The sequence below is a fragment of the Melozone crissalis genome, unplaced genomic scaffold (genome assembly GCF_028551555.1).
Source record: "Melozone crissalis strain CALT ecotype California unplaced genomic scaffold, PUWL_Pcris_2 ptg000081l_1, whole genome shotgun sequence".
In the NCBI taxonomy this organism is placed as follows: Eukaryota; Metazoa; Chordata; class Aves; order Passeriformes; family Passerellidae; genus Melozone; species Melozone crissalis.
The window spans coordinates 3204515-3347116 of NW_026535858.1; the positions used below are offsets into that span (position 1 = coordinate 3204515).

Below are 142602 nucleotides of genomic sequence, written 5' to 3' on the forward strand. Positions count from 1 at the left end.
TAACACATAATGGGTGTTGAAGATCCCTGTAGGAATGGTCAAACTGAAACTACTCAATCAATTAAGAAATTGCCTACTTATATTTTCAATAAACCTTAAAAAAACCCAATTATTTTAATGATTAAGACAAACTTAGTTATTTAATCCACTGATGTAACCTTCAGAAGTTCAACATGTTATACATACATACTACAAGGAAAAAAAAAAGTTTTAATTGTCTTTGCTTCATTTAACAAAAAACCAAAACAGTATTTCAAGACAGAATTCTCAAACACCCATATGAAGAAAATACTTTGAACAGTCTTAACATTTTTATGGCTTTTGATAAACTGGAGTCCTAAAATTTTATTGGGCAGATGCAAAATTTACCACCTGAAAGGCAGCATGAAAAGTTTGTCCAAGTCCAAGACCTTCTCTAACTGACACAATTAAGCAAGAAATGTTACTTTTTCTTTGATGCTCCAATTACTTTCAGCTTCCCCCAACTCAAGGCTTTCCTACTGCTCAAAAACACAGGAGAGATATTTTGACACTGATATAAAATCAATAAAGGACAGAAATAAGCTGAGATGCAGATGGAGCTGATAGGCAGCTAGCAGGCTACATCACAAAATGGCTGAGAGTGATGCAGAGTTAGCTCAGGGAGTAACAACTAATGGGTGCCTGACTGCAGAACACCCTTTATTCCAATGTCCTTTCAAGAAACAAACCAGAACTGCTTGGAACTACTGGTGATGCCTCACTGCTCTCCCTTTGTGAACTCTATTTCTCCTCCCTTCCTCCCAAGTCCCTTTTTTCCTGAGAGCTGAGTTCTTTATGACAGAACCCCACTTCTTATAAAAGCAACTTAAATGTTCTAACTATTCCACGGTGTGCATCTCCTGCAGCTCTCCCTCCCTTCAGGGGGAGACAAGTGCTGTTACTCCTTTATGGTTCTGAGGGTGATGTTTTGGAGGACAACTCTCGGAAATCAATCTTCCCTTTGCACATCTGTTGAAGAAGCTTGATACTCCTATGAAGACTGGGTGTTAATTTGTCTCCTAAGCAAGAATGGCAGTCCCTATTTTCTTTTTTTCCTTTGTTTGCTATTTTATGAATGCCTCACTTCTCCTATCTCGAGATCTCAGAGTGGCTGCCAGGTGAGTGGATAGAATCACTGACGCACAGCCTTAGGTGAGTCAAAAATAAATACCACAAATTTGAGCAATCATTTCTCCATCCCTTCACCAGCCAGTAGCAGCAAAAACTGGTACAGCCCCACCAGTGCTCCACTACAAACCAGATTTCAACAAGCCCTAAGAGGTGTCAATAAAGCCCAGTTCAGTGGCTTTGTTGGCCAAAGTGCCTCAGAGCTCCTGTTTCTCTCCTGCAGCCACAGCGGAGTCCGACGCCGCAGGAGCTTTGCTGCTCCCAGCAAAAACAGTCTCAAAAGCTGCCTCCTGCTCCTCCAAAGTCACAGCAGCAGCAGCAGCAGCAGCAGCAGCAGGGGCTCCTCTGGCAGCTGTGCTGGGAAAGGCTGGCCTCTGCTCTGCACTCCTCTCCAGGTCCACTGCTCTCCTCCCTCTTCTTTTGCCCAGGATTTTGATGTAATTAGCTGGCACAAGTCCTGTTGTTTGGCCGTCATAACTGGCCAGGAGCCAACCACGGATCTTGGGCTGTTGTTCTGAGGGAGAATGCAAATCATCAGCTACAGGGCAATCCAACAGAACTGAACAAATCTACTCTCTAAGTTTCATTAGAATGCAATAATCACTTCACGGGGAGTAAAAATCAGTGTGGGTGAGGAATTTGGTCAAATAAGGTGGTTTGGGGGCTTTTTTCTTTCAATTTTCAGATTCTTGCACTATAACTTACGTCACATGTGTTGAGAAAATAAAAAAGTTTACCAGAAAATCAAAAGTTTACCTTTGGGCGCTAATCTTAGCATGTCACCAGCACGGAAAGAAATTTCTTCTTCTGAGAGAGCATTGAAATCATATTCTGCTCTTCCAACTACATGGTCGTCTTCTCCACTCGCCCAGTTACTAGACACTGTTTGCAAACACAAACCACAAGTTTATCAGCTTTGAGTTACAAAGTTTGGTGTGTTTTTCAAAGGAAAATGAAAAAACACTTCACCTTCCTTGCTAAAACTTTTCCAATAGAGAAGTGACAGAAGTAACGTGAAAAGCAAGATTTGGGAAGCAAATCCAACCAACGCTTGTCCCACCCAACCCAAAGTGCCACATCTAATAGGAAAGAACCAGAAGTTGAGAGGAACCATGATTCTGGAATCACAGCAAGCTTCAGCAGGAAACCACATCTTAACAACAGGTTACTTAAGCAGGCTGTCACTTGCATCACATGCCTAAAATTCAGTACTAATAGATGTGCCCCAGCATCTATTAATTACTATTGCTGTAGTGTGAGATCAATCACTATACAAAAGGAGCAATACACGCTGCACTTCTCTGGTGCTGCAGGCCATCTTTACCTGTTTCTTCCTCACTGTATGTAGAAAGCAGCTTCCAAATCAGGTAGGGGCCTCCCAGTATGACAGCAAAGAACAGGAAAATGGGCCAGGATTTGGCAGAGTTAGCCACCTTGTCTTCGAGGCCGGGGTGAGCCACTCTGCCCTCGCTCTCAGCCCACAGCTCGTCGTTGTCGCAGCTCTGCCGCAGCCCCAGCAGGCGCCGCAGGCGCTGGTAGAGGTACCTGACAGTTCTCACGAGGGCAAAGGCCGAGAACACCTTGGTGAAGTGGATCTTGAGGCGGGAGAAGTGGTTGGCCACATCCAGCACGGCCCTGAAGCTGTTGTAGACGGCGGAGAAGGTGGCGTCCATCATCATGCTGACGGAGGCGAAGGCGTGCACGATGCTCTCGATGGACTGGAAGGCGCCGCGGCTGCTCTCCTCGGCCTGCTGCACGAACCGGCTGGGGGGCACGGCCTCGGCGCAGAAGCGGTTGTAGCCCAGCCCCCCGTAGCCGTAGCTGTAGGGACTGTAGCTGCCGTAGAAGGAGGATCCGTAGGAGCCATAGCCCGGGGAGAAGGAGCTGCTGTAGGCCGGCCTGAAGGCGCTCAGGCTGCTGCTCGTCTGCTGGGAGGGCCGGGGCAGGATGGGCGGCGGGATGCGCGCCACCGCGGGCTGCCCGGGCCGGCTCAGCACGCTGTCACCCAGCTCAGCAGACCTAAACACAGGCAGACAAGCCAGAGTTAAAGGTTTCCCTTCCACTAACTCCTGAACACCACAGAGAGTTTCAGCAGCAGGGCTGTGACGGTGTCCACAGGAGTCTGAGGATGAGGGGAGAGATGAGGATCTGACTCCATGTTTCAGAAGGCTGATTTATTATTTTATGATATATATTATATTAAAACTATACTAAAAGGATAGAAGAAAGGATTTCATCAGAAGGCTGGCTAAGAATAGAAAAAGAAGGAATGATAACAAAAGCTTGTGGCTCAGACTCTCTGTCCAAGCCAGCTGACTGTGATTGGCCATTAATTACAAACAACCACATGGAACCAATCACAGATGCACCTGTTGCATTCCACAGCAGCAGATATCAATGTTTACATTTTGCTCCTGATGCCTCTCAGCTTCTCAGGAGGAAAAATCCTAAGGAAAGGATTTTTCAGAAAACATGTCTGTGACACATGGGGACAGTGAGCCCAACACTCAGTACACTGAGCAGGGTTTGATGGAAGTAAAAGATGGAAACACAGATCCTTCAGGGGGATAAAACCCCCAAAATCAGATATCCAGTGTAAACATGGAACTGGAATGTAAACTGGAAACCCTTTGCCTATTTATTCTATCATTTATTGTGTATTTAATGTATCAACCCATGAAATACACAACCCAGAGCCATCAAACCTGCTGCTCTAACACCCACATCATTGTTCTGCACATGAAAGCCCCTAACACAAACTTTTACAACTTTACAATCTGAAAGATTTATTTCCAACCCTTGCTCCCAGCTCTTCTGCACAATGAGCCAAGGATACAGCAGGAAGAAAGCTTGAGAGCTCCTCTGAATCCACTCTTAAAGGGTGGCATGACCTAACTGGGAATCCAAGTAATTATGCAACAATACGTGCAAGGGCTTTGGGGTCCCCAATTTCCCTCTCCACCCAAAACTACCCGATCACCTGTGTGCAGATTGTCAAGGGGTTAAATCTACTGCTGAAAAGTGTTGGCAGAGAGAGGTCTTAATTTAGTAATTTTTCTTTTCCTTTGCATGTCCATAAGTTTAAATCATTTTATCAATGCCCTTTGTAATACAACTCTGGAAGTGCTTGACTGGATTTGAATTCTGTCAAGCAGCTTTTTGTCCAATAAAAATATACGTTTTTCATTCACACATTATCACCCTAAAAGTCAAACATTCTATTTCCCATGCTTATTGCCTCAACCCATGACTTCCCACTTCTGCAGTCCAGAAAAAAAGGAAGGAAGCCAAGCTGGAATTGCTAAGGAGCTGCTGCTTGCTGTACTATTTCCATACAAGGTAGGGAACAGCTTCCTCCCAGCAAAACTTACAGGTTTCCACAGCAAAGAATAATATTTGTATCTTTACACTGCTGCTTTTTCCGTCACAGACTGTAACTCTCTGAACAGTTGAAAACAGGAGGAAAAATAAGTTATTACCCCAGCAAACAGAGCTAGTGTAACTCAGTAAGTCACATTACAGTCCTCTGCCCTTTAGACAATTTGGGACACCCCGCTTCAAAGCTGCCTGAAGCCGTTTGAAATGGGGTAAATAAACCCAGAATGAAAAACCAACAGCACCAAACTGCTGGCTCAGCATGCTGCAGAGAGCACAGAGAAGTTTCTGCTCAACCTTTAGCCCAGTTTCAGCTCCCTCCAACTGCAATCACCAGCACCAGGAGCAAAACAAGACGAGCATTCAGCCACCCAGCGGGCCTTCCTTGGCTTCCCACAAAAAAGGAGGAGTTCACAAGCCCCTTTCTGTGCATCCTTCTCTATGAACAGGCTGGGTTTTCAGGGAGAGCTCCCAGAAGCCGGGAACACGCACACAGACATGGGACTGACAACACACAGGGATCTCTTCCAACTCCTGGGGCTGACACGCAGCTCCCCCCGTCCTGCTGAGGCTCGGGGGCTCACAGAGCTGCACAGCCCCAGGGAAGGGCTGGGAATGCCGCCGGGAATGGACTGAGAATGCTCCCAGGAAAGGGCTGTGAGCGTCCCCAGAAAGGGCTGGGAATGTCCCCAGGAAAGGGCTGGGAATGTCCCCAGGAATGGACTTTTAATCCTCCCAAGATCGGACTGTGAACTCCCTCTACCCCTCGGTGACAACACGGCTTTCCCTGCCCACACCGCAGCGCAGCCTCCCTCCGCCACCAGCGGGGTTCGAGCCCGCAGCCCCTCAGCCGAGCCCGCCCCTCCCCGCCCGGCACAAGCCCCTCACGGCGCGGGGCAGCCCCGGCCGGGCCCGACCTTTGAGCCCGCCCCAGGGGAGCGGGCCCGGCCGGCCCGAGGGGGCGAAGCCCCATGGCTGCCGCGGCGGGGACGCCCGGGGAGGGACACCCGCACTCACTGGAAGGCGGTGGCGGTGCCCGGCAGCCGCCGCGACTCCCAGGGCTTGGGCGGCGGCGTCGCCGCCATCGCGCCCGATCGGCTCCGCTTCGGCCCCGCTCGGCTCCGCTTCGGCCTCACTCGGCTCAAGATCGACCCTGGCTCGGCCCCGCTCGGTTCGGGCTCGGCCTCGCTCGGCCCCGCCCATCGACAGGCGCCACGCGGGAGCACCGAGCTATTCCACCAGCCGCCCTACGGGCGCGGTGCCCCACCGCGCCGGCCGAGCGATGCGCTCTGCCGCTCTGCTGAGCGGGTCTGTGCCGGCTCCGGGGGCCGCCGAGCGAGGGTGAGCCGGAATGGGAGCGGGAACGGGAATGGGAATGGGAATGGGAATGGGAATGGGAGCGGGAGCGGGAATGGGAGCGGGAACGGGAACGGGAATGGGAACGGAGATCCTGTGCCCCCTCCCCTCACAGATGGAGGGCTCTGAGCTCCGCCCTGAGGTGCTGGGCCGGAGCGGGGCCGTGGTTCCTCCCCTCGCCGTGCCACCAAGTGTCAGGAATATTGACTGTCACATTTACCGGGTGGAATATTGTCACATTTACCAGTGGAATATTGTCCCATGTGCCAGGTACAATATTGTCACATGTGCCAGTGGAATATTGTCACGTTTACCAGTGGAATATTGTCCCATGTGCCAGGTGCAATATTGGCACATTTACCCCCGTGTGCCACGCCGGGCCAGTATAAGTGTATATAATTCATCTGGCACGGAGCTGAATTGAGGTCGCAGTTACCTAAAATCGCGTTTGTGTGTGTTTGTTCTTTCCCTCTAAAAGCAGCTTTGGAGTTTTCCAGACTACCCTTGATTTTTACCCGAAAGCATCCAAATCCGGGAGTAAAGAAATTCACTGAATTAATCACTTTTCCGTGGTGCAGAAGCTCTCCCTGGCTGCAGGATTCCTGAGCAGGACGGGGAATTGCAGGTGTAGCCGTGGCTGCCATGGAGAACATGGATAAATCCATCCCTTGGGACACAAGAACTAGCAGAGTATCCAGTGTTGCTTGCAGGAGCTGAGCCCAAAGCAAAATCGGGTGGTTCATCAGTGCTGTGGAATTCCTTGCTGAGTTTATTCCCACAATGGACTCATTAAACCTTTGTGTGAACAGTTGTGGTTATCCTTATGTGCCTCCTGAAATTCCCTTGATGTCCAGTGAGGGTGAACACCTCACTGGGATTATCTCTTCTTCCAAAAAAATGCTGAGTTCAAAACATTTTGGCCAAAAAAACCCAAAAAACAAACAAACAAAAAAAAAAAAGACCAGTCTTTCCTAAAGTTCAGGGCAGAGAGAATGACAGGAAACCAAGTTAGCCATGATATTAAAAAAAACAAAAAAGCATTATGAGATTTCTCACAATGAGTTCTATACTGAGAGGGGAAATAAGTCTTTAATTTATAAATCTTATTTATCTTATAAATCTTATTTTTTCCCTGTGATTTTAACACACTGATTCTTTAGTCACTGCAGTTTGAGGAGGAATTCCCATTTGAAATTTGCCTTAATATGTCTCAGCCCCACCCTCCTTCACTCAGTGAAGTTTAGCGTGTGTCATGTACTTTATCCAAGATAAAACTGGGCAAAAGCTCAGCATTTCCTTGTCAGAACTTGAGTTCAGGTTTCCTAGGAAAAACCCAACAAATACAGAAGCTTTTCCTGCAGCCAGTGATCTTTTTGGGTTGTTCTTCCACTTCTCTTGTGCCTGTGATTTTAAACAAATGAGCATCCAAGAGAGGCCACAAAAACTCCAGTTACTCTAAACCTGGTGCAGCTGAGTCTCAGCTGAGCTGTTGGTTTGTTCTGAGCTTTTCTCTTTGCTGAATTTCAGGCTTGCCCAGCATGTCTCCAGTGGCAGAGAAGGACAGAGCAGTTGTTCAGCTCCTGCTCGATGCTGGCACATGCCCACGATGTGTCCTGAGGTTCTGCTCTGTGGGCTCACAGCTGCTCTACAGACACCCACAACAGGTCTGTCCTTTGCTGTCCTTTTCCCTGAAAGGAAAAGGAGTCATGTAAAACTCTGCTTGTGCCTTTAATGGGGAGGAAATTTATGGGAAAATGCAGATTTGGTAGGGGGATGAACTGAAGAATTGCAGGGCAAAGGTTGAGGATAAATCAGAGAAATCCTCCTTAGCTTCTCTAACCCCCTCTCTTTATGCTTTGTGTCTGTCTTGATTGTTTTACCTTTGCTCAAGTTTAGACTCTCCACAATTCATTTTTAACACCTTTCTTCCCCACCTTTTTTCCATTTTTTATCAGTTATTTGAGGCCTGTTCATTCATTGTACCATTTTTTATCCTTTTGCATCTCTACCTGCTTTTCCTCTGAGTTGCAACAGCACAGTAACTGCTGTCTTCCCTACTGAAATCCTTTTAATGAATCCTTTTTCCTGAGCTATGTCTTGTCTCTCATCCTTCCAGGAATCAGAGATGTGCAGCTAATTGTTGGTTTTTGAAGGCTTCTCTCCTGATACAGAGTTCTTACTCTGTGTGTTTCATTTTACCCCTACCTGTGTCTGCTCTCTCTTCTTTTTATTATAGTGACCAACTTCTTCTTTGTCTGCTCTCTCTTCTTTTTATTATAGTGGCTGACTCTGTTCCTGTTGAGGTGAAGGAATTAAATTCCAACATAATCTAAATGACAAGAAAGCACTAAATGTCTCTTTTCATGGAATAGTGTTGGGGCAAAAATAAAAGTGTTTCTGCAAGCCAGGTCTGGAAAACGTTGTTGTTCTTGGGTGATAGACCAGTCTATTCAGCAATATTTTCTCTGGAAATTTCTATTCTGAGAGAAATGCAGCTTGGAGCTGTTGAACTGTGTCTCAAAGGTGTTTTTGGGCATGAATTCCCTGTTGTTAATGACATCCTCTGAGCCTCAAGTGGAGCAAACACAATTGCACTGCCCTGCGGGATGGTGTGTGTTAAAGAGGAGCAAAAACCAGGCTGTGTTTCCTCTGTTTGTGCCAGGATCTGCTGAAGGATCTGCAGGAATTCCTGAGGAAGAGCCAGGAACAGGAGGGCACAGAGTGTTTGGAGGTGGCTGACCCTCCTTGTAAGAGACTCAGGCTGGAGCACCAGGAGGAAGGGGCTGCTGAGCTGAACCACAACGGGGCCACCCCACAGCTCCCCCCAGCTGGGGATACTGGGAACACTGGGAATGCTGGGAATGCTGCCCTGGACAGCTCTGCTGGGAGGGTCTGCAACGTGTGTTTGGGAATTCTCCAGGAGTTCTGTGAGCCTGACTTTGTTAAAAAGGTACATTTTTCACTTTTTGGGGTACTTCTTTGGAACTCGTGTTTGCTGGGGCCTACAGGACAGAGCTGGTGAAAACACCGAGCAGTTTTTTTGTTGTTTCTTCAAAATAAATGTTTTCTCTTTTCTTTTGGAAAGAAAGAGACCAGACAACAAACTAAAACATTTGCCTATTTTGAAGATTTGAAATGTAGATGGCAGAATCCTGCTCCACCCTGCTCCTGGGCAGGGTTTGCACACCCAGCAGTGCAGCTGGGAAGTTGCATCTGTGGTGGTGGCACCAAATTTTGCCCAGGATTTGTCACAAATGCACTTTTTTATTATAAAATAGCAGTGCAGGTGCAGTGGGATGACTGCAGGGAGCCCACTTTCCCAAGGAAAGGACCAACAGCCACGTGGTTACATGGATTTAGGAGGTGACCTGAGGTTCAGCTGCTTGCAGGGAAAACCTCTGAGGAACTCTTCACTTTTTATGTGACAGGAAAATGAGGAGCCATCAAGTGCTGCTCTCTGCACCACATGTTTCTAATGACAGCATGAACCTGACTTCATGAAGTACCACAGGGCAAGAAAATGTTTTGGTGATGCAGCACATTGTGGATAATAGAGAAAATGTGAGTTAGGAGAGAATGTGGGCACAGAGCCTTGCAAATGCCATCTCTGAGCAATTGTACTGCTCATGTGAGCAATATCAGCTGGATATTTCCAGCTGAAATATCTTCTAGAAAACTCACACTGGCACCTGAGATTGTTAACAGAGTTTTGATTGAAAAGGATTTGATTTAATGGCAGGAATGTATCAAAAATGGGACTAGACAGAAAGCACAATACATAGTTTCTGTTGCTGCAGGACATAATTGTTTCTTTTTTGTTTCCATGGGCAGGATCTGTACCTTTTTACAGAATCCACTGCTGAGACTTGTTTCAGAGCTACTCTGAATGGAAAATCTGACAGCACTGGTTAAGGCACCCCAAAACCTACTTATTTATACAGAAATTTCCTTCTCTGAGATGCTGATTCCACCCAAAATTTCAATATACAATTGGTCCTGGCCTTGAAAGAGTGAGTTTGGTTGTTTCAAAGCACCAAGGATACTGGTGATTAGTAACTTTGTTTAACAGGACAGAAAAGCTTGTATTTCAACAAGTTGTTAGTGATTATTTTGGTATGTATGATTAGCATCTCTCTGAGACTGTTACAACATCAATTCACAGTGATTATTCTAGAACAAAAATTACCAGCTCAGTCCCATTGTTGTGGTTTCACACTAAGCTCCTTCTCTTACAGGTGTGCCAAAAAGTGAATTCTGCTGACTACCAGTTCACCAGTTTTGTATTTTCTGTGTCACTGCCCCCACAGCTGTCTGTCAGGGAGGTAAGTAACTTAAATAACAACTTAAATAATTAAATACATATTTAAGAAAGCAACTGTGGAATGCATGAGCTGGAGGTGGTTTGATTTTTAATTGTTATTGTTAAAAAAAACCCAGAAGCCCATGCTGGAAATGAAGTCTGCTCTCCCCTTCCTTCTGGGTGAGCATTACTGTAATTAATAAAGGGCCTGAGTCACTTCAGCTTTCAGATAGCCCAGGAGTTGCCTTCCATCTGAAGACCTAAAGGAGTTTGTTAAAACCCTCAGGTGCAGATGCCAGCCCTGCTTTGTGGATCTTCTCAGAACTGCCCAGCTGATCCCTTTCCAGGGATAAAGGGTAATTGCTAGTGCAAAATGCAAATGAAGGAATTTGAGGATGAGCTCTTGAAGTGTTCAGCATTTTAAATGATGGGAAAATACACTTAGTTGTGAGATATTTTGCAATCTTCGTCTGCTTTCTGATGTAAAATAAAACACAAGTACTGTTCTGAAAGTGATGTAAAAGTGGTGTTTTAAAGGGCAGCAGGTAAATCTGTGCAGGAGTGGCTGAGATGTGGTGGAAGCTGCAGTGAAGAAGGCAGAAGGAAGAGAAGATGGAGTTGGATTTCTGTGTAGAGCTGTGGTGAGATCCCTTCTGCTCCCACACAGTTTGGTGAATAATCTGCCGCCCTTGTGGTGCTGGTTTGTGCTCTTAGCAAGTGCCACTGTCACAGCTATCAAATATTCCACTCCTAAATCCTCTGCAGCATAAGATTCTCTTCTTCCCATCCTAAATTTGGCACAGCCAGGTGTGTTTGCTTTGTCCTTCCTGAACCTCCCTGATTCCCACTTTGGGCTTTGATGCCTCCAAAAGGTGAGGTCTGTCAAAAAGCACTTCCAGGCCCGGTGAGCTTGGGATGCCTGTGGTGCTCTGGCAGCCCCCAGACTTAGGTCAGGCTTTAGTGAGTCTGAGTGCAGCTTTAAGCCCGGCCGAGCTGAGGTGCTGCAGCAGCTGATGTTTGCAGAAGCCTCGGCAGAGGGTGATGTTGCATTGCAGTTCTGGGGACAGCAGGGGAGTCAGGGCTGTTCTGTGTCCCACACATCAATAGGTGGCGAGAAATGAGTGAGTAGGAACTCCAAAACTGGCTCTGTTCCCTTTGGAAGCACTTTTAGTTCAGGTAGGAGAAGGTTTGGATGAAGAAGTTCCTGCTGTCCCTTCTACTCCATCCTTCCACTCTTGTCAAATGCTCAAGCATCATGTTTGCTCCAGCAGCAGGGCTGAAAAGGGGTGATGGAGGAGGAAGAAAAGGGGTGATGATGGAAGAAGAATTTTAAAAATCATGGACCTTATTTACCTCCTTTCTAAGTTTATCACTCAAAAATAAATAGGTGAGAAGCTGTTTTACAGCCACAGAAAAGCAGCAACACACAGTATGTGAAAATGTTTGAAAATGTCAAAATCAGGTATCAGAATATCTCATCATGCTTTGTGCTGAAAAGAGGCTGTTTGTTAAATTCTGCTTTTAATTCTTTGACCTGCTGTGTACAAGAACATGTGGAATCCTGTCATCAAACAGCACCCAAAGGCAGCCTCTCTCCCACTGCCCTCTGGTGTGACACACAGATTTCCTCCATCATCTTTTTTAACAAAAATAAAATCAGAAACTGCCTCTGAGTGTTACCTTCATCCCATTTAATTAGGACACTTGTCATCCTGCCAAGTGTAAAAGGTACGAGGGGAGCTGGAGAGGAGCAGGACATAAAATCTGCATTTGCATAGTATTTGTGTCTGGGATGCAAGGAAGCAATTGCCTCTTCCACAAGCAGCAGATTTGATTGAAATAAATCATAAATCCAGGAGTCCCAGGTTCCTGTCAGACAGCTCTATTAGGATGTGAGGTGAGGGGTGCCCTTCAGAAGGGTGGCAGATCACTCCTGATCCATCATCCTGTGCCTGCTGCAAGGACATTGATGCAAATAACATCTGCACTCATGGCTCCCTGCAGGCTGCTGGGCCTCATCCTGGAATTCCCCATCTCCAGGCTCTTTGCTGAGGCACTGGAGCAATGCTGGGCTGGGATTGCACCTGGGGTTTCAGCTGTTGCCCCTCAGACAGCACCAGAATCCCGTCCTGCAGCTCCTGATCAATAAGTGCCTTGTGTGCCACTGATGTGTTTGCTGCTGAGCATTGCCCTGCAGGCTTCAGCTCTGTAATGAGCATTTCTCATTTTCAAACCTCCTCACAAACATGAAGTAATTAGGAAGGAGAGGGATCTGATCCCCTGCTCCATGTTCAGCTGGGAGGGAGTGCAGGGGTTTGGCTGCCTTGGTGGTTGGATGTGATTTGGAATTTGGGATCTTTTTGGCTTCTGTGCTTGCAGTGCCCTCATCTATTGTTTCCCCTTAATTGGAGGGGAAAAGTAATTTCTTTAATTCTCTTTCAACTTGCAAGTCAAGAGAGAGAGGAGATGAAATTTGACCTGTGCTCCCATTTTAGCATAGCTACTCCCATGCAGAAGTTTTGTCTATTTTGTAGTTTTATCCCAAGAAAACAGGGATGAGGAGTGTGATGAGCCTCCCCCTGAGTCCCAGACATCCCAAACCTGCAAGTGCTCTAAATCAAGGCATGAGAGAGGTTTCTCTGTAAATTGGCATTTGTCAAATGCAGCTTGCTAGGCCCAGCTCTGTGGTTGTCACATCCTGTAGTTCAGAGCTACGTTCAAGGAATTTCAATTGAAGCTATTTTTATTTATGATTTTATCTGGGTTATTATGCAAACAGGATTACAGTGTGCTTCAAGTGAAGCAGCCTTACTCATGCTGTCTTCAAATGCAGGACAATGAATCACAGTGGATTTGAGCAAACAGCATTTCATCACTGCAACTGCAATTGTTTTGTTCAGCACTGTGAGGGTTTGTGTATCGTGGATTTAACAAAGTTCATGTCTTCCCTCTTCATTTCCAGCACTGTTTTTAGGGTTCCCTCATTATTTTAGGTGTACCAAATGAAGGATAAAAGACTTACTTTGTTGATTGAGTTCCTTATCATCATAGAAAGGTGTGGTTCCTTCTGATATCCATGTGATCCTGAAGTTTGAGAGCTGCTTTCAAACCTCTTCCTCAGAATTATTTCCTTGACAATGCACAGTGATTCTCTCAGCAGAGTTTGGGGGAGGTTATTCTTTAAGTGCATGAAAAATGTGGGGAAGGGGTTTAAAAGCCTGCAGCCTACAGACTGAAAACTCTTACATTGTGGTGGATTCAAATCAAACAATTTGATTTTGGAGTTTGTCTCCAGTGGGGAGGGTGACACAGGCTGAATTATTTAAGTCCTTTCCTGCCAGTCCTAGTGTATTTTTTGAGTAGAGGAGAACTGAAACTGTTGTTGTACTTCATTGTAGGAAGTTTTGAGGGGAGTTTTTCTCTTTTTACTAATTGTTAGTGAACTCGAGCATTTGTACTGAAAGTTCCCTCTGATTTCTAGAATTATTCCTTCTGTTCCTCCCCTTTTCCATATTTAGCCTATTCACCTAAATTGTGTTAGGTGCAATTCTGTGATTACCAAGTAAGACCAAGTATATTTTAATTCCATTTTTTTATAATGGATGATAGCTGAATTTGGGGGTTTATTAATTATAAAAGCCAATCAGCTTTTATATCCCACTCATTTAGACACTTGTTTTTTTATTTTTACATAGAATATAACTGATGACTTAGAGTCTTTTTGTAGTTACAGTATTAATAGCAAGTTTCAGTGTTCAATGATGCCTCTTTTTTTTTTTTTTTAACCCAGATAGGATTTGATGTGAAGAGCAAAGTGATGTCTTAGAAATTAAAACTCACTGCAATCCCATCTTTCCACTTCTGAAGCAAAAGCTAAATTCCTGATACTTTTTTTTTTTTTTTGGTCAGGAATTTTAAAAACACTTCTCCCTTTGCAAAGAGTCTCTCAGATTGTTGGCAGTTCTGAATTTCACTTGCTTTTGTTTTTTCCTCTCTTTTCCCTGGGCATGGCTGGTGACCTGCAGCGTGCTGCTTGGCTGGGGGTGAAGCAGCAGATGAGGTGAGCCATTGCTCTTGCTGTCTGTCTGTCTGTCTGTCTGTCTGACAAAGCTCTTCATACAGACACCATTTCTCTACATTAATGCTGATTTATAGTCCCATTTACCTGATGCCTACAAAGAATAAGGTGGCAGCTGGGTTTGTGTGTTTTGTTTTTTCTTTTTTACCTGGTTTGACCTCACTTGGGGTTTCTTATCTCTTTGCTCTCTAAGCTCCCAAACAAGGGGTTTGAAATGCATCTCTCCCTTCCTCAGCTTTCTCTGGGCAGCCTCTGGAAAGACTTTTGCAACTTCTGATCTCCCAGCAAGCTCTGGCATCAGTTTCCTCAGTGCACAGAAAATCAAATAATCCATTTTACTTGGCAGTAGCTACTTAAGTTCCTCCTGCAATATTGTATGTCATGTATCTATTTCTGACAGACCCCTGTGCAAGTTATTATTTCTTTGTGATTCAGAAATCTGGGCCTTCCCTTCGCTAAGGATGACATTGTTCAGCTGAAGGAAGCTTACAAGTGGATTATTCATCCCCAGCTGGCAGAAGAGTTGGGTGTTCCTGCTGATGGAAAGGTTTTGTATAAATAACAACACTTTTGTTTCTTCATTCTTTTTTCATATGGGGGGGTGTGTGTGTATTTATGCACTTATACACATGGTAGGGAAATAAAAATGTATCCTTCTTTCCTTATTAACAGAGAAACAAAGATGAGTGCCTCCTAAATTCACTGTAGGGAAGGTCTTTTACCAGAGCTCTCCAAGTGGGAGTCCTGAGAGCCCAATGTTCATTTTTGTACACACAGATCTTTGCATCTCCTGAAAGCACCACAGGCCTGTGCTAAATCTCTTGTGCCATCTCCTTTTGTTAATGAGGCTTTTCCAGCTGTCTCCTTTCCAGGATCCCTGTTTGCAGAGCTGAGGAATGCTCCCACATTCCTTCCCTGCTCTGCTCTCACTGCCAGCACTTGTTCAGGTTCTGTGGATAAAATAAATGTCTGAAATGTACTGAGAGAGCAAAGACTGGTCCTTGCTCACTCTAATGAACACGAGAAATGGGCTTGTTGGGACCTGCAATAGCCAAAGTAGGCAGTGGAAATGGTTTTTTTCAAACTGTTTCCAGCTTGCAGATTCTGATTAATATCCTTAAAATCTTTCTGAGAGGCACTGACTGAACATGGCAATCAGGTGCTGCCAAATTCAGCAGCACCTTGAAATGTCTTGAATGTAAATTTTCTGCAGCTGTGGCTGGCTGTAGGTTTCACTTGTCACCAGCCATAGCTGGTGACCAGCTATGACCACTGACCCCAGGACTAGATTCACTTAGTCTTTATGTTGATTTCTCAGCTTCCATAATAATTACAGGCTGTGTTTTCCCAGGAGTGCTAATTGAAAGCATCCCTTTTGTCTCAGTGAATAAAACCCCACTCAGTCACTCTGAAGATGATCCAGAAGAGCCAAACTCCTCTCACACAGAGTTAGCACAAGCTCCCCACCACTCAGGCAGGAGCCACCCCAGCCTTCCCTGTACCACCAAAGTTGTTTTTTAGTGCCCTTTATCTACAAGGCCCTTGAATATTAGCCAATCTTTTCAATGGCCCTCCTGAGGTGTTCTGCTATCTGAGCAACACAAGTAATGAGCGTTGTTTGCCCAGGGCCAGAGAGGGAATTGGGGCAGGAATTGAGATTGCACTGGAGTTCCTGGGCTGCTGTCAGTCCTCCAGGATGTGTTGCCTTGCTGTGCCCCAAGGCCATGCAGGCACTGCAAAGAACCCCTGGCAGAATTCACCGTGGTGATCCTGCAGGGTTTTTATCTCTATTGCCCTCCTGGGAGGGCTCTGGGGTGTGTAATAGGCTCTGAGCCCTGGGTCTGCCTCAGCCTGCTCAGGATGGCACCAGGGCAGGGCACTCGTGCCTCTGAAGGGCTCTCATGTCATCCTTGGTGGCTTCAGCAAGGCAAATGCTGCTCTGGCACACCTTGCAATGTCTTTGAACATAAATGGATGGGTTATGCCTCTTTTGTCTCTGCTGTTTTCCTACAACTGCAATGAGGGTGCTTGAGAATGTCCTCCCTTACCTCCTCCTTGTTCTTTTTTCTCTTTTTTAATTTAGAGTTTGTTTGAAGTTAGTGTGGTCTTTGCTCACCCAGAAACAGACGAGGAGTGCCATTTCCTGTAAGTTTCTACATGTAACAAAAGATCTTTATCTAAATGTTGTGCAATGTTGTTGGTTTGATTTGTTACACAGGACAATATGCAGTGTTTATAAACGAGAATGTGGCCTGCATCTAGATTTCCTCATGTCCACGTGAACTTGCAGAGCTTGAAGTTAAACCATCTCTGGTTAATTCTGCTAATAAAAAAAAAAAAATCTGAAATTCTGATTTGAACTGGAAGGAGGGCATTCAGATAAGTTCTTCAATTTCAGCCCTCCTCAAAGTGTATAATTTTTAAAAATGTGAACAATGTAATTGCAGGTGGGGGAATCTTTTGAGGTCATACCTAAGTTTTCCTGCTCCTGTAGGACACATGGACAGGAGGAAAGGCTTTGAAGTGAGTTAATCCAGCTTAGCTGGTTGATGAAAACAGACAGAAATTCCCTGGCCACTGCACAGAGCCCTGGCCTGGCCCAGCAGGGCACCGCTGTACACAAAGCAGCAAAACAGTTCTGTGAATTCAGCTGCCATTTCATCTGATTTCTCAAAATTAGCTGTAGTATATTCTGGAAAATTAGGGTCACTCTTCCTGTTTGTTGATGCTTCCTGGAAAACCTAAAGTTTCACTCAGTTAATTTGCACCTCCTGCAAGTGAAATCTCAGCATGGAAGGAAGCAGAGACGTCTCTGTTGAAATGTGAATTCATTTCTTGAGACTGCAGATTTCTCTTGCAGCCTTTTATTTATCTCCTGATTTCTCTTCTGACAATTTGTGATCTTTGAGTGCTCAATCCACCACCTTCTTGGTTTTCCACAGATGCATCTTTTATTTGTCCTGAGGTGGGGATGAGGGAGTGGAAGTTTTAGGGACAATTGTTACCAGTGTTTGCTGAACATCTTTCCTTTCCAGCTTCTTCCAGACTGGGCAAAAGGGGGAGAAAATTTTACTGTTCTAAATAATGATTGCTGCAATCCTGTAAAGAACTGAAGTGTTTGTCCATCCTGCACCTTTTTGTTCTAATTTATTTATTTTTACTTCTTTCCTCTGAAATCTCTTCACTGGTATTTTCTGCTCATCCTTCCACCTTTTTTTTCTGGCATTTCATGAATTTTGCTGTTGAGCATGTTATGGTGCCAGTGTGAGTGCTCCAAGCAGAGCAGCTGTAGAGGTGAAAGCTGTAAGGAAGTTCCATTCCACTTTGCAATTACTCAGGTTATTCCATGTGACCTGACAATATCCCTTTATTTGCCTCCTCTTTGTAGCTCACTTAAGCAGCAATTAAGGCTTGAGACACTTTCTGAAGTGCAGCACATCACCTGATTTAATTACCCAGCACTTCCTGAGGTGCCAGGACATTCTGCCTGTGGGAGTGGCTGGCTCTGGGCACATTCTGAGTTAGGGCTTTGGTTTGCAGGGAAATATGGTGAATTTGGGAATTATCACAGTATCAATGACAGTCATGGTTTCTGTGGAACAAAGTGGGACTTTGTCTCAACCTGGAGAGCTCCAGGTGTGCTTTGGGAGTGGATTTCCACTGCAGTTTCTCACCTTTTCTTGCACAGTTGTGTGGAGGTAGGTGTGCTATGGTTTCACAGGGAAGATTGAATTGGCATTTATCAGTTCATATTTAAGGGTGAGGTGACACTGGAATTTTGGAAGAGGGAGTTTGCATTGCTTTGGGTCACAGACTGTTTGTATAGAAACAGCAAAACAGCAAAACCTGCTTCCTTAGAGTCTGAGCGAGTCACAGAGGTGTTGAAAAGCACCAGCAAGTAACCAGCATGGTAACTTGGGTTGGAGGTCAGAAATATTTCTGCCTGCTTACACAGAAATCCAGAAATCATCTCTGCCTGCATACACAGAAATGCACTAATAGGAACAGCAGCTTCCTCTACACTGCTCAGAAAAAGGGTTTGTTTCACTGACTGGGCTTTCACTTTCGTGAAACAGCCAAGTTTCCTTTCAAACAGGCACAGCACAGCTCGTGGTGAGCACCTGGGGTTACTTTTTCAGTGGGAAACTGAATTTTCCTCTCCAGAAGGGACACTGAATCTCAGGTTTGTGGTGGGTGTTGTCTGAGAGAGGCAAGTACAGATTTCAGGGTGTCAGTGGATCTTGCCTAAAACTTCAAATATTAATCATGGCCTTTATTGAGAAGGATTGGAAAGGACTGAAAGCTACATTTGTGTGCTTTTCCATCCCATCTCAAATCTGAGACATGCTGCTGGTCAGAGCAGAGAGCAGAGCTTTGTCCATGATTTCCCTGGATCAAGCAATGCACATCCTGCACCATTTTTAGGATAAAGGGAATTAGAAACTTTGAGCTAAGCTGTGGAATGAGACACTGGATGTATGTGTACAAAACCATTGACATGCTGTGCTTGTGAGTCTGTCTGTTTCTTTCTCTGTAAGAGGAGCAGCTGATTTTCATTTCTGTGTTTAGAGCCACAGCCTGCCCAGACTGTTTCAAACCAGCGAAGAACAAACAGGTAAGATCTCATCACTGTATTTCTGCTCTGGCATTCAGAATTTCACAGCAGTAGCCTACAACTTACCTGGGTATTCAGTCAGTGCTCAGTGTCTGCTTTTCCTCCATCAAAAAGCTCTCTGGTTTCCAATTGTGTGAAAATAAAGTTGTGTCCTTTATTCACTTCACAATTCTCAGCTTAGGAAAACCAGGAGCTCGGTGCTTTTGTTTAGGTTGTTCACTTCCCAGGCTGTCCAAAGGCCATCATTTTGGGAAGGTTCTCTGTAAATACCTCCCTTAAGATGTAAGAATTTGATTGTCATGCATTAAAAGTGGCATGAAAGGTGATCCTCCAGCTCTCTGTGGGTGAAGCAGTTCAGATAAGCCACGTTGTGAAGATGAGACTCAGCAGCCAGAAGGGAGATGATCACACTGCAGTTTCCATGTGCTCTGATCTCCATGAAAGCCAGCATACATGCAGGATGGTTTTATCCTGCCTGCCTCTGGAGGAGGGGGAGAGAAAAGGGACCTTGCACTTGCTGCAGACCCTGAGCAGGCTCACAGCCACTGATGGAAAAGGGGACACACGAGGATGAAACACCAGCCAGAGGGAAGCTGCTGCAAGTGGGACAGTTGGTGTGATCAGAGGGAGAAGAGTAACTCCTGTCAGAGGCCACTGCAAGGCCTTTGATTCTCTCTGGTGAAGATCTGCCAGCGTTTGGCAGAGGCAGATCTGGCCCAGGAATTGTGCTGACTCTGCTCCACCTGACCCATAAGCAGCACTCTTTTTTTGGAGTTGTATTGTTATAACTCACTGCTTGTGCATTGCTGCCCTTGAAAAGGGGGAAATCCCACATAAGGAGCTAAAGCAGCAGGACCTGGCTGTTAAATCCACACAGGCAACAAAATGTAGGGGAATCTAAAGAAAAATACCAGCTCTGAAGAGCTGTCAGAGGTTTGTCCTCACAAAGAAGCTGGGCTTCAAGGGCTGTGTTAATCAGAGGAGTGGTGTAAAAACTGGCTTCTGAGGGAAAATGTCTGTGCTGTCTGTGTAGATAGTTATTCAAACCTGCTGCTGCTTTCAGGGCTTTCCTGCTCATCTGTTCTGTGAGGAAGGGAAGTGCTGTTATCTCTGATTTATGCTTGGAAGGAGAAAGAGCAGCTTTCCTGAAGACACCCAGGAACTCTCCAGAGCCGAGATTTTAATTGTCCCAAACAATCACCCAGGGTTTATTTATTTATTTGTTTGTTTGTTTGTTTTCCTAAATTCCCCAATCCAGTTTGCAAAAAAGACACTATTAAATTAAAAACACCATTCAGCAGAGAGTCCTCAGGGCACATGGCTGGGAGGGGAGGCTGAGGAACCTGGACTTCTTCTTTCTGTTCATGGATTTAGGATTCTGGTTTTAAACTGTTTTGGAATTTGGACCTGGGCTCCCAGGTGAGCAGTGACAGAACTGCACAGTGTTAAGTTTCAGTGCTTTTTTTCTTCTTCAGGCATATCCTTTCCTTGCTTTTCTTAGCTCTTGACTCATTTTTTTATTTCACTGTGCAGTCTGTTTTCACCAGAATGGCAGTTATAAAAGCCCTGGAGAGGATAAAAGAAGAGGATTTTCTCAAGTAAGTAAATACTGAAACTATTTCTTAGTATTGTGCTTTAATATAGAATTAGGGAGGGGAGGAAAATATCCAGTGGGTGTGTGGTGGCTTTAAAAGAACTTTTGATTGTTTAAATTCTGTTGGTTTACTGCTTAAAACATGTTTTCTTTCTGGTAATAGAAAAATCACTCCTGATCTTTTAATTAAAAGGATGATTTTGAACTTTAGAGTTTGTAATGTAAGCTTCCCTTTACAAGAAATACTCCCATATTTCTAAATTTCTAAAATGTTAGGAGTTGAGTTTCAAGAAAACACCAAGTGCTGTTAAATGGTTAAAAAATCACACACAGTGGGCAGCCAAAATAGGCACTTTTTACTGCTCTGGTGATGCTCCATCATGTTCTGGTAGTGATAATGCTTTACTCTGTTTTTTCTTTTAATACAGGCATTTTCCATGTCCCCCAAGCTCACCAAAGAACCTCTGTGATGCTCTGGAAATCCAGTGCAATAATGGTGCAGTTTTTGTGGCTGGTAAAGTGATCCCATTCTTTGCTGCTGTCTTGTCTTGAAGGGAACTTTGTAACCCTGCCCCGAGAGCCCAGAGCATTCTTGCTGTTTGTTAATCCCTGTAATGAGGTATAAGGAGCAAAGAAGCAAACCCAGCTCTGTCCAAGAGTGCCTTGAAAGGGGAAGAATTATATTTGAGCTCTGCTGAAGATATTGTTTTGTCAAAAGTTAGAAATTACGGATCCCCTCAGAATAATGCTTTGAGAAAGGCACCTGCACACCAGAAGCTCCCAGCAGTGCAGTTCCCTTCCCTGGGCTTTGATTTGGATTCAGAGGTTTTCACCATCTGGGTTTCTCTGCTCACTATCCCATCCAAACCTGCAAATCTTAATGGGATTTATAAAGGTTGGGGTGAGACAGCAGCAACAGTTCAGGCAGTGCAACATCCTGAGTTGAGATGGTTGAACTTTTCTATCCTCTGCCTGCCAGAGTACCTGCCACTCTCCTCGTCCTTTGTAGGAACAGCTTATTTAAAATAGTACATGCAAACTGATTATTGCTGAAAAGAACCCAACCTTTAATTTAAATCCAACACACTGTGCTGATAAAAATCCCGAATATAAAGAAATGGAAAATGAAAAAGTGCAAAAGTGAATGGCAGGGTAGGTGATGTTCTACACAAACCATTCCTTATTTTTAATTACTGATTAGACAGCCAGATGTACATTTTGGTGAATCCAAGACATCCAGTTCCTTTTAGGCTTTTCCAAAACTACTGCTTTATTTTAAGTTACTTTATTGGGTAGTTTTTGTCAGAATTCAACAGTATGAAGAGCAAAACAGAGGTTTTGCCCTTTCTGCCTGTCATTTAATACTGGTCTTTATTTATAGTTTACATTTTGCTCCAATAAACAATCCAGGCAGGTGTTTAATTTTTGAAGACCTAAATCCAGAATAGAATTTATTGAGTACAGTCCAGATATTTTGCTTTTATAAATGAGATGGGATCTTAATTTGTAAGTACAACATTGTCCTCTTGACCTTACCTTTATTGTTTACACCCCAACCTTTTTTAAGGATTTTGGGGCTGTCAAACCAAAAAACACCTTCTGTTTTTTTAAACCTACTCTTGTTCAGTTCAAAAGTTAAAATTATTAGAATGGGGAGCTGAGAGGGAAAAAAAAAAGCAAATCTAATTCTCTCCTTTTTCTGGTTTATGGAAAGAGAATTTAGCAGTGTGAGGCTCCAGTGTGATGAGTCACCCTACTTTCATTATTTACCTCAGTAAAACTCAGTGTGTTACTCAGTTTCCCCATTTGTTTGTGTGGCTTTTTCTGCTGCTCAAACTGCAAAAAGGAAACATTGTTCGAGATAGGAAAATATGATAGGAAACCTCAAACCCTGAGATGTCAGAGGCCCAAAGCAATGCACAGAGCTGCTCTGAGTTCCTTTGCTTTTCTATTTGCAAGGTTTCAGGTTGAAAGCAGTTTAAGCTCCTTGGCCTTGATTATTTCCTTGCTTTGGGAATATTTTCAGTTCTAATCAAACCTGTCCATAAAAAAGCTCATATTGGTCATCCATGTCAGGCTTGTTCTTGTGTTATAGCCTGCCATGGAGATGCCACCAAAACATCCCTGGCACCACCCAAAGATGCCAATCTCTTTACCTGGCACCTTCCCAAGACTCCTGCCATTCCTCACTTATTATGGGGACTTTTCACTCCTTGCATGGTGCTCCTTGTAGAGAGCCAAAGCATTTTAGTGTGGGTTTCTTTTCTTAAGCCCTGAGGCAATGGCAGAGCTGGTTTGGGTTATTTCACACAGGAAGGTGGTGCCTGGGGGCAGGGCTGCACCCACAGGCTCTCCAAGCCCACCCTCAGTGTCCATCCTGCCCCTTCCCTGGACACAGCCACGTGGGACCCACACTTTGGTGCCATGCTCCTGCCATAAAACAATCTGGAGCTCTCAATTAATTTGCACAAAGCTCCCATGGAAGTGAAATGTGCTGGGCAAGAGTGCAGCTTTCACTCATGGCTGTGGAATGGGTTAGGAGTACCATGGTTGTCTTTTACAGGAAGATACAACAAATATTCCAGGAATTTACCTCAGACTCCCTGGATTATTGATGGGGAGAGGAAGCTGGAATCTTCAGTGGAAGAATTGATTTCAGAGCATCTGATGGCAGAATTCAAGGCAGACAGTAAGTCTTCAGGAGATCTCCTTCCATACATATATTTCATCACTACTAGAAGACTCTTTTCTTGTTAATATGGGAGTATAATGGAAAAAAAAAGATGTTTCTTTATCCCTCTTGTTTCCTTTCAAGTTAAACTTTATTTAGCTGTGATCTGGGAGTAATTAGGTCCTTTCATCCTGCTAAAGTAGCTCCTCAGTGGATCTGATGGTGCAGATATGTTGGTTTCATGTGGTAGTGGTTTTACTCAACCAGACTTCACTGTTAGTAATTCATGGAATGACTTGTACCAAGAAGGTTTTTGCCACAGGATCTGCCTGGCTTTTGAGCCCCTCATGTTTCTGGCCATTTATTTTCCTCAGTGCAGAAAGTTCCACAGGTTAAATGCTCATCCAGGGATTGTCCAGATGAAATAATCACTGCCCATCATTTGTCATCTGACACATTGGAATGAGAGACATAGAAGGCCCAAGGAAAAGCTGCATTAAATAATAGCTTGGAAAAAACCCTGTTACTTCCTTCTCTTCTCCTCCCAGTGGATAAATTAGTCTGGTTGTAGCAGTCTCATTCAGGCCAAGGAATTGGGATAGCTCTTCAAGAAACTTGGGAATAAATAGGAATTCCCATGGTTTGTGAAGTGCAGGCTCCAATGTACAGAGCAGATTTTGCAAACAATTTTAGAAAGAAAGTATTTCACCTTTTAAAAGCTGTAGAGAGAGTTAAAAATGTAAAATAAAAGCTCACCTGCCCTGTTCAAATCTGTTACAGGCTTTAATTTTAGTTCCTCTGGAAGAGAAGACGTGGATGTGAGGACACTAGGCAATGGTAAGGCTTGGGAAACCCCTTGTGAATCACAGAGATAAAATGGGTGTGTGGAGCTCCTCTGACAGATCCTGCTGAATGCCAAATGTGTGACCTGGCATGCTTTGGAATTATATCTCAGAAGCATTTTAGTGAAATTTAGATATTTATTCCCAAAGTGAACAGCTTCATAAAACCAGCTGGAAACAGCAGCCCTTTTTCAGTGGCCTTGGCTGCATGGGAAGGCATAGTTAGTTAAAAGTATTTTATTTTATTCACTCCCTACTTTTAAGGCATTTATGTCAGACTGACTCCTCTCTTGTTTTCTGCTGGATCCTTCAGATTCCCTCACTGTGACTGCATGAGGGAATTGTTTTCTTTTTGAACTTGAGTCCTTTCTAAAGGTCAGCTGCTTTCCAACACACTGGAGCTGCTGTAGCCAAGGGAGGAGGGAAAAGAAAAAGTAAAAATGAACAACTCTGTGTTTCAGTAGCTGTCTGATCTGTAGTGTGATTCTTGGCATGGCTTGTGCTGGGGATTGTCCTGGCCCTGAGCACAGAGTTACAACTCTGGCAACAGATGTTGAGCTGAGGGAGTGGGATTTAACATTGCTGTGCACCTGGGCATTGCTGTAGGTGACAGAAAATAAGCTAATTAGCTTTTTTTCTTATTTTATTTTTTAATTAGCACAGACTTGTACAAGATGTCTTCTGGGAAGTCATAATTTGCACTTATTGCTGATACTGGGGTTTAGTAGCCAAAAAAACCTCCCTTGTTTCTTCCCTTGCATCTGATGCTCCATCCCTGAGCCTGCCAGTCCTGTCCCTGTTAGTGTAGCAGCAGCAGTGTTCACACCTTGCAGCCTGGCTGTGGAAATGCAGCATTAATTTGGAACAAGGTGTCTGTGTGTTTGTTTTGGTGCCCGTGCCAGGACGGCCCTTTGCGATGGAGCTGGTGAATCCCCGCAGGATCCGTTTCAGCGCCCAGGAGATGAAGAGGCTGCAGCAGGTAAACCTCGTGTGCAGCACGTGCTGCCCCTGCAGCCCAGCAGCTCTGCTAACTGAGTGCTCTCTTTAACTGTCACAGGCAATTAATGACTCTTCAGACAAAATACAAGTTCGAGATTTGCAGCTTGTCACCAGGTCAGTGTTCATGGTCGCCGGCGAGGGATTTCAAAGCGGCGCTCGGGAATTGGGAAGTGCTCTTGCTCACTGCCTTGTATAATTATGCTTCTGTTAAGTGAGTAATTAATTTCTTTTGTTTAGAGAGGCAATTGGTCGTATGAAGGAAGGTGAGGAGGAGAAGACAAAGACCTACAGTGCCTTGATATGGACAGACAAAGCGATAGAGAGGGAGGACATCGCGTTTCTCGATGATATCAAGGTAGCAGGAGCTCTTGTTGCTCATTTAAACAGAACCTGTCCTGGTGCCCTAGGGAAGGGTTAAATACAGGCCATCCATGGGGCTACCTCTTGCTCTGTGCTTGGTTTTTGTTCTGGTTTTGTTTTTTATCATCAGGGTTTCTCTTGCTATAGGGACTTCCATACCACCCTTCCTTCCTTCACCAGTCACTGCAGCAGGACATGGAGGGTTGGCTGTCAGCAGAGAACACAAATCCTTGTGTAATGTTACCTTCCAGGAGACCAAATCCTGGGAGAGGAGGAAATCTCCACCCCTTTGTTACCTTAATAATGTCCTGTGTAAGTGAAAGGAGCAGAAAAGCTCTTTTGTTCTGCTCCAAAGCCATTCTCCCACAGCTGCAGCACTCTGGAGGTGGAAATGTCTCGTCAAGAGGGCAAAGAGGCCTCAGGAAGGCTCAGCATGTGCAGGAATGAGAACTTTCTCCAGATGTTGGCCTGATGGAGAAGTGGGTTCAGTTTTTGGTGTGTTGCACCATTTGCTATAGGAGCTGCCCATGAGCTCATTCTCAAAGCCATTAAAGCATTACAGCTCAGGCAGACAAAAAACTGCTGGGAAGTTCTTCCTTCAGCTTCCCTTGCTCCTGACAAGTTGCCTTTCACACTGCTGCCTCTCCTTTGGGAAAGGGAGTTGGGAATGAACTTTTGAAAAGACTGTTCTGAGATCTAATCTCATTTAAGGTTTTCCCCCCTCACTTTTATTTCTAGGGGGTTGGCTGTAGTTTAGACAAAGCATTTTGTGGGTGGGATTTATTTTTTTCTTCTGATTGCCCTGAGGCTCTGAGTGAGCTGCTGAATCCTGGAGTCATTCCAGCAAAGGGCTATGGAGATTTCAAGGTTATTCCTCTGTATTTGTCATTCCATTAGTTTGTGTTCATGCGAGGCCTCTGAGAGGGCTGTCCTTTTTCCTTTGATAAACTTGGAAAAAACCGGTCTTGCCTTGAGATTACTCGACTGATAAAGCAACTTAACTGATCTTGAGCACAAGGTAAATGAGATGGGACCAGTTAACACCACACACAGTTCCTACAATCCAGGCAGCCTTTCACCTTTCCTCCCTCATGTTTTTGGTCCCTCCTTGCCCCAGGAGCTGAGGCTGGAGCAGAAGACGCCGCTGCGGGTGCTGCACCGGCGGCCGCTGGCCGTGCGCTGCCGCCTCATCCACAGCATGAGCAGCGAGTACATCGACCAGCACCACTTCAGGCTGCACCTCAGGACACAGGCAGGAACGTATCCTGGCACCCTGCAACCTGCCAGGGAGGGCCCAGGCAGCTCCTGGGGCACTGGCTGCGATAAGGGAGTGGGAGAGACGGGGGTGGGATGGTTGGGAGGGATGGATGGAGATGAGAGATCTCTTGGGGTTCCAGGGCTCTGCTGGGAGCTGCCAGCCACAGCTCAGGCCCAAAAGAAGTAAAGAGAGAGCTAAAGAGAGAGAAGGCAAGAGTGTTGTACAGAGAATGAGAGAGTAAAAGAAAGGATAAGAGAGTGAGGTTCCCGTTACAATACAATAAATTTTCTTCTGTGTTGAATATTCTATTTCTCACTAACCAATCTAGTACAAGATACAAATCCTATAGCATTTCCATACAGCCTATAAGAATCACTGTGTTACTGTGTTACATTTTAAACCCTAAAAACTCCTCTTTGGACCCCTTCTGCCAAGCTGCAGGGTCTGCTCTGACCCTTGGGCCTGTCTGCAAGCAGAGGGTGTTGTTCCATCAAAAGGGGATTACCTTCAGCCAGCCACACCATTGTTTTCCAGTTGTTCAGTAACTGAGGGATCTCAAAGCTTGCTTTCATTTCAATCTCACTTATAGTTTCCATATTCTCAAAATCTTTTGCCAGACAATCATATTTATAAGGCTTTCCTGTTTCATCTTCCCCAGCATAAGGGGAAGCTCCCTGCTCAGGTGGCTGCAGTGTTTTGAAACCCCTGCTCTTCCACAGTGGTGTCTCTGCACAAGATTTGCTTTTAGGTCACAGTTTTGCATTAGTAAGTTTTCATTAAGTATGTGACAGATATAAAATTGTGCTGGTTAAAATACACTTTACCTTTTTCTAATTTAACTGAAAACTTTTCACCTCTAAAAATTACCTTTTCCACAATATTTCACGTACTTCAGTGCAGACTGGAGATTGCTGCTACTTACAGGTTACAGTTTTGTCCTAAAGTCACTACTCAGTTTGGAATGAAACAAAGTAAAGGTCAGCAGTGCAGTTTTTGGCACCAGAGTCAGAAGCCAGGAATTAGGTGCTCTCCTAAAGAAAGGTATGGGCTCAACAGGATATTAACTAAGAAATTACTTAGGAGTAGAAAAACCACTTTTTCCCCCCCTTTTGATTTCTTTGGTGTGGAATGCACCTCTCCTTAGCCAGAGTTTTCCAGCTACATTAAGGAGTTTGTGCACGGAGACTTTGGGAGAACCAAGCCCAACATTGGGTCCCTCCTGAACAGAACTGCTGACATCCTGGAGCTGGATGTAGAGGTGAGTTGGTTGCTGTTTGTCTTTCCTGGAAATTACTAAGGGAGTTGCCCCGGTTTGATGCTTTTCATGGAATTGCTCTAAGTGGATCAACATTCCTTAGCACAGGATGTATTTCCTAGTGCTACTCCCCTTTGTAAATGCAGCCCAACAGAGAGTGGTGCTGCCAGGGAGTAGCAAAAGGAGTTGTGATTCTCTGGGTATCCATAAAGCACCAACTCTGCTGCCTTTTTTTCCCCTGTGCTTTTCTAGTCTGTTGATGTTGACTGGCCTCCAAGCCTGGCTGATTAACCCTGGAGCTGGGATGAGGAAGCAGCAGCTCCCTGGCAGCAGCTGGTGACCAGACACTGTGCAGGACCTGTTACAGCCTGGGTGCCAAGGGTGTCCCTGGAACACTGGCATCAGGGTCATCTGCCACAGGATACCCTTGGGCACCACTTTACACACTCAGGACCAGGTATTGGTTCAACCTCAAGCCTTACTTTTATTTCTTCTGTACATAAAAAGATTTTGGGGAGCCAATGTCTGTAACCCTCCATCAAGCCAGGTTTTATTTTAAACTCTTTCTCTATTGGATACTACAGGTTTCCTTGTGTGGATGCAGGTAACAATGAGTTACCTGAAACCCACTCCCAACTTTTCCTGACACTGCTTTTTTTTTGGTCAGTGGCAGTAGAGAAAAGCAGATTTGTCTCTCAGAGTGCTTTTCAAGGGGAAAAAAAAAGTTTTCCAAGGAAAACTTTGCACTTAAAACCAAGTTTTTCTCATTTAAAAACATTGGGGATGCTTCCTAGAAACAAGAGTTGAGGCTTCCTCAGCCCTTTGAGGAGTAGGAATTCCCCAGTGAGTCACCATGTACAAAAAGACTGGGAACTCCTGGTGGGTGATGGGAATGTAAAGAAAAACAGGAACAGCAAGAATGTCAATGAGCAGGCAGAAACAGGAGGTACCACAGGCTGCTGGTATTGACAGAGAGAGATAAACACCTCTGATTTAGCATTTAGAATACATTTCTTCTTGTACCTCACCTTGGATGGATGCCTGGAAGAGCTGAACACAGCCTAGGAACTGGAATAGGGAAGATCTGAGGTTTCCTTTGGTTATTTTAAATATTTCCTACTAGCACCAACGTCTTTAGGAAGTCATTTTTTATACCAGTATCACGTTAATCCGTTAGGGAGGTGCTTCCCTGAAGTACAGAAGAGTTAAACTATCAACAAGAAATTAAGGTTTGGAATTTCAGAGCTCTTTGTTAACATTTTGGGGCTAAAGAGGGCAACATTTGCCAAGACAAGCCACTGTGTGGGGACAGGGAGGACGACTGGGATGCCTTCCCTTGAATTCAGTGATGCTACAACAGCTCCATGAGAGGAGGCTCTAAAAGTGTTAATAAATACATTTTTAAAGAGCTCCTTTAAGGCTCTGCCTGTGCTGGGCTGTCAGAACTTGTGTCTGTAACATAAGTAATTCAGAAGCTCCTGTTTTTCTAACACAGAAATTTGATTCAGACAGAAATACTATTTTTGGTTTTAATATTAAAGCTCTTATGAGCAACACATTCCATGACTAGTTCTCAGATAATAATCTGCAGCCAGGAAGGAAATGTCATTAATGATAGAAAACTAAAGAAACTGAATGCAGAAAACAAAAGGGAATTTCATATCTGCGTGATTTCTTGAAACTCACAGTGAGCTAAAATACAATTTATAAATTCCATAATCTACAAGGGAAAGCAAAAATGTAAACAAGACTGTGCTCTCTGGACACAACAGGCATGGGAAGAGCTGCTCCAAGGGAAAATGGAGCCTGGGGGGGAGAGGGAAAGGGCTGCCAAGGACACACAAGGCTCTTCCCTGTGCAGCCCCTGCAAGGCAGAGAGCTCCTCCCAAACTCCCAGGCTGGTTATTTTTATGGGAAATCTGAAGTACCCAAATGTGGGGAGGGTGGAAGCTGATATGCAAATATCCCTGAGCTCTTGAGGCAGTTCTTGGGCAGAAATGAAACTGAGAAAAGTAATCTGGGGGTCTGAACTTTGTTTCCAGTCCAGTTTTGCAACCGTCACACACTGAATATTGCAGCAATAATATTCATGTTGCACTTGGGCCTTCAGCTGATTTTTAGGAGTATTTTTGTGAGTGCCCAGACTGGGTGTTTGGTGAGAGCCAGATTCCATCTTGTATTTCCCCAGCTGGACACCTCTAATGCCTCCCCCTGCATTTTGGTTTTGCATCAGCTCAGCTGGGCCTGGAGAGAGCTGGACTGGCAGCACAGCTCAGCCAAAAGCATCTGTGCCCTGGTCCCCTCTGCCTAAAAACCAACAGCTCTGCCCCAAAACCTGCTCAGGCAGATCAGCCCTCACATGCCTGAGGTTTTATAGCAACAGGGAGCAGAAAATACCCCAAAAAAGCCCAGGATAAGCAGCCCAGAACCTACCTTGTCCCTTTCCCTGCCTGCCCGTGGTGAGGGACGTCACGAAGCCGAGGAGCTGCAGAAGCTGAGCACTTTGTATAACCAGTTTCTTTTAATTACCAAACCAACTCGTTTATAAAGGAAACCAGAACTTTGAAAATATTTAATTATACAGTAAAAACAAATTATACTACAAAGAGCTTTATAAAGTGAGCAGAGGGTTTTCTGAAGTTAGCAAAATGTTTACATTTAATATACTTAAAACTGAGAACTTCAAAAAAAAAGAACAATAAACAACACGATTCAAACTGTCTGTGTATTTCTTTGGCCTTTCTATTGCTTAGGAGTGGAGGAGAGGTGCAGAAGTGAGTAAAAACTGCTTTAAAACAGTTTTCAGTTTGTTGTGCACCTGGAGTCAGGGGAAGCAGTTTCCAATGCTCACCTGACTGATGGAACTCCAGCAGCAGCACTGGAGTGCTCCCAATGCAATGGATTCCTGCAGGGAAGGCATCCCTGCTTTCCTGAAAGCCACAGAGGGGTTCTGGAGCACCTTTTGTTGTGTACAACTCTACATCTCAAGTGGCTTGTTTGATTTGGGGGCTGGGTTGAGGACAAGTTGTTGCTTTTTTTTGTTGTTGTGCTCATAGTGCAATTTTACATCACCAAAAGGTGACAAGGGGGACCTTACCTGCCCTAAAGAGCAGCTGTGTCCCTTAGAAATACTCAGACATTTCCCTGTGTTGCTTTTAAAAAAATAAGAGCATAATAAAGTTGCCAAGGCCAGAGTATCTTACCCAGCCAGGTACCTCCAGCTGGAGGTGTCAGGAACAGCTCCTGCTCAGGCTAAGAGTGAAGACTGGGAATCAAGTGGGTGGGAAGAACTTCTGGTCCCTGATACGGAGGACAGAGGAGTGGTTTTAATTAGTACAGACTGAAATGGCTTTAAAAGTTGTTAATAGAGGTGAGGCTGCAGCAGGGCAGCCTCTGGCTTTGCCCTCCTGGGAGGGGGTGGTGCTGGGGAGGCAGGACCTGAGCCTTTTTGAAGCAGTCACTTGCATAGCAGGAAACTGCCAGGATACCTGAGGAAAGAGTGAGTAAGTGGATACTCTGGCTCCAGAGATTCCTGCCTTTCCAAATCTCACTCACATGGCAGCTGCACACACACACAAACAAGCTGCAGAGCAGTATCAGCTTCATTCCTAAAGCTACAGGGGCATGGCTTGTGAGATTGTGCAGTCTGGCTGGAGTGCAGACAAGTCCTCACTTTCTGTTCCTTGTCTTGTGCAGTGATTTCCTTTACAACAGAGCTTTTACAACTATTTAAAAACTCAAACCTTCCGGTCTTTTTAAATATATCTAACAATGACATAGTCATTAAAAAAAATTTATGAGTAAATTTGCCTTCAAAGCAAACGGAGTGTGGTGACAGCGTGGAAAATCAATACACGTTCTCATTTTAGGAGAAGAATATTTATAGAAAGGGGATTTAAAACCCAAATCTTTCAAGTAAGTTGAGCAGAACTCAGGTGCCATTCATTAGACAGGACTGAATTAGAGTGCTCACGTGCAGGGTTTTTTTCCTAATTTCTGTACTATCAAAATTTAAATTTAATTTCTATAGCAAAAATGGCTATTTCAAAACAACTTCAACCCTGTGAAGTACTTGAAACTTTAACCCTTCTGAAGATGCCAGCTTTTACAGCCCCAAAGGTAAGGAAGCTTTAAGTGTTAACAGTTCCCACTTCTAAAAACACATCTACAAGATACTTTAAGGTACAGAAACCCCAAACCCCACTCCCACCTCCCTCTTTAGGGGCACCACTGTGGGCTGCAATAAATAACCTTTAAGTTATAACCTGAAACTTGCACGGCAACATTCTGAAAGAGAAGAAAGCAGGGACTCCAGAAGGGTAAATGACATGAAAGACTCCTCTCCAGGCAGCAGCACCGGCGGAGCTTTCCACAGGCAGCGCCGGCTCACGGGTGATAGCTCTGCAGGATGTTATCGAAGGGGAACGACTGGTAGAGCTCCTCGGCGTGGACACCGTCGGTGTCGTAGAAGTGCCCGTCGGGCAGGCCGCCCTGCTGGCCCAGCCGGGGCTCGCCCAGCCCCTCCGCGTCCATGAAGCCGTAGGCGGGCTCGGCCAGGCCGGGCTGCGCTGAGGGGAAGGCGGCGCCGGGCCCGGCCGGGGGCAGCTGGAGCGGGGGCTGCTGCCGCTGGCCGCCCAGCACGGCGGCGCTGAAGCGCTCCAGGCTCAGGCTGCCGCAGCCCATGTCCTCCGTGTCCATGGGCAGCCCGGAGCCGCCGGGGAGGCCCTGCTGCAGCTCGGGGCCCGGCAGCCCCGCGGCGCCCAGCCCGTTGGCGCTGCCGAAGGTCCGGAAGAAGCTCGATTCCTTCTCGTCGGGCCAGGCCAGGGCGCTGCCGTCGGGGAAGGCCGGCAGGGAGGCGCTGCCCTGCGGCTCGGTGCTGAAGCTGCCGCCGTGCTGGAGGGAGCCCAGCGCCCAGAACGGGGTGTTCAGCAAGTCCTGCTTGCTCGGCCCCGCCGGCGGCTGCGAGCAGCTCGCGTACAGCTGGCTCGGGTTGGACAGGGCTCCCAGCCCCGGGGACATCGTCAGCGAGGAGGGAAACACGTTGGGTTCTACGGAGAGAATGCCTCTTTTTAGGGATTTTGGGGGTTTTGTGTTTTTTTCTTCAAAGTACAAGCGGTAAAAGGCAAAGGAAAGACAGCAAGATTGCACGGGTGTTTCCACTGTCTATTTGCTTCACTGCTGTCCAGGATGGACCCCGGAGTTGTGGGCAGCAGCAAGAGAGCTGCTTACTGTCACAAACATCCTTTCCTTAGGATTTTTCCTCCTGAGAAGCTGAGAGGCCTCAGGAACAAAATGTAAACAATGGTTATCTGCTGCTGTGGGATGCAACAGGTGCATCTGTGATTGGTCTCATGTGGTTGTTTCTCATTAATGGCCAGTCACAGTCAGCTGGCTCGGACTCTGTCCGAGCCACAAGCTTTTGTTATCATTCCTTCTTTTTCTATTCTTAGCCGGCCTTCTGATGAAATCCTTTCTTCTATTCTTTTAGTATAGTTTTAATATAATATGTATCATAAAATAATCAAGCCTTCTGAAACATGGAGTCAGATCCTTGTCTCTTCCCTCACCCTAAGACCCCTGTGAACACAGTCACAGCTTACTTCACCCCTCTATGGCCCATACTGAGGGTGACACAAAGAACTGATAGCTTGAAGTTTGTACAGTCAGAAGCATCACTGTCTTACAGGAAGAAAGCCTCAAGATATTAGAATTTCAAGCAAAGAGAGGGCACTATCTGCTTAAAGCACTGTCAGACTGCAGGCAAAAGCCTACCTTTCTTAATTGCCTTCCCCTCAGGAGTGACCACAGGGAATGAGGCTACCTTGGGCCTCTCCATCGTGTTGGATCCTATGATGGAACAAAACATGAGTGTGCAGCATTTACAGGGAACAGCTCCAGCTAAACGTAAGTTCACTCAAACAAGAAGAAAAAGACAAATATTTTCCTTACCACAGTCCTGTATGAGCTTCTGCCAAGCCAACGTTGATCTCTGCCTTTTTGCTTTGTTGCCATATGGATCTGGAGAGAAAGGAGTGGAAGGGGAAAGTTGTATTTCTCTTTAAGGATGGCCTAAAGGAGCTCCCTAGTGGCACCAAGTTGTAGTAGGAATTATTTAAAGGAAAACATTTGCAGGCATGGCAGCACTAACAAACCATGCCAGTGTTACCCAGCAGTAATTCTGGTGATTTCACTGGAAGAGGGAATAACTGACTGCTCTAACTTTCAAACCCCAAACTCTACTTTGCTGAAGCAGCGCTGTGGATTTCCTATTAATTAAGCCACCACCACGAGCCCTGCATTGACCATGGCTGCTCAGAAGCTCATCCCACGGTGGGAACCGTACCCTTTTCATCTGGCAGGTATCTGAAATCCATGGGCTCGCTGACTTCCTGGTCCGAGGGCCTGCGCAGCTGCATCTTCACGGTGACGGGCTCGGAGATGTCCCTGAGGAACGGCGGCGTCCGGAACACGATGGCGACCTGGCGGTGCACGTCGGCCTGGGAGAAGGAGCCCTTGGCCTCCCAGTTGTCCAGCACAAACCTCACTTCTATGTCATCTAGGCCAGGAGAAACAGAAGGTGCTTGTCAGGCTGGAAAACTGAGAACTTGCAGCAGAAAGAAGGGGGAGCAAGGTGAGGAGCTGAGATCCCACGAACCTGGAAGCTGTTCCACCCAGCTCCAAACCCGAACCATTCTGGGGTGTGTGCTGGAGGGTTTCAGCCCCCCAGCAGGAATGTGTCCATTTGGGAAAAAGGGAGAGAGAAAACCTAGTCCAGGTTACCTTTCTGGACTTTGTCACACAGCAGAAATATTTCATCTCCTCCTTTGACGCTTCCACAGTTCTTGTTCACACGACAAATTCTCAATTCTGCGGTGTTGGGGGCTCCTGGAAGCAAACAGGCAGATTTAATGGCCCAGAATTGCTGCGACTTCAGAGTGTGACACCCTGAAATCCACACAAAGCAATTTCCTCCATACAGGAAATTCAGCAGCAGGGTCTGACATTCCATGATCCTACAGCTTATCTCCAAGCACAAGACACCAGCACTGCTGTGCCACCACTCCCTAACCATTGTAGAGCAGTCCTAAATACTTCCCCCACTGAAGTGGTTGTGCTCAGCCCCCCTGCCCTTCAAGCTGCAGAATTCAGGGCAGTTGTGTGGGTGACTGATGACCTGGTACAGTCACACTTCTCTGGAAAGAGCTGGGCTAGCAAGTCAGGAGAATTCCCCTCTCTGAGGATCTGGCTGCAGTTCTGTTCTCAGAGCTGCTTGGCCACCCAGCCTCCCCTCTGTTTCCCTCTGCAGGTGTCCAGGAGCAGCTCCATAATTTCACACCTTCACTGAGGGCAGCAGGTTCACCCCAAAGCACTCAAACTTCCAGCCCTAGACTGTGGCTGTACAAGAACAGCCCTCAGGACAGCTGGGGATGCAGAGGTGCCTCCCTCCCAGCATGAATTAGCCCCCACTGAAGGCTGCACAATCTCATGGCCATGGGTGACTCCAGTGGGATGGAGCCACGCTCTGCCTGGTGGTGTCTGGCTCCATTCTGGAGCAGCAGCTCCAAACACATTTAAAATGTCTGGAATGATCCAGCTGGTGCTGCTTGGACACCATGAAACTGATTCTCCATGACGCTCCACCACCACAGGCTCCCCATTCCAGACTCAGAGAAGGAAAACCAAAATCAAAGCTCATGGTATCAACCTCAAAAAAAAAAAAAAAAAACCAAACAAAAAACCAACAAACAATCAAAAACCAAACCAAACCAATTTGCTTTAGACTCTCAGTTTGAATCAATTCCTACCCAAGTACAGCTAGATTACACCTAGAGTAGAGCTCTGGTAACCTCTCACCAGTCCCCATTAGGCAGTTACTATCTGCAGTTCTACTGTCACTGTTCTAGTGGGAGCTCAGCCCCATGCACTACATGACACACACCACTTCATTTGCTGAATGAATCAGAACCCTTCAAGGGAGGGGAAACCAAACAAACCCAGAAACAGCACAGGGCCATGTGATTGGCAGCGTCACAGTGAGCTCTTCACAGGAAGGGTAAATTAAGAATTGTGAGGAAAAGCCTAATTTTACCATGTTTCACTTCTGTGTGCTTGAATGGCATCAACAGCAGAGAATCAAGGAGTGGTCTGGGTTGGAAGGGACCTTAAAGATCATCCATTTCCAACTCCCCAGCCATGGGCAGGGACAACTTCCCCTATCCCAGGTTGCTCAGAGCCCCATCCAGCCTGGCCTTGGACACTTCCAGGGATGGGGCACAGCTTCTCTGGGCAGCCTGTGCCCTGGTACAGTCACACTTCTCTGGAAAGAGCTGGGCTAGCTATGAAGGATGAGAAAGAGAAGAAAATCTGGATTTGAAGTGTCCAAGCTGGCTCCCATGGTATCTCTTTGCTCCTAATCTGAGCAGATCTGTGGAGGCTCAGAGCCCAGGGGTGCCCAGCCTGCAGTCCCTGTCCCCTGAGGGCACAGCCTGGCTGTTGGACAGAGCAGCTCTAAGCAGGCTGACACTTTTAAAAGCAACTAGGATGTGAAACTGAGCAGGGCTGTTCTTTACAATGTGTGGTTGGGTTTATTTACAGAGCTGCTGTGCTACAGGGAGGGCTCAGGGTGTCAGAGCTGCCCACAGACACCCAGCACCGCCCCTGCTTCCCCCACAGCAGCTCTGCAGGCTCTGACATCAGCCCACCAGCTGTAATCATGATTTGGCACATTTTTAAATGGCAGCTGAGGCAGAGCTGCAAATCTGGTGCATCAGTTTTTTATCTCAGCCCTGATTATTTCAGTGCAAGGGCTCTCAGTGACACAATGCTAGCAGCTCCAGCTTCTACATCGTTCTGGAGGAGACTCTAATTATATCAGAGCCATCTGAGATCATACTCAGCATACTCACAATGGTTTGTGCCCACATCAACACAATCCTAACAACTTCAGGAAATGCAGATTCATTTTATTCAGTACTTTCTGCTAAAATGGACGTCAAATATTTAGCACGGAAATGCTCATGGTGCAGAAATTAAAAACGCTGCAGGGAAGTTTTTCAGGATTAAGAGTTCTTTTGCTACTCTGCTCCCAGAGAGGAGTCCAGCACACACTGGGGGCTAAAATCCTCAGCTGCTGATGCCCTAGGGATGCCCAGTTTTGTGGAATGTGGAAAACAATGCCAAGGAGTGTCACACACTTCTGCACCCTCCTGGGTGACCAAGGACTCCTCCATTGCCCACCTGTACATGGAACAGCCACCAACCAGGACACAAAAGGCCTTCACACAGTTTCCCACTGGCAAGAATCTCTCCTGCAGGTCACATTCTAGAGCCCTCACAAGGCAAAGGCAAGACTCCTCGAGGGCACAAACAGGCTCCAGAGGACTCTTGGAAAGCAGATCAGCCTGGAGGCAGCCATGCATCTCACTACTATCACTTGAATCCCTTGGCACATCAGGCATGAACCCTTCCTTGCAATCACACTGCTGCGGTGAACAAGGGCTGGAAAAACGCCTGGGTGTGAGTCCAGGAATGCCACGGACAATCCTCACTCTGGCTGGCCAACATTTCACCCTGGGATCGTGTCTGAATGTTTGCTCACTGTGCCTTGCCATGGGACACCCATGCACCTGGCAGTCCCAAGCCACAGAAGCGACTCAGAGCTGGCACAGGCCTCAGGAAGGGAAAGAAGCTGAAGAGAAGAACAAAAGGGGAAAGCAAAGAGAGCCATGTGGCTGAGCCATTGGTACTCACTGTTGTCGTAGATGGGGTTGGAGATCAGAGGAGGCAGGGCTATGCTGTAGTTGCCGTGCTCATCGGGGAGGAAGGCCTGGAAGCAGAGCCGCACCACGTTCAGGTCGTACTCGTCGATGTTGTGCAGCTGCTCCTCGGGCACTGCAGGACACACAGCACCCAGGTCAGGCACAGAACCAGCACCAATTCCTCACCAAACTGGGGATGAGCCCTCACCAGTACAAGAGATGGAGTTGCCCAGCTGGACAGGGGCTGCATGAATTAATCCCTTGCTCACACAACTGATACTGAAGCCTTTCATGCCTTCCCTGCACCCAACAAAGCTCTCTGAGCTCTCAGCTGTTCCTTGTGCCTGGGTTCCTCACCTTGCCTGCCACAACAGTTTCATATAGCTATAGCTTAAAAGTAATTTTTTATTCTTTGTGCATGATAAAATTTACAAAATTAATGTTGTTGCCCAAGAGAAATACTTTGGTACAAAGGGATCCTAGGGTCCCATTAAAGATTTTCTTTGGCTACATGCTATCATTATTTTCCTCTGGAGACTGAGATGGAAGGAGAGTCAGAAGGCAATGCCTGGGGCAAGAATGAAGCTGAAACAACAGAAACCTCTCCCCATCACCACCAGCAGTGTCACAGCTGTACCTTTCAGAGCAGGGATCAATGGAGCCATTGGGATACAGATTTGTGACACAGGAAGGAAAGCCTTGCTGGAAAGGATCCATTTCCTTGCATATCCCTCCCAGTGTAAAGCCCAGCAATGCATAACCCAAACTCAGCACTTCAATTCTGTTCACTCCTTATTTTAATTAATTGCAAGACACAAGGCCTAGGGTATCATTACTGAACATTTCATGTATTCCCAGCTTAATGGACAATTCTGGGAAGAGCAGCCCCCTCTGAATTCGACACTTTCCTTTAAGGTGTGACACTAAACCATTGTGTTGGCATTCAATGCTAGTAAAAATGAGAAACTGGCTTAATTTCACTGAAGTAGAAGTACTGATAATTAAAATAATTGCAAGTGTTTCTGTCTCCCCAAACCCCTCCCAGCAGCAGTGCAGCTGTTCCACACTCTTCACAGCTACCCAAAGCCAACATGTGCCAAGCCACCAGATCACCAGCTCTCCACTCTCCTCCCCTCCCTTTCAAAGGGCTCTTGCAAGAGCAGAAGATTAAACGTGGCTGTGATAAGCAGCCTGGGGACCACGCTGTACTGATTAGATTGCCTGCTCTGACCTTTAGCATTTATCACTGGCTCAGGTCCCCACCCTGCCACGAGTGGGATTCCACAATGCCCACTTGAGTGCCTTCTTCCTTTTACCTTTTGATAAGTGTGAAATTGTAAGTGTGATGAGCTCAGAACACTTTCCACTGGGCACTCTGAGTCCTTCTGGTGCTCTGAATATCAATTTCTCCTGGTCTCTGGTGCAAAGGGAAATCAAGTCACCTTTCCCCTTTCCAAGCCTGTGATCTGCAGTATCTCAAGGCAAATACAGCAGTGAATACAAACCTGAGCAACAACTGTGTGAGTTTCAGAAGTGCTGAGCCCAGGGGAGTCCTGCCTGTGGCACTGTGCAGGTTGGGGCTGGCTGTGCCACCAGACACACACAGTTTTATGCTTTAATGCCCTTCCTTAGCTCACCTGCTACCCTGAAAGAGGATCTTTAGGAAACGGGTCTGGAGCAGAGAGCTCCTCAGCCTGACCTGGATTTGGCTGAGTTACAGCCCAGCTGCCTCTGGGTACAGCTGATTCAGGGAACACAGAAGGAAAAGTGCACTTCCAAAAGGCACCTTGCAGAAGGGCTATCAGGAGAGCACCTCTAATCCATAATCCATGCCCTGACATCATGGAAGCTCCCAAGGACACCCTGACATGAGGGCTCACATTCCTGTTAGCCATTGGTGACCATGTGGGTCCCTGCAGAGAGCTAAGGGGTGCTCACACCTCAAACCTGTTCACAATCAAACAAAGATTCAGTACCTTTGCCTGAGTAAGCTGCCTGTGGATGGAAGCTGAGCACGAACTCTGGATCTGGTTCCTGACCCTGAAGCCAAAGCGAGGACATTGTGGTTGTGCAAGCAAGGCCCTCTCTCACGCTAAAGGAGCCTCAGCCCCGCTCTGGGCCCTCCACAGGGAAATGTGACTCTTCCTCAGAAACATCTAACAGCAGACTGAAGCCTAAGAGTGCTCTATAAAAGCAAAAATACTCTAGATATGGAGAACGTTAGCAATGCTAATGCTCAAATGATGTCATTTCCTCTGCCACAAACTTGCGCAAATTCCCAATAAATCTGTCCAACACCTGACACGGGAGTGGTGTGCCAGGAACGGCAAGGGACAGAATCACTGGGTACAGCTCATTCTATTGCAGCAAAACCACTGCTCCTGATTTGCATGTTTACATAAACCATTTAATAGAATCTTTAAAAATCCAGGGTTTGAAAGAGGAAGCGTTCAGTCAAGAGTGATTCCTCTTGGGCTATTTTTAACCCCACAAGAAGAACATAAAAGTGCAAGAAAAGGAGAACAAGACAGCTGCAACTCCATCTTGTGATGACAGGCTTCAAAAAAGAGAGAGACACCAGATTCCATGTGCATATGAAGAAGCACACAGCTTTCACCAATTTCAAAACAAGACAACCATCCAAACAAAACAAAATGCTGTTATTTTTAACAAACATCTAATCCTGCTCCCTCTGAAGTCCATTTGAGAGCAGCCTCTGCCTTGGAGTGGATGCTGGCTGACACCTTGGGAATATTAAAAGCAAACAAAGCCGAGGCAGACAAACAGCCTGAGTAACGCCCGGAGCGCGGCCGGGTGGAGGATGGCCATGTCACCCCATCTTATTCCACCAGCTCCTGTGCAGAGGGACAACAGAGGGGTTAAACCTGACAAACCTGCAGTCATTAGAGTTAGGAAACGCTGTCGAAGATTTTGGGAACGCTATGTACTGGAGAGGAGGAGCAGCCACCCCACCAAGCTCCGTGCAAGCAGGACAGAAACCGGGGGCATCACAGGTGGGAAGGAAAAACATCATCCCATGCGGCACCTTGGGGGCACAGGTGTGGTGAAAAAAGGCTCCAACACAACACAAAAACCAAAAAAAACAAAAAGGGAAGGAGTTCTCTGGTTTTGGCAAGGGTTCAACTTCCTCTTCTGACTGCTGCTCACTGTGTGGTACCACACCTTAGTGTCTTCATCTGGATCCAGCTGAAGGAGCTGGAGCCCAACCAAAAGCCTGGGTATACTCCTGTGATGGCCCAGTCTAATTACAAAAAATAGCCTTCACCTGGCAGAAGTGCTTTAACTGTAGTTAACTCTGCACACAGGAACACATGAAGGACTATTCATAAGCTTTACAAGGAGCTTTCAGAAGCAACTCAAAGAAATTAAAATAATATTTTAAAAATAACTAAAATTCTAAGGTAAATACGGAGTATGGTGTAAAAAATGCTCATAAAAAATACCAGCAGCACCATGGTAAAAGAAATGCAACCCCAGTCACCAAGATTCTGGCAGTAGGGTTGCAAAAGGAAAACCTGCAGTTATGGCCAAACCCAGCGAGGATTTGTTGTTCATCTGGAAAGGCACTACAATAACTAAATAATTTCATTATAGAGCTGTTTACAACTCTAATGAAAAAAATGCTGGTTTCTCAGCTTTACTAAATAATTACCTTGGAAATAATTCCCTAATCCACTGTCTGCTAAGGTGGGAAGGGACCAACACAGTCCCAGTGTGGGCAAAACACCCCACGTGGGCTGGACTGTGAACTCCTTCCAACCTGAGCTGGCTGATCCAGGCAGCTCGCAGGCATCAGGTTTGGGCTGTCTCTGTCTCCAAGATATCGTCTCTAAAATCCAGAGATACCCCACTGGGATTCCACTGAGATCCTGCTGGATTTGCTTCTGTAACACAAAATTGGAGACTTTCTGGGTTCAACACCCCAACGTGCAAGTCCAAGGTCGGACACAAAATTAAAGATGCTGGTAATGTCAGGCATCCTGTTTATTAATTTCTAATTATAGTTTTATTGGTTTTTTAGTATTTCAATACCTTTCAACACCCAGCAAGGCCAATGAAATGCCACTTATATGATTAATTTAATGGGGGGTTAAGGGCTCTGATGTTCATTCATGAGGTGATGCATCAGGGAAAGTGGAAGTTTATTCTGAACACTGAAATGATCAAGGGTTTGGTTTTTTGACTGATAACACCTATCAAACAGCACATACCTCACACAGAGCCCACCATCCAGCTAATGATGTCACCCATCTGGAGTGGGCAGCGCTGGAGGCATCTCAGCTTAACCTGCATGGAAACTTCCAGGGCAATGTGGTGTGACACAGTCAGAGAGGGGGCTCTGTGGAGAGCACAGCTCACCCTGCTGCCAAGGGACATCCTGTGACCTTCCCCTGTCACTGAGGGGCTGCAGGGCCACATGAGCCACATGAGATGTCAAAGAGAATGACCTTCCTCCAGTTAAAACACCCAGAGATCACACCTCATTAATAATCATCACACATCATTCCCCACATGTGTGGGGAGCACACATCATTAATAATCATCATGAGTTGTTTCTCTCTTACGCAGATGAGGGTTTTTAATTTAGGGATATGCTGGGAGCTCAGTTTCATTTAAGGGATGAGACAGAAGTGGTTTGCCTGCAGGGTTTTGCTCCTGGAGTACAAAGATACCCCCCTTGGCCCTGATACCGACTGGGCAGTCTAACTCGGCCCATGCCCCAGGTTTTGCTGCCAAAGGTGGCTCTGCCCAACGTTTCCAGCACTGCTCAGGCTGGCTCAGCTCTCATGTGGTGAATCAGATCAAGGAACTGGTCTGGCTCAGAACTATCTTGCCAGAAGGGAAGAGGAAAAGGCTTGTTTGCAGCCAGCTGGTTCCCACGACAGGCAGCCCTGGCGCGAGGGAATCGGTGGAAGCAGAGCTTCTTCCAGGGCTGCTGCTGATTTACAGCAGGCTCAGCCAGGCAGGGAAATGGGCTGCAGGCCACAGGTCCCTCTTGGTGCCCAGGAGGTCCATTTCAGACCCAGCTCATCCCCCAGCCTGTGTCCCTGCTGGTGCTGGGGTAGCCTTTTACTAACACTTCCCAAGGGGTTGGATAATAGAATGGTCTGGGTTGGAAAGGACCTTAAAGCTCATCCAGATCCACCCCCTGCCATGGGCAGGGACACTGTCCACTGTCCCAGGTTGCTCCAAGCCCCATCCAACCTGGACACTTCCAGGTTCTCTGTGCAGCTTCTCTGTGGGCACCCTGTGCCAGGGCTTCAGCACCATTAAAGGATTTCCTTTGTATATCCAACCTAAATTCCTCTTTTTCTGGGAATCCATTACTCCTTGTCCTATCACTACAGTCCCTGATGAAGAGTCCTGGTGAAGCTGGGAACAAGGAGAGGGAAGGACTGTGGCAGCACTGTGTTTCTTCTCCCAATGCACCTACACCTGTTGTATTCCACTGAGATCCACAAAAATCAATCAATTCTGCAGGAAACAAAGGAGAAACTTTCACCTGTACCTTGAAACAGAATGTGCATCAGCAACACACATTTTTCAAAAAGCAAAATGTCAGTGAGTTGGTGAGTGCGAACAACTAAAATTCAGATTCCATTCTACAGCCAGTAAATGACCAAACTTCTGTGGATTCATTTCCCTGGTTTACAAAAGAAAGAAATGCAGGGGAGGCAAATGGCCTGGCCAAGGGAAGAACTGGGAATACAAATTACAACTTTTAAAACTCAGCACTTGTTTTGTGTAGACAGTGTTTCTCTGGTTTCCTTTCCTGTTTTAAGTTCAGTGTGAAAAAGGTGAAGTTGGAACAGATTTAAACAAGTGTATCCATTAGCCTCTGTACATTCCTGATACCTTTCTTTGGCAGTTTCTGTTTCTATCATAAAGAAGTCAGCATGTTTGTCTTGCTACCTGGTAATTTTCCTTTTTAAACAATTTGAAAGGGGGCTGTCCTTCATTATTAACACATGCATTTTGGAATGAGCAGAAAGGAGCATTTGCATGACAGCAGAGGAACAAAGGGTTCCCAAAGCTAAGCCAGGGCCATGGCACCATCAGGACATGCAGCTTCCCCTGAGTGGGTTTGCTCTGTGCCCCTTCAAAAGCTGATGACTGTCACTACTAAGATTTTACACCTCAGGATGTAACTGGGGGGCTGCTCATTTGTTTTAATACAAGAAAAGAAGCTCAAAGCTCCTTGTGATGTCCGAGGAGATCGTTACAGCAGACACCTTCAACCCATTGCCAAGAGCCGCCCACGGAATCCATGAAACTCCACAACACTCCCTGTGGAGCTGGCACAGGTGGAGAGGGGGATGCTGGGGACGACACAGGAGAGCAGCAGCAGAGGAGAGGGGGTTTCTCATGGAAGCAGAGGCGGAGGAAGCGCGGAGGGGGCGGCGTGGGCAGGGCGAGGGCGTCACGGCACAGTGACGAGCGCAGGGTCAGCCGCCGGCGGGCGGAAAGGGAAACGCAAAGGAAACGCTGCGGAGGCACAGCAGACGTGCTGAGGTGTGGGCTGCAGGGGAGAGCCTGAAAATGAACTGCATGCTCCTCAGCACGAGCAGCTGCAAAGGAGCAGGAAGACTGAGCCAAGCTCCAGGGAGAGTCAGGTTATTCCTGCTGATAAAACCGCCTGGAATTTGGGGATTCTCACTCCAAGACAAGTCCGGAGTTTTTGTGCTGCCGTGCATTTGGCCAGAAAAAGGTCAGTCCTCTGACTGAGTTGACTGAGTACAGTTTTTCCATAATTTAAAGAAAACATTTAGGGCTTTTCCTCATTGACAATTAACTCCAGTTGTTATTAACTCAATTGTTGTCTCTATGTCAAGTCACACCCACTCACAAAAGCTCTTAACTGAAAACTGGCTCTTCTTTTAATTTGAGTTGGCTGTACATCAGACAGTGCATGGGAAGACAAGGATATGGCACAACTCAACAGCTCCTAAAAGAAAACAAACACCATAGAAAGCAGACATGGACCAGCTCCACTGGAGGAGTAACTCTGCTCCTTCGATGCTGTGCTATTTGTATCATCATCATCACCATCACCATGCCAAGGAGTCCCAGTTGCATGGTAGGCTGACACCGTGCCCCATTTCCCTGGAGTGCTCAGAGATGAGAGACAAAAGGGATTTCTAGAATTCTTGAGATTGTTAGAGGACTCAAATACATGGCACGTGCTTTGGGAACTCCACAGATCACAACCACGGTGTGGAAACGGCAATTCCCTCTCTCTCAAACAAGGCTAACACAAGAGGAGCAACCTGATTGCAAGTCATCCATCCTAGTGAATGCACACAGCTCCTACAGCCTGTGCTGAATTTCACAAGGCACAAATGCTGCCAGCCAGCACTGGGAGCTCACAGGGAGACAGCCTTACACAGGTGCCCTGGCAGAATGACTCCAATACACGGCAGCGATCTGCAAACAAATTCCCATCACCCAGGGATTCCAAGGTAGGCATCAGTTGTTTAGGGTCATTACACAACCTCTCTTCCCCAAAAGGAGGCTCAGGACAGGGAATGCTTGTTCCAGAAGAAAGTGGGAAAGAAAAAAGAAAAGCCTACCAGCCCACAAGCACCCTGAAGGCTCGTTTTCCATGAAGTTCCTTTGATGATGTCATACAAGAAATGAGTAACACCAACTTGCGACCTGCTCCAGAATGTCTCTGAACAGGGCAGCCAGATGCCACTCTGAAGACACAGAGGTAAAGCACAATGCAGGATGGATTCAGCACAGCCTGCACAATCCTGGAAAATGTACCAACACTCCTCTGACCTTAAAAAACAAACTAAATCCATACATAAAACTCTCAACCTTGTCAAGCAGCGAACATTTGCAGCGATTGCTGCTTGCAAAACCCTGTTCTGATCAACTAAATAAACACATAAAAAGATTCCTGTCACTAATTCTGTTTTATTAGACCTTGGTCCCAGGCCTTTCTGGGCTCTGCTCAGCGTGGGACTGCCCTGGAGGCCGCTCTCAAGTGGCTCTGCTTTGTGCTGACACGTTAACATGCGCCGAAGGGCAGTGACACAGCTGGGGATTGCCAGCGGCCCCTTCTCAGCACAGCCCCTGCCCAGAGCAGGCTCTCCCCTGTGTGTCACCCAGGCAGGCTCTCCCCTGCTGCCAGGGCAGCAAAGTGGCCCCCTCCACTGCTGGACGGCTGGGAAGCAGCCCAGGATCTGCCCGGATTCTACTGAGCTCAACTTTCCGTGATCGCCCAAAATTTATTAGTGGATGTGGAGTCAAGTGTCAACAACTGTAAAAATCTACTTCCTTCTAAAGAAAAGTTCCCCTTTCATTGCTTGAAATCAAGGTAGAGCTGGCTGAGTCAAGGCAACATAATTCAAACCCTTAAAGCGTTTAAATTGTGCTGATGAACTAAATTCTTGCCAAAATACTGTGTGCATAGATAATCCTAACTAGGGTATTTGTTCAGATGGGTCATCAGGGCCATCAGCCTGATTCCAAACAGCTGCTCTAAAGTGAAGAAAAATATCTAAGACATTTCTTATTCTGTGATAAATTCAGCATCCTTCTTTCTGTCCCAATTTAGGGACGTGTATTTTTAAAGCCCGCCAGGAATCCAGCTCTCAATTCTCCATTAAGGATCTTACCTGAATAGAGCAAGAGTTCTGTGAGTATTAGAGAATACCCACAGGTATCTCTGTCTGGAGAATCTCCAAGGCCCTGCTTAGGGAAATACACTTAGGGAAATGCATGATTACATTGACATTGCTTAGCAAATAATTTGGAGGTATTTATGCTTTTAATTTCATTCCCCTCAGTTGTGCCTACATTCTGCATGTGCTGGTCCCACTGCAACTGGCCAAAAAATGTTGCAGTGTGCTCCCCACCTCCTCTGTGCAGAGAATTAGCAGTAAAATTGCTGTGAGGGGAGCTGGTTTAACAAGTTTATCCGAAGGAAAACCACTCTCCTTTTTTCATTTTTTGCTTTCAAGTTGGTTTTCCACTGGAGCAACTCGTTGTGGGGCCACACGGCCCCTGTGTGTGGTGGTGTGAGGAAAGTGGTGGGAGTGTGTGAGCAGGGATGGAAGGGAGAGCAGGATGACTCCTCCTGAGAGCAGCCCACAGATCAGTCACATCAAACAAAACCCTTCACAGGTGTGGTTCTGCAGCAGCAGGCCCTGCCTCTGACCCTGATGAGCCCAACCACAGCATCACAGGATGGTTTGGGGTGGAAGGGACTTGAAAGATCATCTTGTTCCACCCCCTGCCATGGGCAGGGACACCTCCCACCACACTGGGCTGCTCCAAGCCCTGCCCAGCCCTGACACTGCAGTCCTGCTCTGGGTTTCTGAGCTGCCACGCTGTGAAATCAAGTGAGGGGCAGCTCCCAGGGGGCCATCAGCCCCCTGGCCTGGCCGCAAGAGACACAGCAAGAGAAGAGATGAGAAAGTGACAAGTGAGATTTGTACTGGCTTAAGTTGTTGAAGAGTTATGCTATTTCAGTCTTTTACTCTCATCACTGCCAAAACTGGGGAAATCCAACTCCCAAGATACTTGGAGAAGTTTCCAGGAAAGGTTTCTGCTGCTATCCCATTCCTTCAGTCCAAGCAGCAACTCAGACTGCTGCTGGGAATTACAAAAACTCAATAGAAAAAGAAAAAGGGCAATTATCCAAATAGATGCATCATGTGATGACTGGGAAGAAAGAATGGGAGGGACCCAGAAGGGGAAGACTGCTTCTCAGAAAGATTTTTGGAGAAGAAAATAAAGCTCCAACCCAAAAGCAAAGGCAGGACAGGACAAACAAAACCCCATCACCTTGCCAAGAGAACCAGCTGATTTCCACTCACCATTGAAAGGGTTAATTTTCTTTGAGATTCGTAAAGAAATGGATTCCTTCAGGTCTTTCTTCTTCACACACTGAATGCCCAGGTTCTGAAAACTGAAGCATATGTGGCCAGATTTCAGCAACTAATAACAGTGTAGACTATTAAATAAAATATTCATGTTGATTAGTGTGATAAGTGTAAGAAATTCTTAAAAAGCTTCTTTTGAGAAGGGTGTACAAGACCTGAAGAGCAAAGATGCTGTTTTTCCTAAAGTAAGAGCAGACACAGAAGGAAAAAAAAAATCCTAAAATAAAATTCTAAATCATTTACATTTTTAAAAATATATATTTCTATATTAAAATGTATTACTCTGCAGTAAACCTACAGTGATTAAAAAGTAAGATACTGAGTTTGGGTGATTTATAATGACAATCATTTTTGTAATCAATAAACCTGGTAATTTGCATTAGTTAAAGGATTTGCTCTCCTGCTTTTATCAGGGAATGTAAATCTTAAACACTATTATAAAGGGGTTTTTTTAAACAGGTCAAAACAAGTTTTTAAATCTCACATAGTTATGGAAAAGTTCTGAAGAGCTCAGCTCCTCCTGATTTGCATAAAGTTCAGGTCGCCCTGATGCAGGAGGTGGGGGGAGTCCCAGGCAGGCTGACTCTTTCCCACATGGAAAAACCATGACATCATGAAAGATGAGTGGATGAAAAGCAGGAAGTTAAAAAAAAAAAAAAAGAAAAAAAGAGAAATAATCTGTGTTTCATGATGTTATAATAAGCTCTGAAGATGGGTTGTGCCAGGCATCTTTCTCCAGAAGTTCCAGCCATTTCCCTTTCTTTGAAACTCCACAAACCTTCTTTGCTTCAGCAAAAGAGCATCTAAAGATAGTCCTTGTTCCTGCCAAGAGTGCTGGTACACCTCTGAACCAGCCCATCCTAGGAGGATGTAAAGTTTAATCTCCCTAAAGTCCCCAGTCTGTGTTCAGAGGCTCCCAAACCCTCTGCCACCAGGCTCCACTTCCAGAACCTCTGCTGGCAGAGGAAGGCACAGGCTTCCTGTGCAAACTGAACACGGCACGACCCAGGGGAAAATAAAACACAGCAGCACCTCATCATTCACTACAGCACTCTGCCTTCCTGTCGTGGCTACTGACACTCACACTGGGACTGCACCTTGGTGAGCAATCCCACCGCCACCTGCTCCTGCAGGAAGTACTTTCTTTGGGGCTGGATCACAGCACACATCATTTCCCTCCCTCAGAACACACACTGTGTTCCACAGATTGTTTGAAGCACACCTCCAAGTCCACAAACAGGGGGAGCTCCTCTTTATACCCCCAAAGGAAGCCTCTCGTGCACAGGAGGCTTTCCAGCAGCCTGAAATTGTCAGAGTATCAATTTATTATCAATTGCCAGATTATCAATCATCAATTGTCAGTTTTCAAAGGCTGTGCTGTCACAGTGAAAGTGTGTGTTTAGCCATGCCTAGGCAGAGCTGGGGCAGAGGAGGAACTGCTGAGAGCCCCAGCAGGGCTCTGGGGTTTCACATTGATGGGCACTGACAGGAAGCAAGTAAGATAACGAGAAGAGAGAGGGAGAAGTAGGAAGAGAGAAGAAAATTAAAAACAGCTAAGAAAACTATGACATCATCCTTGCAGAGAGAAGAAACTAGGAAGTAAAAAAATCTGAGTACACAGGCAGCCCCACAAGCTCTGACTTTCATAGCCTTGCCTTGATGCCTCAGCCAGGGAGGGCTCTGATCAACTTTGGGCAGCAGTACAAAGATCATTATACCACAGGCAGAACAAAATGCTTGGGAACTTTCAAACATGGGGAACTTTGAACAGCAGAAAGCAGAGTAATTACTCAGAGCAGCCCAAAATCTGTGATTAATAATTTCACTTCTATTGAGGGAAAAAAAAAAGGATTTTTTGCTCAATTTGGGATGCTCAGCAAGAGTAGAGAGCCAGAAACACTATTGACAGAGGACATTTCCTGCTCACTAGTACGGGATGAGGCTTTTCTCCAACACAGACACGAAGAGAAGAATGTGAAGGTTGAGTCACCAGCCACAAAAAGGAAAATGACTTTAAACATCCAGATCCAATTATGGATCATACTGTTCTTTCATCTTAAAGCAACCAATGATTTGTTAAAAAAAATGAGTGTACCGATGCTGGAAACATTTCAAAGGGAACGTGTCGAGCCTCCTCCCACCAGGACCTCCAATGTCAAACACAAAGCTCACAGTTTCACATTATCAATAACATGAAAGCAGCCCACTTACTATTCTGTAGGTAACTGAGAGGCTCATATCCTAAAAATATTGAGAAGAATTCATGGATGGAGCAAACAAGCACCAGTGCTAGAAGCGAAACAGAGGAATGGCACTATGCCAAAGGGCAGGATTTGATGCAAACATATAATGGAGATGAAACCACAATCTGCAAATAAATATCTGCAGAGCATCCCAGTGCTTCTTGGCGTGACATCCTGCAATGGCCTCTCCAACAGGCTCGCCTGTGCCCCCACACTGAAGCTTGTGCAACCAAATGCCAAGAGGAGAAGCAATCCTCAGGGTCTGCCTGCACTCAGTGATGGGAACACAGGGCCAGAAAAGGAGTTAAGCAATCAGGCTTTCTGCTTTGGGTCAGCAGGCACAGAGTGAGGGGAGGAAGTGGGATGGGCCAGAACAGCAGACTTCCTTTGACCTTGGCTGAGGAAGCTTGGTCTGAGAAGACCAAGGGGAAGCTGGTCAATGGATGGCCAGAGGAAGGTGCAAGGTCCTGCTGGAGTTTAGGATGCTTGCAAGTCAGGGTGCTCTGTGCCCCAGAACATGCTGCAGCACATCCCTGATCCCTTGAGCGTGGGCTGGATGCTGATCCCACCCCTGATCCCTTCAGCCTGGGCTGGATGCTGATCCCACCCCTGATCCCTTGAGCGTGGGCTGGATGCTGATCCCACCCCTGATCCCCTGAGCATGGGCTGGATGCTGATCCCACCCCTGATCCCTTGAGCGTGGGCTGGATGCTGATCCCACCCCTGATCCCTTCAGCCTGGGCTGGATGCTGATCCCACCCCTGATCCCTTGAGCGTGGGCTGGATGCTGATCCCACCCCTGATCCCCTGAGCATGGGCTGGATGCTGATCCCACCCCTGATCCCCTGAGCCTGGGCTGGATGTTGATCCCATCCCTGGTCCCTTCAGCCTGGGCTGGATGCTGAAGAAGCATCTCCACTGTTTATTTCACCATCAATGAAATAAATCACCACCTTCAAAACAGATGTGTCTTCAGCTCCCTCCTTTAATAGTGTCCTACTGACTAAACCCACGTAAACACGGAGTAATTTCAGCAACACCAACAGAATCCCATTGGCCTGAGAGCTGTGTGTAAGAGCTACTTATGCACTGAAATATTCACCTGATTTTCTTCCCAGCTCAGTTATGCTTACCCCAAAGCAATAGCCTACTTCCATATTTCCTGCATTGCAAACTGTGAACCACAAACAGCTTGCCAGTTCCAAATTCCCTTCTCCAGCAATAATCACTCCACGTTTGCTGCAGCTTATTCTGCTTTTATTTTGTTACACGAGACTTGGTAAACTTGGAGGAAACACCACCAAATACAAGAATATCTCAAACACAGTTAGCAGCACTGAGGAATGTCTTGTACACATCCTGAGTTTTCCTCTCTGCATCCACAAGCAGATCCTTCCCTGGCACACTTACTCTTCAGAGCTGGGCCTGAGCAGATTCTGTATCTTCAGTCAGAAAACCCCAATCCAAACAACAAGCAACAAGTGACAGCTACTAACATTCCCAGATGTGTCACAATCACCGTCTTCTAGATTATATGATACTCAGCCACTACAAACTTTCTCCAGAAAGTCCAAATACAATTTCCATGGAAGGTGTGAACTTCCCTCATCGCCACAAAGCACAAATTCTAATGCTGTTACCCTTTCTATTACTCATCATTTTTACATGTAGGAAAGAGTCATGCTCAAGAGTAAGATGTATTAATGAACAAGGCTAAAAAAAGTAAGTGGGAGAAAGGAAAAGAAGACAGACATTGGGGGAATGGTTGAAGGAAAGAAAAGGGTGACAGGAAAGAAAAAGTACACGGGTAATATCAAAAAGAGAAGGAAATACTTCCAGGGGAAGTTCCCCAGGATGGATTAGTAAACTACAGCAAAGACAGCATTGTAATTGCTCTTTTAATCATTAATATGAGTTTTAAAACACAAGATTAGCAAATCCCTCGCACAATTAATCAAACTCCCAAGCAACAGCATTACTCACGACAGGACTCGCCGATCTGGCCCGAACTCAGCCTCGTAGTAGCCATCTCTGCAGTCTTTGCCAACCAGATCGTGGGGGTGTGGCTTGTAGGGCTCATTCTTCGTTACCAACGTGGTTCTTATTTTGAATTTTCCAAAATAGTTCAGAATCTGCAAAAAAAAGGTGGGATATTTTCAAGGTTTTAGGTATCGTCCCCCAGCTGTTACAGAAAATCAATTCTATCCTGAAATGCTCTGTGGAAGGAACACCAAAGCTAAACAGGGGACCATACAGAAATGTTGCCTGAAGAACAAGTCTACCTCCAAAGATTTTAGGAAAAAAACTCATAAAACCTCTGTGATGAGGATACTACCTGTGCTTGGAACACTAAGTAGTGAAAGAGGATCTTAGCAGATACAGGATAACATGACACAATCCCCTCTGAAGTTGCTGGGTTTTTCCCAACTAACTCTCAGATGAGTAGTCAATCTTACAGTCAGGCTGGGCAGCAAAGTCTCAGGCTCCTACCAGAGCTCTCACAGCAGTCATCAGCCAGTTCAATGCTCCTTTCTCAGGTGCATGAAAGCAACCTCAAGCTGATGGCTACCAGTGAAGTCACCGAGTGTGGGGGAGTGTAAAAGGAAAAACAAAAAAGGAGGAAAAATAGTTTGGCCTCAATTGTTTGACACATAAAAGCTTGAAAGCAAATACAGGACTTAGTCAGGCAATGTTTGTGCAGAGGTGAGCTTTCCTCCTCCACTTCCCCTGCCCTGTAAGTAACAGTCCCTCTCATCCCCCTGAGACTCCAAGGATCCACCATGTATCCTTTCATCCTTTTCAGTCAACACTTCAAATCTTTAACTTGAACTGTGCTCTTTTACCTGTCATCATCTGTTTGCATCAGTCTCCAATTTGACTCCATTCAGTCTTCACACAAGTCACTGTAACTTTTTACCCTTAAAATGATACTTCCACTGCTCCTTCACTTTCTGCAGCCATTACATCATGGCTCCCTCACTTTACACCCAGCCCCATGAATGTGAAGCCTGATCTAGCTGCTTTTGGCTCTCCAGTTCCCCCCTGATGTTCATCTTCATAACCACACCATGAAATTTAATCTCTTCCTGGCCTCTCTCTTCACATTTCCATCTCGAGAGGGGACTCCCCTGGAACCCAATCAGCACTAAAGCCTCCCACGGGCTCCAGGGAGGCAGGAATTCACCTAGAAATCACCTGCTATCAGCACAATCAGCTCTGTCATCAATAGTCACCTTTCAAAAGACCAAACTTGGCCAGGCTTGCATGGTCACAAACCCATGTCCCACCTCCCCTCTGGGTTCTGCCTGGCCTTCATGTGCAGCACAGCCCAAGAAAAGAAGAATCAAGGCTTGATTCAGCCCATTCAGCTTGTGCCCTGACACAGACTGGGGCTGAGAGTCTGTGCAAGCCTCTGCTCTTGCCAACAGCCCACACAGTTCCTTGTTCAATTGGCAGAGTGCTGAAAAATGAGTCTGGCACCATCTCCATTTCCTGCATTCCCTAACCAAACCTGGCACTGGGATAGTCAAAGGGAACCCTTCTTTGCTTCTTCCCTCACTGATTCTGGCTCCAGGGCTGGAGCAGCTTCCACAGCTGCTTCTGTGCAATAGAGACTCACTCTGCTGCTCAACACATGACTGCCAAAACTCTCCTTCTCAAACCCTCCCTATTCATGAGCTTTTTTGCCTCAGCATAAAACATCTCCTACTTCTCACATTTCACATCATCTTTATCTGTTAATGTCCTGCTATGATTCCAGAGAATCCATTTTGGGCTCCCCATTGGTTTTTATATGCTGGCACACTCTGCAAATACAGATACACAGCCTCTGTTTCCTGGGCAGGAAGATGGCAAGTGCTCTTCACTTCCCATTTAAATTTGAACTTTCTCCTCTAATCTCAGCTCTGACAGACTTCCTCCAAACTGAAAGAGATCAAGGAAACACTGGCAACTTAAACATCAGAAAAGGGATCAGAAAGGATCTTCTCTTACCCTACCTGCCTAGGGTCTCCTTTGTCCAGCCTATGAAAGCTACTGCCCAAGTGGTTCCATTCCAGCTCCTGTCTCTGTCTTTGTCCCTGCTTTGGCACAGCTCTCAGGGCTCCTCTGAATCCCTTTCCATTCTGGATTTCCCAACCCATCCGTGGTGCAACCACCCCACCCATCATCCCTGCAGATGCTCTGAGGACTCAGTTCCCTGTTCTGAGCTCATTTTGAAGTTCTGCCTTTGCACACTTCATGCTGGTGTCTTTTGCAGAGCCCATTCTCCCCATCACGGGTGATTGTTCGCTCCTACAGAGTGCCTTCTTTTATGTTGTGCCCAGCAACCTTTCAAAGCCTTTCCACATTTTGTAGGCAAATTCCTTCAACTCTCTCCCAAAATCCATGCTGCAGTCCAAACCTTAAAACCAAACCCACGTCACCCAGCTAAGAAAGCAGAGCAGACGTGCACACAGAGAAAGCTGCTAATGAATGGCTCCCAGCCCTGGAGTCTTCACTGCGGCCCCTCTAGCAGCACTTTGTAAACCACCTCTGCACCTTCTCCTCCTCCTGGAAACCAAATCTTTTCGTGACCAGGAGCAAGTAAAGCTTTTCCCACTCTGCTGCAGCTCCATTTGCATGCCAAGGAAAGAATCCCAGAAGGAGAGATGAAAAGCATTGTATTTACAGTGCAGAGTCCAACACATAGCTACAAGCACACGGGCACTGCTAACTCCTGGATAAAAGCAGAATTTACCTGGATGGAAGGGAAGGACTTGTTGTTCTCAGTACTGCGCTCTCCTGGAATGCTGCCTGCTGATCTTCCCTCACATTTGTATCTGAAACGCATGCCCCTTTGCCTGGGTTGCTCAAATATTTCAATGTAGGGCTCAGGGCCACCTTCAAAATAAAATATTTTCAATGTTAGGACACAGTAGAGCTTAAAAAGCAGCAGAAGATGCAAGAATTAGAACTTCTAGACTTTTGATTTACATTACCACCCTTCCACTTGGTCCGAAATCCACTTGGTGGATTTCAGGAAATCCACTCTTTATTTTTATGTACATGCACATGTTGAAGCTGGGGTACAAGAGAAGAGAACAGATTTGGACGAAACATCCATGGTATCAACACCATGGAAGTAATTAGCAAAAAAAGACACCCCTCCCTCCATCTCTTCTAGAATTTAGCTTCTTTTAACCATTGTAGAAGATGTGTCTGATGAAAGGTTTTATACTACAAAACCCAAATCATTATTTGGGATTTCTCAAATCATCATCCAACATTTTTAGGAATATTACAGTTCTAAGAATGGCTGTCCTCTCCAAGCACTGGTACTGTCAACTGCTGTGTTCTCTTAAGCATCCTCTGGAAGGGAAGATGTTTGCTCAGAATTCATTGATTTAGTTCCTATCAGAGTGCAGCAGAAACTATTCAAATTATGCAAAAAACCCCATACTCCTAATGGATGGAAGCTCACTATCACTGTGAGCTCAAAAAATACCTGATTGCTCGTATTGAATTCTACATTTTGAGCTGCCCACCTCCCATGGGGCTGGTTTCTAGTTGCAGTATCTCCCCAGACAATGAAACCTCAGAAAAGTGCTGGGCAGCTGTCAGAAGGGAGGTTTTCAGGAAAGACAGTGACAGCTGAGAATAAGAGACAGCAGAACTCTTAAATGGGGGGGGGGGGGGGGTTAGAAAGACATTAACTTAGCAAGGGCCTAAGTACTCTTCAAGTGATGTTTTATTGCCAGACAGCAACAAGCTGTTTCATATATCTCACTGAGAACATCAAACAGGACAGTCAATCAAACAGTGACAACAGTGGGATGGCATGCGAAAAACAAACAAAAGAGGCTGAGTAAATATTGTTGAAGCTGAATCATCACAGTGCTACACAATCAGAAGAACGTAGCTTATGGAAATGCCTACTGAGCTCTCTGTCATCTTCACATAATAGCATCCTCCTCAAGCAAGGCTGAGCATCACAAACAAACAGGACAGACAATATCCTGTGGCACAGCACTGAAAAAAAGTGCTTGGACTTCAACATAATAAGCAAAACAGTTATTAAATATATTGAAAGTGCTGAAAGCGTAAAAGAACCCCAACTTCCTTTTGCCCAAGGTCTGTGCTGCCTGTGAATCCACAGCACATGGGTTTTGGCAAAGAGGTGGATTCCAACTCTAACTCCATAATAAAGGCTTCTCTTTTGTGCACCTATATTGGCTTAGGCACCTCTGCCAACACCAAGCTTGAACTTTATGCCTGGGATTTGTTGATCACAAAAGATTTCCAGTGCTGCAGCAGCTCATACCCAAAGTAGGAAAATATTATAACCTAAGAGATAAAGCAATCAAGAGCAGCAGAGAAGGGATGGATGGAAAGAACGACATGTGAGACATCACCACAGTGTGACCTGGATGCACATTTATCTGTCACACACCTACAAGCAGGGGTGGAACTGCATCCTCCACCGTGTGAGAGCAGCTCTTGGATGGGCTTCAACAACTGGAGCCTCTGCAAAACCTTCACAAGCACAATGCACTTCCACTTGGGACTGTGTTTGGGGTCAGAACCTTTGGGAACTCTGGTTCAGGACTCTTTATAGACCTTTCCAACAGTCAGTCAAATGCAGCTTCTGAACTGATTGCCTCCCACCAGGTAGATTTTAAGTAACCTTCTGATCACCAGCCATGAGCTGCCACATTAAATACACATTAGCCACTAGTCTAGTCTAGGTTCCTCAGGGGGATGGTCCCTTTTCTAGATACTTCCAGCTCTTAACCTAACTCTCCTTTAGATGAGCTTTGCATATTTTCTCTTTCTGGAAAACAAGCAAAAGGGAAGGGGAGGGCAGGCATTGATAACAAAAAAGCCTAGAAATGACGTAAAGCTGGTTTCAGAGAGAGAGCAGAAGTCTGGGCTTCTCACAAAACCACGCTCACGCATCTGTGCATGGCTATTTTAACCTCCACACTTCAGCTTACTCCAATGCTATTGCATTGATCAGCACAAATACAGACGCGTATCCATTTATAAATTAAAAATCTGTGTTCAAGTTAAAACAACCACATTACAGCAAAGTGCCTCCTAATCTGGGAGATTCTCATGCTTACATGGCTGCCCAGCAGACATGCAGGACACCTACAGACATTGAGCATTTGTCAGAACCAGCCAGAGCCTCGCTGCTCACCACAAGAGTGCAATCACTTGAGGTCTTTAACTCTTGCTGCTTTAACCAACAACTTCCCTTCAGTTCTAGCAATGCTCGCTTGAGAGGGCTATTTTCTCACCTCTCAAGAGCCCTTTATTTTAAGGCTCTGGGCTCAGTGATCTTTACAGGGCTGTGGTTGAGACAAATGTCATTGAAGGTAAAGCCACCGCTCAGCAGCAGGTGTGTTTGTGGGAAAGTAAAGCTCGGTGACACAGCAGCCTCCAGAGATTAAACATTAAACTTCATTTTGTCTTGGCTGCCTCTCTCTCTATTCAAGAATCACGTTATCATCTGTGCTGTGATTATCAGTGTCATCATGTTTTGTGCAGAGAGGAAACACACAGAAGTGTTTGTGAGAGGTATTACCAGCACTCTGCAGCCAAGTGTCTGGTGTTCCCTATTTCTGTAAATCAGCAATGTGCTTGGAAGTGGCACAGCTTAACTCTGTCACAATCTGCTCTCTCTCACACACAGAGGTCTGTTAGATCCCACACAGTCACTACAGACCTGCCCTCCTCAGGTCTAGCTTTGTATGTCAAACACATGTGAGATACACCAAAACCCAAACTCTCACTAATTCTAGAGGAGAAACACACAGCTATTCCTACTTATTACCTGCCTGCCCACAACTACTCCATAAAGCATTTGAAATGGAAGAAAAAAAATCTAGCTAATCCTTCATCTAAGTTCTTAAGAGTTTAATTTGTCTTTGTAATTAATTCTAATTGCCTATACACATGCTAGCAATAGAAACATTGTGCTGCACATTACAACCTGCCTGTCATTCTTTTCGTTATTGAATTGCTTTTTCCCCCTCCTGCATTGAATACAACACTGAATAATTTTAAACCTTCACAAGCACAACGCACTTCCACTTGAAACTGTGTTTGGGGTCAGAATCTTTGGGAACTGTTGTTCAGGACTCTTTATAGACCTTTCCAACAGTCAGTCAAATGCAGTTTCTAAACTGATCACCTCCCATCAGGTAGATAACCCAAACTATCATATATAACTGGGACATTTGATCTCCTACATTCTCTCTAAAATTATTCTGTTTTAATAAACTGAACATTTTTAAAGAGAATATAGAAGATCAAGTGTCCCAGTTATATATGCAAGGAAAAGAGGCAAAAGCAGTGACAGCTCTGAGAGCTCAGCAAGGAAAAGAGGGAGAAGCAGTGACAGCTGTGAGACTTCAGCCAGTTATGATCACTCAAGAACTGAAGGGTGTTTTATTCTCACATTTTGAGCAACACAAAGAGCAACAAAAGGACAATCCCTAAAACTCGGAGCAGACTTCCATCAGACCTCTCCATGACAAGAAACCTGTGAGAGTTTGAAGTTTAACACAGCCTGTGCCACAAGGGAGGAAGAGTGACAACCCGATCAAGGGCTCTGTCTCATTCCTTGGCTCCAAGCAAGCGGACTCTGGGGGAACTGCCCAATTTGTCATTTTCTTGCAGGGCCAGGGGTGAACAGACTCTCCACCAACACCTGCATGTGAAAGCAGCGCAGCTGTGGGTCTTTGTGGAGATGTGAAAGTATCACCCGAAACCCTCCGGCCTGCAGGGAGACACAGATGGGAGAAGTGTCGCTATTTAACTCTGTCACCGCTCTGAACAAATCCCTGGTGGCACAAAGTCTGTCATTTCTAAAAAGCAAGAATCTGCAACACTTCAGGCAAAGCGGGAGGATGGCAAAGCCTTGTCACAGCACACCCCACCCAATTTAAGCAAAAGCAACTGGAACCGCAACACGATTTGATTTGGAAAAGCAGTCATCTACCTAGGGCTCCATAAACTGCACAAATTCTAACAGAGACCGAACAACGCTCGTGAACTTCCTCTTTACTATCGTGTTACATTACAAAACGGCAACTAAAAGAGAAAAAAAAAAAACAACCGACAAAAGCTAGCTAGTACCAGGAAGTTATAAACTTCCCCCGCTGAAAAAAATTCCTTATCTGGTTCCTAATTACACCGAAAATACATAAAGACACGAAGAAAAAAAAACAACCCGAAACTGCTCTCTCCTGCTTCATTGTTGCGAGTTTAAAATACATCATAACACTTAAAGCACAAGCCCAGCTGTTTTCTCCCCGCGTTGATAGCTGGCACACCTATACATTTATCAGGAGTGAAAGTTCATACCTTGCTAAGAGAGAACAGAACACACACTCATGTTTTGAAAAGCAGCTTTGCCTAGAGATACTCTTCGAATTAGTATAGCCAAGTTTCAAATTTAGGGGCTTTTTTTAACCCTAAGAAAGATACCAAACAGACGCCTCCCGAAACTCGGATGACAAACTCGGTTTCATTTAGCCTCTAGAAACTTAATTGTGCGTTTTGTTGTAATTACTCAGAGCAGGATCCCTTATCTGCATTACTTTTCATTTGTGCCATCACTATTTCTCATTCATTTGCATTCTCACAGCCGAGTTCCGATGTGAACGGGATCCCGATGACCACGACCCAACCTCTAAGCTTCTTGTCTCCATCCCAGACTGGGACCCGCGCGATTATTTAGCACCTAAACGCTCCCACCGCGCAATTTTAAGACCCATTTGGAACGGAACAGCCTTGTAAGAGCTCATCCGAACGCCGGTTCGGCCCCGCAGAGTAAACACCCGCCAAGAGATCCAGCGAGGGCGGGCGGGCAGCGCTCGGAGCCCCCCGCCCAGCCCGGCCCGGCCCGGCCCCGCCGCCGCTCACCGGCCATGCTGACAGCTCCGCTCCGGCCTCTCGCCGCGGGGCTCCGGCCCGGGCCCGCACGCCTCGCAGGGACACTGGCACGGCCGCGGCTGCCGGGCTCGCCGCCCTTTTCAGGGGGAATTTCCCGTGGGGCGGGCGGGCGGACGTGCGCGCTGGGCTGAGGGGCGGTGCGGGGCCGCCCCTCGCCCCGCCCCACCCCACAGCACCGGGACAGGAGCATCGGGCCCCGCGGCACCGGCAGGCCCCGCTCCGGGATGGAGCTCCGAGGGGACAGCAGCAGGCACGAGTCCGTGCTGCGGCCCTGCCCGGTAGCCAAAAGTACGAAGGAAAAGTTCAGCGCTCTGATTCCAGAGCAGGGCAGGTACAGCGAGAGCTGTTTCGTTCCGAGGGCATCGCCCCGACACCCCCGCTCTTCTGCTCCACCAGCCTCGAGACACCAAGCGTTCTCCTTATCCAGCTTTTTCTCGGTTCTATGGAGCCCGGTGGTCAGCCTAGAGAAAGAAAAGCTCCAGGCAAGACTGTACTGAAACCCTCCAACACCTTCCAAGCCCCCCATGGGGTTTATAAGGCGGACAAGGATAGACTTTTACCTTTTACCAAGGCCTGTAGCGACAGGGCAAGGAGGAATGGCTTTAAACTGGCAGAGGGCAGGGTTACGTTCGATACTGATAAGGAATTCTTTACTGTGAGGGTGGTGAGGCAGTGGAACAAGCCTAGCCAGACAAACTGGGGATGCCCCATCCTTGGAAGTGTTCTGGGCCAGGCTGGATGGAGCTTGGAGCAGCCTGGTCTAGGGGAAAATCTCCCTGCCCAAAGCAGGGGGTCAGAACGAGACAGGCTTTGAATGCCCCTTCCAGCCCCCTGTGATTCAATAACTAAGCTGTACATAACTAGGGACAGACCAAGATTGCAGCTAAGGTAAGAAATAATCACCAACGAGCCCATTCACTCACAATGATCAACTCTAAATCCACCAAAGCTTTGGAGCATCCCAGATCCTGCATCTTGACACAGCGAGGGGAAGCCAAGGAGCTGCACACTGGGAACAGCCCCATGTCTGGACCAGGTGGAGAGGTCAGCAACAAACAAACAAATCTGGAGGCAAGTCAAAAAACACCTGAAAAAAGAGGAACACAAAAGAACAGGAAGGCCACACCTAGCTGTGGTGTAAGGCTGCTTAGTTACCAATAAAATTTAAATTTCTTTTCTTAAATCTTTAATCTGGGAGTGGAATAAACTGTCCTGTGTGAAAATGTGGTTAAATCAATTAATACCCCTGAAAAAGAAAGATTTACAAAACGACAAGAAGAGCCTGAAAGAACACTCAAGTGAGGTATAGAATAGAACGAATAGGTTTTTGCTTTTTTCCCCCCACTATCCTATTTCTAAAGCTAAGGTTACAAATGAAGCACAGCTGAAAATGCTGTTCTATAATCTGCAAATTCATAGACCAATCCATGTAACTAAGCAGAAGAAGCTGCCAAATGCTTATTATTCTTCCTGCTCTGTAGTCCATCTCAACAAGACTTCTCTTTACAACCTTAGTTTTGCTCAGCTATCCTCATATTTCCTATAAACAAAAATTATCTTTCTCCACCCCACAAGCAAAATTTTCCTTATTAAAGATTCATGGTTTGTCACATGATAGGATTGTTGCACCCCGTCAAACTTATAACTGAAATTAGAGCAGAAGAATCCTAGGGAGAACACAGGATAATCAAAATGTCTGTGACATTAGCCTTAGATGATTGAAGAGAAGAAAAACTACATTATTCAGATGTTATAATAAAATAATTCTATTGCTGTGGGTTAGTTTCTTGCCAGAAGAATGTAATTTCTTATTTTCTTTCCCACAAAAAAGCAAAACAAAACAACACAAAAGATATAAACCAGCAATGCCCTAAAAGTATAACAAATTCAGACTGGACTTTTACATTTTCAGGGATTTCTTGGATCCCCTATGATTGATAATGTACAATAAAGCAGGTCTAATATTTTAAATCAAATTTAGACTTTACCTACACAAGCAAATGTGACCACAAAGCACAAACTGACAAAGAGACCACAAATAAAATTGTTCTGCTCTACAACAAAGGCAGCAAATAGGAAAAGTGCACAACCCGAATTCTCTGTGCCAAGTGCCCCATCCAAGCAATCAGCTCATCAACACCTCGTATTAGAAGATAATGCAGTTTTTAAATTGCTCACCTGGTGGGGGAAGTTTTGTACAAATCTTTATTCACAGGGCTGAACAGCCAGAGAAATGCTCTCAATTTGAGGGCATCCCTGCAGATCACAGGAGTGAGCTGGACAGGATTTTTAAAAGGAAAGGGGAGCAATTCCTGACAGATAGCTGAAGCTGTAGATGTGAGGTTTGAGTTTGGATGTGAACTTTAACTAAATCCTTTCCCTTACTTATCTTCAGGCTGATTTTCCAAATCTCTGATAGTAAAAACTGTGACAGCTAAGAAAGAATTTAGTTTCTCCCCTAAATACAGTTTATATCCCTGGTTCCCAGGTATTTCAGCCCATGACACTACTGAGTAAGCACAGACTGTGGCTCAGAAGAGAAGTATCCCCTGATTTCTTCAGAAGGAAAGTGTTAGTGTAGGGCACACAATCCAAACTGATGTGAAATTAAGGGCAGTATTCCAGGCAATACAAATACTGTGTTATGACTAAAACATAGTAAACATTCCCTACTTTTCCCCAGCTCTTTTGAACTCTCCCTCTTAGGGCCTGCAGGAACAGGCTACTCAAAGATAATTCTTAAAATTGCACGTTTGAAATTGGGGTGGTATCTCACAGACACAGCAGGGTCTTTGGTACAAACTGCTTCTTGATGTTATTTTAAAGAAAAAATACAAATGGCTTGCACTTATAGCATCCCAAAAGCTTTATCTCTCTTCCTTCAAATGAAAACGACTTGTGATTAAACAACCAACTATGTGAAGAGTTTAATAGTGTAAAATGTATGAGCTCCCATCATCAGAATACACAGACTAGATCTGGCTCAGGAGGATCCTGAACAAAGTGATTGGAGGAAGGACAGCATGAAAAGGAGATGTTTTCCTGATGGTTTTTCTCTAGCAGTAGCCATAAGCCAATGGCCAGGGAAAAGCACAACAGTGGGACAAAAGGAGCTTTTAGTCTAAAACCAGCACAGCTGTTTTTATAAAACATTCTATGGAAATTAAGAAGATTTCCCACGGAAAAGGCAAAAACCTAAGCAAATGAAGAGGCCTTACTCAAAGTTGAGCAAGCATGAGGACATTCCTCTATTCCTGACAGCCCTGTATGCAGCTCTGCTCTGCTGCTACTGGAATCCCTGGCCCAGGGATTATCCCGGGAGAGTGAGGTGAACTAGAGGATTGCAGTACAGCTTTGGCAATCACAGAAACCTCGTCAGCAGCTGCCACGAAGTGTAAGAACATGTCACAGCTTTGGGTATATGCAGATCTCTGCAGAAAGCAGGACGGAATTCCCCTCCTGCAGCATTGCATAACAAAAGCCAGGTGCTTCACTATTATTTTTGTCAGCTGACTTTGGCTATAGCCAGGGGCGAGATACCAGAATTCTTAGGCCAGTCTGATCCAGTGCTTCACTTCCTGTCTTCCAGTTAAAGCAAGAGTTTTAAGATCCCATTTCTCTCCACTTTTCAAGTCCAAAGACAAGTCCCACCCTCCTGCTTTTCACTGGCTGCTGCTCTAGCACAGTTAACACCTACATTGCTACACGAGTAAAACTCCCTGTTTAGGCAGGGAGCTCCAAGGGGCAGGCAAGGCTAGAGTGGAGGGATAAAAAGCCAGCACTAAAACCTCCTACAGCAGAGGGCTGAGTGTTTGACATGGTATTTGTCAAGCCTAGGAGGATGGCTCTTCAGTGGTGCTCAGCACAGGCATTGCCCAATGAAGCTGTGACAGGAGAGCAGCTCAGGCAAACCATTAAATCTTTTTTTCCTGTTCCCAGCTATCTGACTTAGATCAAAGATAAGGCCCTTGTCAATGGCCTGGTTAAGCAGACACTGAGGTACTTTCAGCATATGGCTCTCCTAATAAGGTACACCACCAGGAGCAAGAATAGTGTTCATAAAAATCATTCTCTTCTCTCCTTAAGGAACAAAGTTAAGTCCTGTTTTCTTGTCCACTCTATCTGAAGCCTCACCTACTGCCAGATTAGAAATTTCCACTCCTCTGTGCCTTAAGAAACGTTTTGCTGTTAGAAATATGTTTTTTAATCTCAAAGGCATCTTACTTAAACACTGTTAGACCTTTTGTGGTTATTGGTCCTGAGGAAGGCTCCAATGCAGAAGCCACACTCAAAAACTCATGGCTTCCAGATTAATGATAAACTCAAAGGTTGTTCAAGTCACTCTGCTGGAAGCGTTCCTGTGCCACACTTGAGTTTGTTTGACATTAGAACAATGCTACTGTGCCTCCCTCAAAACAGGGTGGAGAGAAAGGAAATGCTAATAGAGAAAGGTAGGTCTTGTGGATAAGGCACAAGGCTGTGATTCAGGAGACTGGAATTCGGCTCTTGGCAAGTCAGCCTTTCTACACTTAGGCAAGTTGTTTAATTTTCTAAGCCTCAATTTCCCCAATAAAAATCAGAGAAGATACTTCCTTGCTCCCACACTTCTGCCTTATTCACTCATGATGCAACTTCTTCAGGGGATGACAGCTCAGTACATGAAAGTGCCGAGCACAAAACAATGATAGTTAAATGAGCACTGGGGTAGTGCCAGAAAAGTGTCCCCCTGACAGATTCTCTTGTCAGAGTGTCCCCTCTCTGTCTCCATCCATCCAGGTAACTCACTCCTGTGCATTCCCACACTATTCCAAGCACTCCTTTGGAGACACAGGACCATGCATAACACCTACCTGCAGGAAACAAGATTATTGTGTTTTTTCTGCTGGCTCAGTTTCTCTGTTGGAGCCAGCTCCATGTGCAGTCAGAAATGGGCTGCCAGCAGGAAGGAATGTGGTGGCACCAAGGCCAGAACAAGTCTCTGGAAGACAAATCTGGGCAGAGGTGCCTGCTTCCTGACAGAGCGCTCACGTCATGGAACTGTAGCATAACACTGTATTTTTAGCCTGAGAAATTGATAAACCTCCCTGAAATGCCTAATTCACACTCCTCCTTTTCCAGAGTCAGTACTCAGAGCAGAACTTGTCAGACACTTTCTCCTCCGGCCCTCTCAAGCATTTCCTATTCCCTTGTACTCATTCCAGTGCTATAAACACATACCACAGTTTGGGAGTTGGGTTATTTAACAGAGAAAATTTTAAATGTTTGTTGGCAGGCAAAGAAAAAGATGGAGCAGTGTTTTCATTTTCCACTGTGCTACATAAAACACAGTAGCTGATTAGTGACCTCTGAAGTGGTCAATAAAACTGCAAATTCCTTCCTTGTGCCACAGTCAGGATTCACCTGATGCAGTAGAGCTGTAAGCAGAGGACTTTTAAAGAAGAGATGAGCTCAAGCTGAGCAGAAGGAGCAAAGTCAGCAGAAAACAACCTTTTTCTGCCCAGAATGATTTTATTCAAAACAGATTACCCCTATAAGCCAGATCACTGTGGTTGCTTTCAGGGGGAAGCCACAAAGCATAAGGAGGCAGAAGGAAGGATAGGAATTGTCCCTTTGGCAGCAGCAAGCTGTTAGAGTAGCTTAGTTTATAATGAAAACTGCATAAAAATACACAGGCAACGTATGCCTAAAGTAATTCTGCTGCTCCCCAGAACTCCAGCACACACCAGCCAGTCATCGTGCACTGGGGCCACTACAGAGGATAACAACCACTCATCCAGGCTTTTATTACAGGACTTCCCTTTTTCCTCAGGGCTCACAAGGAGTTTAAGCCTTTTAACATCACCTTGAGCTTCAGGAATCCCAGAAGACTGTATCCTCAGCCAGTAATCAGAATCAATTAGGCTGGAAAAGACCTTTGAGATCAGAATCCAATCTCTGACTGAAGGTTACCTTGTCGAGTAGATCATGGCAGTGAGTGCCACATGAAGTGTGGCACTTGAACACCTCCAAGGTTGGTGAATCCACCACCACCTCCCTCAGAAGCCTAATTCAGTATCTAATCACCCTTTCAGTGAAGGAATTCTTCATAATGCCCAACACGAACAGCCCCTGGCGCTGCCTAAACCTGTGTCCTGGGAGAAGAGCCCCACCTGGGTACATTTTCCTTTCAGGGAGCAGCAGAGTGACAAGGCCACCTGAAAAAGGTGAAAAAGGTACCTCGTTTCAGTACAGCCCCACCAGATACAGCTCCTCTTAATTTGAAGTCTCACACCTTGATTCTCACCCTCTAGCCCAATGACTCCTACAGCTCTGATTTGAGCAGTTAAAGGATTACACGCAGGAATGACAGAAAGTGACATCATTCTTCAGGCCAAAGGTAAACACATAACACCTTCTGGGACAAGTTTACACATCAAGTCCTCCTACAGATGCAAAGCAAACCTGCCGTTTGTAAATGAGCCATTACACACCTTATCTGGCGCTGCAAGAGCCCTTTCTCACAGATTGCCCGGGGCTGTGTGTCACAGGTGCCACCTCAGCATGCAAAGCCTTACCGGCAGCAGCTGGCCACAACAAACTCGGAGTGAGCCTCAATCAGGCTGCTCACCCGCTGCTGTCTGTGTCTGTGCATCCAGCTTGCTGCCATCCTGCAACAAAATAATTCACATTCATTAACGAGGCCTGTATCTTAGTAAGGCTACCTTTATTAGTGTGAGCTTTCTGAATGACAGGGTTGAAAGCCCTTGATTTCTCACCCAGAACAGTGATGAGTTTTGCTGTTTCATTGTCTTGTTCATTTGGCAGTTGATACATGACTTGTCAATTTTGCTTTTAGGACATGTGGGGAGAGTGTGACTTTGCTTTTGTAATCAATGTTGTGGTTAACCTCTCATACAAAAATGAGTTTGATAAATACTCATTCACCTGCACAGGATTTTCATTTGTGAGTCTTAATATTGTTGAAAATAGATGAAATCCAAACAACAGCCTCTGGGTTTTCAATCTGAAATACTGAGCCTTAGGTATGGTAAATGTGTCAGGCACCATGAGACTCAGAACATTTTCAGATGCCAAAAAAAAATACTCCATGTACCTTACTCACTGTGTGTAGGTAAAGAATACACATAGCAATTTGAATTTTTTTTTAATTAAAAAGAACAACAAGCCAAGAGGAAGACTACTTCTTCAAGAGATTCTTGTGCAATACAAATTTAAAAAAAAAAGGAACTGAACTGATTTTTTGCTCTGTGCAGTGGAAATAACAGCTCTAGACACAGCCTGTTGAATGGAAACACAGTAGACACCACAAGCTGCTTCTGGCAAGTACGTGCAGGAACCAGAGGAAGGAGAAGGCCTAACCCAAGAAAGAGCTGACAGAGAACAGCCAGTGGCCAGAAGGATTAATTAGGACAAGGGTCAGAGTTTAATGAAGGTTAATGTCATATATAAATCTGAATATAAAGAAAAGGCAACAGCTTCATGGAAAGGTTTCTTAACAGGCAGATGTAAAAAAGATAAATTCTTAAGGTCACAGATTTCTGATCAGTCTCCAACAAAACCCTGGGCTGCAGGTCAAGTCAGCAGTGCTGGAACTCAAACTGCTCAGTTCTCTGTTCCCAAAGGTGAGACAGGTACCTGCCACTAAACCTTCCACTGCACCAGCCCTGGGGATTCTAAGAGAAACATTACAGGCACCAGTATCAAAAGAGTAGAAAGTAAGGAATGGAGGGCATTCAGAATAAAGTCTCTGATTACAGCTCCACTGGCTTGACTGCTGCTTGTCACAGCAGCTTGTCCCTTCAGGGCCCTGATGCCATTGTCTCAGGGATGGTGAGTAACACCCTCGGCTCTGTAGTGTCTCAATAAAATGTCCCCTCCTGGTGACAAATTTCCTCACTGGGCACACAAATCCTGCTCCCCCACTGCTCCTGTACTCCTGGCTCAGTGCTTCTCCCAGAACAACGGGGTCAAGATTTACATGAGCAAAGCCGAGAGCTTTAGTCTCTGTGCACTATCTCCAGATCTCATCTCCAAGAAAAGGAGCCCAAGAGAGCTGATTGTGCCTTCTCCTGAGTTCCCATTAAAAGGAAACCTGCATAAACACCCATCTGTGTAACTGAAATTCAACTGAGACTGAGTTCCCACTGAATCTGAACAGCAGCTCTGTCCATATACATAATCATTTGCTTAAGAAAAAAAACCAGATAAAAAGCCAAATCTATAGGTCTAAAGAAGTCTGTTACTTTTTAAAAATAATACAGCTATTTCAGTTTTTCTTATCACCTTCTCTTACCCTGTAAAAGCAAAATCTTGAGAATTAACTAATCCAGATTTAACACCACTTCAAAGTTTTAGAGATACTAGAGACTCATAGTTCAGTGAGAGAGAAACCAAATCTGTTCCCAAAGGCAGGGATGCTGCAGAGAAGTGAATTCTGTAGCTGGCTGATTGCAGGAGATTCAGACATGGTAATAGCAGAGACACTTGCCTAAAGTAAAACTGCTACCACAGTTAATTAGTATTCATTATGCTCCACCCCCCATAAACAGCCTGCGGAGAGACTGCTGCAATTGTGAGATTGGTACAGAGACCTGATTCACATCTGGATACTTTCCCTGCCCCAAGTCTTTCCAGACCCACCAAGTGAGACTCCCAGGAAAAGCTGCTGCTGCTGCAAGGAAAGCTTTGATTCCAGCTTTCCTTAACTCCTCCTTTAATTCCAGCTTTCTTTTCCCCAGTGCTAGACACCTCTGAGATTCAGCTGGAAAGGGCACTGGGCCATCTTGTCTAGATTGTGCTTTTGCCAAGAAAGGTTGAACAGGATGATCCTGAGGTTCCTTTCCAAGACAGCATTCCATTCCATGACTGATGCTGTCTTGGCAATTGCTGGTGCTACCCTTTTTCACCATTTTCACCTGTTTATTTTGAAACTGCCAGGGCTTTGGGACAATTTGAGGAGAGATCTTTCATCCTGCCTCCACAGCACAGCAGGGTGGTCTAAGGCTACAGCTCCTCAGCTGCACAGCAACCCAACCCTCATGTGATACACTGATTTATTTTTGGGGTGCCTGAGCTCTCTTATGTTACTGCTCCTAATTCTCTTTTTCCTAATTCTCTTTGCCCAACAGTGGGCAATGTCTGTGCTCTTGGGGTGCTAAAACCTCATTAGGAAACAGATCTGAAATAATGACATTAAGGTAAAAATCCACATTGTTTAGCTGCTGGATTTTTTTTAACTAGAATTTATCTTAATTATATATGTTATTGTTTCTGCCTCCTGAATATGCATCTTTAAGTTTCAATGTCAACATAAATATGGTACAGCCATGCAATTACAGCACTTTTGCTTCTGCAAATATTCCCATGACCTACATCACAAAAAAACTCTGGCAGGTGACCCAGTTACTACAGACTTGGTCAGTTCAGGACTTCACACTTGCAACACGGTTAAAACCTTATTTGCAAAACAGCTCTGCTGTAACTGGTCAAGTGGAAACCATGTGACCTGACATGTTTTTAATTGCAATGCAGACAGGACTTTTAATTTACATAGCCTAGGACTAGCATAGACTTCTGTTCTGATGCCAGAGGACACCAGAAATGTAGGAAATTAAAAAAAAAGCAAGGCAGCCACTTGGATAATTTACCCAGACAATTACTGTCTCATCATTACCATCCCTGCTTAGAAGAATGTTTACCAATGCCCCTAGAAGAAGAATGGAAAAATAAAATTAAATATATAGCTGAATGGAACCACAGAATAAATTACATTTAGCAGAGCAATTACAGTTTCTCCCAGACTATATGCATTATGAACAGCCTATATTTGTGTGGTCAACAACCCTGCCTCATAAACACCCCTGTAATTAATTTGAAATAACAAAAACCAGGGATAAATAAACATGGTGTTCTTTTTGCTCCCTTTACCAGTGTTTGGCTCCTTACCTACAAGCAGGCAGTCCATTCACTGCAGCTGATGAAGCAGAACTCTCCAGCCAGGAAAGAAGAGAAGGACTCAAGTGTGCTGGGGATGAAGGTGGCAGCAAGAACCTCCTAAAATGATAAAACCCCAATTGATTGTGGCTTATAAAAACAATACAAAGCAATACATAGCAAGTAGCTACTGCTTAATTATAGTTACTAAAGGGTTTTTTTCTCCTCTCTTTAACAGCCATTTTATGCTCTAGCAACCCTGTCCACTTCTCTTTTGCAATATCCTCCCCTTCACAAGCCTCTAACCCACCATGCTTTCAGCTTTTGCACAAGTCACTGGCTGTCTTCCAGCCCAGAGCTCCCCACCACATGCACTGCTCTAGGAACAGATGTTTGGTGTCTTCGTGAACTCCTGGCCTGGGCTCAGGAAGATGGAGGGCAGCCACAGCTCTCTGTGGTTCCCTGTACAAGAGAAACTCCATCTTGGCTCATGATGTGCTCAAGCAGAGGCTGCCCAACAGCATTATTTGGGAATTTCAGAAAATTCACACTCCTAAACCTGCAAGAGGGAAGGGGTATGTGAACTTCTCTCAGCTGAGTGCTTTCTCAGCTTTATTTGGGGGGCTTTAAGAAATTAATGAAGCAATAGCACATTCTTGGTGCTCATTGTGCATCTTCACTGCGCTGGACAAGTTTGATTCCAGGAATAAGTTTATTAAATTTGAGATCAGGCAATAACACATTCTCAGTTAAGAGTCAAGAACCCAATCACACACCTCACTTTCAGACAATGCTTTCACTTGAGTTGACTGGAATTTTGAGTGATAGAAGTCCATGGCCCTAAAAACAGAACATTCCTGTAAGTACTGAAGTATTGTGAGGGGGATGCATTACAAAAACTTGCTGTGAACTCTGCCAGAAAGATCAGAAAGATATAGCAATATACCAGTTCACACATGTAACATTAATCATGTTTTTAAATAAATATGTACCCTTAGCATGCATTCCTTTTCTGGACATACTCCTTAGAAAATAAATCACCCTTTTTTTTTTATAGTTTTACTATCAAGAAGTATTGGGATTCCTCCTCACCACTCTCACTCACCCCCACAATATTAGGACATAAGAACTCACCTATGAGTACTTAATAAGGTGTTAATTTGCATCTGGCAGTCCTGTGGCACTGTGGGTTGTGCTAAAATTCTTGGTGAGACTTTTTTATGGAGAAACGAAAATAAGCAGGAAACAAATTTGTGATTTTTTAAATTGCTGTTGTTAGGAAGATAGTCTGAAAGGAAAAGTTGTTTAATTTGCAAGCTTATAAAAAAAGCAACAAGAAAGAATAGTGGGCTATCATGTGAATAGTGGGTTAAAAATCAACAGCTGACTAGAAATACAGAACCCTTAAAGCAGTCCTTAGGCAGATACAGTAACTTGTGCACTGGGAATCCCCACTGTGGGCATAGACAGCCTGACTAAAGAAAAAGGGTCTCACATTCAGGGAACTGGGCTTCAGTTTCTGGTCTTGGCCACAAAATTTCTGTCTGGCCCTTCATAAATGGTTAATCCCTACACCTTAGGTTGGTCTGCTAAAGGAGAAGGAAAGCCTTGGAAAAAAATGCATGATACTTAATTCCAAAACAATACAAATAAGGAACTTCTGGTGGGCACTCTGTCCAATTATTTTGGCTAAGAAGTCATCTTAAACATTGGTGTTAGTGGGATCCATTACTTAACAAATAGATTATCCCATGTTTGTCAACAAAACATCTTAAGAAGTAGTTGAAAACCAAAACAATCTAAGCTGAAGAAACAGTGGCTGAGAACAGACCGATGTTCTCATACAAGCAGGAGCTGATGAAATGTTGTGGTGTTGCTTAGAAGTCACTGAGACTGTGGTTGGTTTCTATTCTCTAGCCTTAAACTTTTCTGAGTAGTGGCTTTGCTTTTGTTTGACGTTTTCAGACCTTTGCACGAGGACAGCCAAAAGTGCAGCAGGGTTTCCCCACTGACATCACAGCCACTGAAATCAGGGGTGACCTTTAAGGCTGAACACAAGATTGGGGTTTGAACATACAAACCTCTGCTGGAGCTCCACAGCTGGGCTGCTGGACAATCCACCTCAGCTTACTTGTTACTGAAAGGTGAACCCAAAGCAACTCTAAATAGCCAGAGTCTAGAGAAAAGTGAGATATTACCTTCACTGAATTTTCCCCATCTGAAGTCACCACATGTATGAATGGGAGAGAAAATTAACATGCTGCTGCTGACTCATTTCTGGAAGAGGAATAGTATTTAGCAAACTGATTGATAACTTTACAGGCATGTACCAAACATTCACCCTGAATTACAGCAAAGTGAGCATCTCGGTACTTGCACAATTTACCATTTGGTGTAAGGCAGGATTTATCTAGTGGGTGAACAGAGGAACAGAAACAGGGGATTCCCTGGCCTTCTCATTGCTAGTACTTCACTGCTTGCAACACGGTCATTTTCCTCAAAATACGATTCCCAGGGGTATATTTTTGTCTCACTTGGTTGTAACTAAATTACTGCAGGCAATCACTCCACAGAAGATACTGTTTCCATGGCTTTCCAGCTGTTCCTGATTTGGTAAATGCTTTTAACAAAAGCTATACCAGGTTTCTTTACAGACCCCCCCAACATGTTATCCTGAATAGCAAGTAACATACAGAATTAATTAAAGACCTATAAAAACATTCAAAATGAGTGAAGAAAATTAACATATGCTGTACCATCTAGACAAAACCAAAAGTGAATGTGATGACCAGTTCCAAGTCATGCAAGAAACAGAGACTTTACTTTCAGAAATACAATTCAGAGCCAGCACCAGCTTTCAGTTTCCTGACAGCCTAATGCTTGTTTCATTTGAAAGAGCAGAAATGCAGAAGTGTAAAAGAGCTGGTATTTCTTTGGCTTAGTTATTAGAAATCTCTGTTGGATTGCTCATTATGACAGGTTTCTGCCTTTCTGCTTAAGGCTGTACATAATAAAAGGAAAGTTCAGTATCAAATAAATAAAAAGAAGAAAAGCAATCTAACAAAATCACAACAAACATTGTTCCAAAGCAGTGCTGAAGGCATTTAGCCAAGAATTACACATCAGTGATTCACAAAACCTCAGCTTTTCTTCCTTGCATGCATGCACTCAGAGTAGGTGGTATAACCTTTTGTCTGGCCAAGTGACCACACTTGAAAAACAGAGCAGAATTTAAACTGCAGGGATGAAAGAAATTCTAGCATGTTCTAGCTTTAGTACCTACTTGCTACAGCCTCTTATTTTTATCATATTATCATCAACATGCATTGTTGGTTATGGCTACTCAACACTTCCTATTTTAAGGCCACATTTTCAGTCACTCCCAGTTTTGCCAACACCTTTTCTTCACATGATCACACACACTGCCCCTTGACACGATTTTTTAGGAAAAACAGAAGAAATATGACTCAGTCACTTTTCTACGAATGACCATGGGGAAGATATACTTTAACTATATTCAAAGAATCCTTAAACTTTTAAGAAACTCCTTTGCATTTCAGAAACAGGGACATGAAATTTAGCGAGGAGGCAGTGCTGGTGTCACTACTGGGATTTTTTGCTCTTCCTTGGAAAAGATTGACCTTGCATGTTTGCCAGACTTGCTTTTAGTAGCTAAAATTTTCAGATTTCTGTCCACTGCACAGACACGCAGAGAGTGAGGTAGATGGTGCCCACAGAAGGCAGCTGATTGCCAGGCTGAAACTGAAACAGGGCAGGTTATTTCTCCTCTAGTTTCAGGACTCATGGGAGTTTTACTCATCACCACCAAATAATGCATTACCCAGTTCAAATTCAGAAAGAGGGACTCAGGTGCAAGAGGGAAACTGGAATCATCAGAGAGAAAAGGAAAACAGGCAAGAAGAGTCTGAGATCAGAAGAAATGAAAAAGATGAGGTGTGAATAAGAAACAATGCTGGGAGAAGACAGCAGATTCAGACAGTGTCTTCCCAGGAAAGAGGAACTGCTCAAGGATGAGCAGTCCATATCAATTTCTTGAAGGTCAGACAGCTGAGAGTTTAACAGGCTGTATTTTCCCGAATAAGAGAAAAATCAGTCCCCAGGCTATTGCTTTGCCAAGATCCTCCCACAATCACACCCGAGGTCCAAGAGCCTGGAGCCCTGAGCCCTTGGGCCACACTCTGGGGAGATGATGGATGGAGAAACCTCATCCATGGGACAATCCACGGAGTCAGCGAGGAGTGCAGGGTGGGCACCACCCCCGGGCACTCAGGGCGAGGCAGGCACATCGGGGGCTGTGGTGTCCCCGCAGGCGGTGGCAGCGGCAGCAGCCAGGGCGGCAGTGACGCTCCGCGGTGGCCACACGCGGCACTGTCACACGCGCGCAGCCCGGGCGTGGGACGGGAACAGAAAGGACACACGGGGGCGGGCAGGGGAGAGCCAGAGCCCCCAGAGCCAGCCCCGGGATGGGCAGGGAGAAGGCAGCACCCGGCTGGCTATGAGCCCTTCGCCTGCAGCCTCCGAGCACGGCTCTTCGCTTACTGGAATAACACACAGGATCACACTCTTTATAAGAAGTGTGATGAGGTAATTGCTAAAATACAGCCAGGAGTTTTTGCTGGTCTTTTCAGGCTCAGCAGCTTATGTCACTCAGTGTTACATAAGACAGGGTTAGTAAGCCCCCTCTCTCCCACAACCAAGTTTAACAAATTTCAAGATACCTTTTTTTCCTCTTTGCTTTTTCCTCCTTAAGGCAAAAAGTAAGTACTCTCACTTTCTACAGGAAACTCAATTGCTACAGCCAAAATGTAGGTGACTTCACATTAACTGCTTCTTTGCTTGTACCTAACAAGTAAAACCACAGATGTTAACTCCTGCAAGAGAACTTCTTGCTCAAAGTTACTGACCAGACACCATTTCAATGCAGAGCTGCTCCTCTCGGAAGAGACTGAGATGAGGGACCCATGCTCAAGCCAGACACCCAGCAACCAGCTAAGAAAGCAGAGAGAAAAGAACAACGTTTGGAGGAAGTCTGATAGCAAAGAGCTTCCCTCACGCAGGAGTAACTTCCCTTCCAATCACTTCAACAGAGGAGAACACCCGAGTTGAGTAAGTTTGAACTTTATTTACAAACAGCTGAATTCTAATCTGCAGAGTCCTGGGGCAGCATCGAGCTTCTGCAGCATCCAGGGAAACTCCAGAACACTGACGTCACTTGACATCACACTTGACATCCTTATATGTCAAGACACATTAAGATAAGACGTGTAATTCACCAATGGATCAAGTCTGAGAAACTAGTAACCTAAATTCTTCCTGAATGCTCTTCTCAAAACCCTGAACATTCTTCTTAAAACCCTAAGAGTGAGGAAGAAAATAAAATAAAATTTATAAAGAGCAATTAGAAGATTAACCACAAAGCAAGAGCAAAATAAAATGATCTGTGTAAAGGTATACCCATAGCTAGGTTACTTTAGTTGGAGAATAGCTGCATAAGTGCATGTGCTGACATAGAGCCTATGGGAAAATCATCCCTTAAACAGTCTTGGAACACTCATGTGGGAGAATTTAAAAGCATGGGAATATTACAGGACTGTAGTCTACTACAAAACACTTCCCATATTCCTTTTGCTGTTTATCTTATCACCTACTTCAGCTTTAGTTCCTCCAGATTCATGATGGATTTGTATTTACACAGGTGCTGAAGTTGTATACCTACTGTAACTGGTACACAGAAGTGACAATGTTTGAGTGCCACTGGTTTGGAACAGGTCACAAAAAGGAGGCAACCATTTGATAAACCCAAGGTGTACTTCTGCTAAAAGCTACTTAAGTAATAGGGGTACTGTTTCTTAATTTTAACCTGAATCAAAGCTTTGCAGTCTAAGTTTTGGAGGTTTTGGAGGGTAGAAGGAAGAACAAGACCTAAAACTCACTAAGGTCAATTTCTAAGGGGTAAATTGCACTTGAAACAAGTGGAAAACGGAGAACAAGGGAAAAAAAAAAACCAAGTAGATTGTGATAAATGTAGCCATGCTTTCCGCAAGGGTTTGGGATACTGGCAGCAGAGGGAATGCTAAGGAGTTAAAACACGACAAGATAGATATCACCTCTTATTTCCTTACAGTCCTTCACTCTCCTCACTGAGGTGGATACTTATGATGTTTAGAGCTCAGATTTGCTCTTTAGGACAAGCAACTCATTTTAAAACAATTCAGGGATATCTTTGTCTGCATACCAAATTGGGACTTGGGGTGAGTCATGCAGTTTGCACAAACTGCAAAATGCAGAGGGCACTAAATCAAACCCCAGGGCTAGCAGAAGCAGGAAAGCACACCAGTGCTCCTGGTCTCCTCAGATTTACTCTAGCATGGCAGTTTAGTGGTAGATGTGGCAGTGTTAGGTTTACAGCTGGACTCTAACTTAAAGGTTTTTTCAACCTAAATGACATTAAAATTCTGTAGAAAGCTTTTTTCTGGCACTGTCTTCCTCCCATCCCTTTAGAGTTGGTTTAGTTGTTTAGATTTTTTTAAGCAGATCCCATCTGCACTAAAAAAATAAAAAAAGAAAAAAGAAAAAGAGACTAAGGATTTTAAATTTCACTTTGAAGAGAGTTTTTTACAGTACATACAAAAATACTCTGGAGAAACAACTTACAAGTTCACTTATGAAACCATCAAATTGAAATTACAATAGAGAAATAGCATAATACTTGTTTCATATAATTAGAATTTCTCCCCACCCCCCAAAACCCCTAATGCACTTAGCTGGGTAAGCAGTGTTATCAGTTTACAGAACCAGACTCAAGACTAGGACAGGTATTCATGTAAGCATTTAGAACAGCTTTCAGGGTTTATCAGAAGCCACTTTCTGCATGCAGCCTGCAGGTGGGCAGTAGTGGCAGGACAGCCTCAGCTGTTGCATGTTTCAGTGCATCTTTGCTGTGTGCTCAGAGTTGGGCTTTACTACCCAGTGACACAAAAAAACCTCTCAAGTCTCATGCTGGAGCAGTCTTGAGACAAAGAAAAGGATCAGATAACAGAGCATGGGACACGTCTGTCTAATCTCCATACCTTGGTAGCATCCTCTGCTGCATTTCCTTCAATACTGAACTCATTTAGGGGCCTCCATGGGAGGCAGCACCTGTGCAGTGCATGGCTGTGCAAGGCAGGGGCAAGCTGCAAGGAAGCTGAGCACCATTGTGAGAGGAGCACAGGAGTGCATGGTGTGCCAAATGGGAAAATAATTGGAGAGAAGAACAATGCATGCACATCAATTAGGCAAGCACAAAGGAACACAAGCACGCTCGGACACGCTGACACACAACCAGAATGTGGTTGCAGCAACTAATTAACCCTGGTGGTATTTATGCATTCTGAATCCAAGGCACAGGACAGGTTGGCTTTTGTAGCTCTTTCAGCTGGTGACAATTTAGACTTTTTAAAAACTCCTAAAGGTAACTGTTACAAGCACATGCAAAGAGTAGTTCAGAAGGAAGCAAGCATCCAACAGCAGTAAAAAATCAGACCATGATTTCAGCTGGTCAGTTACAGCAGGGCCACAGTACCCTTGTACCTTTGTTAGTAACTACAACACACATTCAGAATAAGGACTGGTAACAAGTGATTATCCTCTTCACCTGAAGATCAACCACTTACCCATTAAGGGTAAGTTTGATGGATCTTTTAATGATACGAATGCTATTTGTTGGAACAGGAGATGAAGAATCTGGCAGTTCTTTACTGGAAAGCCTCTGTAACACACAAACAGATGCCACAGGGAAAAAAAAAAGAAATAAGGAATTTTTAATTAATTATTGAATTAACTTTAAATTCGTTAATTCAGAAGTAGCAGAAGATAAACCCTTTCCTAGCTGAATATAATATTCTTTGTGTAACGTTGTTTATGTACCAAACCTGTATGGCTCAAACCCATTTTTAGAGAAGCCCTTTTTTTTTTTTAACCACACCACTTATTTAATTACCATCATATCCAGAGGAAGAGCACTTTCCCCTCTGCACAACTCTTTTCTTGCATGAACTGAGACCAGTATATCCCTGATGGGGGGGGGGGAAATTAGCTGGGAATTGCTCAACAGCACAGTAAAGGAAGATTTTTCTCAGATCCATGGATCAAGAAAACAGAGTCTCTACTGTCTGGACCACTTCCAGCCTTACAGCCCTCAATTTCACAACATTCTACATGACACAGAGCAGTTAGTCACCTACAGACTTCAAAGCTTCCAAGTCTCATCACAGAAATCAGTATACAACTACTGATAACAGTACAAGAAAACCAAACCAGGACACAAACTCAAGTGTCTGAGGGTATGGAAATGTGGTTTGCCAAGTTCAAAACTTGGAAACTTCAGCTTTTGTGAAGGTCATTGCTCAGTTATTCAATTTGCTGGAAGCACAACAGGCAAAACCCTACTAATCCTCAAACCACCAAGTATAATGGTACATACATCTTTGTACATGTAATGAAAACTGGCTCTGCTTTACCTACGAATACAAATGCACAATAAATACCTGTGATCTTGATGTGATCACTGGAATCTGCATGGATTTTCCATCAAGGACACCCTAAAAAAGCCAGAAGGGATTTGTTAGGCAGTATTGCCAGGTTCCTGACTGAGAGGCAGCAAGTTCTGGCAGTGAGGATACCTTAAAATCACACATGCATTAACAACCTCCACCCCATGGGGCGTGGGTTTAGGTATCCTGAAGCCCTAAAACCACACAGACAGTGGTTCAGGTATTTCAGCCCTCACCAACAAGATCTCATCTTTATTTGAGGGTGTGCGCTCAAGAGTTTATGCCTCAGTAACAAGCACCATGATTAGCAAAGCTCTCTATCTTCCCTCTGAGAGGCCAAAGGATTTAGTCTTTACAGCAGTTTTAATTTACATCAGTGAATCAAATAGTTTTGAAAAGAAAATTCAGTATTATTTCAAACATGGAAATGAATTAGACACTACCAAATCAAATAACAGTAACATTTAAAAGATAGGTCATACAAGTGTAATATTTGGGGAATGAGGACTGAAATAAGCTAAACTAAAAAGTGTATTTTTGTTTCCATCAGTAAACATGCAGAGAATTTATGTGAGGCAGTCTAATCATTGAACTATTGAGCTTTTCAGTTATTCCACTGAGTAAAATCACTTAAAAATTACATTTTTTGTAGCTCTCTTCCTCCCATCTTGAGGGTATCCACTTTCTGTGAAATCCGACTCCCACACGTTTAGCTGGAGGAATAAAATACACAGACTCAAAATAATTGCTGGGCTAAAATTCTCTTATTTGGGTACAGCTCCAGTCAACACATTTAATGTATTAGGGGCCATTCTAAAAAGAGTATTTACACAAGTCCACCGTTACCCTATTTCAAGCCTCTGAAAAAGCCCTACTACCCATACCTTGAAATCTGTACTTGCAATATTCAGTACTAGATTACAGTTTTACAAGATGATTCTTCATAAGTGTCAAAACTGAGGGCTCTTTTTCTGGTTGTTCTTTGCTTGTGCCTCAAATCAGAGGTCAAGCTCCAAGAACAGCTACTTAAGGATATTTACACATAGGAATAAAACAAATTAAATACTGATCTAGAAGTTCCACAAACCAAGATCTAACAAGAAACTCCACAGTATCATTTCAGAAGTAATGACATATCAAGTAGGCTGCTGATTTCTAAAGCAGCACAACTATCAACAGGCACTCAAAAAGCATCTGCCAGAAACAGATTAGCTCATACTTTTACAGTCATAAGATTCATATCTTCTTTGTTTGGAGACAGTTTTTTCTTGAATTAAGAACTGCTTCCAGATGAGACAGTTCATTCAGCAATTGGTCACTGCAGTAAGCACAGGAGTATTTAGATAACTTGGCACCTGATGAGAAGCAGTCATTAAGTGCCAGATCTTGAAAATATGTCAATATTTACACATCATATTCATTACAATTACATTCTAGTCCAACTAGAATGTAAATTTAGATTCCCAAACCCTTTGGGGATGTATGAATGCATTCATTTTCAGTTATTTAACTTGTTCTACATCAGTAATCAACACTGCTTTCAACCCTCCTTGGGCTAGCCCCCCCTTCTTGCCTTTTCTCCATCTATGGCTTTTTGGGGGCACTCTCCTGCTGTTGGTGGACGGGATACTTTAGAGCTTGGTGAATAATGCTGCTTAGGTGAAGAACTCCTAGGATCCGTGATTAGAGTCCCACTTAATTTATGCTGCTCTTGCACAAAACACTTTCTGAGTTGACAAACCGTGTCATATCCTGGAATGGTGCAACCAGTGGGAGGTCCCGGTGTTCTTAGTGCAACTGTAGCCTCCATTTCTGCAGGAGACACCTGGCTTTTAGAGTTTGGCCACCAAATTAAAAACTACATTCCACCTACCACTTCAAATACATACTTGGGTCAGTCACAGGAATGCAAAGTCCCTTAGACGTGGATGGCTCAGCTACACTGTTGGCACCACTACAACTCTGACATTCAACATTTCTATAAAAGTCAAACACTTGAGTTATAAAATGCTAGTTTGTGAGATACTGTATATGTCATTTCCAGAAAGCGCATGCAAGACAAACACCAACTCCTTCGCCCCTTGTCAGAGCTCTATTAAACAACACAACCTCCCAGGCAATGTAGCACCAGACCATCATTTTGCTGGATTTCAGACTGCAGATTTAAACTCAAGCCTTTTCTTTACTGAGTCTTTATGTGCTGATATATTTTCCCAGATTAGTCCACCCAGCTCACGGTGCTGCTTTGAACACTGTTCTGTTCTACCCAGATGTCCACGCAATTTTTTGTGGTTTGTTTTTTTTTCATGTGACTCCTACAGTATCAAACATTCTGAACAGAGCAGGTATCAGACATTTGGTAGGATTGGGCAATTGCTCTCAAGATTACATATCCTTCCTGTGCTTAGGGATAAACAGACTTCCCAGGAAGTGACAGACTTTTACTGCCTGAGCTCTCATACCACTCCACTAAGTCAGCAGCAGCTCTGGTATTTCTGACACCAAAATCAGTATGTCATTAGAATTTAATCTATTTGGCATTAGCAGTACTTTTTGTTAGACAGAACACTCATTTGCACATAAAATACTTCAGCTTCAAGCTACCCACTAACCTGTGAAGACTTACATTCGAGACTAAATTTCCCTGGTGTCAAGTTCTCCATTCCTACATGTTCATGGATATTATTTAGATTTTTTTCAAGGATTCCTTTAACCTGGTCTCCTACCACATGCCCAATGGAGATTCCAGCTTTGTTCCTGAAGCTCTTAGAACCCTCCAAATGCTTATGATCCACATAGATCCAAACTAGAAACCCTAGACTCATTTACAGTGTGAGTCAGTTAAAAGCAGCTTCTCCACAGTTCCAAGGTTATGGCACTAACCTTTCTGTCTCTGCTGTAGAGATGTCCAACTTAGATATCTTATTTAACGAAGAGGAATTAGAGGGTGTTCTGGAATCTCTGTCTTTGGAACCATCCGAACAGCTTTCACCTAAAGAAGACCTTTTGCACTGAAGTCCACTATTATTTTGACTAATATCTGACACCCTTTGCTGAAACGACAGTTAAAAAATAAAGTCTTCAAGTAATCATTAAAGCTTTTATTAAAAATTACCAGAAGCGCTGGATTTTTATTATACCTTCTTTCTTTTCTGTAAGGTTCCTGCTGGCAAAAAATAATGGAGTTGCTTTCTCTTCACATAAGTTGCCTCAATCTTCATACCTTCCTTTAGGATGTTGAGGGCACTGGCCTGCCTGTAAACTGACATCAAAAACAGCATTGGAGCTTAGTGGGGATGTTTGCATTAGTGCTGGTCAGTTATATTTGGTTTCTTTAGAAACATGTCTGCCCAGCCCAAATGAAGAGTTCCCATATTAATTTAACACAAAACACTGCCCAAGCACTCCCATCACCACAAAAAGGTGACTGTGACCTGTGATGCCCATTTCACACTCACTACAGCCCAGCCACAACAGCTGTTTGAGTTCAAATTTGCATTTAAAAATTCTATCTGTCCAAGGAAGCCAGACTGGGTTTTAGGGACATCTGACTTAAACTCACTACAATTTAAACAGGTTTTTCTCCACTGCCTGCAAACAGCCTTTTATGCAACTGGCAAAGGCTATAGCAGCACAACAGTTATTACAGAGTTAAGTCATATTTAGATAAGCTTATCTAACTGGCCTATCACTGGAGCATAACTGGAAAGTCAGCTTACTGACACACAGAGTGGGAATCAAAGCAAGGATATGCAACCCAAAGGCTTTCCACAGGAGACCAGAAGTGAAGTAAAAGCACAGAGATGAGCCCACACACCAGTATGGACAGTTCCTTCAAATGAAATTCAATAGCTTGCATGTAAAAGGGAAATAAAGTTCACTGAACGAAAGCCCTCCAAACTGAGCCTTCTATTCTTGAGCTCCTCAACTTGAAATTAATCTTTGCCCTCTGAAATTATTCTCTCAAAGTCAAGGCACACAGTAACAGCTCTCTAGCACACAACTACTGGTCCTCCCCACACATTCCAAAGGGTTTGCCACATCTCAAGCAACAGCTTTTCTGTTCAATTCTCTCTGGATTCACACCCCACGCCCAGCACATACCACAGGCTGTGAGAGCACACAGCTAAAGCAAGAACACACAGCCACACTAACAATGTTTGTGCACAGAGGATTTACCATTAGTTCTGGCCTCTCAGCAGCACATAAATCTCATTAACATAATTCACATTTGCCACTGAAATGTGGTGCCACTGGATGTAACATGCAAGTACAGATAGCAGTGCAAGTCTGAGGACATCACCCTGCCTGGCTTGTAACTCAGATGAGAGTTCTGATGCATTTTTCTGTGCTTTTCTCATATCCCAAGCACGAGCTATGAAGAAGGTTGGGTTTTACTGCTCTTACTCATGTCATCTGAGCAAAACAACACAGAAGTCCTGCTGGTGTTATGGAAAAACTCCAAACATTTACAGGATTACACTGTTTAGAACTCTTTGTCCAAACACATTCATCACTCCGAAGAATAGCCTAATTTCCTTATTATTCTGGCATTATCTAACAACACCTGCAATATTAATTTATTTCTACATCTATCAAAAGTAGCATCAGACTTTGGACACGAAAATTTACACGCATGTAATTACTATGTGACAACCCAGTGACTTCCACAGTTCTGGGAAGACATGATACACAAACTGTCTTGGAAAAATACCATCAATAGGCATCAACAACTCTTTTCAGAGCTTGACACAGTCACTTCCCACTTCCAAAGTGGGACTACTGTTTGACAAGTATAGCTACCCCAGCAAACGGGCATCTCTGGGCTTCACAGCTGACTGTCCCCTACAAGAAATGCACTTTTGTGAGGACTTAGTTCACATATGGTACACAGTACATGACTGTAACACACTTTTGTTTTAAGATGGCCTTACTGTGACAAAGTGTCAACACAACGTGTTTTTGAAGCTAATCTTTCATATGTAGCTATCTAATAACAAAAGGTAGTACTTTGTGAAGCAACTTCCACTGGAACAAAAAGAATGACACTGTACAAGTCTAGAGCACAAAGAGAGCCTTACCTGTGTCTGTGAATGACTGTATCCCATGTGTTAGATCAACGTTAGTCTTTACCGCACTTTCTGCTTTCTTAAACACAAGCCCAAGAAACCACATTGATACAAATCCACTCCTAAAAAGAGACAGATTCAAAACCTGAGTTGGGCACAGATAGCAGTCACTTGGATTCTGGTACATTTTAATTGTTCAGTTTACAGCCAACCCAGACTTAATGTCTCAGAGCACTTCTCCCTGAAGTGCTCCCTTCTTTAAAAAGATTTTATGTGTTCAGGACCCTACCAGAGACATACTGAGCCTCTATCATCAATGAACCGAGGAAAATGAAGATGCAATTTGGCCAATGTGTACTTCAGAAAAGCAAAAAAACTCACTGTTTATAGAGAACTTCATTGCCAGGGAAAGACTGCGGCTGCACGTGTGCAATAGTTATAAATTCATTCCTTTCCAAGTTTCCAACCAGCACACGGATTTTAGACTCCACCAGGCCAATCCTAATAAAAACAAGAGGTATTTATTAATTTTTACTGTTTCCAGCTCAGCAGTTAGATGCCTTTTTGTAACACAGTGTTAACCAATCAACAAGGACCAAGTTTCATACAGCTGAGCAGACACCAAATCTTTTATATCACACACACTGTAATTTGAGATATTTTCAGTGACATTTGTGCTGCTGTTTCTAAAGACAGAGACAAGTAAGTTTTACATGTACTCTGCACAGTTGAGACACAACACTCCCACCTGTAACCTATGATGAAAACAGCAGGAGCAGATCCCAGCACCTCTGGGGTGCAGCAAAACTCCTTTTTTTCAAGGAGAACAGTGGTTTTGGAAAGGCTCAAGCACAGTTGTTCAGTTACACCCCAGTAAAGATGCAATTCTTCTTGCAGAAAATCAGTGAAAATGTAAAAATAGTTATTTTAATAAACAAATCGTCTAGTCAACACTCCCCTCAGAAACTTCCCTAAAAGATGAATCATGACCACGAGGGCTTTAATTTCAATAAAGTACTGGCATTTCAGCCTTCTGCCTAAAACTCTGTTAACTCTAAAAGCAGTCACAAATCTGTATGTTCTTCAAAAACATCTTATGTTGATGAATAACAGGCATATTATCTATTTCCAAATCCACTCAAGAATTGGTGAACTAAACTTTTCCTTATAATAGACTGAAGCAAGTTTATCTTCTGCTTATTATTTTCCCACGCTACAAAACTGGAAAATTTGCCTCTATTTCTGTCACTGAAAAAAACAAACCATCAGCTCTTACCACAGGCAGAATTTCCCTTGTCTTTATTGTGAGGTACAACAAGCTTTGTTCACTCAGGAACATTTCACATTAAAAATTATTTGGCCCTCTACCCACACACCTTGTAGTACACAACTGTGACTGATACCAAGCTGCAGCTGATAAGATTTTTAGGTGAATATTTTAGAAAGTTCAGATAAAAGGTATTACTTATTAAAACTACATTTAAACATTAAGCTATCTTTTAGAGATGGCACAAGAATTATTTCACTTAAGGCACAAGGCAAACTTTGAAATAAAAGTAAGTGCCCCCAGAATGGGTGTCTGTTACAGAGAGGTGTTTTGCTTCCTTGCTTAAGCAAAGCAAGCAAAGTACTAACTTCTTAACAAAGAAACCCAGTGGAAAGTGAATAAACACACATTACAGTGCCTTAATTCCTCAACATTTCCCCTTATTTGAAAATTCACAGTGACTCAGCACATTCACATGGGTTAAACAAGTAATTATTAGCAAATCTCCTTTCTTTGAAGAAAAGCAGGTCCAGAACAGGCTGACTAGACACCAGTGCAATCTAGTCCTTAAATATTACAGTAAAACTCTTTATGAAAAGAAGTGTAAGGCTCTAGAACAGTGGTCTTCAAAGCAGGGAGGGAAGGGGGTGCATTCCATGCCTAGCTGCATAGTTACAGACTTTATTTGTTAATACAATTAACAAAAATACGGTGCAACATGGAATTGAGTTTCAGTTTTGCACTGGAGTCACATTTAAAGCAGCGCTTACCAGTTCAGGTGATGCTCTTCTGTAAAGGCACTGGCAGTCAGCACAATGTAATGTCTAGAAGAAGAAAGGCAAATGAGTGCACTATCTCAAGATTTTATTCTACATTCTAAACATCAGATAATTTTTTTTCTTGGTAGGAAAAATGCTGTGAGTGGCATAAGACAGCTTTTCCCATCTTCCCTATGCTTATACATACCAAATTACTTCCAGTTTCTTTAAAAAGCCCTAAACTGAAAAACATCAATCCAATTTTCTATTTAGACCCCTAGTTAAAACTCATCATGCTAACCACTAAGCAAATAACTTCAAGGTCAGACAACAGATTTCATACATACTTGTACTTCTGAAAGAAGTTCAGTGGTTCAAAGAGCTTTGACCAGTCTGATTTTCCTTTGAGAATCTCATCTGTAACTTCAAGACCTACAAATATGGTGGAAAATCTTATCACTATTTTTTTAAATCTCTTTAAAAAATCTCTTAAAAAATCTTATGACTTTTTTAAAAGTTTAGAAGATTGTAACAGTAACTGACAGAAAAAAAGAAGTAGGAATTCCCCTGACAAAATGCAGATCTCACAACAGCTTATTGGAAAACTTATTGCCTGCATTGGGCATATTTCCCAGAGCAATCTTAAACCTAGAGCACCTCACTGAACAAAACCAGTTCAGATGGCATGGTTTCATGGAGCCAGGATGAGGCTGTGACAAGCACAGATTGTACTTTACCACGCTGGAACTCCTCCACCATGACTGCCCGTGTTGACACGGACACGTTGTAGGTGGAGTTCTGCTGTGGGTAGGCTGGGGTGATGATGGGCATCACGTGGTACCGGTCTGATGGGTTCACCTGCGAGGTTACAACAGCTCTGCTCAGCACCAGCCAGGGCAGAACAAACTTTTACTGCCTCTGACTGCAATGGTTACCTACCCTGGGGTCCCAGACTGGTAAATTAAGAAAGCTCTCCTCAAGTCGTTTCAGCAATACTGGCTTTGGCCAATCCCTGTAGAAGAAAAAACCAGTGAAGTGTCCATTTTGAGCTCTGCATGGGATGCTGTCAATGTACATCTTGATATAATAACTACAAGTGTTACTTTTTATGCAAATTAAAATAATCAACTTTTACCATTTTGAAAAAATCAAGAAGAACTTGTTAACGAGAGTAGAGGCCAAAGCATTTGGGTAGAGTTGACATATTCTTGCTACCAGCATGGCCCAGGAGACTCCACCAAGAAATCCCATGATGTTGGAGTAAACACCACGTCCTGGAAGGGATACCACACAGTTAGTCTGAGGTCTTTCAAATTTGCAGCACCAGCTGCACAATCTATAGAATACTTAATCCATTTCAGCCTCCATGTAATTTATTTTTGCAGTGCAGCAAGGCCAAATTGCTGGTCCTTACAGGGATGAGAAAAAGAATCAGTACAACACCACGTCCCAGAATATTGCTACTGTGAAACTTGCTTGTGCTGCTACACCTACTGCTTCACTTCAATTCCCCTTAAGAGAAAGTACTAGAAGAATGGCAGAACCTTTCTCTAGCCATGTGGGCAAATGGGACTTTGTTATTCCTTTGACACTTAATTGGGAATTTTTATCATTTGTAGTCAGGTTCCTGATAAGCAATGCAGCAGTGTCTCATAAGCACTCCCCTCTTCGCTGAGCTCCATCTCCAGTAAAAAACCACATGGACAGACCATGAACCAAAACTGAAAGGCTTTTAATACAAAAACTGTCATTTACATAGCAACCCAAAGCTGAGGTACATCCAACAGCGAGGATGAGGTGCCTCTGAAGGGTTCAAAGGCCACAAAGCACTCTGGCACTCACGTTTTGCCCACAGTTTAACTGCACGGAGCGTGAGGCGGAAGTTCTCCAGGTTGGGCACCAGGCGCAGAATTTCATCTGTGACCCTGCTGCCTGCGGGACAAAAGGGGAAGCACACGAGTTCCCAGCAACAGGCACAGCTCAGGTGTTCCTACACTGGATCAACAGCTCGTGGTTCAAGTCCAGGAGAACAGGTCTGGAGTACTTGCTTTGTATTAAGTTATCAATTTCACATAACCTTCAGCATCACTTTAGTTAACCAGTGCCCTCAGCAGCTTTGTTTAGACTACAACTAACAAATTTTAAATAAAGCCTCCCCACAGGATGTTTTGGCCATAAACTACAAGCCAGGAAGCTCCACCTCAGCATGATGAACTTTACATTACAGAGAGGCAGAGCACTGGAATGGGTTGCCAAGGAAGGCTGTGAACTGTCCCAGTCTGGAGGGATTCAACACTCACCTGGACACACTCCTGGGTCAGCTGCTCCAGGTGGCCGTGCCTGAGCTGGAGGGTTGGACTGGATGATCTCCAGAGGTCCCTTCCAACCCTAAATATTCTGTGATTCCAGAAGTCTAAATATTCTGTGATTCCAGAAGCTAAGTTTCTTTTGACAGCCAGCAACCATTAAACCAATTGGAGCTAAACATTGAGCAAGTCAGACTTCAGGTATTTTAATTACTTTTTTTTTTAATGAACAACCTTGTTTATCCTTCATACATTCTTATCAAGTGCCCTACTTAGTCATCTGAATTTCTGGGGCAAGCTGGAGCACCTGCTCACAAACCAATCAAACAAACATGAGCCACAAGTCTATGTAAACACACAACTCCTTGAAATACCTAAATTTAGGCTCAGTGGTCACCTCCTCAGAACTCAAGTACACTGGAGATCAGTTTCTGCATCCTGTACAGAATGTGGGTCGTGCAATGTGCATTGTGTGCCAATTTAAATGTCCCTACAAGGGTGCGCAGAACGTGCTCACCATTCAGGCTCCGGATGCATCTTATATCCAGGCTCTTGAGGCACGAGTCATCCCTGAGATCGAGATCATCAGACACCGTGGGCAGAGAGAGCTTTGCAAACACCAGGTCAATCTTCAGGAGAAAAAGGGTCAAACATGACTTAGAATGCAGCACTGCTTGCAAACAGGACACCAGGGAGAGACACTTGGTCATTCACATGGTTAACATTTGTATTTACAATTAGGGGACCACAGATAAACATTTATTTGCCAGAAAACAAGAAAACCGCTCTAAGTTCCCTATTTGTTTACAAAACCACCTCTTTTTTTTAAGCTCAGGAAAGGAAGAGGTTTTTGTTTTTTTGTTTTTTTTTTTTGGAAAGATTATTCTAAACTCAGAACTCCTACTAAAGGGAAATTTTTAATTACCCATAAAATTAAGACAAATTAAAATCACCTCAACTACACTTCAACAAATGAGAAAGCATTTCCTTTATGCTGTAAGGCCCTAAGCATCTGGTTTTTAGTATAACCTGGGGCAAGCAAATTATTCTGTGAATGTCTGTAGCAGACTAAGGCCACAAAGAGGTCCTTGAGTGTCTTCATGATAGTAATTACCAAGCAGTAACTTGCTTAGGTGTTACAGCAAGTGGGTATTTATTCTCTACATGAAATGTATTCCAGATAGAAGGATTCCTGCAGCTGACAAACAGAGGCAGGAGTCCAGTGAGTAGTTCTACTTTTCATTTTCCATGCTGTTTGTCTCACAGGGACTTTATTTTTGATTTGCAGCAGCACATCAGGCGATTTGTGCAGGGAAGCACAACAGAAACATCATCCCCTGCAGAAAGGGAGCTCTTGTCAGAGCTCAGGGAGTCAGCAAGGACACTGCCTCTCCTCCCACTCTGCACATCCTTGGGAGATAAATGCCACCCAAGCAGGCTACCCTGGCCTGCAGCACGGGTGTAAAAAAAGATGGCACTCATGTTCCCACGCTTGCCAGGGGATTATTTTCCTAGAAGATCCCATTTTACTTCTTCTGGGACAGGTTACGGTCTGGCTGTTTAATTACAGTTCCCTAAATGTGATGCAATGTACTGATAAACTTATAAAACAGCAGGATCATAAAATCCTGAAAAAGTTATCCCACTCCAAAGCAGGAAAAAAATTCTCACTTAAAGGTGAAAAAAAATCCAAATAAAAATTAAAATTCTTACCTCAATGCCATCAAACTCAAATTTGATAACAGGTACATATGCATCCTCAATGGCCTGTGAAGGAGAGGGTATTTCTAACAAGATATCCTTTTGCTACTTTAAAGTTTTTCCTACACTGTGATAAAATACAGAATTTACACTGAACTACTCAGTACAAAGTTCCTTCCAACCACAAAAAATGCTAATAACTCTCAGGTGGGACAGCACTGTTAGGGTACCAACACTAGATTTTACTAAAAGATTTTATTTAGGTAAGAGATTGAGAGGCTGATTGTGTGTTGTAACAAACAGTGCACAACAAGCCATCAGTATCAGTGGCTGCAAGCCCTTCCTACACCCAAGGTGAAAACACAGCTTTCAGGGACACCCTTGCTATTTGGCTCATTGCCAAAACACAGGGAGGGGAGAGGCACCACAAAAACTCTTCTGTGATGTGCTCACTGGGGAAAGGAGCCAAGAGCTGGACAGCAACATTTTCATGCTGCATAAACCAGTGTATTGGAGGGTACTCAAAACTGATTTAATTTTGGCTTATAAGATATTCACTATCAATGCAAGTCTTTAACATGAATATTTTTACTGCAAAATTTACACAATCTATCAAGCAGAGAGTTTACTCACTCTCAGGTTTTTTACTTCCTCTTGATTCTTCAGCTTTTCAAAGAATGACTGAAAAAAATCTGATCTTTCCACGTGACTGGGAGCAACACAAAGGGCATCGATGTCTGAACCTGCAGGGAGATCCCATTGCTCCTGTTACTGCTGGAAGTCACCTTCCAACACCAGAGCTATGACCAGCTCTGAAAGTACTACCTTTGGTGTGTACTCCAAGTCTGTAGGAGCCAAATGTAAATATTTTGCCACCAACTTGTTCTGTTATTGAAGGGGGAAGGTTCTGTGGGTAGAAGAGAAAGTTTAAGATGCACATTACCCTCTGTGCATGTAAGTTGTTTAGAAAAACTCTAACAGCCTGCATAAGCAATGTCTTCTCACTCCCTTACATTTTAGTTTATTAGGTTTTGATTCTGTTTTTCTGAAATAAGTTGAGCTTGCAACTCCAAAAAAAGATTATAAGTGATGTAGCAGTACTTCTATAAACTTATACAAATTAAGACCTATTATTAGACCTCCCTGCAGCAGAGGCACAGAAATTAACACAACCTAAGAGCCATTCAAAGGGCATGTCTAGAATCATCATTTCAAGCTAGACTGAGTGCTGTAGGCTGTCTGGGGCACGATTAGTGCCAATTTCAGCATCCTTCTCATCCACAATGCCTTGTTTTGGCTTTGTTAACAGCTACGAGTCAACTGATGGAGCCAATGCAGGAATTTATTCAGCTCCCCAAAGACTGTGAGATCTTGATCTTGAAATATCTTTCACAACTTATTTCAGTGGCAGTTACTACAATTCTACTTAATATTAAGAAGTTAAAAGCTGAACTTCAGCACAGATCCCAGCAGCCTAGCCTTTAAATCAAAAGGCTTCAGCTGTTTTGACAAAAACAAAAAAAAATTCTTACCTTGCTTTCAGCAAGCTCTGAAATCCATTCTCTGACAAAGTTATTCAGTTTTCCAAGAACAGTTGTCCTGTAAAGAAAACTCATGCTAAGTTTGCTTAAAAAAATAAAATAAAAAAAAACCCCAAGAGGTTAACAAATTTTAGCCTTGTCATACCTGTGATAGAGTTCTTCCTGATCCTCAAACACCCCAAATGGCTTCATTGCTTCAATCAGCTTCTGAGTATGGATGTGGTCTTTGTCACTGGGAGGAGCCAAGCTAATTGGAGAGGTAAGTCCATAGTGCCCTTGAGGCTGGTTCTGCTGCCTGGAAGTACTGAGAGAAAACACAGGAATGAGTACATGAAACAAGAAAATCTTTTAGGAAAACACCCCTTAGCTTACACTTCACAAATCCATTTCTGCCCTTTCACCCCATGTTGAGAGAAAGGAGGAAAAAAATCTTGCTTATCATTTTTAGAACACTTGACTTCACTTGGAAGTCACAATTATTTAAAAAAAAAAGCATTTATGGATGTAAGAAACCATCCAAGATGCTGGCACCTTAACACAATTTATTTGCATTGCTCCAGCCTATAGAACTGATCACTGGGAAATGAAAAGGTTTGAAACCCACCAAGGACAACCCTACAGATAGCACAAATTTTGGACATGTCAGTTTCAATTTAAGGATATTCCAAATGGTTTCCTGCTAGCACCAAACAAAACAATTCAATTTCTTTTAATTAAACGTTTTTGTTAGGTTTCTGCTGATTCAGGAAGGGCATTATAGTTGATTGTAAAGCATATAGGTCTGTTAAACAGAGTTGATGCAATAAATTTGGTGTATTACTATATAAACCCCTTGCTTTAGAAAGGGGGAAATGGAGAAAAGCTCCTTATTTTGCATGACCAGCTGAAACCAGGAAAGGAGTGGGACTGGAGGTAAAACTGGTGCTTAATGCACCTCTACAGAAACACCAGCACCAAAAGGGGAGACACCCCAAATTTCTCATCATGCTCATCAGGGGCCAGACCCTGAGGCTCAAGGGATTAATTGTGCCATTATTTCAGCAGGATATTTCCCTCCTTCACACATGTACAGCTTCAAAGATCAGCTGGGTTAGACAAAACATATTTATAGCTATTGAAGGTACCTGACCCCATGCGGCTGGAAAAAGATTAGGAAATGCTCAAAGGCAAGCTTCACCACTTGATTTTTAAGAAGACAGGTTATTGCACAGCTCCTTATTTCTAATTGTTGCCTTTACTCCCTCTCTTAAAGAGATTTCCCTCTCTTTAAGTGTACTTATGCAATTACACACAGAGCTTCTAGTCACACAGGGTTTTTCCCCCCCTTTTCCTCTCTCCAAGCCAGTTTTTCAAACTTTCTTCTCTCTGCTTTCCAAAAAAGCTGGAGAGGCAGGCATTAGGGCTGTAGTGCTATCAACAGGTGTCCCCAGTCAGAAAGGCTGTTTATTTACAAGCCTAACCAGGCCTTGACCTAATTTACCTTGTTTATAGACATTGACAATTTCCACTTCATAAATAAAAATATTCATAATGAATATTTTCCTTCCCATGATATCATTTTCATAACAAATACAGGAGGAAAGCCTGTACTTAATTGCTGTGCATTACAACTAAATTAAAACACCTACAGCAGCAACTGCTTCCATGTTTTATGCATTGCTTGCATTGTACAGCTTGCACTTCATAAAGTTTGCACAGAACGAGGACAGGATTTAAACTACACCAGCACTTAAGATGTTTCCAAGGCACAAAAAGGCACCACCTGCCTTTCATTGCCTCATTCTGCCTACAGATGATATAACTGGAGATTGACGCAAAGCACAGTATCAATTAGATAAACCTAATACTATTAGCATCAAATATGTTTATTTTTAATTAAATATTATTCATATAAAATTCCTCCAGTCAACAGCAGATATTTTTCAGTTGCTTACACGTATCACTGATAGTTTGACCTCACACCTTAAGAGGTGAGGGAAGCAGCACCTGGTAAGTTTCACTGAGTGAAACTGATGAATTTGTTGCCTCTTTTGGAATAAGAAATAAACGAAGTCCTACTTTGCTCTCTCAAGCAAATAAGCACATATTTAAGGGATCTTATGGATCCTAACACACATGGCACACCATCCATTCACCCACCAGCCTTCTCTTTAAACCAGAGCCCTGCTGCACTTTAATATTTTGCCAAACCTTGCTACAACCTGTGCACCACAGCAAAAACCTCCAATGTGTATCTGCTCTGGTAAACCACACTTTTACACAAAAAGCCGTCCTACACGGATTTATTCCGGGTTTTGCCCCTCACTTATAGCTCCCCAAGCCGCAGGGCGTGTCTCCCCACACACCGAGGGTCGGGGGTAAGGTGGCACAGGCCTTCAGCCATCGCTGCGGGCACAGCGAGCACGGCCCGGCTCCTGAGCCACCAAACCAACAGCAGCACCCAGGGAAAACAAGGAAGGAGGAAAATCCCCACCACCTGGGACCTTCATCGAAGGGAGCCCAACTCCACCCTTCACCGCTGCCGCACCAGCTCATGCTGCGCGGCGCCCGCGGGCGGCTGTGCCGGCTCAGCGCTCCCCGTGCCCGTCCCCGAGGCTCGGGCAGCCACTGCTCGGCTCTCCTGCGCAGGGCTCCGCAGGACGCGCAGCCCCAGAGCAAGGCGCAGCCCCGTTACCGCCGTTCCTCGCCGGCCATTGCCGTTGCTTGGCGACGGCGTCGCCGCCACACGCGGTGAGACCCGGGCGAGGCAGCCCCGCCACCCGCACTCCACCATTTATTTCAACCGGGAATTCCTCCCCTCGTGGGCGAGGGCAGCTCCGGCCGCCCGCGGCCCGCCGGGGCCCCTCGCGGGGCGGCTCCGGCGGGTGTCCCCCCCCGGCCCGGCGCTGTCCCCTCAGGGCAGGGCGGGAAGGCGCCGCCGCCTCACCCGCGCGTCTCCTTCATGGCGCGCGCGCACAGCCCGCGCCGCCGCCCGCGCTTCCCGCCCTTCTGCACCGCCGCCCCCTTCCCGGCGGCCCCCGCGCCGCCCGCCCGCCTGCCCGCACGGCGCCCCCTGGCGGCTGCTGTGCGGTGTGTCCCCTCACGGCGCCCCCGCAGTCCCCTCGGGCTGCAGCCGGGGTCCCTGAGTGTTTCTGCGGACGGTGTTCCTTCCCCGTGGGCGATATTCCTTCCCCGAAGAGGATATTCCTTCCCCGAGGAGGATATTCCTTCCCCGAGGCGCTGACAGACCCGCCGAGCCGGGCTGGTCCCCGGCATGAGGCAGCTCCGCATCGCACCCTCACTCCCACAGGATGCTCCCGCTCCTGACATCTCCTTCCAGAAAGAAGGGATAAAAACTAACGGGAATCGCTCCCGAATTAGGCTCCTGGCAGCTTCCTGGCATCCCCTTCCAGAGAGGACGGGTGAAAAAGCCCTCAGGAATCGTCTCGTATGAGTTTATTCTCATCCAGTAAGTGCAAGCGCAGCATCCCTTGACGGCAGCTGGTATGGGTGGGATTTAACGCACATTGCCAATGTCAGTGAATAGTACCCACCACAATGTCATTACCACACATAATTGTCACAGGAACACGGAGTGGTTTGGGTTGGAAAGCACCTTGAAGACCGTCCATTTTCAACTCCAGGGAGACTTCCCGTTATCCCAGAGTGCTCCAAGCCTGGCCTTGAACACTTCCAGGGATCCAGGGGCAGCCACGCCACCCTCACAGGGAAGATTTTTTTCCCTAATATTTAATCAAAACCTATCCTCTTCCAGTCAGAACCCATTCCCCCTTCTGTCACTACATGCTCCTGTAAATAGCCTTGCCTCATCTTTCCTCAAAGTTCTGTTCAGGCCAAAATTATCACAATTTTGGGCCATCACAGCGTGTTGCAAACTGAGCATTAAATCAGCCAAACTACCCCGAGAATACGGCACTTAGGTGACAATTCCCCACTCACATTCAAGTCAGCAAAAAGTTAAAAAATCAAAAGCATAATGTTTTTGTAAAGTTGAATAGATCTTTGGAAAAACTCATGCTTCTTGCTGCCCCGATGTGTTGTTATGTCACAGGCTTTTTCTGAGATTAGCAAATGATTTCTGTACTTTTCTGAGTTGTTTTTAACATCTTTTTTGAAGTAAAACACATATTGTCTTTCACGATGCTTTGAAGAAACACAAACGTAACTTTTGTCCTGAAATTCTAATAAATTAACAAAACAAATGTACCTCTAGCAGGATTATCTTACCTACCCTACTCAAATAACCGACTGGGGAGTTGAAAATTATTTTATCTACTGAACATTTGCATGGTAGTGCTTGTGCTAAAATTTCAGTCTGATAAGATTGATGCTTCTGCAAGGAGTTATAGTGGTAAAGGAAAAAAAATCAAGCAAATGTATTGAGAGCTTTTGATGAACCTTTAGCCAAGAACTTTTTATTCTCAGAAATCCATTAGGGTATTCTTTAATATTTTATGGTCTTCACAACAATACTGTGATCCTGCAATCAGGAAAACTAGTATGCTGCTTTTTTTTTTTTTTTCTTTTCTCTCAGGTTCATATCCCTACTTAGTGTGGGGAAAACACCTGCCTTTATTTTTCCTTATTTACAAGGCCAGTTACCCAATTTTAATTTTTTTAAACCTGAAACCTGTTTCTGCTGCATGCTTTAGTATCTCAATAGGAGCTTTGCTTGCCCGCAGATGTGATGGGAGGTTTTTAATGGAGAAGTGATACTTTCCTTTCAACCACCTGAAACATTTAGGAAAATAATTAGCAGCTCTTCAAGCACAAAAGTTTTTCTTCAGGTACAACTCAAATATTAAATGGAAGTGAAGACTAATCCAGTTTAACCCTCTTCAATGCTCAGCTAATACAGAGTTTTGGTTTTGGTTTGTTTTTTTTTTTAACAGAAAATAAGAGTCTCCTCTTGTCTGCCGTTTATTTTGTCTAGCATTAGTTAGTTACTGCTAGTTATTTGATTGTGATTTATTCTGCATATTCTGCCCACGTTACTGCCACAGTTTTATCTGTAGCAGTGACTGAACAATGTCATGTTCCAGAGTGTATGGAGTTTGAGGACAGGTTGTTTCAAGGCAGTGCTTTCCTCTGCCGGATTTGTTAACTTTTGGGAGGCACACAGTTTATAGAAATGGCCAAAAATGAATTAAATATTGTAGCCAGGGTTCTTTCTTGGTGTCATGCTTATAGCATTAGTTTGAGAGTGATGTGAAGTGGGGTGGGATGTTTGGGTTTTTTTTAGTTTTTAAATTGCTGCTGCATTGTAAATTTCCTTCTCTGTGGTAAAAATGAGATGATATCTGAGTACTTTCAATCTGTTAAAGGCTATTCCTGAATTATGGAGAGGTGCTTTGTAAACACCTAGGCTATGCATTTTCACGTGTCAGAGTCTGTATATGTGATTTTAATCTAATCTGTGGAGTTAATGATGTTAGTATGATGTGGTTTACAAAGCACTTGTGGGAGACCATGTGTATGATAGACTTGTGAAGTTTGACAGCCTCCTTATTCCTGGATAAAAGAAGTTTTCTGTATATTCCTTATAATCTTGCTGTTGTTGTTTCTTACCCCTTTTCCACTTGGGTCTGTCCCTGTGTCCCATAGGGAATTTTGCTTGTAAATGACTGTCCCTTTTCAGTGGGAAGTGGCAACTTTATCCATTTTTCCCTCTTTAAAAACTGTTTCTCTCTATCCCAAGTGAGCTAATTACCCATTGCTATTTTATTTGATAAAATGCTTTGTGATTATCACATTTAAACACTAAACAATTTTAATGATTTAAAAGAATGTGCCTAAACCAATTTTTTTAAAGGCAGATATGAAGAAATTTGGGGTTTATGCATGAAAAGTTATGTACTAACTACTGCACCTGACTCTCTGTGAAATATGCCTAAAGGGAGACTGCTGCAGAGAAAATATTTGTGTGGTATTAAAATATTGTCCACATCACAGAAATTTATCAGAAAAAAATAGTTTATTCAAACTTTGTATTTGTGCAGAGGATCTTATCTGTGTAATGCACTATATTTCACTAGAGAGATTTTTGTCTGCAGTAATTTGTATATATACATTTAGGCTCTGATGAATATCAGCCAAAATATGAAATTCCTTTCTGGAAAGCTGCATTTTGTGATAAATGTTCCCAGGATTCACTAATCTATCACGTGGAAGATCTATGTTGAGAGATAACACTGGAAGAGCAGAAGGTGGGGTTACTGAAGGCAGATCTTGGGTGGGTTTAAATAAGTGGTGCCTGTAGGATCTGAGCGCTTTGTTGTGGATTTGGGTTTTTTTTTTTTTCTTTATTTTTCAATTTCAACAATTCAATACAACCGAGGGGCTGTAATTCTGTAGAGCTGTAACCTTACAAGCTGCTGAGAATTGTAGATGCATAAAACATTTTATATTTGAAGCCAGCTGAAACCCCAAGCTTGCCTTGGAGGGCATCCCTTTGGGACTGTCCTGTTCCAGTGCCACTTGTCCTTCCAGGCTGGCTTTCCCTATAATATTTGTGATAATTCCCTCACATGGGCAATTCCTGGGGATTCTTCCCTTCCCTGCTGTCACTTGGTGGGATTTCCATGAGCCCCTGGTGATGACGAGGCGGCCAAATCGAACCTCTGCTTTGTTTTCCCGGGGAAGTTTGGAAGGCTGATGCGTTGATGTGGAATTCCTGGCGCCCTTCCCTGTCCATGAGGAGCAGAAGGCTTTGCTGGAGCTGCAGAGGGTGGCAGGGCAGGTGCCGCTGTCACCGGGAGATGGACGGGTCACTCCCGGTTGAGGCACAGATGAATGCCGGTGTTAGAACAGGTTGGTTAATGGGAGCTAACTGTGAGCTCGCTGAAGCAGCACTAATCTCACTCAAGTGTCTCTCTTTGATCAGCTCATTCTCTCTCAGCAGGCCGAAAAATAGCCACAGGACAGGAGTGCTCGGTTCACAATCACGGTAATTTCGCTTTCGGTTTGTCTTTAGCTGCTGGAGATTAATGAATCAAAAGGGTGTTTGAATTTACAACCGGTTCTCTTCTAATCACTTGGCAGTGTAATTTCTGGCTGTTTTCTGCTTTGATTACCTGAGCCAGTCATCCAAAGGATGCTGCTGTTCTGCCATCTGATAGTGGGGTACAGCTTTACATGTCTGGGAACTGGGAAATGATAGCAGAGGGTGTTCAGGATTTTTTGCTTTTCCAGCTGTTTCCTAAGCTGTGTATTTGTTACAAACAAGTCCAAATCCACCATCTCCCTTTCTTCACTCATATTTGCCCATGAAACAGTAATTTTTTAATTCCAGCAGCATGCATCAATTGTGGGGACTGTGTGTTTGGGATACCCATTTGTGGGGAGGTGTGGATGGGACCTGTGATGCTTAAGCATGAGCAAAAGATCTGCTTAACAAAGTCTAAGGATGATAGCATTTGGCATAGGGAATTGAAGGTTTCTTCAGTTTCTTGGGGTTTCACTCTTAGGGAAACCTTGTGGGGGAAGTGTTTGCATGTCCCATGGAGAGCCTGGGTGTTGTAGTTCTGTCAAGATTTGGTTTGAGCTCTGGTACCCTCCAAAGCTATTATGTGCATAAAGTTCCTTGCCCTTTCAGTTTTCCTTTAATGTGCTTTCATTTGGGGAGGAAAATTGAATGAAAAGTGCACTTGTAATTTAAGATTACCCCTTTATAACAAGAACAGTGATCTCTGCAGCTGCACCTGAAGAAGTAAAAAAATCTTATGTGGTAGGTACAGGTTCAGAAAATCTCCTGGGTCAGAAATTATTGCCAGGAAGGTGTTGCCCAAATTTAACAGGATATGGCTCTTGTAGTTTTTCCTTCAGCAAACTGCCTTCATTTTGCAGGTAATATTTATTTTACAGGGGGTACTGAAGAGGTGTAATTTGTTATTGTTGAAAAAGTATTTTCTCTGACCTGGACAGAAGTTCCTACAGATGAATATCTTTATGAAAAGCTTTACATGGAGAGCAGACAAGTGTACTTTTTTATTTTCCTGATCTAGGAAGAGAACAAGCCTGTTTAATCTTTGCAGTTTCCTTTACTCCTCTGATGGGGACACAAGCCCTTGGACAGCTGCAGGTGTGTGACACTGGTGCTGTTCCAGTTCCATTATAGTGTGAGCGTGGCTGTGAGCCTGTTTTTGAGCATTAAAGCCTGGTCCTAATACCCCTGATACACCATCCCTTATCGTGGTGAGGAGTCCTCTTTGTCATGAATTCATTAGTTTCATGCAGAGATCGAATATAATTCTGATTGCTGCTTGCAGGGAAACTTTAAAGAGGGGAATGGATACTGATAATTACAGTAACACCTCAATTGTATGTGCAAGTGGGGAGAAATTTTCATATCCATTAACCTTGCAGTACAACTCTGTTGAAGGGTTTTTTCCCCTCACCTTTTTATATCTGATGGTGTTCTGTTCAACTTCATGCAGAAACAGGAAAAGAAGGCATAAATAAAGCTCAGCTTCTTTTAGAGGATTTTGTCGTTTTGCCACTTGTATCCAGTCTAGTGCATTGTTCACAAGCTTTCTTTGTTGTAGTTGATGAAGTAAACCATAGATAATTGATAATAGTTTCTTTTTGAGCAGTTGTTTAGTCAGGGAATTTATGTGCAAGTTAAGCATGAAGTGGATGCTTTAAGTCTTTAAATAAAAAATAGTTAAAAGTTTCTCCTGAAAAAGAAGAGGAGATGAAGCAGAGGAGAGTGACAAGTAATGGGCTGAAAAAATTAAGAAAAAGCAAGAGGAACATTATAGAGCAAAGTTACTGCAATTATGTAGTTTATGTGAATATTCTTTAGGACTTCTTACCTATCTCTGTGTGTGTCAGTGGATATGCTTATTCAGTTACTTCTGCCTTGATGACTGGCAAACAGACATAGAAAAAAATCAATATTGCATGTGAATATGCAAGTTTATCAGTTTCCTGATAAGTTCCAATTTTTAACACATTTTTTAAAAATAATGAATTTTTAAAATTTAAAATTTTAATTTTTTATTATATTATGTATTGTCTTAGCCACAGGTAAAAACTGGGTGAGAGAATAGAAAGCAAGAGGCAAGGAAGTGAACAGTGGATTAAATGTGTGTAATGTTCCTGACAGCTGCTTTTAAATGAGGCAGTCCGAGGTCTGCCTCAGGAATACAGTGCTGGGATGGGCGTTCCTGTGTGTGGGTGAAATGCTGAAATGTTGCTCAGCTCCTGGATGCAGGGCTCATTCTTGGGTGCATTGGCTCCACTGAAATACAAAGGGTTCCTACTTGGGATAAATAAAAATGACTCCTGGTTTTGGTTTTCTTTATGCTGTATGAAAAGAAGAAAATGGCAATTGTGCAAATAAGCCCCCACACTGTCTTTATTGTACTTTCAACTGCCTGGTTTCTCCTTAATAATGTATATTTGGTCCCTTTTCTATTAACAAATTTCATTCTAGTCTGAAAGTTTCCCTTTTTTTTTGCTTGCTGTTTGAAGCAGTGGAATAAAGGGGAAGTGTTCACAGGGAAGATTGCTGTAAAGAGTTCAGATACATGTGATTATTGTTTTCTGAGATTATTGAAAATTGATTCACTGGAAGTTTGTTGCCAGAGAAGTTTTCCATCTTTGAAGCGCTCTGTTTTTCCTGGGGAGCCCTTATTTAATTGATGTTAGCCTGGTCCAGTAACTCCTTTCTGGGATGGCTGAGTTCACTCTTTAAGTAGAAGTCTCTAGGTGTTCTTTGCTATTTTGCACAGCAGTATTTAATTATTCCAGGTATTTAAGAAATAATGCTAACTCCTGCAAGGTTGCTTCTAATTGTGCTCTCCAACTTTGGGACTGTTTTACCATAAAGTGAAAACAGGGACAAGTGTGATCTTGGAGTCACACTTTAATCTTTGTAACGTGCTGGTTGTTTGCAGAGGTGCTGCAGGAAAGTAAAGCTAAGAATTTGTTACACAGCTAAAATTGAGACACATCTCAATAAGTAAAATCGTTTTGGTCACATCAACATAGCCACAAAAATATCGTGCCACGTTGATTGATGAAAACTTGGCAGGGGGAAGAAATGTTCCATCACAACTTTTGGAAAAGTGGAGGGAACAACTGGTTTCAAGTGTTTGTGAATTTTCCAGGAAATCCACATCTGTGCAGGTATCCTTTTTGTGAAGCTGCTGGTTCCTTCCCCAACAGATAACCAGCAGGTTCTTGATATTTCTGTGTGCTGCTGTGTAATGCACATGGATAAAGGCACTGGATATGCTCTGTGCCTGGATAAATACAATTAGTTGCAACGTTCCTAGAAAGCAGTGAGCTGCTGCTAAAGCTGCACTTTTTGGAATCATCATCTTAAGTGGGAACTTAAGGCTTCTGCAGGGCCTTTTATTTAGTGTATGACCCTTCTGCATGTTTCATAGTGTGTGAAGTGGACTCTGCTGTGAGAGAGGAGCATGATAAGGGCAGGGCTGAGCTCAGAAGCTCAGAGTGCCCAGCAATGAAATCACAGCAACCTTGCTGTGTGAGAATCACCCCCATGAGTGCAACCGTGTCTGTGAGTTGTCTGGTTTTGCTTTAGGATTTCCTTCAGTGCCCACAAATTCCTGAGGCAGAAATCAGGAAGTAAAATTAGTTTTTTAGGCACAAATAAAGCATTGAGGCGTTCAGGTGTTTATGGTACGTGTTCTCCACCCCTGGTTAGTCATGGCTGTGGAAGGAGCTGCTTGCCAAATACTTGATTTGTAACTCCGCTGTGTAAATCTTGTTATCCTGTAATGGTGTGAGGCAGAGTGTGAATTCTGGGTGAAGGTGTCTGCTAAAGACTGGGTCTAAAGCAGCAACAGATGCAGATCTGGGACTGTTACCCTGCAGCTCAGCATCCTGATGGTTATTTTCACTCATGTAGAAATCTGTGTTTTTCACTAAGCAGGAGACCTGCATAGACTGCCCTGCCTCTTTCCTGGGACTGTAACTTTATAAATTGATTTTTTTTTTCTTTAAACTACATGTGGATTAATTTCATTTATCCTTTCATGTGCCCCATCAATGAAGCACGTAGGAAGATAAAAGTATTAATTACCTTCAACTACTAAGACTGAGAATAAATAGGTTTTAATATTGCTAGTTTCATACTGTACTATAATTAACAGCATCCAAGAGTGCAGAACTTGAAACAGATTAGAAAAGAAACCTCAGTGCTGTTCAGCTTTTACCTTCAGCCCTGCAGCTTTCCAAAAAGTATACAGTAGATTTTCAGTCTAGTGGATATTTCTTAGCTGGCAACAGATAAAAGCCTTCAGTTTCCTGGGAGAGAACCAGAGCATAGCAAAAGCTGGTTGCATAGCCACTAGTGGAATCCCTTTAATGCTGGCTAGGTGATCTTGAGAATTTTTAAAATAACAGTTAGGAGAATCTCATTTCAGTGAGGCAGAGTTCATTCCTGATAAAGAGCTTTCCAGAAACTAGCTCTTTGTAACTATAGAAACACCTAAATTTTCTAATCTTTGATGGAGAATGAGAACAGACTTTGCTGAGTTCTCAGTAAATCCCAGAGCTGATAGTGAATGCTTAACACATTGAATGTAGTAGGAAAGAGGCTCTTTGGAACTTGCTTCCAGTAAAACATTCTCTAAATCAGAGTAATATCCTTATGAGGCTGCTTAATAATGAAAAAGGTGGTCAGAGGAGTGTAGTGGTGAATGTCCTTGGAGTTGAGAGGAAAAGGCTGAAGCAATGTAAAATAATTTTCTGAATCTTCCAGAGAATTATTCTCTCTGCCCTGTTTTATAAAATTGGAATAAAACCCAACTGTACTTCTTTTCCACTTAAAGAAAACAAAACTTTTGGTAGCACTTAACAGCAGTGGAAACTTACTGCTATGGAGGCAACTAAAAAATCTGGATAATACAGGAGGATGAAAAGCTCCTTTAAATCTGTAACTTTAAAGATGTGTGTCAAGAAAGTGAGCATCCTACTTAGATTTGAACAGAATTTGATATAGAGCCAAATTCAGGTGGAAGGAGTACATCCTGAACCTGAACTACCAGAATTCTTCCAATTCTGGTAGAAAACTTGTTGCTGTGCTTTTAGCTGTGTCAAATGGGAAGGAAAAGCAACAGATGGAGCAATGAGAAAAACTTCCTTGATGGTGCTTTTGTTGTAAGAGGATCTTTATTTTGGAACGCTCCTCCTGCAGGTAACATGCTTCACAATGTTTGTGAAGGAATCCAGGGAGCAAAAGGGCATTTTAAAACTTTAATATGGGCTAGGTTATATCACACTGAAGCAAATAGAGTGACAAAGCACAAGGTATTCAGAGTTCCTAAATGGTATATTCAATGCCATGCTTTACAAACAGTTTCCTATTTTCATGTTGCTGATTTTGTAGATCGTGTTTCTGAAAAACGATAGGCTGGAGAAAATCTGCGTCCATAACCAAACTTGAATGGTTTAATTGCAGTCACCTCAAGCACCTCTGTGAAAACTGCAATTTTTACATGGGTAAGGCCCCTGCTGTTGGTGAGTGCACTGATCCAATGCCAAACTTAGCTTGTAAGCAAGATTGCTTGAGAATGGTGATTCCTCTCTCCACTGCTTCACCAAAGAGAGAATATAACATGAATGGAGTTTCTTAAAATTTCTCAAGGAGCTGCAGGGGTAGTAGACACACAGTGATTCTTTTATTTAAGATGATTTAGCTTTAATAGGAGACATGTGGCTAAATATCCATGCAAGATGGAATTATTGGGAAATATGGTAGCTGGGCTGTAACAAGCCATAGCGACCCCAGTAAGCACTTCAAACCCAGTAGCTCAGTGCTGCTAGAGGAAACTTAAACAATCGTGTGAAACCTGGAATTTTAGCTCAGTCAAATTATTTTTCACTGATGCAGAAAGATTCATTCTTTCATGAGAGAGAGAGAGAAACAGTTTTACTTTTCAGGAGTACAGCAGGATTTTTGATATTCATACTTGGACGGCTGTGATTTAACTTTGTTTTAATTTTTTATTTTTTTAAACTTTTTACTGTGTCAGGTAAAAAGTTTTCCCCCAGATTTGCCCTGAGATTTCTCCCCATGTCATTCCATGCTGCTGGCTTAACTCTTGTGCTTTTCAGCTGAATGAGGCATCTTGCAGTTGTTGTGTATTGTTAATTAAACGCCTTAAGAGCATCTGTCTCTGAGAGAAGCAGGCTGCAGTTTCAGTTCATGGCTACTGTATGGAGTTGTTAGCGTTCAAAAACACATAATCACGGAGCGATTATATGCGGTGCTTTTTATTAAGAGCTCTGGGAATCGGGGTATATTCAACCCAAATCTGACTCCGACCATACATCCCAAATGATCATGTTTTATGCTCTATCGTTACATAACTTTCATGTTAATTATTAAACTTATATTGTATACATAAATTTATTGTATACATAAATTTATTGTATACATAAATTTAGCCCCTCTCTGAATTTCCAACATAGCTTCTCACTATTCTTCTTATGGTTATATAATAATTACATTTAATTACTATACAATCATCACATCTAACAATTATATAATTTATCATACTGCTTACGCAGGTGCAGTTGATCTGGGAAAGCACAAAGCCTAACATTTTAGATTCCATCTTTAACTTTTTCCAGGGTTCCACTATCAGAGTGAGGATCGAGGAGAGTGTGCTCAGCTCTGTTTTCCAGGCTCACACAGGTGCAGGGATGTGCTGCCTCTCGCTTGAACAACAACAAAACAATGTGTTATCACCCAAGGCTGCAAATGCAGCGCCCTTGAGGCTCGGTGTGAGGCTGAGGCTGCCCTGCTCTCTGCAGGAGTCTGTCTGATCTGTCTGTAAGCCTGTCAGTGCCCGGGGCAGCGCCTGGGCTCAGGGCACACAGTCTGTGCTGCTCCCAGCGCTGCTGCTGCCCGGGATGTGACCAAGGGAAACCCAAACTGGGACCTGCCTGGTGCCTCCCACCCCGCTGTTTGTTTCTCTCGGAAATGCCTGCCTTGATACATTGTATGATTTCATTTGCGGACTTTTCCCCTTTTGTTTTTCAGGCTGAAGTAACCGTCCCCTGGAAGAGCTGGAAAACACACAAGTAAGTTTTTAGTTTTGTGGGTTTTTTAATTCCTCCTGTGAGTCATCTTTTGGGAGGCCACGTCATTGCCACTGTCTGTCTAGAGAGCTCAGACTGACTTCCCGACGCTGGAATTTAAATTGTTTAAGATCAGGTGGTGAATTTTTCAGAATCTTGGAAGAATTTCAATTCATGTTTCAGGTTTCATTGCCAACAAACTTGAAGCAAAAGTGCTTTCAAACACTCTTTGCTTTCTGTCAGCATCAGTACAAAAGCCTTGAGATTTTGGGTGGGAATCTAGAGAAATATGTATTTTGTGTTTTTTATTAGAATTTGTATAACTAGAGGCAGAAGAATAGCAGGGTCTATTTTTAATTGACCTTAATATCAGGTTTTGGCCAGCCTCTGCTCAGTTATGTGACTGCAGGTGATCTGGATTTGTGCTGTACCTTCAGCAGGGCAAGCCAGCACAGAGCTTGCACAGATTAACCTGTGCAGACACCTGCAGAGCTTTCCATCCATCAAAGTGTAAGAGATTTAGCTTTTACAGAGTGGGTAGGTCTCATCTGAAACCTTCTTCTGTCAGGTGCTCTTCTCTCAAAGTGAATTTTGTCTGCCCCACCCACCCCCCAAAAAAAATTTCTTTGTGATCTTTATAAAAAATAATGAACAAAGACAAGGGATCGTTGTCTGCAGGGAACTGAATACAATACTTGGTGTCCAGAGTGTTGATTTTCCTGGGGAAAAATACAAGCTACTACTCCCTCTCCTGGCCTCATAAGGGAAATATATGGAATTGTCAAAAGGGGGCATTCTTGCTTTTTCAGACAAACGAAAAATAAGTCATAAAATAAGTGTATAGTTAGACCTGTCATTTAGGAAGAGTAGAAATTGCTCAAGCTGAAAGTCTTTAGCCAAAGCAAATACAACAGATGGAATATTAAATATCAGAAGTGATTTGCAGACTAATTTAATCCCTCACTTTGTGGACAGAGGTTTTATCTATTTCACCTAAGGTTTACCCAAAGCTTTTGTTAATTGAGGAAAATGCCCACTGCAGTTACACATGCACTGTCTGTATCCAGAAATACAAATCCCCTCCCATTGTCATTTAACTCTCAGAAGATAATTCTCTATATCTGTGTTCTGGCGTGCCTGTAGTTGCCAAATAAGAATTAAACAAATTGTGTATTCTTCTAAAAATCTCTTGAAAGAGCAAATCCTAATGTATAACCTACCTGGAAGTAGCTCTGGAATCTGAGAAGTTACTGATGCCCTGGGAAGCCCTTGGTCAAGGAAACAAAAGCAAATCCAGGGCTGACTGTGCAAATAGAGAATGGGTTTGGTTTTAAGCTTCTGTGTTCAGAGATGTTACCAAAGACATTTTCTTCTAAGTTTGCCTGAGCATTTATGGATTAAACCTGGTAATAAACAGGTTCAAACTGGTGCTGATAATTCCTGTTTGTAACCAAATTTTACTCTGCTCTTAGGTATTCCTTGTGGTTTTATTTACTCTAGTGTTATATCCTTATGATTAGGTGGAGTCTTCATATAAATGGCAATTAATATGCTGTGCCTTTAATATTCTAGATCAACTAGAAGAAAGCAAATATATGACCTGCATTAAAAAAGTCATGTCAGAAGATATATTTTTTTCCCTCTTGCCTAAGGAATAATTTTATTTGTAATTCAGTTTATCTAGATAATACAAATAAAAATTATTTCTGCCCTAAGTTTATAGAATATTTTAGTCACTATATTTAAAAAAGATGCTACTTTCCCACCAAGATTCTGTTTTTCACACCTCAGCATCTCATTTAAATGTAGTGGAGTGTTAGGATTGGGATAAAGATGTTTTTCATGCTAAGAGGTAGAATGAGAAAACACCAGCACCCCAAGGAGGTTACAAGTATGTAGCTGAAGAGAGAGCCACAAAATAGTTCAGTTTTAACACAAACAGAAAACTTCAGTGATCTTTCTGTGCTACCCTTCACCTCCTGCAGCCATTTGCACTTGAGGGAAGAGGGTGCAAGGCACCACCAGACACTCCTGGCTCGGGTTTACAAGCAGTCACTGAGCTGCACAGGGGCAGGCAGTGTTTACACTGACAGTTTTCTCCTGGCAGTGGAAGAAAAACACCGGCCCCGAGCACCTGGTTCTGAGCTCCTCACATCTCTGCCTAGCCAGGGTGGGAGGTTAATTTGGAGTTAACTGCACCAAACACTCGGGTTTGTTACGCTTTAAACTGCTTTAAACTGCTAATGGAGACATCCTCTCGCAGGGACCCGGGTATTTGGAAAAGATTCAGTTGCAATGAGCTGGAGGTACAGAACAAAGCTCTGACAGAAAAGCAGTTGTAGGTGCAAGGGAGAAATCCAAGTGTTATCTGGACTCATCAACTCAAAAATAAAACGTGAGCAAAGAATTTCCATTCATCCGCTCTGCAAATGAGAAGGTTAAAAGGTGAACAGAAAACTGGCAAGATGGTCAATCTGCACCTTAAGGGACTGAATATATGTTTTTTGGGATTATGCCTGCAAAGATGCTCTTCCCCTACTGTGTACTGTGACCAATTTTAGGATTGCTTTCTGTGTGTAACTCTTCTGTTTCACCCTGTTTTGTACAACTTTGCACCAAGTGCAGCTCCTGAGGGTTGGCTACAGCAGGATTTAAAAATGCAGACTGCCATTCTGCTTTTGCTCACTTAATACCCAGGTGTGTGCTTTGGGCATGGTTTTACTCCACTGCAAGTTAGGTCTCCTAAGATAAATGATATCTTATTACTATGATTTTTTATTAGCAATCTATTATTAGTGTCCTTTTGGAAGACAAAGTGCTGTGGTTTTGTTTATTAGTATGTTTGTGCAGGTGTGAGGGAGTGTAAGATATGTACCTATTAAAGACCCTGAAACCACTATAAATGATCTTCACATGCCATGAAGTAGAAATCAGGTGATGGATTACTTGTAGGCTACCCCAAAAATGTGGTTGTGAGAATAAATGATAATATTCTCAAACAAAAGATTTGCAATTGCAAGTCAAAAAATTATTCCAAATGCAGAGGAGGGAAGGAGCTTGCAGTGACTGTAGGGAGGTATCAGGTAAAGAAGGCCGCAGGCTGTGAGGATAAAGGGCCATGCAAACAGCCTGGAATAATAATTTGTGGAATAGCATGGAGGAAGTTCTAAATCCTGGAGTTCTGCAAATGATCAATTCAATCAAAGTTATTTTGATTGTGCTACTACTACACAACGAAATATTTATCTTCTTCCTAACATTCCTCAAATTGCTGGAGAACAAAAATCCAACCAAAACCCCAGCAGAAAACTGGTGATCAGGAACCTGAAAATTAACTAAAGTTCTGCTAGTTCACAGCACTAAGATGGGTGTAAAAGCAACGAGGTGTTGCATAAACGCAGGGATTGAAATTCCTGAGAGAAACCAACTTGGGTGGACTTGAAATAAACAATCAAAGGACTTTCTAGTGCACTGGTTCAATGGCTCAATTAGAGGCCAAGCCTGCCCAGCTCATGTTTAAAAAATGGATTTGTGAGAACTTGGTGTTGCACATGACCACTCAATCTATAAGCGACTGCAGGATGACAATTGTTCCCCATGTTAGCAATGCTCTGGCTGATCCACGAGGGACACAATTAAGATTCCTTTAATAATATTAATGAGTTCTGTGTCTGTCCAGTTCTAGGAGAGACTGGATGCACACCACTCCAACACTTTCCTGTTTTAACTTCAGCCAGTGATGAACTGGTTAAGGCTCTTTTCAGCTTTTAAACGCTTCCAAAAGAAGCACCAGATGCCTGGTTCCTATTATCTCTTTGGAATTCAAGGGTTAACTTTTCTCAGGCATACAACAGACTTCAGTTTAAGTAAGAATCAGCATGAGAGGTTTCAATACTAAATTAGAACGTGATTCTGTACAGAGTTCAAATTTGGCATCAAAAGTGTCAAGATTTGCATGTTTATTTGGCTGTGAATTTCCACGTGGGCTGCTGGACATCCTTCATTTGAAACCATTGTGCTGTAGACTTTGATTTCATTTAAAGGGGATGGGAAAAACCAAAATCCTTGAGAGGGTAATCCAGGGAGCCCTGAAACCAGTCTGAGTTTGTACCTGCAATGAGTGTAGTGCAAAACTTTATGAAGACAACATGTTATTAGGAGAATTGAGAAATTAAATTGATTCGTTTTTCAAACTCCCCCACAGAAACTGCTCAATTGATTTCAGAAGATAAGCATAAGTGAAAATTTTGTGATCAAGTGTCTACTTACAGGTAAGAGCAAAACTTCAGTGGATTCTTGGGAAAATGTGAACCAAATTCTGGGACTCTTGGCTTAGCTTTGTCTTCAAATGTTGTATTAAGAAGCCAGGCAGGGAAGTGCTTTGGGAGCTAGTGCTGGGTGGGAAGCAAAGAGCAGAATGATGAATAATGTGCTGGTCTCTGGGAGGAGAGGTGTCTTGTTCCTGACACACTGTCAAGAAGATGCTTTGTTGATTTGACTCTGTGCTGAAGAGCACACACCAGTTACTTAGTAAGTGGTTTTACAGGGAATCTCACCCACGTTGCAATAAACGCAGCTCCAAGATAACGTGGCTTTTATGCTTCCACGCTTTCTGGATGATAACTGTGAAAAATTACCCAGGGGAGGTTAGCAAGCTGTACCTGTGGCCATTTTCTCATGACCCCTGAGTGATAAAGTTTGCTATCTTGGATCACGATGTGCTGTCAAATGACAGGTTTGCCTGTCTGGCCAACGAGAAGTAATTGAGGAGTGTTACGGTTTTACAATCCAGGTTTCACCAAATTTGTAGCTTTTTGAGCTGTTAGACCTGAACAAAATAGGTCAGTGTTGACAGAATAAGGTTGGCTCTCACTTTTCTTCAGATTTTGACTATGGTTTGCGTGCATCTCATACCTGAAGGCTTCAAATGGGAAGCATGTAGTTTTCTGGAGATATTGCTGTTGGAATTTCACTTACAGCTCAAGATAGGATTTTTTGGTGTTATGGTACAATATTTTTTTTTTGGTTGCTGTTCTAAAATCTGTATCTGGAATCCCAGTTCTGCATGAATTTGAACAAGTAACTTGAGAGGCTCCTGTAAGTGGGGAATTGGGAAATCCCTACCAGCTGGAACTACTTAATAGTGGAAGCTTTGCTGACCTGAGGTGAGCTGTCCACAAGCCGTTTATTTTTGTAGGTATAGGGCCAAGGTATGGAGCAGCAAATTTGCTTCTCTTGCTCTATTTCTCACACCCTCCCCTTCAGTAGGGGTTTTATCTGTTGCACCCATGTTGTCTTGATATATTAGTAGCTGGAAAACAAAAAAACCCAAAACTCCCCAACCAGATGTGTTTTGTGTGGTGATGTTTTTTTTTATATTCTTGAGACAGAAGTATCTGTGTAAACACATCCTTATGGCTGAGATTTCTGTAGCTGTTCAATACCTGCTGACTCTGTGACTATTTTTAGCCACCATATACATTAAACATTGCTATTTTTAGGCAGCTTCCTCAAGTACCTTCATCTGCATGAAATGTATTCTCTTGCCACTTGGAGTTTGTCTAAGTCAAATAATAAAAAAGCAAAGTATAAAATGATGTTTTACAACATTACAGTGATGCTTTACATCCATTACACTTTTCCAGGTAAGTTATGTCCAGAAGGAGGAACATTAAAGAAAAAAGGTTGTTTTGGCTACAAATGACTTTTTAACTCTTATAGGGGAAGAGACTTCACATGGCTATCATTTTGGTTTTGGTGCCACTGTTGTGATGTCCTGTTTCAGGGATAGAACTTGGTAAATACATTTCACTGTAACCTCAGAAGAGCAAAATCACTGGAAATCCTGAACTTCCATGTACTGGGGGAAACAGATCTGTATTTGTGCTGCAGTAAGAAGATAGTTCATGATCCAGATATGAAAAAAGTTTTTCTTTGAGGTCTGGATAAACTGAAGCACCCCAAGATGAAAATGTGTTTTTCAGGTTGCATGTAGTGCAAAGGTGGTGGCACAGCTGAGATGTGACTGGTGCTCAGGATGCATAAAACAGTGGAAAAGGTGTTAAATGAGCTCGAAAAATTAGGAATGATGGAACCAGTGTGGTGACCAAATGCTCTTCCTTTGCATGGAGTGCCTGAACTCCTTGCTATGGACTCTGTGTACATATGCTAAAGGGAAATGGGGCAATTAGGATAGCACAGGAATTATGAACCGAAATTCCAAAGTAAACAAAGTGCTTAAATACAATCAGGAAAGGAAAATACTGTTATATTAGCACTGGTCTTCAGCTGATCACATACTAGATTGAAGCAGCTTTGTAAAGGAAAACACTTGTGGGAGAAAAGTATGTAATCAACAAAGTTTAGGCTTATACCTCGTGATTTAATATTTTAGTGTGAAATAAATGAAAACATTTTGAAAAAATGTTTTTCTACATTAGGGAAATATTTTTTTTTCTACTTAGCTTTGATATTAAGAAATGGTTTTTACAGGAGACTAAGGTAGAATTTTTCCAGCCTGCAGTTATCATGGATTTTCTTAAATTAAAAAAACTCACAACCAAACAACAAAAAAAATCCCAACTTGAAGCAACTCTGAGGGATTTGCTAGCTTATTATTTCGCCCTGAGGCAGGATCAATTTTACCTGTTATTCAAGACAGAAATTTGTCTGGCTTCACTTTAAGACCATTATGATAAAGAGTGAGTCTTCCTCCTTTCCTCTGTTCATGTTTGATTATCTTTACCTGGTATTTAGCCTTTTCTGTGTGGAATAAGCAGTGAGGTTTTGCAGCAGCCTTTTGCACAGTGGAAGGCTGTTACAGTGTCCCTTCAGATGGGCTTTGTCACACAAAACAAATTCCCTAAGGGCAGTCAAATATAGCACAAATAGAGAAATATAGTGTAGGAAAGACAAGGGTGACACAAAGCCATCCCAAATGCCAAGTGCAGAAACACTCCCCCTGCTTGCTGCTCAAATCTTTGCTGCTTGATGCAAGAGTTTTTCCTTCTAAATACCGCCTTGAAGGACGGAAATTGTCTTTTGTGGCTTTGCAATTCTGCCTCTATTAAAGGGTTCAGTTTCTGCACAATGTGGGGAGTTTTTCCCAGTTCCAAGTGGTCTGCATTGGACAGGGCACATTCCTACCATGCATTCCACTTCCACCTTGTGGAGGGGAGGCATTGGAGAAGTTGTTTCACGAGCTGCTCTGTCAAATAGCCTGAGAGACACCTTGCCTCCCAGAAGACTTCCACATCTGAATCTCATCTATCAAAGGAAAGTCTGATATTTTCTGGGATGCCACAATTTGTGGAAATGAATGAGCTTAATTAAGCTCATGGGAAGCTCTCACAAATGGCTGGAGATAAATATCAAATGGGGTCAATACACTGTCATGAGACTTTTGGCTTGTTACTGGATGTTCCCATCCCTTTGGGATGGCCTGGAGGGCAAGGACTTCTGAGAAGATTGGGGTCGGCCATGATTAAAGCTATATTTAGAAACTTTTTTAATTGCATAGACTTCAGGCACATTAGAGCTGGCTGATTTTTTTTTTTTTTTTAATGGAACAGTTTTCTGTTAGAAAATGCAGTTTAGTGGAAATTGGAGTGTTCCATGGGACTGTGTCAATCTGATTGTAGATTTTGACAGAAAGGGAAAATTAACTCAATTTGTCAGTGCTTTAGTAATATGAGTGTGTCATTTGGACAATGTGTGCCTTATTGAACTATTTGACATGTTTCATGTTGGAACTCAAAGCAGAATTCAAGTAATTGTACTCTTACCAAGATACCACTTTCCATATATGATAACTATTATCTTCTACTCAATAATTTATTGATGGTAAATCATATTAAAGTGGAACATGTGGGTAGACACAAAACTTCTGAGTGTCACTGCCACAGAATGTTATTTATTATTTTATTCTAATTAAGTAAAAATGAGGTTCTAGATTAGATTCGAATAAAAATTTAGAAATGCTGGAATTTCTTGGAAAAACAGAAGTTGTCCTCAGCTTGAGGAAGAGTTGGCAGAATAAAAAAACCCCAAATATTGCTATAAATGAACACTATTGGTGATAAAGGTATTTACCAGTTTTGTGTGTCTGGAATGAAAGTGATGGTCTCAGATTTTTCTACAGGAAGCTTAAAACATTGGAAAGGACTTTGTGAATGTAAAGGGTGACCAACACAGTAAAAATCAGAGGTCTGGGAAAAAATACTGTAGGAGCATAGGTTATATGAAATAATTTGGAAAGCCAACCTCAGGGGGAACCAGGCCTGATGGAGACACAAAGGAATAACCTTAAGAAAAAGCAGTATGAACATTCTAGAAGCACCCAAACATTTTTTATGTAGATAATTGCCACCAATAAATTGCTTTTGAGCAGATCGAACTCTTGTGCTTTGCAAGGGACAGGATCAGGCAAGTTCTGAAGTGCCATGGGGGAAATGTTCCTTGGGGTGATGGGATCAGCTCCTGGTTTCTGTCACAACTTGCTGGCTCCCACAGTGGGTGGATTGGGCACAAATTCATTTGCACCTCTTTGCTGGGGAGAGGAAGGTGTTTGCTGCCTGTCAGTTTGGAACTCTCTTTGAAGGGTAGGTGAAGTGCTGAAGGCTAAAAACCCAAGGACCAGTTCATGATTCCAGTGTTAGGAGAGCAAAGTGGAAAAACGTGGCATGAGGGCATCTTGCACCAGTCTCTAATTTTAGTTGTACTAGGTATTCCCCTTTGGTGTTTTACAACCAGCAAAAGATCTCCTTGCTAGGGCTGTTTCTTGGAAAAAATTCCATTTCTAGGTTTGATTCTTGGTTGAATTGGGTGCCTGCTTTTGGATTTGCACAGTAGGTTATAATAATTTTGGGTGTTTGTGGAGCTGCTTCTGGCAGTTTGGGATAGGGAGTGGGCTGATGTGATACACCTGGGATGGCTGGGGTCACAAAAGGATCTCAGTGTCTGCACAGGTAAGTGCAAAGATAACCTCACAGAGTGCATGCTGCTGCCTCCAGCCATTCAGAAAATCAGCTCCAATTTAGTTCCATATTTTGTAAACTTCCTATTGGAAGTGTTATTTTTAGCACCATGGCATATTTTTGTCTCCCTTTCTCAGCAGCTGACTGTGTTGCATTCATGGCTGGAGCACTTCAAGTCAATTGCCAGCACTGACTAATGCCATCAAGCATAGCTTGTGCCTCCAGAATCCCTGCACAGTTTTCCAGTCTCTGGATGACTCAGAACCATGCTCAGGACCCACAAGCTAAAATTCTTAAATGGTACCATTGATGAAGGAAATTTTTTTGCGTTACATGAGCCTACAGGAGGGAATTTTTTTCCTTAGTTTATTTTTCACATTAAAAAAACAGCAAAAAATAATATAATACAACTTAATATATGCTGCTGTGTCCCATCTTGGGGGATGAGTGTGTCATTCCATATGCTGTAGCTAAACATAAATGAACTGTTATTAATGATTGCCATAATGTTTTCTAGCAGTTAGCTGGCTGTGATTCTAGGAATTTTTCTCCACTGTGTTTTGAAGGGTTAGGTTATTTAAACTTACTATCAAATAGAATCAGATCAAAGTGAGCTAATTTTTCTTAAACACTAATCATTTTAAGGCTATTGAACTAAATATAGAGTCAGTTCATTAAATCATTAAAACAGCCTGCAATAATGCTCACAAAGTCATTATAGTGCTATTCCCCAGCCAGAGAGGTGGTGTTGCCTTAAGCACAGTTTAATCAAATTAGATGGTGGGTTATGTCCTGGGGTTTCTCCTATTGATATTCATTAAAAATACATGATTTATCACTAATCTCTGTAAGGTATATCCTACTCCTCCAAATGAATTTTGTAAATGTCAGGGGGAAGAAAACAGAATAGTTTATTGTTATAAGAATGTAAGTGTGGTGTGATCACATTTACATTTGTATAATATGTAATTTAGTGATAGATGATAATTTTAATGTGCCTTTAAAATTTCTGTCCTTAGTTAAAAAGTTAACAAAAATGGAAAACCCTCAGGAACAGCCACTTTATATTTTAGTGCTGTATAAGCACATGAATTAACTTTGGAACTAATTATTCCGTAGATCGTCATATAGTTTCTCTTATAGATTGTCTATAAAAGTTCACCGTTTAATTTCATGCACTCCTTTTGGCACTATTTTCCATTTTTTCCTTTCATTTGGAACACTTCAGTGATGTAGCTCCCCTGTTCTTTCCTCTTTACCCTTTTAATTTTGAGGCTTGCCTTGTTTTAAATGTCGAGGAAACATTGATGAGAAGACCACACACAAACATTCCCCTCTGTGCTGTCACCACTGCTCCTTTTAAGTGAAAATTTCTTCATTAATACAATGCTTTTTAATCTTGTAACAGCCTAAAAATGGGGTAGGTTGATTGTATCACCCAGCACTCAAACATGCAGCTGGTTAGTGGTGCTGTGAGGCTCTGCCACGCTTCAGACCAGGATGAAGCACATTTAATTAGTGCTTATTTGGAATTACTACAATATTAATTCCTAAAACTGGAATTTGCCTGAATTGTATCAACTCTGAAGTGCCCTGTGAAATTTTTATCATTTTTGTATTGCTGTTACTTATGAATCTTTGATACCCCCTGGAAGCCCAGCTGAACATCCCCAGTGGTCCCTCTTGCTCTGAGTTTCTTGGCATTGTGCTGTCACTTCTGTCCAGGGAAGAGCCACCTACTGAGCTTGGTTATGGCTCCTGCAGTGCTTTCCCTGGGTTCTAAAAGAACAGATTGAAGATTTCTGGGAGAAATGGATCAGGTTCTCAGTGCCCTGAAAATCCTCTAAGCTCAGAGTTCACCCAGCACTGCTTGGCTCATGGCTTTGCTCTGTGGACAGTAGAGAACTATTGACTTGATTGTTGGGTATTCATCATGTTACCACAGAATTGCCACTTAATTGAGATGGGCTTGAATTAAACCATAAGTTGTTGTAATTACTGAGGTGATGTAATTACTGACAAGTTCATGTAGCAACGCTTGCAGTAGGAACTTCAGCTGTGGTTTTAAAACCCTGTCCCACTTGAGTTGGTCAGCAGTGCCAAAAGCTATTGTCAGTTACTCTGAGGTGGATCTGAACAGATTGCTGCTGTTGTGGGCTCTGCTGCTGATTTACACTGGCATGTCTGAAAGAGGAGCTTGGTTCTACACCCCTCAGAAATTGAAAAAATTATTCTAGGTGGATAATTACTCTGCTGGACACCTGAATACCTGTGGCTTTGGATTTGCTGGGCTGTAGCTAAATGCAATTGTGATTCTAGACCAGTTGAAGCCTCTCTATTTGTGGTGTTGAAGTTCCCCCCTGCCTCCTGTACACTGGCACAGGAGCTTGTCTCATGCTAAGGCAAGCAGGTTAAGGAACCTCAGCCTGCAGAAAAGCTTTCCTGTTGGCTGCTGAACTCATCCCAGGATGTCTTAGGTGGGATTTGACAAGTGCCAGTTCTAGGTGCAGTGAGGAGGTCAGGGATGTTCAGCTTGGTGAGGAGAAAGGCAGGCCAGGAGCAATGCTGGGAAGGGCTGGAGATGGCACAGAGCTGAGCTCTGAGTTAAAGAACAGCAGTGCTTTTGCTCATGATCTTATTTCCAGCCATGTGTGGGGTTCTTGTTTGTCTGGGGTTTTTCATACTAAAGTTCAATGCGTTTTCTGAAAATCAGAGCTTTTGTTCTACACTTTCTAGCTCTCGTTTTGTGAAGGAAAGCTTGAAAACCTATACCAAATATTGACTAAGACTTGAAGAGAAATAGAAAAGATACCCTTTTTTCTCCACTGGCTGCCCGTGTCATGGTTTATAACCAGACCCCTGATGTTTCTGGAACGTGAGTTGTGGTTGTTGATTTTTTTCAGTGTGCTGGGTTGGCAAAGTGTGGTAAAGGCAGCAGCCTCAGAGGCAGCTGAGCAGCACCAAACCCTGTCTGGGTGCAGGAGCTGCTGGGGCAGGGTGCAGGGTGTGGGGCACTGTGTGCATGCACCCCAGAGGAGCTGTGCTGTGGGTCTGGCAATCTGCCCATGAGCCCTAATCCTGCAAACATACATCACACCCTCCATCACACCCTCCTTGTGAGGAGCCCAGCTAAGTGAAATCCTATTAAATTGTGGGTCTACTGCTATTTAAACATCTGCCTTTCAGTGATTTTGCTATTATAATTTTTGTGAGATTATGTATAATATTTAGGTAAGTACACATGCATAGCATTTGTTCTATCAATTTTTTAAAAAGGCACTATATGAAACATTCGGGTTTTTTTCCTGTGATAAGTCCCCATAATAAATTGCTGATGAATGACACCATCTACTTTAGCTGGTTTTACTTTTGTTTCAAAACTTTTCAAAGCAAAGTGTGAGGTACAATAGGGCAGCTGGCTGTTATCCATAGGCTCTGCAGCTCCAAAGCCTTTAAGGTGAGCTGTGAACAAGACTGTGCCTTAATTATTGGCAGCAACTGGCTTGGCTTTTCAAAGTAATAAATGGGGGTCCTTACAAAGTCTCTTCTTAAGTAGCTAAATGCATAATCCACCCGGGATATTGTTTTAAAATTCATTTCATCTTCAGTAATTTGATCAGAGAAAGAGTTGTATTGGTCATTTCTCTTGTGTAAGAACTGTGTCGCACCTAGGGGCAAGGAACATTTATTTTCATGATTAATACCTGTGAGTTTCATGGCCTAATGAGAAAGCCCTAGATGTATTTGAAATGAAATTGCCTTTTTTTTTTTTTGACCCCTTGTTCAATTCATGTAAACACTCTGACTACTGTCCTTCTCCTTGTGGGTCTGAAGATCCTGTAACACCCATGTAGCATTTATTTGTATATCTAGTTACAATGTTAAGGTAAGGGAGTTCCAAAACAAATAATTTATAGGTGGACACCTGTATACATTTGTGTAACTTATTACATTTCTCAAAGATGAATAGCCCTGGAATTGTGAAAGTGAAAGCTAATGGAATATTTTGCCCTACTTTCCCTGGCACCCAATCCAACCTCACAAAAAATCTACTGCTGGGTTTTGTGTTGCTATTAAGTCTATCAGTCTCTTCATTGCAACCTCCTCTTTGTTGAAGTCCAGTCCAAAATACATATATGTACCAGAAAAAACCCTACTTAATATAATCCTACCTGCACTGTTTCCATCTCATGTAATGGCTTGGCTTGAAAGTACCTTGAAGGGATTTTAAACACTCAGTTTTCCCTCTGCCCCAGTGTAAAAGCAGCATCAGTCCTTGATGATCTCACTGCAGTGTCATCTTTCCTTTCTCTAATGTCAGCTCTTACTGTAACTTGGCTGCATTCAATTGAAGAGCCTTGGTGTGAAGGGTATGTCTTAATTCCCCAAATCCTTTACACCCTTACAGCTTTGAATGAATGCTGAAACATTCATACTCTATTTGCTGGTGTGGTTTTGCACTTGTCTTCCTTTGGTTCTCCTGCTCCTTTAAAGTCATTCACTGGAAGGGCATCTTGCTCTGTAAAGACCAGAAGAAATTAAAGGAATGCCTTGGAGAGGGTTGGGAAAGGAGGACATGGAGCCCTCATGACAGGCAGGAAAATACTGAAAGATAGGCTCGCCTGCTGGAGCCACCGGTGTCATTAAATGCTTATCCACAGTGTCCCGAACCTTGAGTGGGTGGCCAGAACTCCACTGTGTAAGGCAATTAAAATGACTGATGCCTTCATAAAAAGGCAGCATGTAGTTGATATTTTGACCGTTTGGTGTTGTATTGGCATGATTTAAATGCTGCATTTTGTTTCTGTCTTGACATCCACCACCACAGAAGTAAACTTCAAAAATAAGGGGTGATTGTGCCAGTTGAGTAGGGGTGCCCTGAGAAAGGCTTGGGGTCACTGGCTGTGGCCCACCTCATTCAGTGGTACTTTCACCTCAGACAGTGGCATCTTTGGACTGAGGCTGTTTGGCCAGTGCCATTGGCTCCAGGATGCTGAGCTTTGTTCAACAAAGCCAATGCTGCATTAAAACATGATTGAGCTAAATCAATAGCTGTGCTGCTCTGAATGCAGTGCTGGCAGAGACAGCACCCCTGGTTTTCAGTTCAGATGCTGCTGTTAAAATGAGTTTCAAGGATTCATCCTTCCCTGTGCAGAAGATAAAGCACATTTAAGACTTTGGTTGTTTATACTTGTTGTGTCCCAAAAAGGATAGAGCAACTGAGAGAAGCAGAAGCTTTATTTTACCAGAGAAGAGGAAGTAATTCTTGGAGGGTCTCTGAGGACTTTTGCCATCAGGTCAAGACCCAAGACTGGGAGCTCAGGGTGTAGGGTTGAGTTCCCCTCTTGTCTCAGTGTATGAAACCTGCTTCTTGTGGCCTGTCACGTAAGCATGGTCTGTTAGTCACTTTTTCCCCTGAAAATTGTTCCTGAAAATAGAATAAAACATTCTTTCATCTTGGTGCAAAAAGTGTAAGTATTTAACAAATTTACATGTTCTTTAGTTAACAACTTGTGTGGTAGATTTACCATCCACCCCCTAAAATAAAGACTGATATTTCCATTAATTACAGGATGATTACTTTGCAGCAGGATAAATCAGCCCCTGCTGAGCTCCAGGCTGCCACAGCTAGTCTGGTACCTATGCCTGAATTCAATACTTTAAAGCTGACTTCAGTATTTCTTTCACAGGTAGCACCTGTCTGAAGGCTCCCAGACATAACCACAGACACCTCTAATGTCAGTAGAATCCCTGCCTTCTGGGCAAGTCTGAATCACTTCCTTTGTATTTATCAGAGATAAAAAGTAAACATGCTCATGGAGCTTATCGTGTTTCCGTCCTGCTTGTAGCATCACGTGTGTGCACATCTGAGTGCACAAACCCACAGCATGAGCTCAACTTGGAGAGCATCTGCTTGATTGATTGGTAAATCAGATATTTCCCTATGAATTTGACATTGTCCTGACTTTGTTCTCCAGGGGATTTTGGAAGAGTGTCCAGATGCTGTGAGCCCATTGGTTCATGGTAGTTTGCTCACTAATTTCCACACATTGATGTGTGCATATGATAGGTATGGTGTGTGTGAACTTTTGTGCTGTTTCACTGAGAAAGATGCAACCATAGTCATGTTACCTAAATAAGAATTCATCTGTTCAAAGCACTACTCAGGAGTGCATGATTCGGCAATGGAAACAATTTCTTAATAAGTGGTGTCTGGTTTTAGTTCTGACTGCTGTCTTTGCAGACTAGACAGGTTTTGGCTGTTGCACATTTTTGTTTCCCTCTCTTTCGTCCATTGCTCTTTCTACCACCAGTCTCTCACTGCTCCCAGTGCCTCCCCAGATGTTTCCCACTCTGGAATGACTTGCCTGTCATTGCTGTTCAGAACTTGCCAGTTAGGTTTGACCTTTTGATGTGTGGTGGAGCTGAATTCTCTTTTCTTGGTAACTGAAAATGTATTTTCTGAAGCTGCGTGGTTTGGGACACCGTATGTACAGAAATCTTGTTATAGTGGTTCTTGTGGTAATGAAAGACCTGTTGAGTTCTCAGCAGTCAAAGGAGTCACTTAGAATAATGAAGACATTTGGGTACAAGGCCAGTGAGTTCATTCCTGTTTTACTTCAGGGTCTCTTAGGAGCCTTCTCTGTGTTCACAGCTACTTTTCTGTTGCTTGCACTTCCTCATGTGTCTCATCTCCACTCATCATGACGTTGATATCACTTGACCTGCCTGGCCAGCATACAGCATCTGTTATTTTCCACACTCAGGTCACTATCCTGGAAGTGTAGAGAAAAGGATTCCTTCTTTCTAATGATCTGTGCCTCATTATTTGATTGTCTTACGTATGACTTCATGCCTGCTCAATTCACATTCTGAGTTGCTGTCTTTTTGAGTGGCCATCCTGAGAGAAAGATGGATCAAACACTTCTGAAACTCAGTTTGGGTGGATGCATTTTCTGACATCAGTGCTGTGTAGCTCATCAGGATGGAGCCCACATTCTGCTTCACTGAACACCCCTTTTCATGTGGCAGCACCCTGAGGTTGTCCTTGTTCACCAGTTCCTTGTGAAGGCTGTGCTGCATTGAATCACAGTGTCTGTATTGCAGTTTTGTCTCTTGTCATAACAGCAGTTGGTCTGCATCTGAAGGGCTCAAATGATGGTGTCAACAAGCCCCAAGAACCTCTGAGCACAGCTGCATCTTCAGCAGTGGTATCTTCTGAGTTGCTCTTCAGATTCAGCCTGTAGCTCATGCAATAAAACCAAGGATAGGCTGTGTGTAGCTCTGTAGCTGTTTCCAGCTTCAATGTGTGTAACTTCTCCCCACATTTGTGCTTTCTAGCAAACACCTGAAGATACAGCTGTGCTCTGCCACCTCTCCTGTCTCCTGTGCCCGTACCCCAGAACAGTTTTGATTCTGAGTCTCGGAAATCCTGCTGGTTGTTTTGCTGAGGACATCAATATTCCTTTGGCAGGTTGGTTTCCACATGGCACTCCTTGGCATCTGCTGGTGCCCACTGTGCTGTGAGGTGACTGCTGTCCTTCCACCCTGTGTATCTGGCAATGACTATTGGGGCTGCTCTGGCCCACTCAGGTGGTGTTTCTTGGTGAGTGTTTCCTCAAAGGCCCTGTACAACTTCTGTGTCTGTGCAAAAGTGCAGTTACCTGGCTCTGGGAAGGAATCAGGAGCACACAAAACAATTACCTGCCTTTTCAGTAGCCTCACGCTGCTTATCCAGCTTCTGAGCTTTGTGGCTTTGGCAGTGATGCCTTCAGCATTAATTTCATTGCTCCCATAATTTTTCTTTCATGTGAGGGTGTTTGGTGAAGCAGATGCTCTGCTGGCTAGGCTGTTCTACTTTTCAGGTGTAACATGCCTGGGAAGCATCAACTACTTCAGAAACATTTTGTGTCAGTCCTTTGAGCTGGGGCTTTGTGTGTGTGCATGTGTATGGCTGGTGATGTCACTGAAGATGCTTGTACTCCATTTATACTTGCAAAAATGGGGCTGATTTACTCCCTAAACTTTTTAGGGACCCAAACTTTGATCTCTACAGGCACTTACTGTTGACCTTACTTGCACAATGTGGAAGTGGGACTCCAGAGGGGAGGCTGAGGTGTCACCTGAAGCATGGAGGAATGAAGTCTGCTCAAACTGAGCAGATGAGGAATGTGAATTTCCTAAGGGAGTACTTGAGTCAGTAGGTAGCTGATTACTCCAGGGACTCTCCCTCTCTACTCGTTTCCTTGCTTGAGGACATGGATGTGAATGCTGCATTGCTCTGATGCTGGAAGCAAACTCTTGCTGGATGCTGCTGATTGTGGGAAAGACAGCCAAGATGCTGAAATGCCACCAATGCCTGTACATTTCATGCCTGCTCATTTCTGGAGCCTTCCCTATCGAGTAGTGCCTCTGTGCCTGTGGAACAGCTTTGTATCCCGGCAGTTCCATGCCTCAGGCTGGGCATTTCAAAATCAGAATGCTTTGAAGGAGGATAAACTTCTCCCATGGTGAGTGCAGTTGTGTTCATGACTGCAGGTGAAACAATGGCTTCTGTGCTAGGAGTTTTTCCTCCAGGTGTTCTTTCTCCTTAGTCTGCTTGCAGATTGAATGCTGTGGTTGTTGTCCTGCTGGGTCATTTCAGTTTTGCTTTTGTGGGTGCAGTGTTGTTTTCTTCTTTTGTGTAATGCTGTGGAACTTCTTGTAGCTCAGTGCTGTCATTGTTGACCTATAAGCAATTTGGTGTTGCTTTTTTTTGGTGCATTTTTGTTATCCTTGGCTCCTAAACTATTTCAGCTTTTACCAACCACTTGACATTGGCTGGTTTGCATCACACTGACATCACGTATGTCCAAAAGTTAAAAGCAATTGTTTTAAGGGTATTAGGAAAATTGCAAGGGCTCCAAAGGTAGAAAAAGCCAGAGTCAAAGCCGCTTGGACAACTTAGCTGGACTTAGTTATGTAAAAGGATGAAAGAACCTGAAGTTTTGAAACCATGCTCTGCTTCCCCAGTTCACAAACAAAAGAGAAATCTGATAGTAGGGGTAGAATGGTGTGTGGGCATGCCATGGAAGGCTGTCTGAGTGCCCCAAAGGGCCCAACTCAAGGAATTACTGGTAATCTTCATCTTAGGACTTCTTGACCTTTTGAAGCCTTAAGCCGGTAAACTAAAAGATTAAACTCTTGTAGGTTTTGGTGAATAATTCCCCACGTTTGGGGGACAACAGAGGACAAGCTCTTTAGGCTTGCCCCATGGATATCACTATTTGCATTAACGGAATAATGGAGAGCAAATTGCCTGATGGTCTGGAAATTTGCTCTGCTTGCAAGAGTATTATACTTATTTTCTCATGGCGCAGGTAAGAATTTAAAGGTATTGAAGCCAATTCTAAAGTCCAGATGCCAAGAGTGTGAATGCCCATCACACACAAAGAAAGGGTGCAGACAAGAGGTGCAGGATGCAGTGATTGTTCCCTTTGCAAGCAGAGTGATCAGTGGGTGTCAGCAGGCTCTTCCAAAACTGGCCAGTCTTCTGTTCCAGTGTTTGCCTACCAGATTTCTCTTCTCCAATAGGAATACTGAAGAGATCAGCTCTGTGGATTCTAATCTGTGCTTGGGATCTCTTGAGCCAGTGGCTAAAAGATGGAGACAATTGGTTTGCAACTTGAATTCAATTATGTTTCTTTCATGTAGATACAGTGGATTCAGTATGTCATATCAGTATGACAAAAAAGGGAAGTGAATTATCCTGGGCCCTGAAACTATTGTTGGGAAAGGAAAAGATTTGTAGATGTTAGTTAACATACTTTGACAACTATTTGCCAAAGCCATTCATTACATCTGCCTCTGCATTAGAAAGGGCACAATATTTCATTTTCCATTTCCTTTCACAAATAGAAAATTAATTGCATAGACTTGCAGAAAGTGCAGATATAACTCGTTATGTATTGTTAAGGCCGTCTGTGATAAATTTATCAAGCTTAGACAAAAAGTACTCTGAAATCACAATGGATCTATCTTAATTAACGTTCTTTAAGTGACAGTTACACCTGTTTGGAATTGGGAGGTAAAAGCCAAGTTTTCCAGAAGCACAGAAACGTAGTGGTCTCTGGTTATAGAGGAAGCTGGCAGACATGAACTATACTTTGATTTGAGCCCTGTTATACATTTCATGAATCGAATTCAAAGTCCTGTTGTGCAAATGAATTATTCCAGTGTATCTGTAAAAACAAAACTAAAACAAACTGGGCTGTTATGACCATGCAATAATGGTTATCTTGCTGTTCCTGGTGGTGTAATCGAGCAGTTATGTGGGGTGAAGGTGAACCCAATAAAGTCCATCTCTACAATGCAGTTAGGACAGATGCTGTTTATGGAGCTCCCCAGCCATAAAACTATCCTACTGTTATCCATTCCTGGTTATAGTGCTGATACAGCTTATCTCTGCTGGTGCCACTGCAGTGGTGCTGGGGAGACTGTCCTGGATGACAGCAGGAACCAGAGGGCGATCAGAAATGGTGCCTCAGTTTACAGAAAGAGGCAGCAAACAGGAGGAGGTCGGGGACACCAGGACATGTCACTGCCATCTGCCAAGCTGTCTTAGCAAAGAAATACCACAAGATGGAAGATAAGGGAGAAAATGGGAAGTTCTGTGCTCTTGGCTGAAGGAAGACAGACTAGCTGATGGATGGCTGAGCACTGAGAAGAGTTTTCAACAAGCTGATATTTCACTCTGGTTTGCTCTGGACTGAGGTTACATCCTGGCTGTAGATTCCATGGGGGAAGAGCATGAGCCTGGCAGCCAGGGCCTTACAGGGGTGAAGGGGGAGTGTGGAGAGCACCAGTGTCTTCATTGCTGTCCATCCACAGTAAAACACTGGCTGCAAAGACAGCCTTAATATGCATTTTGAAGTGCTACAGTTGTTAGATTGTGATTTAGGAGTTTATCTTGTTATCTGCAGGTCTGGTTTCACAGATTGGCTCTCTCAGAGCTTTTGTTACAGGTCTCACTTTCAGCTGGTGGGTTAGAAGCAGTCTGACACTTCTGCTTTTCCAACACTGTCCTCTGACCTCCATTTCACCCCTTCTGCACTCCTTTCCCCCATGTCTGAATTGTTGGAGTGCTGAGATCAGCTCTTTATTTTTACCCGTACTTTTTCAGTTTGAATTCTAACAACAGAAAACAGAACTAAGTTTAATGCAGTGTCTTTCTATTTTTCTTGTTGTGTTTGCCAAGAGACTCAAATTTAGGAAAAAAATCCAGCCTGCAGAAGTCAGTATCAGCCTATTTCCTTAGTTGCTTCAAACAGTTCTAGAGTTCCTTGAGTTCTTCTGCTCAGCTATGCAGATGTGAAACATTCCTCACTCAGTCTGAGCATGTACAGACCTCTCAGTGGCAGAGCACGATGGAATTTGTGTGATGCACATACCTCATTCCAGTCACAAGTGTCATTAACAGCAAAACCATGTTACAATTTTCACCAAACAAGCCTCAAACTCAGACTTGGAAATGTAGGTATTTTTGGTTTGTTTTCCTGAAATGGCGTCTGTTTTATTTGGCTTCTGAGATTATCAAGGGTTTAGTAATGCAGGGATCTGCCTAAATGAGTGAGTTAAGAGGAATCTGGTGGAGAAGATCTTGTTGTGTTTTTTTGCTTTGATCTGTAGGTAATGCGTGCAGGTCAAACAATCCCCCAGTCTGCAAGGGCACTGCTGCTGATGTTGGTGGAAGGAGTTTGCAAAGGCATCTCAGTGCACTTGCTGTTTTAGTGATGGACCCATTTCCTCTCTGTTTAGAGCCTCGTTACAGCCCCATTCTGCAGGAAAATTCACAGTGGTGCTAAAAGGGCACGTTTCCCTCCCTTTCTTCTGTTTCTTTCCTTGCTGCAGCTCCAAATGTACTCTTTGCTATTCACCACTGTCCTGTTTTATCTGTTACAATGCTGTCAGCAGAACAGCTGATGCTGACCTCCTCCTGCCATTGTTATGTTTTAGTGCCAACAGCCCAAGGTAGGTGACAGAGTTTTCATTTCTTGGCTCTTATTTGAAATTCTAACTTGGGTAGGTTTCACTGCCTTGGTTAAAACTCTGGGCATGAACTGATGATTCTCTTTCACAGACAAACAAGGAGAAAAAAGTTCTGACACCATAGAGTTGGAATATGATGTTCAGGCTCACAAAATATACCAAGTAGGAAGAATGGAGCTCCTGGCTTTGAATTTAGCACATCAGTGGTGTGTGGACTTGGATTTAGGATGGCTCAGCCTTTTGATTCTCCTGCACTTTTCAGTGGTGGTCAGCACTGCTTTTTTCATCTTATTGAGAGAAGACCTTGATGTGACTTTTACCTCTGCCAGTGCCATTCCTAGATTGGATTAGAGATTAGGTTTGTCTTCTTTTTCTTCATCCTTCTCCTGGCTCCATATATTTGAGTCTACTGATCTCCAATCTCTGTGAGATCAAGCTGCTGTGATCAGCAAAGACAAACCTGTGTCTGGTTCTGCAATCTGAAAAGTTGCTCCCTTTCAGTCAATAATTACCCAGAATTTTGGGGATTTACAGCCCTGTCTATTCTAAGATCTCAACCCATTCCCTGACTGTGGTTTAGAAGATGGTTGAAGGTGAATGGAAAAATGGGAGATCTGTGAGGAGTTGAAGGTTTTTCATTTGCTTCCAGAGCTGCTTCCACACAGGACTTCTAAATCAACTTCCAAAGTCTTTGCTTACATAAACCCTTGCTTACATCCAAGAAATAATTTTCTATGTCAGTTGCATTCTGATAAATCTGAATACCCATTTCTGGTGTCCAGCTTTGAAAACCTTGATTCTCCACAAATAATATTTAGAAAACAGAATAGTGAGTAGTATGCATCTCTGACTTTTGTTGCTTGGGTTTGCAGATGAAGAGTATGGGTCTGGCTGGTAGGTTTAAGATGCAAGGCTAGGTTTATTTAATGTGATTGGTATGTCTCATGCAAGGTGAGCTCATAAGCCATGGTTTGGCAAGCCCACAAAACATCCAGATAACCTTAAGCAACAGACTGATTTCAATTAGATCCTTGTCAGGGCTACACCAATCAATTTAAAAAGCAACAGCATGTAACTTCTGTGACACAGATTTCACAAAGTGAATAATTCATAATTAATGTTATGAGGACTTTAGGAGGTAGAACAGTGCACAAATAATCTATGGCCTCTTCCCTGTGCATGAAATACTCAGTATTTGCATGAAATTCTATTGAACTGGACTGTACCCCACAGAAGTTTACCTGAAACTGAAGAAGATACAAAGAAATTGTATTTGAAGCTGTAATTAAAAAGGAATAGTGAATGCTAATTACCTACAGCATAAAGTAAACTGTTAAAGTAAGATTTAGTGATTTCTGTTAGTTAGCTCATCTCAGAGGCTGGCGGATGTGCAAAAGAGTGAGAGAGCTTAGAAAATTTAAATTATTTGGATTAAAAATCACACTACATTTAGAGACATGATGTTGGTGAAAAAGTGCCCTTTTCCACATTGCCCATCTTTATTCTTTCACAGGAATAGCTGAAAAGGGTTACTGTCCCTCAGTAATGCAGGGCCGTGGTGAGATGCCCTCTTTGGGCTCCTCTCTGCAGGCCAAGGGCAATAATGCCCCAGCTGCTGATCCACACCAGCACCAACATTCTCTGTGCTGTGTCAAGCAGAAGTACCAGCCTGGTTCAACCAGTTCAAGCATCTGGTTTGAACTCATCCAGCTGATTCTGTGTGTCATGTGTGAGCAAGGGAACATCTGAGCTCCTCTGTGGGCAGAGGGATGGATGAGAAGAGGTCACAGCAGCCCTGTCCTCAGCTGGGCTGTGACAATCTGTCGCTGGCCCAGTTGTGTTCACAGGCTCTTCTGTGCTGCAGCTAAGGCACTGCCTGTTGTGTGTGGACAGGGCTGAAGGCAGAGCAATGGGTCTGCACAGATCAGTGGGGAGAGAGAGAGGTTGCTGTGTAGGGCAGTGGCGCTGTGAAGGAAAAAGGGAGAGCTCGCTTCCTCTCCCTGCACAGCCATCCCTTCCCTCCCAGCCCCTGCAATTATCTGCTCCAAGCTGTTTTTCCACTGGATTATCTACAGAGGAGTTCTACAAAGAGCACTGAGAAACAAGCCAGTACAGAAGCACTAGAAGGAGTTGGGAATTTCTTTCTGATGTCCTGGCGTGTTCCAAGTCAGTTTGACATGAGATTCACCGAGGTGGCCACCAGAACTGTGTGTCTTTACTATGAGTGAGGAGACAAGATTTCTCAAAGTCTCTTCCCTTCTCAAGGCAAGGGGTGTGCAAGAAGCTCCTGTTTTTAGAGTTTTCTAGCCCATCACAGTCTGCTTCCCTCTGGAGATCACCAGAATGGAGGGGGAGATCAATGACAATTTATTTATCCCGAGGGACAGCACAAGCTCCCTCTGTTTCACAGCCCATCATGACTCACCCAGCCATGTTTGCTTTTTTCTGTTTGATGGAATTGATGTATTTTACACTCAGCTGTATTATGAACCGAGTTCAAAGCAACTGTGTGTGATGGGATTGATTCTTTGTAAATGAACTATTTTCTGTTCCAGGGTTCAAGCTCAGAATGTCAGAGTTACTTTTTCATTTTGGAAGGACTACCTCTTTTCTCAGGCAGGAAACAAAAGCTTATGGTACAGAGCATTTCTTGGAACCTTGACTCTATAAATAACTGTTCTGTAGAGCACCCAAAATACACCAAAATACCAGGTCTAGTATGAGCCATGGAGGAAGTTTATGCAGCTATTACTAATTTGACCCTTGCATCAGTGCTTGATGTGCTGCTTCCCTCCACAGTGTGTCAGTGGAGAAGTCCCACAATTACAAGTGTGGTGTGACTGCATGTTCTTAACATCTCTGTGTTCACAGCAGGGCTGGGCTTGTTCTTCTGAACCTGCATTCAGAGAGGAGTTTTAGCAGTTCTAGGTTTGTACCTCTGCTGAACCTCGAGCAGTAAGGCCCAGTAGAAGTATGCTGGACTGAGGAAAATGTTAAATATGTGTCCATATCAGCATCCAGCAGCTGTCAGGATAAAGGAAGTGGTGTGCCAGTTGGTGCACACAGCAGCATCCTGTTGTGGAGAAAAATGCTGACCACACTTCACCTCTTGAGCCAGCTGCCTTCAGGGATTTTCTATCAGAATCCATCTTCAAAATGCTCCTTGGCTTCCAGCCTCCTCTAAAGCCTTCTTTGTCTTCAGGTCAGTTATTCTTCACAAGGTTCTTCTCAAAATTTCAGTAAAGACCCAGGGGATACTTGGCAATCCACTGGAACTGAGGAAAGCTGAAATCATGACTTGGCAATCTATTTTTGATAAGCTGACTTTCAGGATTTATTCATTCCTACTGCATGTGGCCGCAACTCAGCCCAGTAGGCATAAATGACACATAAGCAATGGAGTAAAGGTTGTACCTGAAGTGAATGTTACTTTTTATTTCTTCCCCTTTTAAAAATAGTTTCTGTAACAGACTTTTGAAATCACTTGTACCTTTGTGGGGTCATCTCAGCTATCTTTGGTATCCAGGTGTATTTTTCTTGAAAAGCTTGATTTTTCAGACCATAGATCCTTAGCAGAGTTTTGTTTCTCAGCTCTGAATCACCTACCGCTGTGTCCAGTTGCTGTTTGCTTCACGTGCAGTTAATAAACTTTGTAATATGGACTGACTGTACCTAAATAGTCGATAACATTTTCATTATCAGCTTCGTTATCAGTTTCTCATGGATGTCACAAAAGCCACGAGTCCTGCATGATGTTGTGGAGGAAGAACAGGGCTTTCAGGATCACTTTATGGAGGGGGCAAAGGTGAGAGGGGACCCTTGGGTCCCATGTGGAGTTTCCTGTGTGTGAGGCTGATGGGGGTTTGGTAGTGCTGGGGCTGAACATTGGGGAATGAGGATGAATAAACAGACAGGAGGTGCTGGAAGCTCAGAACAAGGCATCTGAATATGGTGTGATGACACAGAGGAGGATGTTGGAGGAATTCAAAGCACAAGAGTAAAATGGCTGGGGTAGAAGGCCCAGACAAAAAGAACATTACCTTCATAATCTGCATGGGGAGGAAGGGATCTAAAAGTGCCTGAAGGGGGAAGGTGGACAGAGAGAAGGGTTATTGTGATGTGTTGCTTGGAAATAGATGAGGAATGTTTATCCTCTGAAACCAAATACTTTAGAAGAGCCCAAAAGGATGGGAGTCACTTGATTAAATGGGGACACCTATGTAGGTATCGATACCTCAGCTTACAATTTAAATTCTCTATATTATCTAAATCTCTGTAAATGGGAGAGAGAAATATTCATAAATGGGTTGGGTTCCTGAGGGCAGGGCCTTTCCATAACCCTGAATTGCTCTGCAGTGTTTTGAGTTTCTCTTCATTCCTCAGGTTCTGTCACCCAAAAGACCCTGTAAACTGATGGTCAATTTATGGTGCCAGGCTGTTTTTTGGGGTTCTTTTTTGGTTTTTTTGGCAGTGCTTAAAGGTAAGCTGAATTCTTCTGAAAACAGGATGTCAAAGCAAAGGTTACCCAGCACCCTTAAATAGATGGCTATTTGGACCCAAATTCACTAGAAGCCTGCAATGTACCTGAAATTAGAGAGCAAGTGTCTCCAGCTGATAAAACTGAAACCAGAGGAACACAACTCTGTGGTGACTGTAATAATATGACTGTATTGTGTAATAGCTATAATAGTGATGGTATCTGCAAGTGCAACCTTTAATTACTCTGCCTGTTTCTGCAAACTCTTTAGGAAGGAAAAATAACACCTATTTGACACATGTTGTGAAAATTAAATTTCCCAATAGACAAGAGTATAGGAATGTCTCTCCAATGTCAAACCAAACTCCCTTCTAACACAATGTTTTTGTCTGACAGTGACCAGTAGTAGATCCATAAGGGAAAGAAGATAAAATGTGACAAGTAGAGTGTGACACTGGCTGGGTTATAATTTCCCACTTTCAGCAGTTTGCAGATTAGGAATTTTCTGAGTCTGAGCTTGCTTTTGAAGCACCGTGTGTAACAGCCCAGCACAGTGCTTCCCCTCATTTATGCATCTATTTGCTTTCACTGTTTCTGCCCCCTGGCATTGGGTCTCCTTGCCCAGCTCAGTGTCACACGTGGTGCATTCCAGTTGATTCAGGAGCCCAACACCCATTTTCACAAGGGATATATGAAACCAGGTCTTCTGAGAGTCGCTGACTATTGCCCATAATGGGAGTTTTCTGGAGTGATTTTTGTAAAAATGTTGTTGGAATCTGCGTAGGGTTTGGGGAAGGAAGGTGGTGAATCAGTTAAATTCATTTTGTGTTTGAAGAAGAAAGGAAGAAAAGAAAGGACAATAGAAATGGGATATGTTTAAGTTGGAGTTACACAGCATTAGAGAATTTTACGTGTGACACGAGAGAAATGTCCTTGCTACTGGTGTAGGTATGTGAAATACTTGTGTGTTGAAATGATTGTGTGTGTTAGAGTACTCTAGTCCCCCTTTTAGATGAGGTGTAAGCAAATAGAAAACGAGAAAACTGTGCAAGACCACAGTACAGTAAAAGGTTTATTTATCAGCCAAAACTCTGCCTTGCTGTATCTCTGCCCCTGTGATAGGCACAAATATTAGTTTCTTGTGTGCTGTAGGGTGTTCTTGTCAAAGGGAACGGAGGAAGAGGGTCATCCCTGTTGTCCCCTTTTTTGTGCTGACTTCTCTCCTAACACTTGCTAAAAGTAGCACTGAAATCAGTCCAGGTCTCTTAACTTGTCCCGAGGGAGAGTGTGGAGAGAGGTGAAAGTGTCTACTACAAATACATAATTTTCTTTTCACTTCATTGTTCCTCCTCCATCTGAGCTGGCAGGTGAGTGGGAATGGTGTGCGAATCGATGCCGAGGCAATCAATGGCCAGAGCTGAACACCGATGTGCTGATCGCCTCCAAATCAATTCACACGCTGCTCTTGCTCAGGTTACCTGCCACTGCAGCAGGGAGGGAGGCAGGGATGGGGAACTGAGGGGAAAATTGCACAAAAAGTATTCTGGGACCTCTCTAAATAGGCCACTTACGCGCGGCCCTTCTTCCCTCACACGTACATTTCTACTGGGTGTAGGGATATGATAAGGTCACGATGCAGTGCCTGGTTTGAAACTCAGACCTTGCCCAAAGGGAGCAGAGTGGGGCCCTGGAGAATTCCTGGGAAATTCTGTGGAAGAGATGGAGCAGTCCTGTGTTTTCTTTGCTGTTTTCCACCTTGGTGTTAGGTATTTGCTGGTCGGATGTGTGCAAGCTTTAATAATCCTGTGGAGTGCTGTGCCACGGGAAACCATGGCTCCTAATTTCCAAACACTCCTCAAGGTGAGCAGCTTTTGTTTTGCTTTAATAAGCCAGGAGTTGTGCATGTCGAAAGTGCCTATTGTACCAAGATCTCAATTTCCTTGGCAAACTTCCATGCATGAAGTCTCCCTGCTTTGCTGTCAAGGAGTGAGGCATTGTTATCTCCATTAGGAGCAAGTGAGCCAGGAATAAATGCCTGGTCTCTTTGCATTGCTTCCTTTTACTTTGCTTTCTTCTCCTGGATAGTAGCCCTTAATTTAGAGTGTAGATTGTTGAGACTAGAGATGATTCTGGCCCCTACAGAAGAGGGATGGCACCTCATCCCCATGCCAACACGAGGACATCTCCCTTTTTCTCCTGCAAGTGGCTGGCTGTGACCCAACCCAGTGCTGTCCTTAGGGATTCTCCTGTCAGTGCCAGAGTTGCCATGGTCCCTAGGGAAGCAGCCAGCAAATAATTTAGGGGTAGGACCACCCAGCAGCCTCTTCTTCCCACCATCCACTGACATGAGACCTTGGCAAAAGACTCCATCTCGTGTGGGAACATGGATCCACGTGCATTATCCACAGAGGATAACCCTGTCCTGCACAAGGGTAGCCATGGATCGGGTCCTTTGGCTTCATACATGGAACATGTCACTTGGGGAGGAGGAAATAAATGCGTTGGCTGAGTGAATTGCTGAAAGAAATGCTGAAAGGCAGTGGCAGATCTGTGGGGAGACTTGAATATTGTGTGCTCCAGCCCATGCTGCTTGCAGGAACTCCAGTAATGGATAACTGAGCATATTCAGAGATTGTTGCTGTGTCCCCTTAGGGTTTAGGGTACCACAAGACCTGGCATGGCACAGGAGCTGTGTTCCCCTTGGAACAGAAGGCAGGAACAGTGTGCACAGAACAGGTATAGCCCTGTCAATTAGGAGGAACTGGCATCCATTTATTCTGGTTATTGCCCATTAATTTTAAGGAGTGCTGATGCACTTGTCTGTTTCCAATAGTCCAATTGCTGCTAATCATAACAGGAAGCAAACATTGGCCACTGCCTTGGGAACACATTGGATCCCGAGCAGTTTGTGGCAGGAGCTGTCGTTTTGCTGGGCACCTGATGAGGCGAGGCTGTATTTCTGACTGGGGAGCAGGAGTTCCAAGGTTGCCTGTCACATGTCCTCTCCTGCTCCCAGATAAAGCTGCCAGGTGCAGCCAGGCAGGTGGCCAGACCCTGTGGCAGGGCCCAAGGGGAGCTGCTGCCATTTGTGAGGCACTCTGAGCACCACAGCGAGGTTCAGCACAAACTAAGTGTCTGAAACAACACAAGCACAGTGTTTCCCGCTGTTCTCCTGGACAGTAGGTACTCAGCACAGTTTTATTTCTTAGCTCTGACAAATCAAACCTTCAGAATCACCACCCTGTCCAGTTGTCTTTGTTTTACCAGCAGTCAATATTGTTGTTTTATTCTATACAAGATAATCTGCTGTTTGCAATCCAGATTTATGGTGAGGCTTTGTTGGTGCTGGCTGGACTGTGGCACTGAAATTGAGATGGAGTGTTTTACTGTCTGGTACTTGTGATGGTGTAAGAGGCATCTCTGAATCCCTCATGGATGGATCTCACCTGCTCAGCATGGCTGTGCAAGGGATTGGTGATGGGCTGTTGAGCTTCCAGAGTCACCTACAACTTTATTGTGTTGGCTTTCTTGAGAGAATCCTGTCTGTCATGGGTACATCCGAGCATCTGGAAAGGGTTACCACGGTGAAGCTTTGAGTTATGTGCCCAAATTAGTGTTAGCTATAGGTGTGGAAAGCATATGATAACCAGATATGGCTTAAGGAGTCTCCCAGCCCTTGGAGCACCCATGTAATTGTTCTGTTTGAGTTGCAAAGAGGCTGGAGAGGGATAGGCTGAGAGTGTGGAGATGCTAATGACCATGGAAAAGCAGCGCTGCCAAAGGTTTTACAGTTAATGGTGCTATTGTTTGACACGCCGGTGGTGCTTCACCAGTTCCTTTGTGTGACAAGGAAACAAAGACTTGAACATCTTGAGAATGGCTCTTGAGGACTCGTTGGGTGACTCACCCACATCTGGCCTTCACCCAGGTAAGTCAGGCTCCGGGGCAGGTGTCCGTGTTGAAATGTGACCTGAACCATTCTCTGCCCAGCTCTGATCTCTCCTGAAAGCCAAAGGAGCTTTACTGAGCAAGCCTAGGATTGTCTGAGGTTGGGACAAGGCCAGAGCAAGTTGAAATCCTGTCTTCTGGCCCCCTCCGACCTGAGCTGCTTTCCTGGTGTCTGAACACTGGATTTCACACAGTAGTTTTTTGCACTAGATATACAGATGGTACTTTATCCTTTACTGACTTTGTGGAACTTTTTAGAATAATCTAAAATAGCTGATGTCTCTCTTGAACTTTAGCCCTTCAGGTCTGCTCTTGTTGAGCTTGGGCAGTCCCATTTTCCATCTAGAGTGTGGGGAAGGAAGACAACACTGATTACTACCCTCTGATTACATCCTTACTAATTCCCATGTTTGGCTGTTGTTTGGAAGTAAAAGCCTGGGTTACCTGGGAGAACAAGATCTAATTCTTCATTTCTGAGTGAGGTTCCCCTGCTGTCCCACTGACACAAGTGGCTCTGACCGAGAGATGTGGCTGCATCCATTTGTAACTCTCCTGGGCTGTTGGAGCCTCTCCTCCGGCAGGCTTTGGGTCAATGATGGAGGGAGGCACAGAATCCCAGAACTGCTCATTGGGAGGGACCTCAGTGAGGCATCTGGTCCAACCTCCCTTCTCAAGGAGGGTCATCCCAGAGCATGCAGCACAGGATTGTGTCCAGACAGCTGTGGAACGTCTCCCGTGAGGGGGACTGCATGCCTGCTTTGGGCAATCTGTTCCAGTGCTTGGTCACCCACACAGTAAAGCTTTTGCTCATGTTTAGGTGGAACAGTACAGTTTTTACTCATGTTTAGGGGGAACTTCCTGGGCATTAATTTGTGGCTGTTGTTGCTTCTTGTTCTGTTGGTTGGCGCCACCAAGAAGAGTCTGCCTCCATCTTCTCAGCACCCTCCTTTTAGATATTTATACATATTGACAACATCCCCTCAAATTGTCTCTTCCTGAGGCCAAACAGGCCCAACTCCATCAGCTTTGCCTTGTAAGAGAGATACTACAGTCCTTAAATCATCTTTGTTGCCCTCCTCTGCACTTGCCCGACAGCTCCGTGCCCACCTTAGCTGGGGTGGTTATAACTTTGGGCACTTCTTCCGAGCCCCGCTGAGCTCGGACACCACCGGCGCACCCCGGGCGAGCAGAGCCCATCCGGAGGTGCAGTTGCGGCGCTCCGGGGCCGCTCAGCAGCGCCCGGGCCCGGCGGGAGCGGCAGAGCCGCGCCGGGGCCGCACGGGGGCGCCGCCCGCCCGCGGACGCGCCGGTGGCGGCGGGACAAAGGCGGCAGCGCTGGCCCGGCCCCGCCCGGGCTGGCACCGGGACACGGGACACGGACATGGGATAGGACACGGGATGGCACATTGGACACGGGATGGCACATTGGACGCGGGATGGGACATGGGATGGGAGGTAGGACATGGGACAAGGGCAGGGACATGGGACACGGGCTGCGACATGGGAGCCCGCGCTAGGAAATGGGACACGGGCAGGGACATTGGAGCCCCGGCTGTAGAGCGGCACACAAGACTCGGGCCCGGGGAGGCGCTGCCTGCTGCTCCACGCCTGCAGTTTACATTATCGAACATTCCCGCTGCAGGAAAGCCCCGGGAGGGAGTGAATTTATAGATGGGGTTTTTTCCCAAGAGCTAATGAGCGCGATGCTTTTGGGCAGGATCCCATCAGTTGCTTTGCCCGGCCGGGGAGGGAAATCACTCGTGCTTTCGTTCCCCTCTTTGATCCCAGGCAGTATGTAAAAGAATTGCAATTACACTTAAGCAGCACCTTTTACCCCACAGCGTCCAAATTCAAATGCAAACCTGAAGATCAGCTTCTGCCTTTTTCTTTTTTCTTCCTTTTTTTTTTTTTTTTTTTAATTTTTTTTTAAGGTCCCGGAGAAACTTCTCGGGTGGGCGCCCTGCTTTTCCCCGATCTTCCCTCTGCGATCTCCCTTTTGTCGGCTGCACGGGCTGAAGTCCCCTGGGTGGCAGCCCGAGCTACTCATTCATCATCATAACAACCGTTTAGTGTAAAATTAACAACAACTTAACTACTACAGCAATAAACATGGTCCTGCATTACCACAGATTGATGAGGATTACTTAGTTACAATCAGCTGGGGCACAGACAGGAGAGGAGAAAGGCTGCCAAATCGATAGCTTTCCCAAAGTTTCAAACTTAATCTCCTCCCTTTAGTGTTGCTGATGCTCGGGGGCTTGTTTGTGACCGAGCTGGGAGGAGGAAAAGGGAAGGAGGGGAATTTCCTTCCCCCATCCCCCCGGAAAGTTGGCACTTGGTATTTGCTTTGTGGGAAGACGAGGACAAAGTCCTGTGCGTGCATCTGTTCACACACCTGATTTCTTCAGCTTTTATCTTGAGAAGGGTCCGACTGGTTGATCATCTGAATAAATTTTGCCTTTAATTCCTTCACTGTTTAAATTCGCAGCTCAACCTTCTAAAAGGCAGCGGCGGAGCCCCAAACGAGGTGCCAATCGATCCCAACACAACAATGCACGGGGAAGAGGGAGCTCTCAGGCGAATCGCTCCCCGCTCCCACCCACACCATGTGCCGGTGATCCGGCTCTCGCTCCCCGCTAAACTCGGAAGCCTTCATCACAAGAAACAAAAGGACGAGGCGAAAACAGCCAAATGCACCTAGAGCTGCATCCAAACAAAAGAAGAAAAAGCCTAAACAAACCCAAGGTTTTCTATTTCTTCCTGAGCCAAGTAATCCCTTTGATTACATTTAATACCTGCCAAAACCCAGATGGTATGCCCACCCATCGCACAGTGTGATAATGCCACATTGTGAAATCTACCCATTAATATTAATTGTCAGCTAGAGAATCTGTCTGAACTACTAAAGCTCGAGGTTGCCTTGAGAAAGCAGGGCATGATTTAGCAGGGATTTAAAGATAATTCTTATTCTTTCGTTCTCCACCTTGCATACATAGAATGTTAAACAACGGGCCTCGAATGGGATACCGATTTCTGCCTCTCACAAATCTGATCTTAAACCGGTGTGTGCCTGGGGTCTCCGCCTGGTGACCACAATATTACCTTAAACTGCCGTGGGTGTGCAGGCTCCTCACAGGTGCTCCCTGCTGCCCTGACTGAATCCCCACTCCTTGTTCAAGACACAGCACGTGTGACTTTTCCTCTTTCTTTCCATTGCTTCCCAAATACCCTCACCATAATGGACGTGGTACTCCTTGAGAATTACTAAATAAGTGTTTTGAAAACTTTTTTTTTTTTTTTTTTTTTTGGTACACGTTACAAACTCCATGTTTGAATATGGTGGGGAAAGAGAGAAAATGCTTGTAGAAAGAAGTGATTGTGCTGCAGTGGGGCTGCCCTCAGATTTTGGGGAACTACAGCGGGAGTTGGGACACAAAGGTCCTTGAATCCCCTGAAAAGAGAGGAAGAGAAGTGAGGATGAATGTGTATGTTCCTCATCCTGTTAGCTCCTGCCAGCTCCTCTCAAGCCCTGTTCTCAGAATAACAGTAATCATTACTTGTTACAATGCCTGGCTCTTGTCATTCATCTGCAGGTCTCAAAAGCAGTTGTAAACTGATTGTGGCTCTGTTGACATGCAAAAAAGCCACCACAGGGTCCTGCTGTGCCCCACGGAGGCAGGTCCTGGTCTGGAGAGCACCTATCTGACCAGGAAAGCAGCGATCACTTTTGATGTGCTGTTCTCAAAACGGCAGAGCTCCTGGGCTGTCACTAGATAAGGCCAATTTTACATGGGTGAGGGGTGAGCTCTAAATGTTGGGCCTGGAGACACAAACATTTGTGTTTTATCCCTAGTCAAGCTGTTCTGCTGCTAATCTCCACCATAGATGCTCCATGTATGAGTGGCTCAAAGTAAGCTGGCACTTGTGGAGCAGAGTGAAAAACCTATGCAAACGAGATCGTGGCAAAGCTACCGAGGCCTGGAAATTCAGGTTCCAAGGTCTGCTATCCCATCCTGCCCTCATTCTTTTACATCTGGCTATTCTGCAGCAATTTAGGCAATAAGACTCTTTGAAATGGGAACAGTCAGGCATATAAATATATGAATATGCAAATCAGATTTGTACTATCAGAGGTTCATATCAGTACAGGCGTGCATGGAGATGTGCTGCTTTCTTTGTCCTTTTTCTTCCCACCAAAACCCTTTGTAGCTCCTTTGTCTCCTTGCAGTGGGACCTGGATTTTACCAGAAGAGATTTTTGGTCATTTTTTGACCTTGGGAAGGTATGAACTGTGCTTTTACCCAGAACCACGCTGAGAGCACCTTGGCCCGGGCTTTAGGGAATGCCTGAAAATGTGCATGGCTTTCCCAAGCAGCTGCCAGCAGCACCACCACCCTCGAGCAGCTCTTGTGTCACGGGCAGCCAGCCCGGGCCTGCTCTGGTTACTTTCGCATCCTCTCCCCGGGATCAGCTGAGCCACGCCAGGAAGGGAGAGATGTGAAATAAAAAGTGGAACAAAGGACCCTTTTCCTGCCACTGCTGGAGCCGATGGCCGGTGTCCTGCTGACTTCAGCAGCACCAGCCTTGATAGGAATAGGCCTGGTCTAAGCTCTTTGCAGCTTGCATGGGTTTCTCTTGAGTTACAACGTGTGTGCACATGCACGGTGAAGGGAAATGTGCAGTTTTTGGCAATTGGAAGTTTAATCAAAAGGCCACTTTTCCCATCTGTTATTTTTGGGCCGAGCCTCCCGAGGGTCAGCTTGATAACATTTCACGCTGCTTCTAATCAATTTTATACCAGGAAGCAGTGTGAGAGCTGACTACCAGAGAGCTGGAGTGGCATGGAGCTCAGCACTGGGAACATAGCTGGAAAAATATGTTGGGGATTTTGGGGCATAAACAAATGTTTCCTAATCTGGACTGCAACTCTGTCAGGCATGTACCGACAAGCAGATGTCGATTGGAGCTGAAAACCAGCAGGTTCTACTACAGTGTAACCTGTAAATCCACATCTTGACAGGCATGTTGTGGTACGCTGAGCTGTAGTCCTGAGAAATAAGGTAACACAGGAATCAGATCATGGAATCAAATAGAGGGATTATCACTGCCTTTTTTGGCTTTGTGTAGACAAAGCAGGCAGGTAGTAGTTTGTACTCATTATATTCTATATGGCTGCTTAGATCACACTTGATGTTTTGGAGTTTGCAGCCTTGGAGGTTTAAGTGATTTTGAAGATTTGAAGACACAGGTCTTTTTTGTGGTCTGTTTCTCCTCCATGTCCGTTCCATCCTGTGATTGTCTCTTCCAGAACTGGACAAACACAGATAGGCATGCACAATTCCTGGGGGCTCTGTTCCTTGCTCCACACACCTTGCAGGCAGCCACAAGGGAACAACACAGAAGAGGAAGAAGAACTAAGAGTACCGGGGTCAGAGCTGGAGCAAGACTCCTCAGCAGGGCTGGCAAGACTGAATTTTGCTGCCTCAGCTGTGAGAGCTTGGGATGAGGCTGGGTGACCTTGGAACTGTCGGAGTTGAGGAGGTGGGGAGAGGCTGAGCTGGCAGAAGGGAGCTCTTGGGCTGCAGCACTGACCCTGGTTTCGGGGGACTCGACAGACCCCGCTGGTTGTTGTTGTTGTAGTCAGCTGCTGCTCCTGTCCCTTGGAATACAGGAACCTTTATTTATCTGGAAGAGCCTCAAAACATCAGGTCGAGTCTGCAGCAGGGTGATTGAGCCTGGTGCTGGTGCTCTGCTGTGTGCTTTTGGCAATGCAAAACTTCCATTTTCAGGGGCTTCTAACAACATGTTTCAGGGCAGAAAACGCCAAGAGCCCGACTCTGTGGGCTGCACTGACCTCTGCTTTTCCAGTAGATCATCCCTACGTGGTTCTCAGGAGCACCTGAGACCTGTGAGCCAAAGAACCCCAATTAAAATAACCCCACATCGTTTGCATTGCGTGCAGCTGTGGCTGCTCCTGTGCCCAGGGCTGGTGCTTCTGACCAGCAGTTGTTCATCTCTGTGCCCAGGTTTCACTCAGCACAGGCAGAGCACTCAGGGTGGGACCGGCAGTCTGGGATCTGCTGAGTGCCTGACTTGATCCCAAATCGCCTTTGGGATAAGGAATGAGCTTCTTGAGGAGGTAATAGGGGCAGTTTGGGATGGAGTCTGCTCTGTTGTATCTATTTTGAAAACAGTCTAATTTCATAGGGAATAGGTGAAATATTAATTTTTATTTCAGCCTGCAAACGCTGCTCACACCAGTGTTTCTGAGGAGCGTTATCATTGCAGCCCACCCTGGAGGGCGGCTCTTTAGTGATGCAAATAGAGTTCTGATGGTTTGGGCTTTTCTCAGTGTAAGGACTAAAGCTGGGAGCAAGCAGCATCTCCCAGCATTTCAGCTGCTTCGGTGCCAAGGATTAGACCAAAGTTAACCTTCATCAGCAGTTTAATCTAATGGTGTGGTTGTGCAGCTGATTTACATCAGGGCTGCACTAGTTGCTCTTCCCCACCCTGCAGCTGTGTGCTCTGTGCTGCTGCCGCTCCTCTCCCCTCGCTCCTTCCCTGCACTTCGCTAAACCAGCAAAAACCCTCTGGGAAAAGGGAGCAAACATTTCTGTGTGCCTTGGAGAGCCGGATGAGGAGGTCAGCAAGGTGCAGTGACTCTGTGAGCTGGGTGAGCCACCCTGGGCAGAGTGTTCCTGCACACAGGTGGGGTGGTGCCAGTCCTGTGCATGGGGGAATCTCAGCTTTCCATGGAGAGATTCCCACAGGATTCCCTGTCACAGGCCCCACAGGATTCCCTGTCACAGCTCCGGGGACTTGCCCAAATTGCAAAGACAGCCGGTGGCAGACCCAAGATCCCAAACTTACAGCAGAGGAACAAAACCTCGTTCCTTTCACAGCTTAAATCAGAGTTTTATTTTGATTAATAGAAGCTGAAAGGCAACTCGATGCACTTTGGAATAATGGTACTTGGAAAGCAACATCTTGGACTAAGATATTCTTTCTGAAGCACCTTTTGTTCGAGGGAAAGTACAACAGAAAAGCACAAAACTGAGCCTTTTAGGCAGCGGGAAAGGATGCAATTCTCCTGAACTTCCACTGGGCTCCTCTGCTGTTACAGTCAACAGAAGCACCAATTAAACGCTTCCTGCTCTGAACCGAGCTGGTTTCCAGTCGAGATTCCAGCCTGTGGACTCGGTATTGTTTCTGTCCAGAGGTCTGTATTACCAAAACTGACAGGTGTCACAGGGGTTATTCTGTTCTTAGCACTATTTTGAATTAAAAAAAAAAAAAAACCTGAAATATTAAAAATATCTGAGAAGAAAAGGTGTTTGTAAGATACTGGAAATCCTATTACGTGGCACCGTTCTGTTTTGCAGGCTGTCCAGATGATAGGTTATGGATGATATTGAAGCTCAGAATCATACAATGACTATTGTGTTAGACTTACACAATGAATACAGCGCCCCACAGTTGAACCAGGTTTCTTTTCCTATTAATGTTTATTTTGTGTCGCAGGGAAACGAGACCTCGCTTTTATATAATTCTCTCTATATAAACATTTCTCTACTTTTTCAAGTGCTCATGAAAAATGTGACAAGATGTCCACCGAGGTCACAAATGTAAGCATAAATAGCTGCAATTTAACATCAGTAGTTAGCAAACAAGATACCCTCGAGGTAAAGAGGCTGATAAAAAGAGGGCAGCGATGCATTAAAGATGCATTATTTGGGGGTCTATGGATATAATTTAGGCTTCACAACAAGGTCAGACTGATTTAATTCTCTCTGCAAAGGTCAGTCCAAGGCCTGGCTGTACTAACCCCCGTGCTCTCCATCTGTCTGCACTCCAAGCCAGACACTTTGAATAGGTGATTGTGTGCTCATGGCTGGATGGGAACACATTGAAATTACCTCCAGGTCCGGCCCTCCTCGGAGCCGGCGCTGACCCTGCAGGAGCTGGCACCTCTGGAACTTTGCACTCGGCTGCAGCTTTGAAGTGTGCGGGGGAACATCTGATATTGGTGTTTTCCTAATGCTCTAAGTGCCCACGAGTGCTCGCCCCCATAAATGCCTCACTGCAGTGCCATAAATGCTTTATGCAGGTTTATTCTGTGACCCTTGAAACGTGAGCTCTCTCCTCAGCACCGGCAAAAGTGTGATAACACAGAGTGAAAAACCCCAAACCACTCCACCGCTCGCTTTCTCCAAAATGAGGAAAAATGAAGAAACTGGTGTTTGTGGACATCTTTATTTAATAGTCCAGGTTTTTAAAA

At 44.1% G+C, this 142602-nt stretch overlaps 4 protein-coding genes across 5 annotated transcripts; 1 reads left to right on the forward strand and 3 right to left on the reverse strand.

The window, feature by feature from the left end:
* Positions 1-1063: 1063 nt before the first annotated feature.
* On the reverse strand, positions 1064-5635 carry PEX13 (peroxisomal biogenesis factor 13). The gene is made up of 4 exons (XM_054290237.1): positions 5542-5635; positions 2474-3168; positions 1906-2031; positions 1064-1663 (listed from the first exon to the last, which is right to left on the reverse strand). Exons 1-4 carry the CDS (start codon positions 5607-5609, stop codon positions 1347-1349), a joined length of 1206 nt encoding a protein of 401 aa, XP_054146212.1. The 5' UTR covers positions 5610-5635; the 3' UTR covers positions 1064-1346.
* A 209-nt stretch (positions 5636-5844) lies between these two features.
* PUS10 (pseudouridine synthase 10) lies at positions 5845-29199 on the forward strand. Of its 2 annotated transcripts, XM_054290236.1 has the most exons (18): positions 5845-5865; positions 7408-7544; positions 8543-8830; positions 10116-10202; positions 14206-14240; positions 14694-14805; positions 16342-16403; positions 18828-18873; positions 20407-20471; positions 20896-20981; positions 23031-23156; positions 23919-23975; positions 24883-24959; positions 25038-25093; positions 25217-25334; positions 26457-26599; positions 27756-27855; positions 28105-29199. In XM_054290236.1, the coding sequence occupies exons 2-18, from the start codon at positions 7419-7421 to the stop codon at positions 28141-28143; spliced, it is 1623 nt and encodes a 540-aa protein (XP_054146211.1). In that variant the 5' UTR covers positions 5845-5865; positions 7408-7418; the 3' UTR covers positions 28144-29199. The 2 variants fall into 2 exon arrangements, with proteins under 2 accessions (XP_054146211.1, XP_054146210.1); XM_054290235.1 differs by lacking the exons at positions 26457-26599; positions 27756-27855; positions 28105-29199 and adding an exon at positions 25487-26433.
* A 29-nt stretch (positions 29200-29228) lies between these two features.
* On the reverse strand, positions 29229-59751 carry REL (REL proto-oncogene, NF-kB subunit). The gene is made up of 10 exons (XM_054290238.1): positions 59680-59751; positions 54506-54648; positions 51751-51899; positions 47459-47550; positions 37603-37743; positions 34633-34737; positions 34196-34408; positions 33802-33870; positions 33625-33699; positions 29229-32900 (listed from the first exon to the last, which is right to left on the reverse strand). The coding sequence occupies exons 1-10, from the start codon at positions 59684-59686 to the stop codon at positions 32239-32241; spliced, it is 1656 nt and encodes a 551-aa protein (XP_054146213.1). The 5' UTR covers positions 59687-59751; the 3' UTR covers positions 29229-32238.
* A 15206-nt stretch (positions 59752-74957) lies between these two features.
* On the reverse strand, positions 74958-93374 carry PAPOLG (poly(A) polymerase gamma). The gene is made up of 23 exons (XM_054290362.1): positions 93316-93374; positions 90985-91143; positions 90831-90897; positions 90124-90205; positions 89932-90041; positions 89311-89364; positions 88115-88226; positions 87134-87223; positions 86427-86565; positions 86231-86303; positions 86029-86149; positions 85639-85723; positions 85304-85357; positions 83648-83767; positions 83279-83388; positions 81338-81459; positions 81081-81250; positions 80087-80175; positions 79771-80009; positions 78839-78910; positions 78192-78245; positions 77319-77413; positions 74958-75018 (listed from the first exon to the last, which is right to left on the reverse strand). Exons 1-23 carry the CDS (start codon positions 93372-93374, stop codon positions 74958-74960), a joined length of 2337 nt encoding a protein of 778 aa, XP_054146337.1.
* Between the last annotated feature and the right edge of the window lie 49228 nt (positions 93375-142602).

Excerpts from the sequence above, each read along its gene's own strand:
- REL (XM_054290238.1), bottom strand. Across the intron at positions 51,900-54,505 it reads AGTCCTTCCCTTCCATCCAG|ATTCTGAACTATTTTGGAAA; the intron begins GTAAATTCTGCT and ends TTTTTTTTGCAG. Across the intron at positions 47,551-51,750 it reads CCAGATCGGCGAGTCCTGTC|TTTTCAGAACCTGGGCATTC; the intron begins GTGAGTAATGCT and ends CATATGCTTCAG.
- PUS10 (XM_054290235.1), top strand. The coding sequence starts at position 7,419 with ATGTCTCCAGTGGCAGAGAAGGACAGAGCAGTTGTTCAGCTCCTGCTC. Across the intron at positions 18,874-20,406 it reads AACCAGCGAAGAACAAACAG|TCTGTTTTCACCAGAATGGC; the intron begins GTAAGATCTCAT and ends TTCACTGTGCAG. Across the intron at positions 20,472-20,895 it reads AAAGAAGAGGATTTTCTCAA|GCATTTTCCATGTCCCCCAA; the intron begins GTAAGTAAATAC and ends CTTTTAATACAG.
- PEX13 (XM_054290237.1), bottom strand. The coding sequence starts at position 5,609 with ATGGCGGCGACGCCGCCGCCCAAGCCCTGGGAGTCGCGGCGGCTGCCG. Across the intron at positions 3,169-5,541 it reads GGCACCGCCACCGCCTTCCA|GTCTGCTGAGCTGGGTGACA; the intron begins GTGAGTGCGGGT and ends GCCTGTGTTTAG. Across the intron at positions 2,032-2,473 it reads ATACAGTGAGGAAGAAACAG|TGTCTAGTAACTGGGCGAGT; the intron begins GTAAAGATGGCC and ends GTTTGCAAACAG.
- PAPOLG (XM_054290362.1), bottom strand. The coding sequence starts at position 93,374 with ATGAGCTGGTGCGGCAGCGGTGAAGGGTGGAGTTGGGCTCCCTTCGAT. Across the intron at positions 91,144-93,315 it reads CCCTTCGATGAAGGTCCCAG|TACTTCCAGGCAGCAGAACC; the intron begins GTGGTGGGGATT and ends GTTTTCTCTCAG. Across the intron at positions 85,724-86,028 it reads GGTGGAGGAGTTCCAGCGTG|GTCTTGAAGTTACAGATGAG; the intron begins GTAAAGTACAAT and ends CCATATTTGTAG.